The sequence below is a fragment of the Poromitra crassiceps genome (genome assembly GCF_964638095.1).
Source record: "Poromitra crassiceps genome assembly, chromosome: 1".
Lineage (NCBI taxonomy): Eukaryota > Metazoa > Chordata > Actinopteri > Beryciformes > Melamphaidae > Poromitra > Poromitra crassiceps.
Window position 1 is genome coordinate 95018654 of NC_139623.1, and position 144179 is coordinate 95162832.

General features: G+C 43.0%; 2 protein-coding genes across 5 annotated transcripts; both read right to left on the reverse strand.

Annotated features, from left to right (window-relative positions):
- Positions 1-5120: 5120 nt before the first annotated feature.
- On the reverse strand, positions 5121-92088 carry ubr5 (ubiquitin protein ligase E3 component n-recognin 5). Of its 3 annotated transcripts, none has more exons than XM_083636975.1 (58): positions 91897-92088; positions 77216-77260; positions 77007-77088; positions 74818-74894; positions 73081-73200; positions 71842-72130; positions 65592-65751; positions 64556-64705; positions 62637-62830; positions 62262-62378; positions 59923-60033; positions 59569-59723; positions 59299-59416; positions 58321-58505; positions 57706-57815; positions 57066-57178; positions 56711-56857; positions 56330-56441; positions 56081-56235; positions 55610-55807; positions 54748-54958; positions 54049-54175; positions 52134-52285; positions 50034-50129; positions 49605-49728; positions 49307-49404; positions 48282-48439; positions 47924-48015; positions 47632-47778; positions 47267-47385; positions 46909-47035; positions 46357-46486; positions 45870-46030; positions 42702-42941; positions 40747-40870; positions 38991-39102; positions 38733-38864; positions 36429-36686; positions 34742-35010; positions 34002-34213; positions 31743-31976; positions 30167-30240; positions 26577-26749; positions 26121-26270; positions 24162-24379; positions 23457-23577; positions 21605-21986; positions 21310-21397; positions 20557-20701; positions 14716-14846; positions 13065-13125; positions 12153-12334; positions 11539-11623; positions 11268-11423; positions 9993-10106; positions 9684-9828; positions 9108-9193; positions 5121-5859 (listed from the first exon to the last, which is right to left on the reverse strand). In XM_083636975.1, the coding sequence occupies exons 1-58, from the start codon at positions 91956-91958 to the stop codon at positions 5647-5649; spliced, it is 8547 nt and encodes a 2848-aa protein (XP_083493101.1). In that variant the 5' UTR covers positions 91959-92088; the 3' UTR covers positions 5121-5646. The 3 variants fall into 3 exon arrangements, with proteins under 3 accessions (XP_083493101.1, XP_083493100.1, XP_083493099.1); XM_083636974.1 differs by having other exon boundaries at positions 21614-21986; positions 62637-62848; XM_083636973.1 differs by having other exon boundaries at positions 62637-62848.
- Positions 92089-120567: 28479 nt separating this feature from the next.
- Positions 120568-138802, reverse strand: LOC310780510 (antizyme inhibitor 1-like). Of its 2 annotated transcripts, none has more exons than XM_083641081.1 (12): positions 138655-138802; positions 137821-137913; positions 135755-135995; positions 134772-134945; positions 130685-130857; positions 130289-130420; positions 130065-130146; positions 127244-127318; positions 126880-127045; positions 126541-126656; positions 122099-122316; positions 120568-121898 (listed from the first exon to the last, which is right to left on the reverse strand). In XM_083641081.1, the coding sequence occupies exons 3-12, from the start codon at positions 135854-135856 to the stop codon at positions 121784-121786; spliced, it is 1353 nt and encodes a 450-aa protein (XP_083497207.1). In that variant the 5' UTR covers positions 135857-135995; positions 137821-137913; positions 138655-138802; the 3' UTR covers positions 120568-121783. The 2 variants fall into 2 exon arrangements, with proteins under 2 accessions (XP_083497207.1, XP_083497208.1); XM_083641082.1 differs by having other exon boundaries at positions 137778-137913.
- Positions 138803-144179: the final 5377 nt, after the last annotated feature.

Here is a 144179-nt window from a genome sequence, read left to right on the forward strand (position 1 = left end):
CGCATCACAGTGTCCCAGCCGTGCTAGCCGCCAAAAAACAAGCGAATATCGAATATAAAACCAATTTCACCGCGCCGTGCAAAAAAGCGGTCCCATGCCCTCTTGAAATCGTCACCTTTATCATTGACTCTAGCTAACGTGTTCATATGATACTTTAAAACACGATTTAAAAAACACGATTTCAGACGGCAGCCCGTCTTTATTGTCACACGAACACACTACAACACATGCATGCGGCCACTACACACACTCATGCTGACGGTGGCCGGTGAAATATGTCCTCTGCATTTGACCCATCCAGGCTTGTCCTTTCCTCCAGGGGGCAGGCCAGGAGCAGTGGTCGCTATTTCTTTCCAGCGCCCGGGGACCTTCATTGGACCATCATTGGACCAACTTCAGATGTTGTCGTCACTGGTCGGATGACGATCTTCTGCATGTTTTTAGTGGGGGGTTATGTACGGAGGAACCCCCTGGGGGGTACGGGGAGAACATGCAAACTCCACACAGAAAGGCCCTTTCGACGAGATAGCCCACCTGGGCAGTAGGCACTGAAGATATGGGGGGGTCACAACTCCAGCGCCCACAGCGTCCCAGGTGGGAATCGAACCCAGGACCTTCGAGCTGTGAGGCGACAGCGCTTACCACTGCACCACCGTACCCCTATACTATTTTTATAACATGAATTCTACAATTGTTTTTTTATCTGGAGAGGATGTACTTTTCCATAATCTGATAACCATTCTGGCAGCCGTGACCACCCCTACATTAATCACTGCAAAGTCATACTTCGATATATTGGGCAATTCTGTGTGGTCCCCTAATGGGGATACAGGCCCCGCCGAACCCAACTATTTCCCTATGTATTCAAAAAAATCATTTTCTGGTTCAAGCAGTGGTGGAAATGGGGGTGGGGGACGCCCTCAACATTGAGAGGGAATGGCGAGAACAAGAGGGAGAACAGCATTCCTCCTCAGGTTGCTGTTAAAAAATGTCTTGCAAAGCAGTGGGGAGCAGAGGAGAGGGGGCAGCATGAAATGAGCAGAGAATAGTAGGAGAACATGTATTTGGAAGCTGAATAAGCGGCGTCAATATCAATGTATCATCAAGTCTGTCATGAATAAAATCAAGGTGAAATAATCAGTAGAGCTCGGCAATCTTATTTAAGTAACTTTTGTAAGAGGTTTTTACGTAGCTATAATGATATAATGAGTAAATTAAATAAAAAATAAAAAAAGTCAAGCATTCAGAAATGGCGGGGGCGGGCCGCGCCACGTCCAGGGACCCCATCCTGCTTAGGGTTCCCAGAGTAAAACCTGGCCATTTCCACCACTGGGTTCAAGGCCACGGAATTTTCTGGCCCTTTTAACAGAAGATTCTCAAGACTCTGACACTGATCTGAGTGATGATAATGACATAATAGGGAATCCTGATTATCTGCCCACACAAGCAGAAGTTATTGGGGATCTTTCCTTTAAATCTATGGATGAGGGGGGTGAAGCACCTGTCCTGGGCTCAGACACCCAGCCATGGGGCTAACGGGGCAGGGGGAGGCAGGCCTGGGGTGTGAAGCACCTGTCCTGGGGTCAGACCCACAGCCATGGGGACCCCGGGGCAGTAGGAGGCTTCTTCTTATTCTGTGGTGTTTTATGGCAGTTGGCATCCTTTATGTTGCATTACCGCCTCCTTCTGGATTTATCCATCCACTGTTTCCCTACATCCTGTGCCCAACTCCGGCAGTAGGAGGCGCTCTCCCACCACTTATTTAGCCTCAACCAGGAAGCTCGAGTGACATCACTGATGACATCTCTGATGACATCACAATTGCTCAAGGATGACATCATCACTGATGACATCACAATCGTAGGCCTATATTTTAAAAACTGTGGGGTCTGTAAAAACATTTGTATTTATTTATTCTTGTTATTAGTGTCCTAATAACATAAAAAATACAAAAAATCTTTTTGTACATTGCTTTTTTTCTTGGTGTGAACATTAAAGGTCGCACTTGTAAATTAGACTTCGGTCTCAATGTGATTTTACCTGTTTAAATAAAGGCTAAAAAAAAGAAGGAAAAAAAGGGGTAAGTGAGTGATACTGTGCCTCAGTGGGATCCTGGTGTTTCACCACTAGATGGCGACATCCTTCCAGTGAGGACAGACAGATGACCTGACTCAACCTGCTAGAGTTGCACTTCTGAAAGCTAACAGACGTCATACCTCAGCACTTCTGAGTCTGCTCCCTCAGGGTGTTTTTTTGTTCTCCTGCACAACACAAAAACAAGATGAAGGGTCGTCAGCAGATCGTTTTCATTACAATGGTATGACGCCTACATTACTGGCCAAAGTTTTTTTTTTTATTGTTCAATAAACAAAATCTAGCAATAACATTCATTGCAGTATACAATTCAAACTGAGCACTTACCAAATTTGACCAAACAAAAACATATAGAATTGAAACTAATTATAAATAAAATAAATAACAAAAAGAAAAAGTCAGAGTTCTTCTCAGCAGAAATAAAGATGTATGTTTTGGTACACATTCGAGGCTTGTTTGGTTTTTACAGATTTCAATGCTTTCTTGAAGTTAATTATCTCATTCATGAAGACTAAGAACAGTGGTCTGGTATTTTGAAATCTACATCTGTGAATAAATTGTTAAGCCATAATAATTCAACTATTGTACATCATTTCAATTTGTTTATCTTTCATTATAACTCCAAATGTAATATAATTATATTCTAAGTTGGGCGATTGAGGGTCTTTTTCAGATATCCAATTTTGAAACAGTTCCCAAAAAGATCTAGAATAATTATAAACAAAAAACGGATGTTCTACAGTCTCGATATCAGAAAAGTCTGCAGTTGTTCATATCAAGGTTAAATCTTTGTCTCAGAAACTCATGAATAAATATTAATAATAATGTCAACTAATCAATGATACTGTATGCTAATAGAGTGTGGATAATACAGTACATGCTTTGAATCCCTTAGTTTTAGCTATGCAGTGTTCAGACTGGAGCAGACTGGATGGCATGCAGCAGATGATAGAACGCTCATCCATCAGAGACTTGACTTGGACTTGTGACCAAAGACTTGAGACTTGACTTGGACTTGCAAAAAATGATGTGAGCATCTCTGTCAGTGCCCGGCCACGACCCATTGCTGCGCAGCAATTATAATTATTTTTGTATTTGTATTAATTTATTTAAAGACCCCCTAAAGTCATGTTTCAAGATGTATATAAAATAGTCTACTTTGAATAATAATTTGTGTCTGATGGTTTTTACCACACAAAAAGTTTAATTATCTTGTTAAAATCCTTAAGATGACTTGCTTCTCCCTCGTTTAAAAATCCAAAGCAACCAATCAGGGTTATCTAGAAACTAACTACAACACAGGCATTCAACACATTTCAAAGTAGTCTGGATGGTAAAACCTCGCTCCGTGACTATGGCCGGAAGTTAGGAACCAAAGTGCTGTACTGTAATGTTATAGATCCAGCAAGTTTCTTCAAGTACTTCTTGGAATATTTCATTTGGTATGTCCATGCTTCTTAGTTTTTCTCTAACTCGTACCGACTGGCGAGGTTATGCTGCCTACTGTTGCATTTCTAAGGGGGAACGAAAACACTGCGGACCAGAACACATGGGGGCGGGACATCCTGCCTGTAGTAATACGTACCAGACTCTTCTCCTTGGGAAGAGCCTGATGACACGAGGTTAGTGACAATAAGGGTTCCTGACCGAGTTGGGAGTGAGAATGTGTTGGGGCTTTAACTGCTGAATACTGGACAGGGATTGGCTCCAGGATTTGTGATGTCACAAATCTTGCTAATTGAAAAAGGCCTTTTCAGTGAGCGCAGAGAAACTTTCCACTTTTCAGCAGACAATTGTGAAAAGTGTTCTAGTGTCAAACTGGGCAGACATCATTCTACACAGACATCCAACTATAGGAACAAGAACATTTATTTATTTAATTAATTATTAATTTAACTGTTATTGATTTATTTTATTATATCTATATTTTTTTTTACACCATAATACCTTTGTCCTCTCAAATTCATACGTCACAATTGATACAGATACTTGAGTGCAGACTACATATCTAATCATTATTTTCATCCACATTGGTCATCTGATACAGATACCATCTCATTCATGCTTGTTCCTATTTTACAGCAAAGTAATCAGAGATTTGTGGCGTTAATGTTATTCCTCACATAACACTCACATAGTTTAAACAGAACTAGAGTTAAAAGGAATTTCCTCTTCCCCATCATCATCATATCAACCTTGATGGTGTCAGCCTGTGTCATCTGATGGATAGTTGAGCCCCAGGCCTGCACTGACAGCAGGGTGCTGCCAGTCTTCTGCTGTTGGACAGCTGCACTGGAAGAGCAGGGGGTTAAGTGCCTTGCTCTAGGGCAGTTTGATGGTAGTTGATGCTGGGGGGGCAAGGGGTAGGGTTCATTCACTTTCCCCGACATAAACCTTTGTTATAATCATTCTTCTCTGACCTCCCGAGGAAGTCCGTCTCAACTCCTCTATTATGGCTACTCTTTAAACATTGAGAATGGCAATGGATACCTTGCAGGATCTTTTACTGTAGTGTACATTGCATTACATTTCTTTCCCCTATAGAAATGTCTACATTATATATGGATATATTTCCCAAGTTCCTGTGGATATAGTATGGCAATATTTGCATTTCATTCAGTCCGATGCAATCTAGATGGCCTGCCTGCCTGCCTGCCAGCTCTGGGAGTATTTATATACTAGTATATTTGGTTGGAAAAGGTCAAAGCAAGACTTGATAGATAATAGAACATGAATGTACAGTGGGATTCGTAAGATGTTCCATCTGATCAAATCTTCAAAGAGAAGTGTAGTGGTAGTTCCATTACTTGTTGCAACATTTATCAAAAAACCTCCAACTTGTCTCACACAAATGTACTGTAACATTCATTCCCTACTAATGTGTGGTACTTATCTGATAGGCATTTCTAAAACCAACATATAGGTAGCACTGTGAATACAGCTTTAGAGTCCAAAGTCAGGACTGTACACTGATCAAGCTGAGATGAACACGAAATTTAAGCAATGATAAATAAACACCAGATGACTAATTTGCATCCAAGTTTATTTTGAAATTCCCTACTCCCCCTATACAAGAAAAAATGACTTTCCACAAAGGCAGCAGTGAACTGTCAGTGATAGTATTTCTTTCAGGGCAGGAAAAAAAAATCACAGTGTGTATTCTTTTCTTATTTTATTTTAAATACTTCTACTGCTGTCATCTTTGGCTGGGTTTCGGCGGACAGTTTGCTATCAAGCCAAATTCCTGGGAAGTAAAGGTCAAGCCAATAGAGCAGAACTGTGGGCTTTACATCTTTACAATGCCAATGCAGGAATGTTCTGGACTGTATACCTCTTCATAAACACAAAAGAAAAATAAAATAAAATAAAATAAAAAGAACAAGCCGTTTGTGTTCACAACACAAACATATTACAGCCAGGGGAGATAGCGACAGTATGTCGAATTTCATAAAATTGTATAGACAAAAAATAAATCTACAAAAATGGAGCTAGGTAAGTATTACGGTAAACATGTTTTTCTGTATGTTTTTTTTTTACTCTTCTGTCAAACCTCTACACAAAACCAAAATTCTTGGTCTTAATGGCTAGCAGGAGTTTCTGTTTAAGAATCTGTTTGGAAGAATAGAGTGGCACGTAGAGACGCGAGATGCAGGTGTTGGCTGTGGGTAGGTGCTGGTCGTCTGGAGGCCGGATGGTGATGGAGGGCATCGGCTGGAAACCCTCCTCACTGGCTGGCAGCGACGGGCTGGAGGTCCAGAAGTATACCTGAGGAGGAGAGGAAAATGATTAAAGTAAAGTCATAATCAGCATGTATCGATTCAACTGGCAACTGAATTTTAAGCAAACTTGTGAAATGTCAGAATGGCATGGTTGAAGCTTGGTTGAAGAGAAAAAAATAGGCTTCCTGAACACATCAAACCATCAGCCAAAAAACATTGAAAGATCATTGAAACTGGATTAGCATGGCCCCAGTTTAATTAAAAGTTATGACCAGTTTAACTAAAAAGCATATAGCCTGCCTGTGATTCAAGAAAAGTCTGCCTTTTTATTTCATATTAGTTAAATTCAGACTATTGAAACTGGATTAGCATGACCAGGTTAACTTGTTTTATTATTATTATTATTATTATTATTATTATTATTATTATTATTATTATTATTATTATTATTAACTTGTTTAAAAACATAGGCATGTAATTCAAGATAAGTCTGCCTTTTATTTCATATTTCATACAGTTCAAACAAGACTTTCTGAGCATGACCAGTTTGACTTGTTTAAATTTAATAGGCCTGTAATTCAAGTCTGCCTTATTTCAATTGGTTTTTAGCCCTAGTTGCACTTCTGTTGCACTTTTTTGTTCATTTGAGGTTTATAACAGTGCATGAAGGCATTGTGTATTAAATGAATGCGCTATTTTTTGTGCAATAAATTTGAGTGGTTTAAAAAAAAATCTGAAATTTGGGTCGCGACTTCATGACAAGGAAAATAGTGGGTCCTGAGGCTACACCAGTTGAGAACCACTGATCTAAACTACTGTAACTCCCTTTATTCATGTCTCAATAAATCATCGGTGGTTAAACTCCAGTTGATCCAAAATGCTGCTGCCAGACTCCTCACCAGGTCAAAAAAGTCATGCCATATCACCCCCATCCTAGCCTCACTGCACTGGCTCCCGGTACAACACAGGATCCATTTTAAAATCCTTGTATTTGCATTCAGATCCCTCCATGGCCAAGCCCCCGCCTATATCTCTGACCTCATCCACCCCTATGCAGCCAGCCGGTCTCTGAGGTCATCCGACCAAGAGCTCCTGGCCGTGCCCAGGACCAGGCTAAAAACAAAAGGCGACAGAGCCTTGGAAGTGACAGCCCCGAAGCTCTGGAATGCCCTCCCCCCCGATCTGAGAGCCACTCGCTCTGAGCTCTCGTTTAAAAAACGACTAAAGACTCACCTGTTTAGACAGGCTTTTTAGTCATTCTTAGCCATTGTTTTTACCTGTTCATGCTCTGTGTATTTTTTTATGTTTTTGCCTTTTTCTTGTATTATTCCTGCACTTATATTTCTGTGTTGCTGTTTTAATGTGTAAAGCACTCTGTGCATTCATGCTGGAAAGGGTGCTATATAAATAAAGTTTTACTTACTTACTATATATATTTATATATATATCATATCAGGATCAAAGTAATACCACCGCACACTGGAGTAACTTTACTGTGATTTATTAGGCGAACAACGCGTTTCACAATCGCTTCCTCAGGTTCGCTCAATTGATTGATTGAGAGAACCTGAGGAAGCATCTTCTTCTCTTCATATATATATATATATATATGAAGAGATATATATATGAGATATATATATGTGTGTGTGTATATATATGTGTGTGTGTATATATACATATATGTATGTGTATATATATACATACACATATATATGTGTATATACACACACACACACACACACACACACACACACACACACACACACACACACACACACACACACCTCTTATTATAAAAGGGAGCATGTGGGCAATGTTTGTCCTCTCTGGGCACTTTACACGAGGACGGTTTCCTATGGAAACGGGGAATTATTGTATCGTTAGTGCCTCCCGTTAAGACGGCGACGGCAAATTCGCGCTTAGGAAACGACACATTTTAAAACCACCCTCCAGAGTGAAATTCTTGGTGACGCTCCCCGCTGAGCGCTCCATGTAATCACTTTGGAACGGCACATTTCAGAAACTCTGACGTGCCTGCACAGGGGACACACGCGATGCCGTGCGCGAGTTGGCAACCAAATACAACGTCAGTATGAATGAAGTTTGGCAACACTCAGAATTAAGCACACTGCGGCCAACTTCAGTTACATGTTCATAACGTTACTGCTGCGAGGAGTCGATGGCTGTACCCGGTCGGCATTTAACGTTAGTTACAAAAGCAGTCGACAGTGTTTTCTCACTGCCAGTAGCAGTAGGGTGACAGATCACAGTCAGCGCTCCCGGTCCTCGCTGCTCGTTAAAGATCTCCAATAGGCGTTATTCTGATAAACTGGTCACATATATGTTACATTCTCACCCGACAAATATTAAAACTTTAACAGTTTGGGGGGTTTTTTTTAGCTTGAAAAAAGCTTTTTGGCAAGTCTAAATGACTGCGGAAAGCGTACTCTACTTCCGCGTTTAAAGCGAAATTACGTCATGCAGTAAGCGTCCTTGTATGGGCAAAGAATAAGGTGATCACACTGCCACCTAGCGACCTGGCATGTACATTACGGCGTTTTAAAAATTCAACAGCGCTCATGTAAATAGGGAGAAGGTGTGAAGGAAAAGGTGTGAAGGAAACGCTATTGTGTCGTTTCTTTCAGAAACTGTCCTCGTGTAAAGGGCCCCTCTGTTTATTTAAATGTTTGTGCCGGCCACAGCTATGCCGTTTTATGTGCGATCGTGCTGAAACTTTCAGGGGGTGAAAAGAGCACCCATGCGGGTGGCCTGACGGAGCTGGATTTTTTAATTAGGTGATTGCCCTAATTACCATGATGATGTCATCTCTTATGACATTACTGATGATGTCATAGGCACTGATGTAAACTTAAGGGGCACACACACACCTGCGCGCAGCTAAACTTAAAGATGAGCTGAACCCAAGTGGCGTGAGGGTCGGTCACGTATCACACTGAAAACCGATATTGCCTGAGATGAAAGAGGGTTGAGAGGTGGGCCATAGCCTGTCAATTTGATTTGACAGTTCTGTGCACTGGAGTTGGCGTTAAATAAAGGCTAGAAATATTTCACTTTGTGTGTAATGAATCTATAATCTATGAAAGTTTCATTTTTTGAAAGGAATTATGGGAAAAAACTAACTTTCCATGATATTCTAATTTTTTGGAAAGGATCTGTATATACTATACTAGGAGATATGCCTAGTATATACACACACACATATATATATAAATTATATACACACTTACATAAAATGCATTCAAACAAGATATATTAAATTAATTAGAGACTTACCAGATCTTGCCTCTCAGTCATGCTCATCTTCTCAACTATGGACCAAAACCAGCGTTTAAACTGCAGCAGCTTGTCTGCATTTTCCCCTGTTGGATGAAGCAAAAAGAAATATTTCCCACTATACTAACAGCAAAAAAATGAATTACAACTGCAAATCACAGAGACAAGACAGAAAGAGCAACAGATGCAAATCACAGAGACAAGACAGAAAGAGCAACAGATGCAAATCACAGAGACAAGACAGAAAGAGCAACAGATGCAAATCACAGAGACAAGACAGAAAGAGCAACAGATGCAAATCACAGAGACAAGACAGAAAGAGCAACAGATGCAAATCACAGAGACAAGACAGAAAGAGCAACAGATGCAAATCACAGAGACAAGACAGAAAGACATGACAGATGCAAATCACAGAGACCAAGACAGAAAGACATGACAGATGCAGATTACAGAGACAAGACAGAAAGACATGACAGATGCAGATCACAGAGACCAAGACAGAAAGAGAGACATGCAAATCACAGAGACAAGAGAGAAAGACAGAGACACACAGATATGGGAAATAGAGCAGCGTACCAGACTCGTCATTGAAGGAGGTGAAGCTAATGAGCATCTGGACGTTGACCTCTCCACAGCCATTGACGAGCAGCCTGAAGTCCTCGGCTGTCAGGTCCTCCAGAGAGTTCTTAGGAAGCACGTCCAGCAGACCCTTCCTCATCGCCTTGGAGACACGAGAACAACATACTGTATAACTGCTATGAATACCACAACACCACTTGGTGTGAGCATGAAAAACGAACAGTATGCGATTGGTGTGAATATTTTGTCTGTCTTTGGAGCTGTGTAGTAAGTACATGATAATTCTTGTGAGGGGGTTTGACTCACATGGAGGGGCTGCTCGGCCACCACCAGCATCCTGTGCTCTGCGTACTTCCTCACATACTCGTAGACATTGAGGGGGGTCACTGGCATGTTGACCCCGCCAGACAACAACTCCACCTGGAGGAACCAGCGACAACAGGACATTAAGAACTATGAACCTATTATTTCACTACAGATTTTAGAATATTCAGAATCTGCTTTCAGAAGCGGTTTTATTTTGTATTCTAAGTATAGTCGGTTTCAACTCGACAACATAAACATTCTAAAATTGTCCACAGCTTACTTCTTGTTGCAGTGTTAAGCTGCGTTCACACCGACCTATTCAAGTTTTTCGCTGGCATCGAGTTTACATACAAAGTCAATGCAAACGAGCGATTGAGTGTATATTCGCCCGGGAGAAAAATCGCTGGGCGTCCGAGCGACAGAGACAGAGCGATAGGGAGAAAATACGCTCGTCGCCCGAGATGAAATATCCCAACTCGAGCGAAATTACGCTGGCATCAGTCGCTCGCTGTTCAACGCTGATTGGCTGCCGTGTGAGAGTGAGTCAAGGATCACACTGGCTTGGAACAAACCGCTGGTTTATTGTGTGGCAACAAACCGCATTGACAGCTGATTGACAGGCTGACAGCTGACATGAAGTGAAGTTTGTACTACCGGTATGGAGCTCGCGTTAGGAGCACGCTGATAGGCTTAGCTTGTAAACAACTACAATGGCTCGTAGTGGACAAACATCATGACATTGCGTAATGTTATAGCACCCAGATGACGGTCAATTCGTGTGCCTGTTGACGAGCGATTTAAACAGAGCGACAGAGCGATTCCAAAGGGTTGAATCAAGCGACAGAGCGAAAAATAAATATCTCGGTGTGAACACAGCTTGAGTACAACAACTTATATGACATAAGCAGGTTACAAACTGTTCAATAAGCAACACAAATTCTGTGAAAACAGTCTATAAATGCACTGCACTGAAATTATGCGACCCAAGATGGGGGGGAAAATGGGCCCAATGCAAGAGCTAGTATTTTCATGGCAGAGTACTGATCTTTGCATTCAGGCTTTTAAATGTTACACTACATAATAAAGAACGAATTTGAATATGTATTCATTATTGAATAAAAAAAAAATTGGGGGATCAAATGTTTTCACAAAAACAGTACCAGAAATCCTCTTTCAGAACTGTTTTATGCAATAGTTGTTGGTCTGAAATCAATTATTGATATTTGCAATTGAAATGTACACTTGGAGAAAGATACTATATTTCTAGTCCATTACCTGTCCAGCCCCTTCCTCTTTGCAGAGGTCGATGGCGAAGGCCAGGTCCATTGCGGCGAACACTGCATCTGCCTCACCAGCCTGTGAGTGGCGGATAAGCTGCCGCAGGCTCTCATACATCACTGGGTCAAAGAAGGCAAAGTCATGCCAGTTCACCTGCAATAACAGACACATACAATTACTCTCAATGCGTGAGCAACTTAACTAAAAAAAACAATATCATGTAGCAGGGTCTATTTTTAGGTCGAGGAAACAAGCCAATTTCTCTTACCTTCCTGCCAAGCAGCACCTTGATGACATGTCTGTTCAATGTGATTGGGCAGAGTTCATTCTGCAGCAGACATAGCCCAAGTATCCTGGAGACACAGGAAAAGTATGTCCTCAGCAAAGTAAATGACGTAATGAGTAATCAAGGCTTAAATATAATTCAGGTTGAAATAATTACAGTGTAATTTAATTATAGATTGATCAAGTGGATACTGGAGTCAGCCAAAACATTCTCTCCATGCCTTTTCCATTATCAGTGTTTTATTTGACGACTTTCAACTCCCCAATCTAATGAATGATCTATCAAATGGGCAGAAACAAGAACATTGGCCGGCAAAAAGACATCATACTGATTCTGGGGGCGGGCCGCTAAAAGGAAATGTAAAGCCTTTCATGAACTGGGTATCAGTTTAATCACCTTTGTCTTATAGAAAATAGAGGGAAGCAAGATGGAGATTTAAAAACGAATACGGCTGTAATGAGTTGTTGTGTTTTCTATTTTGACAAAGATATAGGTCTGAAGTTTGAAAACACTCATCCTAGCATCCTCCTCTTCTGAAGATTTTGGGAAATACCAACGTTCTAATGCCCCAAACTAAATACATAACAATCCATTACCTGCCGATATTGCGGAAACAGTTGAGCCTGGCCTCTGTGTTCTTGCCAGGCCGGGGGGAGTAGAAGCCTCTCTTGCCAGGCTGGTAGAAGAGAGGAGCGTTGTCGTCCCCGTCGTCTGGCTCGTCCAGCTCCATGTCCACCACGCTGCGGTTTGAACCGTGGCGCTTACGGCTCTCCTGTTGCTACAGCCACAAAACAGCAGGGAGGGCTGTGTAAGTGTTGCAAAATTGACTTGATATCCAGGGCTGTATTGGTATGTTTTTGTTGCTGCTAAAATCTCCCTCCAGTGTATTTTGTAATTTTTAAGATATGTCATATGTTGCTGGGTCCTGCCCTGGTCTGTTTATTAGCCACACTGTTCCCCACTGTATTTTGTGACAAATAACCTTATATTGTGTAGGGATGCACCGATCCACTTTTTCACTTCTGATCCGATTCCGATACCTGAATTTGGATATCTGCCGATACCGATATTATGCCGATACCGATATTTTTCTTGAATATACAGTATAGGCAAAGATTTGGCCAATTAAAGATTTTTTTTTAAATATACCTTGCAAAAAGCAGACAAAATTAAGAAAATATACAAGGCAAAGAAGGATACTATTATACATGGGCAAATTACGGCCAGCGCTGGAATTGAAAAAAAAAAAGAATCCCAATTCCGATCCGAAATCTAATCAGCTCATTCATGAGTCCAAGTGGACGTTTGAGGCAAATTCGAAGAAATTCCGTCAAGGCGTTCCTGAGATATCGCGTTAACGAACATCGGACGGACGGACAGACAGACAGACAGACAACCCGAAACCATAATGCCTCCGGCCCAACTATCGCCGGCGGGGGCATATAAACTGACCAATTTAAGAAATTAATTGAGACAGTATAGAAAGTTAACAAAGATATTGGTTTTACTTGTGTCTTCTCTGGAGACTCCAGGAGACCCAGGTCCAATATGCTGTCAGCACCATTTTCCCTGAGGGAGACAAGAAACATTATGTTATAACATGTTATATTTACAGTGCATCAAACTGAATGGAGAGTGGCAACAAAATCAGTGCCATGGTGTTAATTGTAAACTTAAAGTCCCTGGAAACCAAAATCCACAAAAACGTTCTAACTACCGGTATGTTATTTAGGGTCTTATGTTAGTAATTGTCTGCCTCCGAAATTATTATACATTACTTTCAACCCAAAGCCTTAAAATCGACACTTTTCTACAAGATTCTACAAGATACTTCCTCATTGAAGAGAGCAGTGCGCGAGGTGCTAAAATGCAGGAGCTTATGACGTCATAAGCTCTATATAACCTTTGTACACGTGCGCAATCTGCCCTCCTTTTGTCCGTTCTTTGCCCCCAGTGACAGCGCTCCCTCAGTGTCTGTCTGCCTCCCACTCTGTGCCTCCCACTCTGTGCCTCTCTCTCTCTCTCTCTCTCTCTCTCTTTCTCTCCTCTCGTGTGAGAGAGCACAGAGAGACACACGCGAGGTTACTCACACATACACACACACACACACACGCTGTGCAGTCACAGCAAGAGTCCCTCTCCGAGCAACGAACACACACACACACACACACGCACGGTGTGTGTGTGTCGATGATCTCTCTTTCTCTCTTTCTCCGTTTCCCTCCCCCCCTCTGTCTCGCGCGCTCTCTCTCGGAGGCTGCTGCAGATGGGACACGCCCACACATTCCGCGGGAGAAAAAACACTCTAAAAAATAATTCATTCTCATTACTTTTGCCAGACTGTCAAACCTAAATTTATATACTTTGCGACGTTCATCATCGTTCAAATTTGGCTGGTGGCTTATTAACATAGGCTCCTGTGATGTGATGAACTCAAAATGCTAAATAATAATAAAATATTTCTGGTTTCCAGGGACTTTAATACCATTCATGATGCAAGGACATTTTGTGACAAGTTCATTTTGATTGTTTTGTAGCATCTTTTGGGACAGTGCTAAAGTGTCACAGGCATGGAGAGCAGAACAATGGGTGTGATTTGTTAGCCTGTTAAACCATCCGGTCATGTGAACTAACATTCTGTTTCATTCTGCAAGACCGTCTGGCCTCCGCCCCGATGTGGGCTCTTTCAGCTGCCAAAACGTGGATGGGCCACGCTGCCTTGCTGCCTTGTAGTTGACATCATAACCGGCCAATCAGGAACGCCAATGGCAAAACCCCAAGTAATGGCTGCCTCCGTGACTCTCCGGCTGGAGCAGTAATGTCAACGTTCGTCGAGTTTAAACCGCCATAAGTGCAGTTATTGCAGAAATAGACTCAATAACAACAATTCAACAAGAACAGAGTATGCAACAGCGGAATTTCTCAGCAGAAAATATGGTTTTGCCGTTCTTCCGAGTGGATTTGGATTTGACTGGATCCAACGCTGATTGGCTGAAGGACTGGCTACGTCCACCCACTGAAATGACTGTGCACAGTACAGAGTCCAGACGGATCCACAGAACAACACAGAATGTGAGCTCACGGATCCGGACGGTTTTAACCAGGATAGGGATTTGTGGTTTTGTGTCCGTGTTTGTGTTATGGAGTATGTTATCATACCTTCCATGTGCAATGAGAAGCTCCATGGCCTCCTCGACCCTGGCCCTGAGAGAGTCCTCACTGGCCAGCAGCAGCAGCAGCTGGGCTGGGGACAGCTCCAGCAGCATGCCTGTGATTTTACTGGCAAACGCCTGAGGAGACAAAAGATTGATGTTTACATTCTGTGGATTTCAATCATGCCATCAGCATGCCATGTTACCTGATGTTTACAGCTCAATATTTAACTCATTGAGTGCCAAGGACGGACATGTTCGTCATTTCAATTAGTAACGTAGAGTGCCAAGGACGGACATGTTCGTCAATTGCGTTTTTTGACGGTGGGGCGTCGATCAAAGCCTTCTGCCTCTGATGTACAAATATTATAGCTATTGGATGTGTCTAACCTATTTTACAGAACCCTTAGGTGGCGACAGTGCTCTCCACATAACAGAAAGGCAAGGAAAAAACAAAGAAGAAGTCGTTATGGAAACGGAAATCGCATCGCATCCGTATGCATCGATATGCTGAAGCACGTTACTGCAGCTGTGCCTGCAGCAGCCAATCTGCTCCCACAATTGAGCCGCTCCGTGTCGGTTGCGACAGCAAATCCGCACATCCACACCGTGGAGTTGTTATTATTCAACTGGAAGCATCGTTGCCGGTGACAAACACACGCGGAACGCTGTAAAAAAGCAGGATGTCTAGCACCCTTCACTGTGCGCACAGCAAACTCAGCAGAGAGCCACCACAGACAGGAGGAGGAGTGTGCAGTTGAGGCGAGGCGGGGCGGGGCGGGGGGGGGGGGGGGGAGGGGGCACGCAGAGCAGCACACACACAACACCCAGACAGACCCAGGCAGCAGGACAGGATTGACAAACGCAAGCCAGAATATCCGATGCCCACCAGCAGCAAATGAAGACCAGCAAGAAGCTGCAACCAGCAGCGCACGCAGGGGCCAGCGCTGCTGGTTGTAGCTAAAAAATATTATTCTGCCAAACAGAATTCCCTGGCCTTCACTGTTTTATTGAAGGAAATTATTTTTGAGGTGTGACTACATTAGAAAAGATTAGCTTCAGAGTCAGTGATGTGCTTGAAATGTTTAATTTCACAAAAGGCCAATTATCTCAGCTTCTAGAAAAAAATTGCTGTTTCTGGATGAATCAAGCTATCTTCTCCGGCTCATAACTAAAGAACGGAAAATGGGATCAATAAACTTTTTTTTGCAGATGATAGAATAGAGTCTCATCGTTCTTTGTGCGTGTTCAGTGTTTACATAGTAATATCACACAATATTCTGTGGGCCTCGAGAAATCACTGAAAACGCTCTGAAACTCTGGCACTGGGAGCATCCGTCCTCCAAAAGTGGCTGGCACTCAATGAGTTAAAAATACTACTGATTATACCCATTTCTGTAAGAAAGGTTAAATGGGCAAAGGTCAAGGTTAATTTTTACCGGAAAACGACGCCATGACAGTTTGCCCACCGCATCAAGAACATTTTTATGTGAGAGCTACAAAATCTTTATAAATATCAACAACTAGCCAACGCTGGTGGCCTGTATGGAAACAGCGTTGCTCAAAATGGTTGAAAGTTATATCAATTTGGTCATTCAGTGGCGAACTACTCAACTGCCATTGACTCCCATGTAACTATCATTAAAGTGACGCGAGCCGGCCGCAGCAGCAGAGCACAATAGGCAGGACAAACCCCTCGCTCTGAACACGCTCTAATGTAATCACAATGGGAGATTTCTGCATTGAGGTAAACACGTTAACTTGTCCAGCTTGTCCTCTAGAACGCTATGAAGTCAGTTTTTCATTTTCGTTGGCAGTGATTCTTGTCAAAAGGTGCAGTGTGCCATGTAAAAGTCACCCCCTGCTTTTTCCTCTCGTTTAGCGCGAGACCAGAGCGGAATAGTGGCAGCTGGGCCGCAGTACAAACACACATTCTCCCCCTCCTTCCTCCTCTCTTCTCTCTCTCTCTCTCTGCACAATGAAGTGGTTGAGTGGTTCTCAATGTGGGGTCCGGGGACCACCAGTGGTCCTTGAGAGGATTCCAGGATTCTCTGTTATCTCTCAACCTATATGGAATTCTGGACAAAATCATATCTAGGCTACTTTAAAAAAATTAAAGAAAAGAAAAATATTTGCATCTGAGAGACCAAATCTCATCATATGGGGGTCCACTGCCCCAATGTGAACTATATGGAAAAGGTTGGGAATGATTTACAGCAACACAATGCCATTTCCTTCCTTTTATTTCTATTTATGATTATAGTGGCTTTTATTGATAGTATTCTGTTACATCACCACACGGCCATCTTGGTAGGAAAATAACAGGTGATTGTAATCAATTAACAGGTGATTACAATCAAGTGACACACACAGCCAATGAGCTGTGTGTATTATAGCGCCATATTGGTAGGAATATGCTTGCGACATCGTTTGCGTTTCCGAATTTGCCCTGTCTCTCTTATCGCCGTAATGCATTATGGGTAGTCAGTAGGGATGTTCATTTTGAAAAATTTCCAAAATCGATAATCAGTGAAAATTAACAATCAATTATCGATCATATTAATACTTTGAAAATTTTCATTTTTTTTTTACAAAATGAATGCCTATGGCAGAAAATACGAAAGACAACGTGTTCTCCTCAATGAACTCTTTATTTCAATGTGTCTCCTCTCCAACACTGCTGTCCCCGGCGCATGCTGGTGTGAATTTCCCATGTTTAAAACAGTTTTGTTGGCACAAAGGCCCGTGCCCAGCCAGAAAACTAGAGACTATATGAAGCTCCACCTCACGTTAGTCGGCTGTGCAATGGAGTGGGGCGAGGAGGAACGAATTCCACCCAAACCTAGTCCATTTTTTTTTTTTTTTTTTTTTTTATAATTAAAAAATCGATCCAAATGCCACAGGATCGATTCCAATCCTTAACGATCAATTATCGATTTTCGATAATTGATGAACATCCCTAGTAGTCAGCTACTTTGGCTAATGCTAGCGGCTAACGTTACTTACTTTACATTGCAGTAAAACGCCACTGAATGACCAAATTGATTGAACTTTTAACCATTTCGTGTAACACTGTTTCCATACGGACCCCCAGCGTTGGTTAGTTGTTTATAACGTGACTATATTTATAACGTTTATAACGTACTCCGGTTTCTGGTCTGAATCCAATGGTCTGAATACAGAGAAGGCTTAAGGCTTTATCTAACGGTATAGATAACGTTAAATGGTCTGCCATGTTATGAACGTTAGATGTATGGTATCTATATAGTTACATGTGTCTACTAACATTATTAAAATATCATAAAGTAACGCTATTTTCTGATAATTTGCTTAACTATTACTTGCTACCTGATGCCTTGTGGCACATTGCTGCCTCTACCAGTCGGAAGTATTACTGTTCTTATTATCCGATGTTTGTCATTAATTTTCCTCGAAATGGGGCTATAATTTAGAAAATGGAGCACGTGAGAGCATGAAAAAGACTTGAAATTGTTTTTTCAGACCATAAACTCATTTGAAAAGTTAAGACATAGAATGAGAGAGAAGTTGGCTCGTTTCCCATAGAGTTGAATGGATGTTCCTGGGGAGTGCTACACAAACTGCGCCCCCCACTGGCCATTTGAAAGAATGCAATTTCCGCATTGGCTTCAAAAAGAGGGAGGCTGAATTGAGCACTGGTTGTACCACATTTTGGGCATTTTTGAGAGCAAAAAAAAAAAGCAGGTTGGAACCCATAGAGGGCACTTATGCGGCTGAAAATGATACAAATGGTACAATGGTAACAGTTTGGTCTCAAATGTGGAAATTTTGACCAGAATTCTTCACACACCACCCCAAAAGTCATATATATATTGGTTAAAAGCTGGGAAAAAAATGTTTTGGGGGTTAGTTACACTTTAAAGTTTAAAACGGAAAAACGAAAACAGGGGAAAAAAAACACAAAATATTTTTTTCCCATTTCGTTTTTTCCATGTAAAACCATTGAAAATAGTTAACCTACGGTACGCGTACCGTAGGTGGTACTGGCGCCCCCTGCTGGTGGTACTTGGAAGGCTCTGTGGATTTTTTTTTTTTTTTTTTTTGTGCAAAATCCATGGTGGTCATTAGTACCGTAGTAGTTTTCAAACATGTGAAAGTGAAATAATAATAATAATTATTAATATTATTGGCAGTGTTTCTCAAGGTAGGTGGTACTTGCGCGCGAGAGAGAGGGACTACAGCTGCTATTTTGCTCAGTGTTCTAATTTGGTGTGTGTGTGAGAGAGAGAGAGAGACACTGTACAGTTGATATGTTGTTCAAAATGTTCCAATTTGCTGTGTGTGTGTGAGAGAGAGAGAGACACACACACACTGTACAGTTGATATTTATTGTTTGTTTACAATAAATACTGTTATTTGGAATAAATTTGCCTCCTGCATGAACTGTGCATAGCTGAATAGACTGTATTTTAACGTCGGTCATATGGTGGTACTTGGAGAGCCAACTACTTTCTCAGGTGGTACTTGGTGTAAAAAGGTTGGGAACCACTGGGTTAGTGAGTAACCTGGTCTATTCATTTTATTTTTATTTATTTATTTTTAATACGGAATGTTGGTGAAATGATCTGTCTTAAGAACATTTTAAAACATACAGAAATACCCATTGTAATAGGTGAGTACATCAATAAACTATGTGTCATATATTTATTTAGGCAGAAATTAAATGTTTGTAGGATCAAGGCTTTTCTGGTCTACCCCCCCTCCCCCGTTTTCAGTCTTAAAAGGTTGAAAACTGCCGTGCTTAATATTATTTGGCCCGTGACTCATATTTTTCTGTATGCGGCCCACAACCAAAAAAGTTTGGCCACCCCTGGTTAGAGCATCGATGCCTTCACCATCCTGGGGAACGGTGGGACATGCCCTCGCCATCCTGGGAAAACACACACTTATGATGTCATCAGTGATGTTATCAGTGATGTCACTTGAGCAATTGTGCATTGTGACATCACTGATGTCATCAGTGCCCAGAGATGGGGACTTGGACTGGAGACTCGGACGTGAGTCGCACTTAAGTCACACAGTGACTTGAGACTTGTCCTCAAAGACTTGGACTTGCATTGACAGGTCTTAAAATTGTTGGGACTTGTGAACAATCTTTATTTTTGCGTGTATTAACATTAAGGAAAGGTCTATTAATAATAATGTCAACTAATCAATGCTGATGCTGTATGCTAATAGATAGAGTGTGGATAATACTGTAGCCTACATGCTTTGAATCCCTTAGTTTTAGCTATGCAGTGTTCTACGCAGACTGGATGGCATGCAGCAGATGATAGAACGCTTGTCCATAAGAGACTTGAGACTTGACTTGGACTTGTGACCAAAGACTTGGACTATATAGCTAAAATACTTGAGACTTGACTTGGACTCTAGCTCAAAGACTTGAGACTTGAGTTGGACTTGCATCGCTGTCAGTGCCCGGCCACGACCCATTGCTGCGCAGCAGCTATATATATATATATATATATATATATATATATATATATATATATATATATATATATATATAATTTTTATATACAGTATATAGATATATATAATTTTTTTGATTATTTTTGGGGCATTTTCGCCTACCAGGTGAGCCACAAACAATCAGTTTGTAAGAGTGAATGTCACTTTCAAAATAGTGGCTATCTGTTTGGAATTTAACTCTGCTGTCCCGTACAAGAGAGAACTAGTTGTCTATAAAACCCAATTCTGGTTGTTAAGATTTTCCAATGTCGGGAGATGACCATGGCCAACCCCATTAAAGTTAAATTCTCAATATGAGCTGAAGCTGCCTGAGTTTATAGAGATGCAGGTTTGTTACCGGTTGCATTGCGTGAACGCGTGGGTACAGCCTTTCCCCAAGGGCTTGTCTGTGTGCAGGCAGGGGGTCAGGCTCATCGCTGGGGTTCCCCTCTGATGCAGGCCTGAATGGCCGGGTGTCGATGGACAGCTGCCTCCTCGAGTCCCTGTCACGCAGAGACATACACAGTTGGGTTAGCAACAGTCTCAATCAAGTAAGGTTGTGTGTCCACTTAGCTTCTTTTTCTCAGCTCCGGCGCACTTTCCTTGTTAAAAGCAATGAGTAGCGTCGGCAAGATGCAGAAAAGGCGGCCGCTCCATACAAACACTGCAGACAGTGATTTTTTTATCGGAGCGGAGCGCTTTCAAAAGCTACGAAATGTTAAACTTTTCATAAAAGCGCTGGGCGATTGAGAAATAGGACATTGTAGGCTAATTATTGAATTTACGTTACTGTAACAGCGATCATAAAGGCAGTATGGATTATACCGGACATGTATTGTAAATATCTGCCATCTGGTAAGCCTTGCTTGTTCTACAACACTATTGTTAGTACTGCTAGAAGTGCTAACATTAACCAGGTGGTTAGTGCGGCTGGTAAACTGGTAAGCTCGTAGCAGGTGATATTATCATCCGCTTCTCACAAAACCAGGCAGCGCCTTTTCCACACCAAAAAGACGCTGACAGACGCTATGTCGACACATAGCCTAATGAGACGGGGGAAGACTTTTTAAAATTGTATTTTTAAGGGGTAACATTTTAAACTTGACTTCACCTGTCTCTGTCTCTCCGAGAGCCAGCACGAAGCCCTCCACTTCTCCTCTCTCTTTCCCGGTCTCTGTTCCTAAGACGCTGCATTAGATCTACGCACACGCACACGCACACACACACACACACGGGCACGCACAAACAAACAGAATCACAGTCACATATTTGAGCAAGTGTATCTGTGAATGTTTGTTGACATATCTGCATTTCACCAAAGTGGTAGCTGTATTCAGTAACACAAAATATGCCATCGCATATATCAATGAAATCAAGTTCCATGATATAGTTTCTATGTATCGTACTTATCATACTTGAGTTGTAATCGTGATGACACGTACTGCTGGCCTGCATGCCCTTGCTGACACTCTGAACGCAGTCCAGATTGGGAAGCTTATCGTTGGAGAGGAGGGCCAAGGCTATGGCGGTGTAGAAGCTGCGCGCCACGCCGCTACCCTCGCCTGGCTCATCTTTGAAGGTGACCTTGACGCGGTGCACGGCCATGGGTGTGGTGGTGCAGCGCCGGCCGAAATGTGTGTTCAGCTGCCGCATGGTCTGCTGGATAAGCTGGTCGCGGTCGCGGTCCACCTCCAGCGCTAGGTCACGGGACTGCAGGTTCCTCAGCTTCTCCATTTCCCGGCGGAACTTGGACTCCTTGACCTCAAAGCCGCCCAGCTCTGTGAGGATCTGGGACAACAAAAGAAAAATCTTTTAGTCTGACAATCCTCAGCAACCTCTTTTCTAGCAACACCCTGCTTCACATTCATACCGTTACACACATTCACAGCTGGGTGCTGACCAGAGTACAAATGCATTTTTCTACCCTGACTAGCTCCACTGGAGCAGCTGCGGGTTTGGGGTGGCGGCAGGGCGGTGAGAGACCTGTCAATGCAATTCACAAGTCACCGCTTCTCTAACCTCCTGGCTCCCTCTGGACAATTAAAAAACATTTGTAGTGACTTGTATCTACTAGGGCTGCTGTGATTTGCGATCAAATCGTAAATTGACGATTGAAGGGAGTGATCGCCAATTGGCTTTTCTACAGCGATATTTAAGGCGATTTTAACTAATTCTCTATCATAAGACGTTATAAAAAAATCTCTAGAAGCTGCGCCCTTCTGTACACTTAAGATATGTTTCAGGCAGAGCTGTGTTTTAATCAGCGCGAGTGAAGGGTGAAAGCCGTGCTTAACGTTACAGCACTTGAGTTACAAAAATAATCTCTAGAAGCTGCGCCCTACTGTACACGAGTTGTTTCTGGTAGAGCGCCGTTAAAATCAGCACGAGTGAGGGGGAAAGCATCTGCTCTCTCGTCTCCCTCTCCAGTTTCCTTGCAGCACTGTCAAGTCAGCCAGATTGTAAAAGTATGTCTTCCACCGCGGCCTTTCACGTTAACCTTAATATACATTTTTAGTAATGCTTTTAGACTAGTTTCACTCCATATGTAATCGTAACACATCACAACCAGTATTGTTGATGTGTAAGCTATTTTATGGAGGTTGCTCATAGTTAAGGCTATGAGTTATTTGTTTATTTTGCACTGCATGCTTTTATTTTTAAGGCTAAAAACGGAAGTGGTTGTGCTATTTGCCATGCTCTGGGTGACGCAAGGTTAGCAGCAGCCGTGCATAACATGGCGATCTCGTTCCAACTTTACTCCAGCCTCCGTGTTGTGCTACTTTGTATGATGAAGAGTCAGACTGCAACAGTGCAACAGTTACTTGACCTTACAGCCGGCCGGTGTTAAATCATGCAAAATGAACATGGAAAGTAGAAAAAAAGTCATGGAGTTCAGCGTTAAGAGCGAGTGGAGGGAGGCGGCTTCAGAACGCATGGGGTCGGTCTCGAGTCTTTTCTCATATAAATGCATAATCTACACTTATTATTCTTCTACAGGCTGCATTTAATAATATATTATGATCGATTGTTTTTTCCCCTCGAAATTATTAATGCCATTAAATAGGAATAGGTCTCTTTATCAAAAATAATAATAATTAAAATGATGGCTAATTAATAGATTATGGCGATCTGATTGTCTATCGCCAATCTCTAATGGCCATGATTAAGCGATATGAAAATAGGGACGATTGAGCAGCCCTAGTATCTACTCCATTTTTTTAAGATGTACAGTACATGAATGTTGAGATATTAACGTACAGATCCAGGCTCGGCTCCCACATCCTCCATGAAGACACGACCGAAGAGTTCTAGTGACAGACGCCAGCGGCCAAGCAGCATGTCGTGTGAGATCACCATCCCCATGAAACTACAGTGGGGTCTAGACAGAAAGAGGACAGTTCAAGACACAGCTCTTTCTGATACTTCCATTGGCATTTTTATCAACACGTTACAGAAATAGCTTATTTAGCTTTTTAGACTAAAATCAGGGAGACCAACATACTGAATGCCTGTGTTAAAAGAAAAGTGTTTCATGTGTAATATTTTGAAGAACTCATTCCAGGATCAGTAATAGATGTTACAGTTTGAGAATTGTTAGGATTTATATCTGTGCTGTGAATGGCATTTTCTAGTGGGTGGACTAAGCCCAGATGACATTTCATTGTATTTCAACTTTTTCATCGTCCACCACAGGTAAGTGATTGTAAAGCACAGACTGGTGGTCCAACACAGGTATGTGATTGTAAAGCACAGACTGGTGGTCCAACACAGGTATGTGATTGTAAAGCACAGACTGGTGGTCCAACACAGGTATGTGATTGTAAAGCACAGACTGGTGGTCCAACACAGGTAAGTGATTGTAAAGCACAGACTGGTGGTCCAACACAGGTATGTGATTGTAAAGCACAGACTGGTGGTCCAACACAGGTATGTGATTGTAAAGCACAGACTGCTGGTCGGTACCTGAATGATGGCAGAGGAGGTCCTTCACTCTCGGTTAGGCCGATCTCGGCGAGCAAGCTGCTCTTCAGCTGGGCAGCGAGGTCGTGTGGTGAGGGGCCTGGCTTTGAAACTTCCATCTCCTGCTCCACCAGGGACTGGTCCTCAGTGCTCCGCTGGCCAGTCTCCATGCTCATCACATTCTTCAGGTTGGCCGAGTAAGACATCTTTGTGGGCAGGATCTGTTTTAGTGGGATTCAGGGCATTTTCTTTAGTAATGTGAACAGGTGCATTTGTTGAAATGATGACAGTTTGATGATGAAAGAATGGAAATATGGAAATGGACCAGAAGACTGGCTGTGTTCCAATATCCACACTTGCATGACTCTGCGTATGAAAAAACACCATCCTGATTAACTCTCCAAAGCATCCATTATTTCTTCACATCCTTTTGTCTTCAGCTCACAAAACATGTGGGAGGGTCAAGGTAAGAGGGGGGTGGGACCACAGACCCTTTCCAATGCTCTTTGAGAAGAGATGAGGAATATATATATATATATATATATATATATATATTAGGGGTGTCACGATACACTCAGTTCACGATACGATACACGATATTGGGTTCACGATAACGATACGATATTTTAACAATATTTTTTTGCGATCGATTTGTAAGATGAAGGGGCATCCTCCACGCTAATTTGAATAATTTCACCATTTTCATCCTCCGTGTCTGCAATGAAAAGGAGAGCGAGCATGCAATCAGATGCAGATCAGTGCCACCATGTTCAGCTTCTTTTTCTCGCGATATGAGATTTAATCTCAACGATACATATTGTCGCGCTTTGATATCGCAATATATCGTGGGACGATATATTGTGACATCCCTAATATATATATATATATATATATATATATATATATATATATATATATATATATATAAATGTATTGGTTAGTTAACATTTATTGGTGCAAGCTATTTTTTTTAAATCTAATTATGCTTTTAAAAAGTGATGGGGACCAAATCGGCCATTTCAAAAAGCGATGGGGCCATGTCCCTAGTAGTCTCGGCTCCCAGACGTTTGGTGAGCTGCGCCACCAAACGTCTGGGAATTTCACTGTCAGAAACTGTCTCTTCGAGCCCGGCGAGAACCGCCGGCAGCAGACACGCCTACATTTATTATTAGAATTTTATTTGGTAGCGGCAATGCCATTTATCATAGTCCTAACACAGAGCATGAAGCTGATATGCTCCAAACAAAATTTATAGCTGTGGTTTATTTTACAATATTTTTTCCTACCCGGAAGTGGTCCGCTTGCTACTGTGAGTCATCAGCAGGCTCTGTAAAGTTAGCCTCGGGAGTCGGGTTTATCGCTGGGGGAAAGACCTCTAGCCGCCGGGGCCGAATGAAACACGTCCTATTAACAGGTTATGTTTGTTTCTGAGTGATTAATATGTTTATCCGCAAATGCGACAATGTTTTGCGAGACACCGGTTCTGCATGAGAACTGCCCCCAGAAAGCAGGCCCGCCCACAGCACTCATGATTGGTTCTCCGATGCAAGGCTTCCAACAGCGCCACCTAACGTTATGCAAAGATTTAAATAGTAATATTCTCAGTCTTACAGGAGTGAAACGGATTAAGACTGAGGGCTGAGTCTATGTCCCTAGAGACCCCAGCATAAATGACACCTACAGTATGTCACTATAAAAGGTTTATCAATATGACGCATCACTGTTGACATGTTTGTTTTGCTCTGTACTCCCTGTTTATACTAATTTATTATTTTTATTTTTCCGAGAATATCTTTATTGTTCGATATGATGACAGGAAACCTTGAATCTTGGATAGCTTTTACAGATTCCTTAAGAATGTTTGTCATTTCATTGTCAAAAAATGAGCAAGCTGTGTTAGTTTTCTGTGGATATTAGAACACAGCTGCCAGTGTGTTTGTCCAGTGAAGAGAGGTGGTATACCTGAGAGGAGGAGGGTAGAGAGGAGCCCATGTTTACCTCCAGGCAGTTCCTGTCCATGCTCGCCTCGGCCAGGCCTTTGGTTGCCATGTAAGAGGAGGAGTACAAGCCCTGAGAGGGACGACCAAACAGATCCTCCTTCCTGGCATTAGGCTGCAAGAGAAAGGGCAAAATAAAACTTGTGAGGCTACAGAGGCTCTTTGGCAATGGGATAATATCATACCGCCAATTACGTCCATCTCGTCTACAAACATGTTTTAAAAGTTTGAATTAGGTGTCAGAAAACTTTTAAAAAAAATGAAAAATCTAATTCTATGATTTCAGTTCATATTTTTAAGGCTAGGGCAAAAATCTCTGACATCTCAAACATCTTATTAGGACACCAACTTCAGTATTTAATTAGTTCAAGAAATGTTGTGTACTTCCACCCTGAACAGGTGTTTAGCAGCAGAGTCTGACCTGCAGGAGGTGGGGCTGGTCTGCTAGAGGAATAGCTTCAGCCAAGGGAACCTCAAAGGGGTTGGGTGGGATGCAGCCCAGAAAGGTCATGGAGTCAGAGCGGCGGAAGAAGGGGTGGTTTTGACCTGTTTCAGCAGGAACTGGCTCCTCATCCTTTTCCTGCAGAGTGGAACCTGAGGCAAGACAGAGAAAGGGCAACTGTTAGTATAAGAATTGTCAAAATCATCAACAGACAGAGGAAAAGCAGATAATCAATATGTTATGAAAAGGGAGTTAACAAGTTGCGTCTGTCTTTGCCTATTCTGACCTGCACCTTTGCGAGCTGCCATCTTATTTTTGTATCATTTCAGTCTATTTGCCCTTCTTCTGTGACTGCCTTCAGATGCCTCAACACCTAATGGTTCTTTGAATATCATCATTCATATACCGATTAATTTAAACCTTAACATCACTAGCAAAACATCAGAGGCCTATACCACGAAGCAAGATTAGTGGCTTAGCGAGGTAACTCCAGGTTTGCCGTGCTACGACGCTAGTTAACTTCTTACCGAGATAGATCACCATAGCAACTTATGCTCTACGGCTAACATGCTCTGGCGCAGGTTAAGTTCAGAGGATAAGATCAAAAACCCATGAAAGACCCATCTTCTTACCAATCAGCTCTCTGGAAACAGCGAGTCGCCATTCATATAGGATCCCCATATGAAGAATAGATTGCATTCAAATGAAAAAAAAACATATGGCTCGAATTAAATGAGGACTGAAGCCTTGCACTTGTTGCAGGCTACATAATTAAATTAAGCCCTACTTACCACTTTGGAATATGTTTTTATATTTATTCATTTTTGTGCTCCCAAGTAGGCTAGATATGTTTGACCCCGCCGATTGATTGCAGCTGAACGGTGAGTGGAGAAATATCACTAAACCGGCGTAAAAAGGTTACATAAACGTCTCCAAAGTGCACGGTGCCATGTGCGCAACGGAGCTGAGGCTGACGTTGGGTTGGACATGGTCATACATGCCAGAATAGCCTACTACATCTAAGCAATTTAATATGGGATCGCCTGCACACAGATTATTCATATCTAAGCTACTCCTGCATTTTGCAACTGTGTTGCTTTTATTATGTGATTGAACTTCATATTATTTCCAGCATAATCCTTGTATGTAATATGGAGATATGCGACTCTGCTGCCAATATATGTGACCACAAAATAAGCTATTTTTATCAATGAAATGTATGCCCGCACCGTGTCGATTCAGTTCAGCAGCCTTTTTTATTTTTTTTATATACGGTATATATTTTTTTTTTATCCCATTTTTATCCCCCATTAGTGCCAATCTTTTTATTTATTTATCCTGGTTGCTGCTCCACCCTCTGCCAATCTGGGGAGGGCCAAAACTGGCTCCATGCTTCCTCCGAGACATGGGCTGTTAGCCAGCCGCTTATTTTCACCTGACAGGGGAAGACAACAAGCTATCACTTCACCTCGGTAAAACTGAATCAATTCTGTTTGGTTCAAATGCCAAACTCAAAAAATCCCCCGGTTTCAACATCGTAGTCGGCAACATCTCTGTTGAAAACAAAGAGGAAGTAACTTATCTCGGATGCATCCTGGATAATAAAATATCCGGTGAGAGTATGGCTTCAAAAACCATCTTTCAAGTAAACCAAAAAACGAAATTTCTGGCTAGACTTTCCTCTTTTCTAGACAATAGTACACTACTAATACTGGCGGGCGCTCTTAGCCAATGCCACTTAGATTTCTGAGACATACTGTAGATGCCAAAATAAACTAGCAAGGCTGCTACTCTCTCTCCACCCCAGGACTCACCTTCTCCTGGAACACTTCTCCAGCCTCAAGTGGCTCAGAGTGGAGGAGAGAGTTAAACAGATAAAGTTGTGCTTGGTCCACAAAATCATGCACAATGCGGTCCCTAAATACCTCCAAAAATACTTCACCAAGGTCAGTGATGTTCACAGCTACTCCACCAGAGGAAGCTCCCACAACATTGTCCCCGTCAAATTCAAAAGCTGCATGGTTAAAAACTCCTTTCTATACTCAGCAGCTCTGCTGTGGAACGGCCTACCTGATAGCCTGAAGCTGACAAACTCCTTGAGCACTTTTAAGTTCACCCTAAAAAACTGGCTTATGGCCAATTGCACATCAGGGTAAATAAAAATGTATTCTTAATTTATTTTAGACATTCTGATTGTTTTAAGTTCTTTAATTACGTGTTATTTTTAGGATTGGTTCTTTTATTTAATTTTATATTGCTTTGATAAATCTGTTTTTAGTTTTTCAGTAGGTAAAAATTTTCATAAAGGACGGTATGTATTTTTATGTATAAATGTCTGTTTTTATGTTGTTTGAACTGTATGTCTGAGACCAAGGACCACAATGAAAACAAGTCCTCAGACTTTATTGTGTTTTTATCCTTGATGTTGATGGCTGCATGTATTTTATGTCCCATGTATTCATCCAAACATTGAATAAAATCAATCAATCAATCAATCAAGCTTCACCGGTAGGACATAGCACGTGGGAGGATCACGCTATTCCAATGAGTTCCCCTCCCTCCGAACAGGCGCCCCTACCGACCAGAGGAGACACTACATCAGCAACCAGGATATTGCATGTTTTGGTGTGGGGTTCCTATATGAAGGAAACTCCCAGGGGGCATGGGGAGAACATGCAAACTCCACAGAGAAGGGCCCTTTTGATGACCCCACCCAGGCGCTGGGCACTCGAGGACATGCGGACGGGCACGCATTCCTTCAGCGCTCACAGCGTCCCAGGTGGGAATCGAACCCAGGACCTTCTAGCTGTGAGGCGACAGCGCTTACCACTGCACCACCATGCCCCCCCCTTATATATTTTTTTATTGATAGCCTATTATAGGAATTATTCCATTAGTGCGATCAAACACATCATGAGATCATTATTATTCATTGAGCCTAAATGGTCTAAATACGCCTATGGATTTTGGAAATTTAGACAGATAGATTCCACATTACTTCCACTCACAAAAAAGACATGCAGGATTTATTGGGTTTATTGAGAGGGTGAATTGAGCTGCTGTAGGATCATACGTGGAGGCAGAAACCGCTCTTCAAAAAAATGACTGATGTGAATAAAAGCGGCAAATTTAGACAGCAACAGACTAATAATATCCAACGCGGATTTTGATTCTGACATACTGTAAAGCTTCACTTTGATTTGCGCTTTGAATGAATGAGGAAATAGGCGTGTCTGGCATTGTAAAAGCTGGAGCAGGCCATATTGCATTGTGATTGGCTAGTTGTTAAAAACCACGCCTCTTTCATGGGCACGAGCTCCTGTGCACGAGCATTTTCATGTTCACGGGCTCTCAGCTGGATTAGAAAAACCTGGATCCACTTACCGAGTTGAAAACCAGAGTCGTGGTACGCTTACCTAGATTGCAATGATCTGGTTAAGCCAAACCAGATCAAGGGACAGATCCTGGATCTGCTTATCCTACATTCGTGGTATGGGCCTCAGGTGAACAAACCTGACTCTCACTGGAAAAAAAACAAAAAAAAAAACAATAAAAACTATCTGACTTACTCTGATTAGTATCCTCGTCATTCTCATGTTCAGAATCCTCATTGTCCAAACCCAGTTCCAAAATCTCACGATTCCTGCAAGAAGTTTAAATGGATTAAAAAAGCTGTTTACAATATGGGCTAAATCTGATGGTTCTTAGTTTTGATCAGTCAGTCACAAGAGTGTCTCAAGCAATGGCTAACCAAATGCCCTAGCAACCATCAAACTCACACTATATGGACCATGCCAGTAGTCATATTAACTTGTTGCTTTAGCATTACAGATAGAGCTGCTCAATTATGGCAAGAAATCATAATCATGATTATTTTGACTGATATTGAGATCACAACTATTTAATGTGATTACTAGGGGTGTCACGATACACTCAGTTCACGATACGATACGTATCACGATACTGGGTTCACGATAACGATACGATACGATACGATTTTAACAATATTTTTTTAAACTTGAATAATGACAATATATGACTGGAAAAGTAGTATTTTATTTGAAATGCACAAATACAAAACATGCTGTTGTGGGAAATTGTTATTACAATAACAACTAGAAAAAACATGAGATTGGAGATAAGGCTTATCTTGAAATAGAATGAGTTACACCGTCACTTAGATTTACTTTGAACTAAAAGGTTTCTCAGCAGTATAAATTCTCATTATGCATCTTCAGTTTTTCTTCAAACTCAAACAACAAGACTTTTCTTAATCTATTTTTTATGCATCTTCAGTTTTTCCTGTCAAGTAAACAGTTTTGCCAGAAACTCAATTGAATGGTTTCTCTCCTGTATAACTTCTCATGTGTCTCTTCAGAGACTTGTTCAACTGAACTACTTTCCACACATTGAACTTCAACAAACAAAGACGTTTCTTAGTCTATTTAAAAAAAAAAAAAAAAAAAAAAAAAAAAAATCTTTTTTTTTTTTTTGCGATATGAGATTTCATCTCAACGATACATATCGTGACGTTTTACTATCGCCAAATTTCGTGGGACGATATATTGTGACACCCCTAGTGATTACTCATTGACTTTAGCTACATCATGCATTGAATGAACTTGAAAAAACAATATATAATTGAAATGAAATTAAAATAAAGGTAAAACATTTGTAGAAAAATAAATAGGCTAACTAAAATAAAAAGATAATGTTCTATATATATATATATATATATATATATATACATACACACATATTGTGTATGTGTGTGTGTGTGTGTGTGTGTGTGTATATATACGTGTATATATATATAGCGACATCTTCACAGAGTAGTGTAAGTTGACACCAGGGGGGAATTAGTTGCAGTGCATACGTATCATTTTAGAAATGGGCCTATGAAAGTACTTGGAATATTGTTTTTGTCATTTTGGAAATAAATTGTAATCCCCAATCTTTCCAAGTACCCCCTGCAAGCTGCTCAAGTACCCCTAGGGGCACACGTACCCCTGGTTGGGAATCACTGGTCTAGCAGCACTGATTTCAGCCAATAACCACAAGTACAACAAAAGCAGAGTTAATATTTTTTTCTCTAAGTATCAAGAATATGAATTGAGGATGATGTATAGAAATTATTCCATTCACCTCTTCCTATCCATTTGTGGTGCGTCCAGCGTGGTCTGCTGGTTCATGGCCTTGATCCAGTAGATGAGAGCCTGGAAGACGTAGGCCACATGTTTCAGTGAGCACACGTCCAGCACAGGAAGCACATCTGAGTGCTCGTCGTTGTGGGAGCGCATCAGCGACAGGGCGTAGTTGAGGAAGTCTCCTCGTGCCGACATCATGCCCTGGCGAGCCGTCAGCAGGGTGGCTGCTCTCCTGAAACACATACAAAACCAGTGAGACCAGGGACACAGAGCCATTTTATACATGGGGCGGCTTTAGCTCAGGAGGTAGAGCGGGTCGGCCAATGACGCAAGGGATGGCGGTTCGATCCCCGCTCCCTCCCAGCTGCTGTCGTTGTGTCCTTGGGCAAGACACTTAACCCTCCTTGCCTCGTATGATTGGTATGAATGTAGACATGAATGATGGTGGTCGGAGGGGCCGTTGAGCGCCGATGTGTGGCTGCCACGCTTTCGAACCACCGGTACGAATGGTGTGAACGAATAATGATTCTGTGAAGCGCTTTGAGCACTTGGAAAGGCGCTATATAAATCCAATCATTATTATATTATTATTATTATTCACACATGTAGATCCAAAAGCATTGTCTTGGAAGTGTAAAAGGTTGTCAGCCTCCGCTTTAAGATGAAATAACGGCATCTGCACGATATGAAAATTTCTGCTGATATGTGAGGGAGATAAAATGCCACTTTAATTATGCTCAAATGCTCGATACTTACATAAATAAAAACATATGGCATGTTTTACATAACCTCAGTTGAAGTAGTTTTCTTATTTTGCCCAGTCAATGTGTACGTTTTGAAAATAATTTATGTTTGCATCTGCCAGAGGGCCATCACGATATGATACTAGGCATAATAATGTGTATGGGTTAGTGCCCCAGCCTGCGTCTTCCGTGAGGAAGAAGCCCAACAATCCACGAGAGGCCTTTTAGGAGGGCCATTCAAGTGAAGTCTGCAGTGCCACCAATTACTGGTACTGCATGGTATCCACCAAGATACCATCACGTCGGAATGAGATGTTTGGAGCGGGGGAGTCTGGTGCAGCGCACAGGTCCTAGACCTGGTGAGACGATGGAGGAGCCCGGCCGGGTGGCAACCCACAGAGCCCGGTCCCTCTACGTACCAGAGCCCTCCCCCCCCCCCGGTCCCGGCAGAGTAGTTCCGAAGCAGCGGATTGAGTGGCCCTGACCACGTGACCACCTTCAACCCTTCCTAGAGGGCTGACCGTGGGTAGCTACTGGGACGTAAGTTGGGGCTTGGCCAGCCCCGGCTGGGTCACCTGGGCGAGGGTGTATGATGTTGCGAGACACGAAACATCCTATGACCCCAGAGTACATCACTGAGGATACGTCCCAGTTGCATCCATGCGATGTTTTTTTCTTTATGTTAATTCCACTAGAGGAGAATTCCACTACTTGATGTTCTCTGAAATTAGGTGGAAACTAGAACGACCGTACCGCGGATATATGCTTCAGCCAACAAGTTTGAGTCATATGTGAAGAGATTCCGTCAAGGCGTTACTGAGATATTGCGTTAACGGGCTTGAAAATTACGTCCGTGAGGTCAGTGACCTTGACCTTTGACGACCAAAATTTAATCAGTTTATCCTTGAGTCCAAGTGGAATTTTGAGCAAAATTAGAAGACATTTCGTCAAGGCGTTCCCTGAGATATCACATTAACAAGCTAGACAATGCCGTTTGCGAGGTCACAGTGACCTTAAACTTTGATGACCAAAATGTAATCAGTTCATCCTTGAATCCAAAAGGACGTTTGAGCCAAATTTGATGAAACTCCATCAAGGCATTCCTGAGATATCACGTTAATGAACATCGGACGGACGGACAACCCAAAACCATAATGCCTCCGGCGGAAGCATAAAAATGCACGCATATACTGTATCAGTATCGGCAATCTGCCAAAAGCGTTGGAAAATATCAGCATATTGGCAAAAGAATATCCAATATTGTGCATCCCTAGCCTACATTAACAGGCAATGTACACCAGATGCGTTACGGCTGCGGTAAAACTGCCGGATCGACTCTCGCCCATGTTAATAGATGGGCAATTCATGCAGTACGGAAAAATGATGCGCCCGTTCTATTTTTGTTGGATCCCGCATACGTCTGACAGATTACATGAGTTTGGGTCTGTTCGCAGCCGTTCCGCATCTGTTTCGGAGCTGGTGAACATTAGCCTTAACTTTGTGGAAACTAATACCTGCGTCCTTCCAGGGTGCGGAGGCTGGCCTCCTCCCTAGCAGTCATGCGTTCCCTGCGAGCAGAGTGCTGGGAGGCATGGAGCGGGTGGCTGGGGTGACCCGGGTCTCCTGCAGATGACAGGGCCGAGCCATAACGCAGCTGAGCCTCGGTGGAATCCATGATAGACACCATCCAGTTCCAGGTGGGGATCAGTTTTTCTTCAACATAGTTCTGGTTGAACACAAATAACACATTTTATTCAAGGATGACGACATGATGATAATGCTGTTAACCTTATAAACCTTTCCATCTAACATGATCCAAAATCCTAGGGCTTATGTCTTCATGGCAGTGTTTTGAAGATGACTTGCCAAGTCTATCCGTATTGCTGCAATCACAAAACCTTTTACGCAAAATCAACATATTGGACTGATATTGGCACGTCATTCTTGACCACCTATGATGCAGTTTGACAACATATTTATTGTGTAATAAATGAATATTACACTGGTCGTCAATGGGAAGCCCTCAGCCTGAATTGATTCCATACAAGTTTGTATTAACTATCTAATAAATAATTATCATACTGGGTTCAATTGAGTTTTAATTTCCCATAATCTAAATGATGTTTCTGAGGCTTCTCCACTTCACAAAAATATCCAAATCCAATATTGGTCAAACCCTAGTGACTGGCATTTTCCTGCACTGGCTGGGCAGCGCAGTACATTTTGAACGCCACACGATGGCACTCTATCTCACCTGCAGGTTGACAGCATCCTGGTAGGTCAGTTTCACAGCAGCAGGGTACTGGGAGTAGACCAGGTGGTTGTACTTGGGTATCAAGCTCATGAGGTCTGAGATCTGCCTGATGACGATGCTATAGGCGCGGGCCAGGCTGCTGGCCGATGTCAGGTAGCTGCTGGAGTTGCTGGCCTCGAGAGCTGCAGCGGCGGCGGCGGCACTGGAGCTGATAGCGCTGGAGCGACGCAGGTTGGAGGGGTCGATGTATATCAGTCCAGTGGAGCTTGCTGTTAAGAAAGACAGCACAGATCACAATTAATACTGTAGATATACAAAATCTGTCAAACCAAAGCCACTATTCAGTTGTTAAGACTGACGACAGACGTTCACCCCGTGTCACCTCCGGGGCCAAGCGGCACCACTCCTCATTCAAAACTATGGCGGAACCCGTGAATCTTTTTAGATATCTTTTTATAAATATTTTTTTTAAACTTTAACTTTTGATAGATAATCTTTTTAGACTTAGCGCCAAACTTTGTTTTTCTACGTACTTTCTCTGAATTGTAATTTACCTTATTAACTGCAGGCATTTCCTCTTCTCTTTCTCATCGCAAGGAAAGCGGTAGAATGACAGTTGAATTGTTTTTTTAGTCTCGGATCTATTCAAACAATGAGGGACACAGCACTGTGGCATATTGACAACGCAGAGAGGCTTGGCGCTTGGACACGGAAGTCGTATTGTCGGGAGGTCATACGTCACAGCTCAACAAGTCCTTTGCAGTGTTACTAGTACAATACTATTGTTTACAATAAATCACTAATCTAGTCTTCAGCATTCATGGATAGAGCTGTGCATCTTCACTGATCTCACGATTCGATACGATTATACAAGTCAACGATTCGATTCGATTCGATTATACGATGCATCTCGATGCATCTCCGATGCATCTCGATGCATCACGATGCATCTTAAATCGAGGCATCACTTTTTCCGCAATACATGATTTATTTTTTCTCACTTTCTTTTTTCTCACTGTGTGGCTACTTTTAAAATAAAAGTGCATTTGGAATTGCATTGTATTATGATCCATAATTAAAATAAACAACTGCATGTACTTACATTCTATTTTATTTGATTATTAAATTTTTTTTTTTTTTTTTTTTTTTTAATAATCGATTTTTGATATTTGTTAATCGATTCAGAATCGTCCTATTAAGCATCGCGATGCATCTCTGAATCGATTATTTTCGACAGCTCTATTCATGGAAGTGATGGGTTGTTGACAATCTCATCTATTTATTGAGGTCATGTTGATATGTTAATATATTATGTTGATTGTTAATTGTCGAGCACCTGGCCTAGCCTATATCCTACTGGTGATATAACGTTAATTTCCATGTACAGTGCTTTTAAAAAGGTCTATGACCAAAATGTCTCAATAAATTGAGATTTGCAATTAGGTGGTGTGCAGGAGACTCACATATTTATGTTGCTCTTTTTTTCTGCCAGCACCCATAACTGAAATTGATATGTCACTTTATTTGATTATAAAGCATTAAGTCTTGCTGTGTGCTTTAGGCTCTTGTGGGTTAGGGTTACAGCATTAAGTCTTGCTGTGTGCTTTAGGCTCTTGTGGGTACAGCATTTCTCACTGATATAAGACAGTAGAAATAAATCCCATCAAATGGACAAAGCTCCACTGACCGGCTGGTGTGGAGGAGTTGGGGGGAGCGCTCCCTGTCACCCTCTGGCTGGGGGTGTTGCGGACCGCCCACTGCATGGAGCGAGGCGCCTGGGCTGCACTGTTAGCATGCGAAGAGCTAGTTGTCCTCTCCAGGGGCTCGTCCAATAGGAATGTCTCCTGGTCGACGTCGTCACTCTGACTGCTGCTACTGTCCGAGTCACTGGAGTCATTGGACTGGGAGTCGTCCTCTGAAAAGAAGGCAGGGACACTGCTGGCACCTTGAGAAGCGGAGAGGGGATGAAGAATGGAGACAAGTTTAATGGTTTGGTTATTCATCTCTACCTCCTCCTCTTGCACCTTTCACATGAACTTTCTCCAGGCAGGAGTGCGGGTTAGTGAACCACACCACCACAAGGCCACACTGGGGCTTCAAGTCAAACAGCAGCTCCATTTCTGTCAGTCAGCTTGTGCTGAATAAATACATGGCTCAATTTTCTGCATTTGACTTTAAAACCTCGGAAGTTGCATTAGATGGAACATCGCAATTGTAATCAGGGCCTGAAATTCGGCAGGGGATTGCGAGTATCGCGCCTATTTTCTGCAATTCCAGCAGATTTAGAATTTGTAAAGCGGGACTATCCCGCATTCATTGGCAGGGGCCATGTTAAGCCAATAGTGTGGAACCGTTGCTGAATGCAGATGACTGGTCAGATGCATTACACGGCGGACTTCCGCTGCCTGGCTCATCACACAAGGGGACATGTCGGCAGGCGTTCTTCTCCTCTCTCTCGACTCTGCTGATTTGCAATACATGTCCCGTAAGGAGGGGGAAGGTCTGAGCTGGAGTTACGTTAAACCAAACCTGGAGAGGAGGCAGTGAACTTGTTTAGCGTTAACGTTAGCTAGCGAACGTTAGCTCAGGCAGCGGTGTTAGCCTCCCCGCTTGACAAGCTTGTTGTGACCAAACATTCCCACATTCAAAGCAGTTCATACTCCCAGAGCTGGGGTAATCCATATAAAACTGTTAAGGCACTGACCGGGAGCTAAAGTTAAAGTGTGGGCACACAGCCCATTTAGTTGCCAGTAACATTACAATAGACTTATTTTAAGTCTAAATTACTATGCCTTTTGTCATTGTGTTAAATCTGCAGATTAAGCAGCCACAGGCTTTTGGTTCTATCAAAGCCTTTATTTTGTGTATTGAGTGATACACTTTACTAAAACACTCATTTACCTATCATATTATATCAGAAGTGTTCTTTGTTTTGTGTTCACAATAGTGATGTCAGTTAGATTTGGTTATGTCAGAGCTATGGAATATTAAATCATCCATCTTTGCGCACTACATCTGCCTTTCTTACCCCAGGGGTCTAAGAACTTTTTTCTTTAATACAAAAATATGAAATTATCATCGGTTATCGTATCGTTATCGGACAGGAGAAGCAGATATTTATCGGTTATCATATCGGCTGAAACCCGCCCCCCCCAAGTCTATAAATCCCCCCTATCTGAAGAAAATAAGGGGGGAATTCCCCTCATTTTGCTAAATGAATTTCAGGCCCTGGTAATTGGGGTATGCGGAGTGGAAATGAGACAATACCATCATTAGTAGGAAATACAAATTGCAGAGATAGCCCAGGAGCAAAACACCACAGCAGTTGGAAAAACTACAGATATGTTTATTAGTTTGTTATTTGGGAAGAAAGAACATCAAGGTTGCTAGACTTCTGATGAATGATAGTATTAGTGACGGGTACAATAAATGTGAAATGTGAGGATGGAAGGCTAAACTGAGGGAACTCTGGGTGAAATAGTGTGTGCACTTTGCAAATTCACTCTTGCCCTGACATTCTGTATATGCATTGAAGAGGAGCCCATACCAAAAATAGGAAATGCCAAGGACACCCTACTGCCTGCAAATGAAATACATTTAGTATTGAGCCAGGGACCACTTTGTCTGCTATGTCATTAGCTCTCCAAACACAAATGCCCACAGACTAAAATAAACTCTAAATAAGTAAAAAAAGAAGGGCCTCTTCCAGGCTAACTGCTTAGCACTAGTGATTATGTGAGGGCTGAGTTAGTTTGCGACTGAAGGAAAAAATATATGACATTATGGCAAGACAGAAATAAAATGTCTATTCAGTAAATGATTGGAACCTTAGAAAAACTGGGAAGGATTTCAATTAAATGGGGTCAATTAGACAGGTGACCACATTACCACACACACAAAAAGCCCAGGGAACAGTTTATAGAGATTGAGGAAAAATTAAGTCAGGGGATTTGAATCTAAATTGCAAGATTAAAAACAGTTGTTGTCTAACCTGCTTCAGAGCCAGCAGTTGCTGCAGTGACGACACTCCTGCGGCCACTGGCATTATCTTGATTGCTGTGGTTACTTTCACTGTCGCTCTCCGTCTCGGCTGCTGCCAGCAGATCCAGTTCCATGTCACTTCCTAGAAGCAGGGAACAAAGACAAGGGGAGGCTCCAGTCACTGATGGTTGGGATTAAGGATCAAGTAATCTAACAAACTTACTAGTTCAGCAAAATTTGCATCCCTACAAAGTAGGGGGTTTCTCACCATCCTCATCATGTTCATCATGCTGCCCCTCTGCCTCAGCGTTTTCCTCTCCTGGTTCCTCCTGGTCGTCATGGTGATCCTCCTCCCCTGCAACTCCCTCAACAACTTCAACCTGAGCGAGAGAGACAAACACAACACAGTCAGACCCTCAGATCCACTTCAGCTGACCTTCTCTCCACCACTAAGTCCAACCTCAGCAGTTTTGGGGACATAGCCTTCTCTCGGGTAGCTCCCAGGCTCTGGAACTCCCTCCCCCATGACATCAGAAACTCAGAGTCCCTCACAGTTTTCCACTCCTGCCTCAAGACATCTCTTCTCCACCGCCTTCTCTCAGTCCCCCTACCCTCCTCACATCCTTCCTTGTGTGTCTGTCATGTTTGTCCGCCATCTGTTGCACTGTCGTCACCCCCCCCCCCCCCCCCCGCAGTGTTTAGTGTATAGGGTCATCTTTGTCCACTATTTGTTCACTAATGTCTCCGCCCAATGTTTATTATATTGTGTAAAGTGTCTTTGAAAAACAGAGCACTGTAAACCCGCCACATTTTCTGAACTTGTGTACTGCCAGAAAACCTGCAAAAAACAATGAACTGTCAACACTAATTTCCAAAGATTGATGGAACTGATTAGTTCTTGTTAACACATTCACTGCCAACAACGTATGAACACGTTTTCAGAATCCAGCTGTTCCCTGCCAACAACGTGTTTACACGTTTTTGGCATCGATTTTTTTTTTTTGACGGTGGGTTGTGCATCTAACCCTTTTACATCTCTTATATAATTATTGGAGCCACCGAACGTTTACAACCCATTCCACCGACCCACTAAGTGGCAACAGTGCTCTCCTGGCTAGAGGAAGGAAAGCATTTTTTTAACTTGTCACGCCATTCTCAGCCCAGCCATTCTCCTTTTCGCGCTGATTGCTGGCGATGCGGGATTGCAAATTTACATAATAGATTCAGCCGATCTACTATGATCGGGTGATAGATTACAGGTGGAGGAACACACTTTGAAACACGCAGCATAAATATGACCAGAATCGCAAAAGCTTCTCTCAACCAAAACTCCAAACGAGCGAGTCCATCCCGACTTCCTCAAACAGCGGCCGTGCAGACATGCAGGCACAGGAGAGCAGCAAAGCACTGACTGGTGACAAGCTTGTCCGCCCACGGAGGGAGGAGTTGAAGCAACTCGAGAGGGAGGGAGAGAGAGAGAGAGAGAGAGAGAGAGAGAGAGAGAGAGAGAGAGAGAGGGAGGGAGAGCGAGAGGGAGGGAGAGAGAGAGAGAGAGCGAGAGGGGGAGGGAGAGAGAGAGAGAGAGAGCCAAAAATGAATGGTTAAAGTGACTGTTCCATCCAATTTCACAAAAAGCCGTTTATCTCTGAATATTCTTTCTGACGCTAAAACCATGCTGTATTCAACTGCTAATGCTTACATAACTACTAACTCTACAAACTAACTATTTTAGACAGAGAAAGTACACATTCTATTAGTACTTTTGAGATATTGTATGTTCACAAACTCCAAGCTGAAACGAATCCTCGGCTCTTGTAAAATGAGCCATAATCCTCAAAAAACGGCTTGGCAGAAGCTACCTACAGCAAAAAAAAACGGCTGGCAGTCAATGTGTTAAGAGAGTGTGTTTTACATCATATCCAAGAATGTGCGATGCCACATAGAATTCAGTTACTAATGTGCACTGAATCACTGGCATACAAAGTTCATTATCGACTTAATGACTTCATAATGAGACACCCCACCTCTTCCACATCTGCTGAGACGATGTCATCCTGTTCCTCATCTCTCCCCCTGACAGGCTGAGACTGGCTGCTGCGCCGAGGCTGGGGGTTCCTGATGATGTAGGACGAGGCTGTCTGGCTGGAACTGGAGGAAATGAAACAGTCATTATATCCACTGAAAAAGAAAAAGCAAGAGCCTCTCGTATTCTTTTTCGATTGATGTTCAAGTTAATGTTGAGTTCATTTGTTTCTCTTTTTGTCTACGTAGTTATAGTATTTATTTAATTGGATAACAGTGACATTTTTTTCTTCATTTTATACATGAAAAAATAAGATCATGAGAAATTTCGACTGCCAGTGGATAGATATTCTGAACAGTACACATTATATGGAAATTATGATATTCAACTTAAGACTACAGAAAGAAACATTAGACTGGTAGTGACTAACTCTTGGTACTAAGCACTAAGTGGTACTTACTGTAACTGAACAACCTCAAGTTCATTATACAGTAAAAATAAAAGTTTAAGTTAAAAAGGCTATATATATAAAAAAAAAAAAAAAAAAAAAAGCTCGCACACTGCAAAGGCTCCAGTTTAGGTGTTTTTATTTGACACCGGTGGTTACGTTTCGGGCAGTCTGAGGAAGGGCATGCTGCCCGAAACGTAACCACCGGTGTCAAATAAAAACACCTAAACTGGAGCCTTTGCAGTGTGCAAGCTTTATTTATTTTTTCAGATATGCCAACACAGACATGAAGATTACTGGCTATAATAAATCAACAATTAATATATATATACAGTATATGTTATCAAGTCAAACAAGTAATTAGGTTAAGGGATCAGTATAACAATCTAACAGTAGCCACAGGAACTACAACAACATTGTCAAACATGTGTCCCAAGGAGGTTCTCCTCTACCAATCACACAGCCCAGCTCCACCCAACCTCTCACTCCTCCTGTCCCACTGGTCTGATACCATTATGAAAACACACCAGTTAATACTGTCAGACAACACCTACCTAGGGTGCCTAGTAGGGATGTCAACGGTTAACCGTTAATCGATTAACCGTCGCTAACGTCGTTGTTCGGTTATTGCTGTCGGTCTATCAGTTAATATAAAAAAAAAAAAAAAAAAAAAAAAAAAAAAAAAAAAAAATTTTTTTGGTCTATTTACTCAATGAGCTCATGCCCAAACAAGGCGTGTCTATTTAGATGCTGAAATGTTAATGCTTTTTGTGTTAGAAATTCTAACACAAAAAGAATTTGTGTTGAAATGTTGATGCTTTTTGTTAATGCTTGTTAATGCTTTTTGTGTTAGAAATTCTAACACAAAAAGCATTAACATTTCAGCATCTAAATAGACACGCCTTGTTTGGGCATGAGTTCATTGAGTAAATAGACACACACAAAAAAAAAAAAAAAAAAAAAAACATTTTTTTTTTTTTATATTAAAAAATTATGAATTAACCGATAGGTTAATCGATTATTAGCGTCGGTTAATCGAAAGTGAAATTAACCGAAAATTGACATCCCTAGTGCCTAGGGTAACTACTAAACGCTAAGTAGTGTTACAGTTCATCATCAAGTGAAGAGGAAACACCCCACTGCACACTGTTACATTTAAAACATCACTGAGAGCTATCATGGAGTCAGGTAACGGATGGAATCAACAGCTAGTGATGATCTGTTATCAGCTAACTCAGAGACTAGCATCTGACGTAGCTAACGCTAAGAAAGTTAGTAACCAACTAGAAAGAAAGTTAGTAACCATCCTGGAATCGAAGACAGATTAATCGTAATCTAATCGAATTGTGAGGCCAGTGAAGATTCACAGCCCTATTCTCAATACGTATTGCTTAAATATTTATATATATTTTAGAAATGCACAAACACACATTTTGAAAAAATGTACCCAGGATGTTAAACAAATACCCAACCTGACAGGGGAACCACAGGGACTAAAATCAACTGACCTGCTGGACTGGTCAGGTGAGGGTCTTGGGGGCAGCGGCTCCACGGAGAAGAGCTCCTCGCTGCCCTGAACAGCATCGATGCTGGTGCTGGCCAGGGTAAACGGGGCAGTGGGCCTTGCAATTCCCATTCGCACCGGGACGATCAGTGACTCTGCTACGTTACATAGCTCCTCCACAGCGTAGGGCAGCAGGGCCTGGAAAACACGCCGGCACTTCCCAATGGGCTGCGGAATGAAGTTGCTGCATGGAGGAAATTGAGACAGAACAGAAAATCAGAATTTGTGTATCCTTATAGAAAATAGATTGTGATGTAAATGGCCTGCATTTATATGGCGCTTTTATCCAAAGCACTTCACAATCAGTAGGTACATTCACCCATTCATACACAAATGGTGGCAATGCAGGGTGCTGGCACACCATCAGGAGCAATTTGGGGTTCACTATCTTGCCCAAGGACACTTCGACATGCAGACTGGAGGACCCGGGAATCGAACGACCGACCTCTTTCATCCAAAGCGATTAGTGACGACCCGCTCTACCTCCTGAGCTACAGCCGCCCCCCGTCACTGATTATGTCAAAATTTCTACAACATCATGTCACAATGTCTATGACATCCTCAGTGATGTCACTAGAGCAATTGTGATGTCATCATGTCTATGACACCAGTGATGTCACTCGAGCACTCTGATGAGCACTCAGTGATGGTAAGTGGGCTCTGTCTGCGATTTTGGTCCGTGATCTCGAGCAATTGTGATGTCACTGATGATGTCGCAATGTCTGGTCACTCGAGCAATTGTGAGGCGAGGCTCTGCAGTGGCCAAGCTGCGTATGCGAGCTGCAGGGCCAGCTGGGCGAGCTGCAGGGCGGGCGAGGCCGCACCTTAGGTGAGCCTAGGAATCGAGCGCACATAGCCCACGAGATGCCAAGTATTTCAAAAGATAGTATCACAGTTGGTGCTTGCTGTGTTTTGATTCAAAGTGGCTCATTAATAACTTAAATGGGACTTACCCCCCCATATGTGACAAAACGGCATTCTGCTTGATTTGAAAAAACAAAAGACGCATAAGAGCGTCTCCTCTTGTCTCACTATACTCTTTGGCTGTGTTCAGACGCTGGTGGTCCGTATGGAAACAATATTCCTCGAAATGGTTAAAAGTTATATCAATTTGGTCATTCATTGGCGTTTTACTTCCATGTAACATAACTAACTAGCCGCTAGCATTAGCCACAGTAGCCGATTACCTACAATGCCTTGCATTGTCCCAGCACCCAGGAATGGCTCGCGCTACATTTAATGCATAAAATAAAGCTGATAATATACAATTCAGATTGAAGTACACCACGCGCAAACACCACCGTGACGTAACCAAATCGGCAGGTTTGAACCCATAGAGCAGGGCTATTCAACTGGCAGCCGCAGATGAGTTCTATATATATATATATATATATATATATATATATATATTAGAATTAAACTAGGGATGCACCGATTGCGATTTTGTTGGCCGATTCCGATTTCCGATTTTTGAATAGTCTGACTTGCCGATACCGATTTTTGCCGATTCCGATTTTTTTTCTAAGAACAATAATTGGCGGGTTATTTTTTTAACTTTTTTACTTTGCTTTAATAGAAAATTAACATTCATGTCACATTTCTTATCATTTGCATGACGTAGGACGATCTCACTCAAAAACATCTCAAAATAAAAGTGTTCCAGGTTACTGGATAGAGCTTTTCTTTTTTGTGTAAATACAATGAATATAAAACAATTAATTCCAGTATATCCCACAGCTATCATGCATTTACTTTTCCAAAAGAAAAAAGGTGCAACAGAACAGGGGCTTCAGATGGAAAGTAGCCTATGGCTAAATCTGTTACAAAGCATATCTTCCCCTATGGGGTTTAATGTTTTTTTGTATATGTCCCTACCAAATAAACTAATAAAATAAAATAAATAAACGTCAAAATGTTATCCATGGACAAGGAGTTTATAGCCTATAGCTCTGGAGCCCAGAGACCTTCGAAGCCATGCCCACTCTACAGTTGTGGATTTGGCTGTTATTGAGTAGCCTAGATGAGGAAATGAGTTTGAGTTCACTCCGTTTGAATATCGTAGTTTACACACAGAGCGCTTTTTTTTTAATCCGCCATTCGAAAAAACATAATCTCGCACACTGGTCCGATGCGTTTTATTATTATATTCGTCGTTCTATTCGCAATACGAAACACAGTCCTCTCCTGGCTGTATCCACGTTACAACGTGAGTCGTGACTGACAGATAGCAGCAGCAGCAGGCAGCGGTGAAGTGGACGCTGGTCGGGGAAGAGCTGGTGAGGTGAAGCGAGCCGCTCAGACTGGAGTGGACTCCAACCTACCCTGCCCCTCCGCGGCTCCACACCGACGAAGACATGCTGTGGCATGTGTGTAGTGACAGCTTTTGTTTTGGCTGCAACTCATCCGTCTCTGTCTCGCTGCTTTTGGGTGTGCGCACGTCACTTGAAAATCGGCTCACAGAATCGGCATTTTAGAGTGACCGGCGCAGATCACCGATCGAGGCCGATCACGTGAAAATCGGCCATTTCCGGTCACGTGCCGATCGATCGGTGCATCCCTAAATTAAACCTCATTTACTTAATACACCCGACTGGCTGTTTTTCAGATGTGATCTAGCTAAAGTGAACTAAACAAGTCAGATCCACAGGAGATGGCGCTGTGATGTAGTTAATCAAGAAAGATGCATTATAAATGGTTTCTAGCTAGGTTCTAAACAAGAAAAATTGTTAAAATGTTTACAGTAGTTTTCCTTTCTTGCTGCACTACAATGTTACAATGCTGTGAGACGTAGCTAAACACAAAAGATGCAATATTTAAAGGGGGTTAGTCCTGCTTTAAGTTATAATAACCATGTAGCATTTTTCTCAAACAAACTTTACAAAGTCTTTCACAAGCAAGACAAAAAAAGATTATACCAAAAAATATTGTGGAAAAACCAGGAATAATAATAACTGTAGTATAATAACCATTTGCATTTAATGTTTGTCTGACAAGTTCTTCGTAATCTAGATAAATAAAAGACAAGAAACAGGACAGCAAACAATACGCAGAACATCTGGACAAGTTTTAGAAGATAGCATACCATTCATGCATCAAATAATTGCATTCTTACTTTTTCTTCTTGGATGAGGCCATCTCCACACTGAGGATGACAAATACCCGGGCAACAGAGCGAAGGAACCTCCTGGTGACATTGATTGCTTCCTCTCTCCGACCAGGAGTGTATTTGTTCTGCAGCTCCTTCACCAGTGTGCCCAGTAGAGTGTCTATGAACTGGTAGGAGAGAAAGGAGTGGGTAAGGGTAATGTTGAAGCACTCACCAAACAGACTATTTTTGGGGTTAATTCAAATACAGGACTTAAGTGCAAGAGTGTGAAAAGAACAGAAACGGCGGAAAACGGATATTGTTTAATATTCCATGTGCCCACTCAAATGGTTATAATGAATACAAAAACAGATGGTTCCTGCTGGATGCGGTCAGGGAATGAGGAGAAAGACTAACCCGATTTACGGTAATGTCAGGAGCACACTTGACAATGAGGCAGAGGGTGAAACAGTCGAGGCGGATGGTGCCGCTCTGCTGGTTCAGGGAGACTTACGGTAATGTCAGGAGCACACTTGACAATGAGGCAGTGGGTGAAACAGTCGAGGCGGATGGTGCCACTCTGCTGGTTCAGGTAGACCTGCTCCTCAGGCAGGAGGTGAGCAACCCTGCTGCTTGCACTCAGTCTAGCAGAGACAACACAGTGGTATGAGTCACTTTGCAGCTATTTATCAAGAGGTCTTCATAATCTAGGACTTAAATATCTCTGTTCTCAGTACACAAATGTGCAAACAATTCCTTTGCTTTGAATAAATGTGGAAGTATAAACTTGGCTGGCAAATCTAAAACACTAATTTGGCCACAAAACTGATTCAAGTGATGATGGTAGTTTGCCAGCACATCTTTACCAAAGCCACCAGTTGCCTAGATACTAAACATTATGGATGCTAAAGCATTAGCATCGAGTGCCAGAGCCAATCATCTACCATGAAGACATGGATTATTTTTGTTTCTATGCTCTCATCGTTTCACAAATAAGTTGATCAAAACTCAGTGTATTGCTTCGTTGTCCTTAATGTTGGCAGTGCCGTCATATTGTGCTACTCACGGGTCTTTATTCTCCTGGGAGCCAAACATGATCATGGACTTGAGGGCGTTCCAGTCCTGCAGCACCCTCTCCAGAGCCAGCTGAGCAAAGCGGGGAGGCTCCAGGTCATGATCCGGCATGTCCGAGTCTGTGTGAGTGTGAGTGAGTGAGAGAGAGAGAGAGAGGGGGTATCTTAAGAAATCAGAAACCCAGACCACAGTCTGAACTGGCAGAAGACGGCACAGCACAACACAGATCTCATATGCATGCTTGTGTCAAGCTTTTCAGAGATGCCTTTTACTTATTTGGAAAATAAATGTATAAACCTCTGCACTGATACTGAAAGGTGGAGAAAATGTGAAAATGATCCTCTACCGACCTTCTGCATTGGCAGCCTTGCGGTTTCTGTCTTCTCTGATTCGTGGCGGTCGGTACTGACAGTGCTCAACACTCTGCCTAGCAACAGTCTGCACCAGGAACAGTAATATATGCTCCCCCCTATGGACAGAAACAAAACCCGATTGGAGAAATATCACTTTTTGGCCAGTAACACAATACCAGGTGTCCCCCATACAGCATGTCCAAATAATTTGATTACATCAAGAAGGCCCACACAAACCTTCCCATTATAAATCACTTTGTTATATAAGTAAATGACGTAGAAAGTACACTAATCAAACTATATTGTAGATAGTAAATGGCAGTACCGAAGAGTACGATAAGGGCATCTGAGTGGGGTCTTACCTGCTGTTTGGTGTGGTGACCAGGTTGGTGGTGGTGAGTAACCTGTATAGCAAGTCCAGGCGAGCAGCCTTCTGGCCAGCGATCAGTGTCTTACACTTGCATTTCTCCCAGCAGTCACAGTATGCTGTGGGAGAGGTCCTCTTAAGCCTGGGAAAGAAGAGAAGCAACACAAAAGAGTATGACTATGCACATAACCTAGTTTGAAATAGTGGAGATCAAGAGCAACGATAAGAAAGATACAAACCTTTACAAAGCTTGAACATGGCTAAAAACAATAAAGACTGACACTTACTTGCAGTCGTGTCCTTTGTGGCACACCCTGGCACACTCAGTGCAGCAGCAGAGAGACTCAAGCAAACCACAGGTCCGACACTCGAAGATATCCTAAATATAAAGTAAATGTGGTGATAAATTTAGTCGCCAAAAAAAGTAAATGTGATGATAGATTTCAGTAGTGACAACTTGAATTGATCATTACATTAAAAATCCTCATTTTGCCCACTCTTACAAAAACAAAACAAGAACAAAACAAACAAGAAACGTTTCATTAAGACTTGAATACGGCTTACTAACACTGCCTCCTTTGTAGTAACCAAGAGCTTTTCCTTTGAATCTCAGAGAGCGAGGCCCTCCTGTCCTGTAGGACTGACCTGGTTGATGTGCTCGGCTCCGGTCCAAGTGAAGCTGCAGGTGTCATTGCAGCAGAGGACATATAGGGGAGAGTCATCCGGGTTGGTCCCCAAGGGGCAAATCATTTCCATAAAGACAGAATCTGCATCCTCCTTCTCTGCAATGCCAGGGTCACCCACTATGTTCAAGACAATTCAGCGACAAAAGAGTAAAATATAAGAACAGAGGGACAGCTAGTTATAACATGATTGTTGTTCTAAGGAGGGCAGTCAAAATAGGCCATCGTAGACATAACTAATGGATAACTACCAAAGGCAGAATACCGCGTTCAAGACAACTTGGACCGCCGGGAAAAAATGGGTTCCGACCTGTAAAAAGTGAATTGAACCAGATCGTCCAGGTCGGATTTACAGATCGGAAATTCGGGTATCATTCAGAGCTCCACTTTGTCCGAGTTGACGTCATATCCACATCAAAACGGCGACTTGTATCGTTAATGGTAATCACAGAATTATTATAAAGACATTTGTTTATGTTTTAACACAAACATGTGTTAAAACATAAACATGTCTTAATTATGTAATGTTAACGTTAATGTGTTTGTGTCATCTATGTTTCGCCCTGATCAGAGCAATAATGTGAAATTCAGCATTCAGCATGTTCGGTTAACATTGTTAGCTAGTAGGTAGCTACAATGCTAACTGAACACAGGTTGCTAATAGCAACCTATAGTGTGAACGAAATATGTCGGGGGCAGAGGTTTTGAGTTGAAACTTCCGGTGTTCCAAGTTGTCTTGAACGCGGTATAAGTACAGGTTTTCAGGTTTGCAAGAACAGCTTCCCTTTAAATGCCAACCCAGTTCACAACAGCAGTGCGCTGTTGTGAGATAAAGCGGGAGGTGTTATCTATGTGACGGACACTCGGATAGCAAACAGAGCAGGCTGTCGGCAGCACGGGAGGTTAGTTAGATAGCTAATTCATGTTCTATATAACAACCACAATGAACCGTGATGTGTAGATGTGCCAGCTGATTGAGTGACCTACCCTTGACCATTTTCTGAGCAGCCTCCAGAACAGTGATTGCTGCAGGGTAGGCTCTCCCACTGACTGCCAGCATGAATGGGGTCATTCCACGGGCATCCCTGTCAAACACCACAACAATAATACACACAAACACGTTACAGGGACAGAACAGTGAATAAAAAAAGAACAATAGACAAAAACCAGGGCCATCTGCTGCACAAGAAAAAGCTTCTGTCCATTCGCTTTTATTTAAAGGCTGCAACATTGCTTCTGTACAAATTCAGAAATGTTCTAATATTATATAAAAGTAGAATTGTACTTGGCAGAGAGCAGCTCTCGTAGGTGTGGCCTCAGAACAACGCTGTCACACATCAGCTTGAGGATAAGGTGCGCGTTGGCCTTCCGGTCTTTAGATTCTACCACAGATGGCTCAGTGGACGGCCCTGCTCAGAGGGAGAAGACAATTGGTTAGATCTTAGAGATACCATATACATTTTTGTATTCAGAATACTTAAGATGTATTCAACTAATAAAGCATTAAGGAGCCGATGAGAAGGAGACATTGTCATGGGTGTCATAATTTTAAGGTACAACATCAGTGCCAGTTGTTAACACCCACAAAAGACAGCAGAAATGGACTCCTGATCTCTCTGCATATGACATGTGGCCACTTAAATGAAATCCTGACTAGCAGTGAAAATACTATCTCCTCCCCATTCGTTCTTCCATAGTGAAGGTGCTATCTGACCTGGTATGGTAGAGGTGCTGGGTCCCTGGCTGGTCCCTGTTGAGGCAGTGGTGAGCGAACCCACACCCGGGGCTAGGATAAAGTCAATGTCACCGTCTGTTGGGGAAACCACATATTAGTTAAAGAGCCTGGTCTTCTATCTGCTCTATTTGTTAAGTGCCTTGAGATAACTCTTGTTATGATTTGGCCTATATAAATATAAAATAGATTTAAAATGTATTTATTGATAGTCTAATAAAAGTAGCAAATATTAGCAATATTAAGATTGTAAATCTCTCTTCCTTTAAGAGACATGACTGCAACGTCCTGAGACTCTTTATTCCCTAACTAAATGTTTTAGACCTCTTTCTGGCAAGAAGACAGTTACCTTAAGATTAAAAAATAACTTTCGAACACAGTTGTCTGAGAGCACATCAACACCAGACCTCTCACTTAAATCAAAAGCATTATGGACACCTTGAAAGATTATCTACAATCGTGTAGGGATGGGCATTTCTAGCAAACATACTACGGTAGTCGAAATTCGCTGGGCCAAAGTCAACTTTTCGTCAAAATTCGCCCACCCCAAAACAAAAACAAAAGCCAAATTTTACATGGTCTCCCCTGATTCTAAGTATAGTTGAATTGCTTGGTTTGACCAAGTAAAACTATTTTTATAAGCATTTTACCCAAGGTCTATGGAAAAATGAATGGCGGATGAAATCCCATGGACAGGGAGAGGGGGTGACTTTGGCACTCTTATTGTCATTAGGCAGACAGACCGACATTAGCTGTTGGCAACGTTAGCATTAGCGTAGTGCTGAGGTGGCCCATGGAACAGTAGACAGAATATCAGCTTTTCTTCATGCAGTAACAAGCCTTGAAACCTTTTCCTTGTGGCTGAGTGTTGCTGTAATATAGACAGTAGTGAAGTGCGGGTCACCCAGAACCCGCCGGGTCCCTCGGGCTGGCCTGCCCCACAGGCGGTCTGGGTTGGCAAATTATGAAAATATCGCGGGTGCGGGCAGGGCAGGCTCAGAAGGTGACAAAGCAACATTATAATATCATTTAGTTGTGAAACACGCAGAGTAACCCTTTATTAAGACGTGAACTCTCACACGTACACACAATCAGCGAGTCTGAAGCCGTCTGCAGTGCACCTGCTGCACTAGTAAAGAAACGCTTCAAATGAGGTAGCCTATGTGCTCTCAAAACAAACAAGGATTATTCACTGTAATTATTATTTCAAGTGTCCATAAAACGAATGCCACCGCAGATTTTCTGTGTGGACTTGACTGTGATCTATTTGTCAATTTTACTTCAATGTGAGTAGGCTACGTGACCAATTGAGAGCGCATGAGGTAATAAAAATAAATTGGAAGGAATAAGAACTGTTTCTGTAGCCTACCTCCCCTACCAGCTACCTCCATTTTGAGACCTTGGATTAATTGAGGAAAGATCGATAATAGCTGAGTTTGTAGCGCCGACGAAGCAGAAAGAACTCAACAACATGAAAGCAGCCGCGCAACGCATCCAGAGCACTAAAACTGTTGTCCAGTCGCGCACCGGCAGACATGTGTGTGTCTGTCTGTGAGAGAGAGAAGGAGAGACACAAGTTTGGACACATTGGAGAGCTCTGCTGCGCTCATTGTGAGTCCAGAGACATATTACATTAAATTGTCCGTTTGTGGGCTGCTGGGTTGGGTTGGGTTCTGGGTTTTCAGATATATTAACGATGACGGGTTGGGTTGATGCAGGCATTAAAAAACCCTGACCCGTGCATCACTAATAGACAGTTAAGACCATTTCTACCATATTTCTAGCGTTTCTAGAGCTACTGGGTGCTGCTCACTGGTGCTGCTACTGTCAGAGCTGTTCTGCTCCAATGCGCACTGCTCTGGTGCGCAGCTCCTACGGCAATGTCACATGGACAAATGGTGTCTTCCTTAAAGAGACAAGCGCGGGTAAGGATAACAAATTATTATAAAAAAAAAAAAAAGATTTTCGACTTTCAATAATAAAAGTCGATCTTGATAATAAAAACGATTATTCGAAAATTCAAAATGTGTTGCCCAGCCCTACGATCGTGCTAGCTAGTTGGCAGCGATTTGCTGCACTGACCAGGGTCCATGGGTGGGGGATCAGGCACCCAGCTGGGAGGGGCAATGGGTGGAGACACAGGGTCTTGGTGGTCACTGGAGGAAGGACCAGACTCATGGCGGCCGAGACCTGCTGCTCTTAGAGACCGCCGCATCATCTCCCTCAGACGCAGTCTAGAAACAACACAAATCAAAAGAAGGGAATAGAATTAAGATTAAAACATTTTTATTGATTCCATGTTGGATTTACACATTAAAATCTGATTGTTGTAATCAGATTGTCATAATCAGAAGACACGAGGCAGTGGTTGCCTAAACATTAAAGGCGCAAGCTTGCGTTTGCGATAATGCCATGATGAATCCCATGTCACCCTTGTATAGTTTCTATGTTTTGGTATGAACTGATTTACTGAATTGGGAGACCCAACAAGAGGAGACCCTTTCTTGCACGAAAACCTCCAGAGTGCGCCTATTTACACACATTTTCCCACCGTAAAATCTGCCAGTGCGCCTAAATATTTTTATAACACGCACTGATGCACCTTGGGTTTTGTAGCGTATTTCTCTCTCTCTCGCCACAGCGTGCCGTGCTGTCAACCTACCCCCCCCATCATGCACACACACAAAGACTGGGAAATACAAAAATAAAACGTTTTCAATTGCTTCTGAGTGCTTGAGACTTGTGCATAATCGTTTTCCTTTGAAAATCCGACTGGAAGTCATTCTTATCGCTAGTGGAACACAGGACAGTCTGCAGCCAGCCAGCCATCCAGATCCCTAGCTGACTGGCCAGACTCACTCGTACCGGACTCTGAGTCACAAACAGATGGATTTATAATGCGTTAATGAAGCTACAGCTTCACAGACATGAGTTCTGGCTAACGTTAGGCTGGCTGGCATGACAATGATATCTTAGCATCTAATTAGCATCGCTAACGTTAGCATCTCACTAGTCTCTCCCCAGACTTAAATATTAAGTTGAATCGCTGTGCTCCGCATACTACATAAATGAGTCTGTGCCGCTTCACAGCCACTGCTGGTTTTTGAAGGCGGGTTGAAATTGAATGAGTGACAGGTCGTAGCACCGATGAGAGAGCGGTTCGAAAATTGGGCTGCGCCTCCCGTGTCGTCTGATCGCTAAGTCGTTACTGATTGGGGAGGACTGAATCCATCACTGGCATATCACTGGCCAAGCGAACGGTTCCCTCCCATAACCAGCCGGCTGAGGGAAAGTGTCCCAGACCCAGAGAGAGCTCTGCAGCATGCAGTAACGTAGTGTATCAGCCTAAGAACTCTCATGGGTCTGGCGTTGAGACTAGCATCTCACTAACTATAACTATCAAGCAAATTCTGGGAATGATAACCTTACCCTACATGCTAAAATGTGTTGTTGACAATATGACTATGGTGTCTGTTAATGTTAGACCATCTAAGAGCAGCTATCTGCTATGGTTTTTCACTGCAATCATTACATGTTGTTAGGCAAACTACAGATGACTAAAAAAATGGTTAATGATAATTTAATGACAATAGCCAATGAGCTGCATTGAGGCATTCTGGTAAGAAATTCATAGTGCATCATGAGAACCCTCCATCAATGGGCCATAGGCTCAACCCCCATTGTGTTAACTCAGAGTGATAGTGACTTAACAGACATTTATTTAAATGAAACTCTTTGAGTGTATCACTTTAATAAATTGCCAATATGTATACAAAATTACAAAGAAGGTAACGCTTAAAATGTATTATTGCAGTGCCAAAAGGTGTGGTGAAAAATGTGGGTGCAACTAAATTTTGTGCTGGTGGACCTAAATTAAAAATTAAGGCGCACCGGTGCACCTAGAGTAAAAAGTTACTGTAGTCTGGAGCCCTGATTCTCATTATCCTGTGTAGCGCATCATCATCATCACTCTTTCTATGTACAACAAGTTATTTACCCTCTGCTACTGGAGGAGCCAGTCCTATTTCCGGAGCTGTTGCTGGAGACCACAGAGATGGCATTGGCAATTGCCTCTACAGCAGACAGACGTTCTGCAAATGTGTTTCTCTCTGACCGTTCAGCTTCTGGAATGACACAGCACCAAGACTTAACATGGAAACAAGATTCGGGGAGCAGCAAACAAACAGATTCAGATAAGGAATTACCAGTAAGTGTTGAGTGAAAATTTGATATTTTTCCATGATTGTCAAAATTTTCCAATTATGATGTCAAAAGTTCATGGCTGAGAAAGGCTAAGAATAAAAGTATAAAAATGGCAGTGTGGAACCATAGTCCTGTGTGACACTAAACCGTTATTCCAATTTAAAAACAATTTAAAAACAAAGACTGAAAAACGGGGTAATAAATGGTCCCGCCAATGCCAATAAAAATCCATGGCACCCATATGAAATAAAGACATCCCAGTTTTTCTAATTGAGACTAATTCACAATTTTTTTTTCATTAAACAAAAGAACAAATGAGAAAATCTTAATACTGCAAGTGTACAGGGGGAAACAAAGTGAGACTATAAATACTGCACCCAAGTCAACTCTCCTTTTTAATGAATTTTGAATTTGAATATTAAACTGATAAGCATTATACAGACCCACAATCTCTCACAGAGATCCTAATATGCTGTCTATCGCTCCAGCTTACCTTCCTCCTCCTTGGTCTCCTTGTTGCTAACAGGGAAGCAGACAGAGACGGCAGCATGGAGGATGTTGCGGTTACCGTCACAGCGGTGGCCCAGAAGGGCTCCGAGGGCCTGACCACTCTGGTCCAACAGGAAGGCTTGTTCTAGGTTCACCAGGTACTGCCGACACGCCTCATAGTCACAACGCAACACATGCTGCATCAACGTCTGCTTCTGAAATGCACAATGAAAGAGGATGATTAAGTAATGAAGTGTGATAATTATTTTGGATGTACTTGATGTCCTAGTATATATATATATATATATACACAGACACACACTAGGCATCGATTCCTAGGCTCGCCCGCTCTGCAGCTCGCCCTGCAGCTCGCATACGCAGCCGCGGCCTCGCCCGCAGTTCGGCTGCTGTGTGGCCTCGCCTGCCCTATTGCCGCGTGCGCAATGTCTCCCTCTCTCTCCCCCCTCTCTCCTTCTCCCTCAGTCTCTCTCCCTCTCCCCCAGTCTCTCTCATGTGCTAGTAATATTGTTGGTTTAATTTGAACTTGGACAATTTTCTCTGTTTTTTAGAGAGGTTAACGGGTAGGAATATTTCCAGTGAGGTGGGGTTTGCAAGGTAATGTTTTATCTGTAATATAGTTAATTTGTATCTGTATAATCTTTTCTTTTCTTGGAGGGGGGGTTTAGCCATTTGTTTGTCTATTTATTTAGGGTTATTTAATTGTTTCTCAACATTCTCTACAGAAGCCTCCAAAGGGTATTGCAAATAGTAATCCTATGAACATCTAAATGGACCATTCTTCATTGATCCTCCCTATGAAAGTAAATTACACATAAAACAGGCTTCAATGCCTGGTGTCTATTTACCTCAACAGCCATGATAATAATAGCAGCTTTCTTTTTAATGGTGGAGTTAGATGGGAGATTGGCCAGAGAGTGCACCCCCATGCCAAGGCTGTTAATGGGTGGCAAGTCCAGCCAATCAGGATCTCGGATTCCACCCATGCAGTCTTTGGCCATAGGGTAGATTGTGCCATTTCCATCACGGAGGATGATGGGAGACTCCTGGAAGAAAGATCATTCAAATGTCAAGAGCTTACACCAGGTATAGATACAGTCGGTCACGTTACTTCCAGTAATGTGTGTGTGTGTGTGTGTGTGTGTGTGTGTGTGTCTGGCCGTGGGGGGAAACGGGAGTATTTCACCCACGCTGACCAATTGGCCACGCGCCTATGATGAGACACCACCTGAATGTATGAAAGCTACTCAAGAGCTACTTAAGAGCTAACATGTGCTTTAATTTCTGCAAAATATGACATATACAGGTGCTCTGCTCACCTGTCCTGCAGTGAATATGGCCACATTGCGCTCGCTCTGACCCAGGAATGCCAGGTTACTGGTGGGGAAGTTGTTCTCCTGCTCAGCTTTGCCTGTGGCCAGGTCAAAGATACAGTACCTTACCCAATTACCAGTTTTCAGCACTGCGTGAACTCCTGAAAGGGGGGGGGGGGGGGAGAGAGGTTAGAGGACTAGAAACACCCTCTTCAAACTACAGAAATATATTGGTAACAAATTGAAATTACATACCTTTGGAGTCAACATTCACAGCCAGAATCTCAGCTTTCTCTGGGATGCAGAGCTTTTTAGGTGTGCGCTGAAAGCAGTCGGGAACTTTGGGAGTTCCACCTGCTTTTACCACCTGTCGGAAACAGAGCATGGTGGACTTTCACTACATAGATGAAGCACAAAAACTCTTCATAATAAGCTATACTAAGCCCCTTTCATAGATGCAGCTTATCCCTGAAATGTTTAGGAACATTTTCTGCATGGGTTCATGCTGGAATGGGTGCATGGATCGATATTCAGAGAAATCTGTACCACCAATTTCCCACCTCAAGACCAATTAACATTTCAGGGAAAATGCTGGTATGGCGGTGTTGTGAATGAAAGCATGATTTATTTCCATACCTGCAATTCATCTATTCTTAGGAGCCTACAGTCCTGCAGCAGTGACGATGGGTCGGAGTCGATGGGAGCAGCAGTGCTTTGGCTGTTCATGCTGCTCGATGTCCCTGGAAACTTCACAGCAACATACGCACCGTCCACTTTAAGCACCTTTGATCGGAAGTAAAATAGAGATTTAAAAAAAAAAAAAAAAAATCTGAAGAAACACATAATAGGAAAACCAAGGGAAGAAAACGTGATCAAGGTAACAGAGACTCAAGCAACAACATTGCAATGCAAACTACTACTGCATTTGCAGCTTAGGTCTAATGACAATGCTAGACACTGTCAGACTCACCCACAACCCGTCAGCACCCACCTTTCCTACGGGGACATTTTTAACATCTTCCACGAACACCACCTCCCTGAGAGGCCATTGCTCCTCATTGACCTTCTCTTCCTCTTTGGGAGCCGGGGTAGAGCGCCTTCGCTCTGCAAAGAGTACAAAATAATAATAACTGCTAGGACTTCGATCGATCACAACATACTAAGACAAGACACTTCATTATCGTCGGCAGCAAAAGCAGGCAGACCAATGCAAAATATAAAATGGTATAGCTTAATACTCCAGATCTGGCCATGAAAGCTATAATGCTGCTAACCAGGTCATAAAAGATTAGTTTGTACTAAATAAAACTTAATTATTAAAACCCCACACCTTGCCATATTGGTTGTCATGATAAGAGGTAGTAAAAGGGCAACAAACGGCTCCAACAGATGTACCGTGAGTTGGCCATACTTCACTCACAGGAGAAAAAGGCGGGGGGGGGGGGGGGGGGGGGGGTTGACTAGTTGATAAAAGACTGCACCATCTGTTTCAAAGTCAAAGGAGTCGTGAGAGCACAGACAGAGGAAGAAATGGCTTCTGTGCCTGTGAGATAGAGAGGACAGGCAAGATGGAGTGCTGCGAGAGGGCTAGAGCTTAAGAGGGAGAGATAGCAAGAGAGAAGCTGACATACTGTAAGGCAGTGAGGCACTGCTAGCGATGGAAGAGGTATCGCTGCAAGTCGACGCTGGGGAGGGAGGGGGACCCATCTCAGTCTTCACCAACTCTGGCTTGCTCTCCGTTCTAGAGGATAAGAAGATGATTCACTGAATGATTTTTAATTTTGGATTAATTAAAAAAAAAATGTTAAGCACATGAAGGCATTGCACAGCACTTATTTTCAACTGGGTTCATTTAACTCCAGAACAGAGTGAGAAGGACCATGTATGGGTGGGTGAGATGGATGACTGAGCGAGCAGGGCCTAATCACTGTCAGATCAAACAGATTTGTTTTAAATTTCTTTAAGAGGAGAACGTAAGTGAGACGAAGTCCTTGGGCTCAACTGTTCTGATTTCGGTTTCTTCACAGTGGTTAAATTCTCTGAGATCCAGCAGAGCTGCCTTTTTTAGCCTATGCTAGCCATGACGAATACATAAACCTGATCTTCTACACATATAGGTTGTTAGAGGGAGCAAAATCACAAAGAACCTATGTATTAGGCCTATAACTACTGCACAGAAACAGATGGAGACAATTCAAATCAGGTCCCAACATGCACTGCTTTTTCCTAGGTATAATGGAACTGACTTTATTTCTTGGGTCTTAGTGGTCTTCTCCATGCTCTTGAGGCTCTCCGGCGAGCGCAGCTGGAACCTGCAGCTGTCGTTCATGTTCCAGACAGACTCCAACAAGACTCCCACCTTGGGAATTCCTGCGTTGACAGAAAAGGCCACTGCACCGGCATGGTAGAGGGGGTTATTCCTCAAGCACACCTAAGGAAGGAACCAATAAATACATGTTGTATCAAGGTTATATCAACCGCAAGGCTTACGCTGAGGACCTAACCTGAGTGAGTAGAATGAAAAAAGAAGAAGGTGGAACACTCTCCCATAGTTAGAGGCCTAAATCCTCCACTTGTCTATTCACCTTATGTTGCCCCGCCCACTTTTTCTCTTCCTTGTCAGACGCATCTTCCGGTTCAGCGTTAGCCGGCCGGGTTTCATTGTAAACATTGATAAACTGTAAACTAAAACTGTAAACTATGAATGAAGTTTGGCAACATTCAGCAGCTACACTGCGGCTTGTGTGGCCAACTTCAGTTACATGCTCATAGCGTTACTGCTGCAAGGAGCCGATGGCTGTACCGGTCGGCATAACGTTAGTCACAAAAGCACGTCGACACGGTCGTATCTGTAGGGGCTGACAGGTACTAGCTAGTCCGACCCCGGTCACACAGTCAGCGCTCCTCACTGCTCCTTAAAATTTTCAAAATAGGCGTTATTCTGATAAACAGGGCACATATTTGGAATATTACGTTCTCATCCGAAAAAATATTAAAACGTGTTTTTTTGTTGTTGCTTGAAAACAGCTTTTTGGCAAGTCTAAAAATTATAAAGGTGGGAGTAATCTACTTCCGGGTCTAAAACAGAATAACGATTACAAAATGACGTTATGCAGAAGCGTCCTGATATGGGCAAATGATAAGGTGAATAAGGGAACTGAGCCCTCTCAAACAGGCACAAGTATAAAGAACAAATAAATATATTTTTATTTCGATGTTCTTACCTGTGTTCCCACAGTGATGTTGGGTATTGAGGAGATGCCAGCACTAGACTTTGGCTTCTTGTTCTTAGCTCTGGCCTTTTCAAGCATCTTTTTTCGTTGACTAAAAGGCACAACACCCCTGTGAATGGATAGAAGCAGTGAAATGTAAAAACGCTAGATGACTTAAAGCCAACTCCTCCCTAGCTCAGACAGTTTGGTATGGTTACATTTTTTAGTCATCTTCCCAAAATTACAATTCTACTCCAATGGCGATGCCCTCTATCTACTCACCACCAATACAGGCTACTCTCCAGCTGCACACAGCTGTAGAGAGCGCAGCAGTGCAGCGACACCATGCGTTCCCCCTGCAGTTCAGGGAAGGTCTGGGCACTGTGCTCCAGCTTGGAGGCCACTGTGCTCAGCGTGTCGTCCACCCAGGTGGCCACCTTTACCAAACAAACGGGAGTAAATATGCCTTAATTTAATAAAGATCATGAGTAGGGATGGCTGAATAGCAACTGCAGACATATATTTATTTAATCACAATCTTATAGATACACAAATTATCTTATGATCAAACAGTGTTACTATTAGCAGAGCAGGACACAGATTTTAACATTAAAAAGAAGAGTGAGCGCGGGCTACCTTGTTGGTCTCTGTAGCTACAGTGGCTCTGATGCTGTTGGCAGACAACAGGGTGATCTTCTCATTGGCCAGGCCCAGGAAGGATACACGGGGGTGATGAATGGAAGAGTTCTGTTTGGAAAAATTAGAGGGAGTGGAGAGTTAGCAGCGTTCCTATAGGCAATAAACCATCAGACTCTCTGACTGCCTAACATCTGGCAAAAGGGACATGTAGGATACAGTAGAGTGCAGGCTAATAAAAGGCCCATAATCACTTAAGAGGAACTGCTACTCATTAAGGGCTACAGTCAGTCTGCTTAATTGAGAAGTTTTGGTCTAGTGATTAAGTAGTACCTCTGTTCAAGGAGATTTGTATTTATTTATTTATTTAATTTAAGTTGGACTGAGAAGAGCCACAACTACCCATAAAGGAGCCGCATGTGACTCTAGTCTAGAGCCTCGGGTTGAGTATCACTGAGCTAGGAATACAAAATATTTACTCTAATTTTACCTTGATGTTACCTAAATGATATTTAGTGCTCACTCAATTGAGTAACAAACATGTTATTCCCTCCACACTAGGGCTGGGCGATAACACGATAGCAATATATATCGTGATAGAGACATCAATACAATAAAAATATGGTTCGATAGGGACGTTCGATAGAGCGCTTCCCTCTGCTACGTGGCTCATACAGCCAATCATGTACCTTGTTACTACAAGTGACACAGAATCATTTAACAGACAAACTCCGAGTGCACCCGCCCCTGCTCATAAACAGCCAATCATATCCCTTGACATTGGCAGTGCTAGTTTGGTTTCACCCGGCACCACACCACCATGGTGAAACGGAACATCAGAAGGAGGAGATGAGTGGGAGATAATCTCTCGAGACAGACTTTCGACTTGCATCAAAAATCTGTCTGCAGGCTCCATCAAAAGGGGTGTAACAGCGCTAGCACGCATGCTGCGCTTTACCCGATCAAAATGAAGTGAACGTGACCAGTGTGTAGTCAACACTTACCATTTTCAGCGTATAGCAAATTGCTACTTGCTACTAGTAGCAACGAGCTAGAGTTGTTATTGTTGTTTCATAGAGACGGACGGATTTGAGAGCGATACGCAGCGAGCGGAAAATAAATCCATTAATGGGCAGAGCCGGTCGGTCAAGTCCCGCGAGACTTTCCTGCCGCTGGCCTGTGGACTGACTTGACGAGATTTGGTCTCACTGACCCGACAGGAGGAAATAAATGCCTGTAACTACTGCTGAAAAGAGCCCGGGGGAGAATAGCAGTCTGATCGTTCTTTACGGATCAGATTATGACGATATGGGTCGAAAACGGGAATAAAACTGTCTATTTACATGGACGAAAAGCACGCTGCCACGTGGCCCCCACGGAGCTCCATTCTAGGACTGGCTTGCACACTATTGATCTCAAAACAACGCCTAAGACGGACAAAAACGCTGCGGAGAACACTGGGTGAGTCGTCAGATAATAATGAATGTGAGGAGAGGGCTTCAGGTAAAAAAAAAAACGAAATTCTCATTTAACCCTACATCTCTGAAATACACCTTACCAAACAGTTTTTTAGAAGGCTGGTAACACTAGGCTATGTCATCAAAATAAAACCTCACCATGTCTGTAAATTACTGCTTGCAGTTGCACTCAGAGCATGTGTGTGTGTGACAAATTACCTGTGTGCCTTGACAATAAGGTGGTTGAAAATAAAGTGGTTAAATGCAACCTTTTTCTTCTCGTTTTTTTTTTATTCATAAAAACGGGTCATTAAAATGATCAATAATGATAATAATGACTGATATGAAATATTGTATATTGATATACGTTTTAACTATATTAGATTAGATTAGATTATTTAATGACCACACAGCCAGGCTGGTGGAATTTGTTTTCAGTACAGTTCATACATAAGCCATGGTCCAACATTGAGCATCATAAGCGACAGATAAATACAGAAAAACACAGTAACAATACATATTACAGTCATAGCAGCAGAGATATGGGGGATTGTTATAAAGAGTTCAGTGTCCTTATGGCAGTGGGGAAGAAACTGTTTTTAAAGCGGGTTGTCTTGGTGGGCAGAGTAGCACCTCCTGGAGGGCAACAGCTGGAAGATGTGGTGTGCTGGGTGAGTGGGGTCAGAAATGAGTTTTTTTGCTCTATTTATTGTCCTTTGTGATTCAAGTGACGGAAGGGGGGTGTGGATTATTTTGGAGGATTTATTGATTATTCTCTGTAGTTTGTTTTTGGAGTGAGTGTCCAGACTGCTGTACCAAACTGTTATATCACCCCCACACACACACACACACACACACACACACACACACACAAAACTCCACCTGTGCATTCCTGTAGGGTTCCGGTTCGCTCCACTTCCACTGGTAGAGCTCTCCTTTAGAGCTGACAGCCACCAGCTCTGAGAACAAGGCTCCAATGCTCACAAACTTCACACCATCCTGGCGAGGAAATAAAAGCTCTTAGTGAAATGTGCTACTAAAGGAAAATTTACTTATCCATATCTTGGCGCATATGGACAGGAAATTAGTTGCCTATAATAAATCACCGGTAATCTTGAGGAGCAACTTGCTTGCAGGAAACACATTTTCAAATACAATTTTAACCTAATGACAACACACAACATGCCTCATCATAATTTTTGAGCAAAGTCTCTGAATCCCCAGACACTGAACCCCCAGCTCTAGTTGTGGTCCTACCTTGTCAGGCCACCACTGGAGCTCTTCTCCCAGGGAGACAGGGCTCTGTACTGGGATGCTCTTCTTGTCCAGGCTGGGCTCACCCTCGCGGCTGGTGGAGCCTCGTTCCGTGTCGAACGAGGCCCCGTCCAGCCACCGGCGCTCGCGTAACCTCAACACAGACTCACGCTCACGCAACAGCTCTGAGTCGCGCTCTAAGGGAAGAAGGAGAACTGGTATGCAATAAGGTCACACCAGTGGGATAAAAGTAAGCCACTCTCTGGGAAAGACCCGTCAACATATTTTTAAGAATAGAGAGAGAGAGATTTTTTAGAATCACTGTAATGCAAATCAAAATTGCAGCACTGAGATTGAGTGGGAGTCTAAATTATACTGGTGGGTGAGTCCGTTTGCACACTCACATGTTAAAATGTGAGGTAGAAGAAGAAGTGGATAGACAGAAAGAAAGGATGCATATGGGCTAAGAGTGGGCTAGGTAGGTTTTTAGAACAGACTGCCATAGTGGGTCCATGTTGAGACAGGTGGGCCTAGCAGAACAGACTGCCATAGTAGGTCCATGTTGAGACAGGTGGGCAGAAGAGACTGCCATAGTGGGTCCCTGTTAAGACAGGTGGTCTAGGTAGGTTTTTAGAACAGACTGCCATAGTGGGTCCGTGTTAAGCCAGGTGGTCTAGGTAGGTTTTTAGAACAGACTGCCGTAGTGGGTCCCTGTTAAGACAGGTGGCCTAGGTAGGTTTTTAGAACAGACTGCCATAGTGGGTCCCTGTTAAGACAGGTGGCCTAGGTAGGTTTTTAGAACAGACTGCCATAGTGGGTCCCTGTTAAGACAGGTGGTCTAGGTAGGTTTTTAGAACAGACTGCCGTAGTGGGTCCCTGTTAAGCCAGGTGGTCTAGGTAGGTTTTTAGAACAGACTGCCGTAGTGGGTCCCTGTTAAGACAGGTGGTCTAGGTAGGTTTTTAGAACAGACTGTCATAGTGGGTCCCTGTTAAGACAGGTGGCCTAGGTAGGTTTTTAGAACAGACTGCCATAGTGGGTCCCTGTTAAGACAGGTGGTCTAGGTAGGTCTTTAGAACAGACTGCCGTAGTGGGTCCCTGTTAAGACAGGTGGTCTAGGTAGGTTTTTAGAACAGACTGCTGTAGTGGGTCCCTGTTAAGACAGGTGGTCTAGGTAGGTTTTTAGAACAGACTGTCATAGTGGGCCCCTGTTAAGACAGGTGGTCTAGGTAGGTTTTTAGAACAGACTGCCGTAGTGGGTCCCTGTTAAGCCAGGTGGTCTAGGTAGGTTTTTAGAACAGACTGCTGTAGTGGGTCTCTATTAAGACAGGTGGGCCTAGCGGGCCTTTCTCAGAGGGCTCACAGTATGTACTACAGCCATGCAGTATACAACACCAAACATTTATAGACTGCAACACCAAACATTCATACTACAAAACCAATTGAACAGATTGAAGAGAAAAGAAAACTAGATTTATTATCCCAGCATGTAAGCTCAACCAATTCAACTTTTCAATTAAATGCATCCAATACAAATACATCAAACTATAATAGCAAACATAGAAAACTACTCCTGAGTTAAATACCTAAGTCACAAAGAGGAAAATACATATATCCCTGATCATAGGAAAGGACAAGCCTGTAGTCTGTCTCCTACAGTTGCCAGTCAGAAAACTAATTTACTCATATAATATAATACTTTTGCTGTGTTTAAGCCACTCTTAAGTAAAAGTGTCAGGAAAACTTCAAATATTGAAAACATTTAATTTCCCCCCTTTCCTTTAGACATTCAAATTAATTTTGTGGTCTTTGAAAGTCATCAAACCTGCATCCCCACAAACAAAACCCATCACCAGTGTTGCCACTTGAGCCTCCCTAACATCCTGCCTTCCCTTCACTAGTTAGAGGTGAGTTGGTGAGTTACCTCTGGAGGATCCCAAGCGGGACAGTGAGGAGCGCCTGAAAGAGGGGTAGCCAAAGTAACTGATGTCCTCAGAGAACATGGCGTCAGCATCGATAATCACACTGGGATGGGCTGAGTGGATGTCTGCATCCAACAAGGACATCAGGTCCTCTACAAGGGATACAGATACCAAAAGACATAAGGTTTAAGGAAGCCATTCTCAGTTAAGACTCAATTTATTCTTCATATACAGTGTTTCCCCTACCATTCTACAACGACGCCCCCGCCAGGCCAGAAAGAAGATTGCAGCAGTAGTAACAACAACAACAAAAAATCTGCTCTCCCCAAAATTTCAATAAACCTTTATGGCATATTATTACAATACAACAATACTGGTGTTGACAGTCTTGCTAGTAATAGAAGATGCCAAATCATTCAAAACCATTTTGCTTTTAGGAGGATTGTACCAGCGTGCAGCGCTGTTCCAAAACATATCAACGAGTGTCGTTGCCTGGGAAACGCACATCCCATAATACAACTGTTCGCATTGCATCCCATAATAGTATGATGATACTTGGGATGCCATTGCGAACATAGATGTGAACAGGTTAGCTAAAAGTTTAGCGTTGCCACGACTCGCCAGCGAGGGCCCCCACCGTTGCGGTCGGGGTACATTTCGAAATCCCTCCTGGCCTGAAAATTTTTCTAGGGGAAATGGGCATTACAATAACAGGATAAAACAGAAGCTTACAAAAATGCACAGGGAAACATTTCAACGAGGAATTATAAATAAGGGGGATCATAAATATAGCTGCTTAAAAAATACAACTGTGAGAGAAGCTGAAACCTGAGGTCTATTCATCTTAAATATTTCAAATCTTAAATTGCATGCATATTTGATTCTTTATTAGTTTAATTAGTTTAATACTAAATAGTGATGTAGTGTATAAAATTACATCTCAGTCAAAGAAAAAACATGTAGTAAACATTATTACATGTAAGTAGGTCATTGAGTGTCCCGTTTGAGCGTCAAACTTTTCTAGTTTTCATGACAAACCTCCAGGCAGGTAGGACTCGCTAGCGGTGTCGTCTCCATCATCCCCGTCCTCATCATCCCGGCTCAGCAGGTTGTTGACAGCCAGGTTGACATCCAGGTTGGTCCTCTGGAGCTCCCTAATGATAACGCTCCTAGACTTCCCTTGCAGGACCACCTGGGCCTGTGGAACAAGGACAAGCAGGACAAAGTAGGTGATGCATGATGTTACTGATCCTTCAGTGAAGAAATTGGTTAGCCTGCCAACTGTGTGAAATTGGTGAGGGGAAGGGGTGAAAAACAAGCTTCTTCTGCACCCACTATCCACCTTATTTTTGAATGCCCCACTGTACAAATAATTGTGGGTACAAGTTCCGGTTTAACGTGACTTATTGTTGTAGCTTGCCATTTCCTTTGTTATACTCTGGCTGCAGACCCGAATTATAAACCAGAAACTGGAGTACGTTATAAAAGTTATAAATATAGTCATGTTATAAACAACTAACCAACGCTGGGGGTCCGTATGGAAACAGTGTTACTCGAAATGGTTAAAAGTTAAATCAATTTGGTCATTTAGTGGCGTTTTACTGCCATGTAACATAGCTAGCTGCTAACATTAGCCACAGCAGGCTGCGCACTGCGCTCTTAAAGGGATATTTATTGACAAGATTTCTGCCAAGCTGGACCTGATTAGTCATTTGCTCCGTTCGCCCAGACGAGTGTCAAGCTGTCAGCAACAAGGCTGGGAGGATCACACCGGAAGAAAAACACATAGGCATCATGGCCGCTAGAAATAAGGTTGATAGGGCTGCACAATTAATCAGAAAAAAATCACAATATGGCCACGTGCAATATGCAAATTGTAGGAGCTGAAATTTTGGGGGGGATAAAGGTAAAATGTGTCACAAGTTCAACATACCATCAAAAGCATTGTAGTAAATAATATTCTCCAGATGTAAGGGAACATGCTTGATTGGTACAGACAGAGAGTTCCACAAGAGCCGGTCGACGGACATTTCACCGTCTGGCGCCTCTCTCGATCCGACTAGGAATTTATTGATTCGATTTTTGAGGAGTTGACATGTATCGTCTTTTTTTCTCTCTCTTTGATGTCCTAATGTAAAGCAGTTGTGAATGTGCATGCTTCTTGTCACCATAAAGTCGATCAGACGAATAAGTTTGCTCCTCGGACATAATACTGATCTGAGCTTCCATCCACCCAGCCGCACAAGAAACAGCCGCAACAGTGCTGTGTGGGGGGGCGTGTCACAGGTGACAGAGTTAAGAGCGACACGTTCATTTCGCCCATGACATGACATGAACCGCGAGGTAAGCTAACGTAACTAATTAACATGCTCTAAGGCCATGTCCACACGGAGACGGAAGCTATCTTTTTTTTTTTCGTTTCAGAAAAGTTTTCCATAAACATGGAAACGTTTCAAGAAATGTGTGTATCCACATGAAACCACTGAAACCGCTGTAGAATAACAGAGAAAGACAATCTCGTCAATAATGGCATACAACCTCTAGGGGCGCACAGTCTATAATGTGTATCTCACTGTAGCAGCAGCTTAAACCCTTGGCTTTGCGGGGAGGTTTGCCATGTCGATGAATAAAATGATGAAACCTACAGTATACAGGCAAATGCAGAGCTGTTCAGCAGGGCTGATGGTCTCCCTGTAGCCTACAATATAGAACGTTAACTATCGGTGACATTCCTGATATCATCCACTTCCATGATCTTTAGACATGTTGCAAACACATCCCAGCGTATTGGCCGCTCCTGCACATCACAGCACAGGCTAAATGATGCAACATAAATATACATTATATAAACTCATGGCATAAATGTGTTTTTATTGGAAAAAGTCGCGTCAAGTAAGCTAAAGTCTTGTTGGAGTGGACACGAGCGCATATCACAGACATCACAGTGCAACCGCGTGTTCCTCAAACCTCTCACTTCCCTATTCACGTTGTATTTACGAGGGCTATATATAGGGCAAGAGAGTATGTTGGTTACACTCAGGGTTTAGATTTCATTTCATTTCATTTTGTCCAATATTAAAATATTCCAGAATTGCATGTTGTATTAAAAATAAATATAATTTCTATCTAACACGTTAAGCCTGATTTTGTTTGTGTTATTGTAAAAATGTAGCCGCCGCTAAGCCTTCTGGGAAATATCCGATGAAGGGAGGGGAGGGGTGGATGGGAAGAGTCAGCTGTGTGGAGCCCTGAGGATGTTGTACACGCTGTTCTCTTTGTCCACTTGTTGCTGACGGTGGTAATAGAGGAGCATTATATTTTGCTGCAAGATCCCCACTGCTGTAGCACGAACGTTACTGCCATGATTGTTATTGTTGCTGGTGGAGAGAGGTGGGGCTATGGCGTCATCGTTTCAGGAAAGATGCGTATGGGTTGTAAACACGGAAATGCAAGGGTGGCGTCTTCAGATTTAATCACTCTGGGACCCGTTTTGAAAAATTAGCGTATACGGCCAGAACGTATAGTCCCAGAACGCGGTTCCATCTGGACGAAACGGCTATATGACAAAAAACTTTAGCGGATACACCTAAAGTCGTCTCCGTGTGGACATGGCCTAAGTCTTTTAAAGCCCCATTCAGTAAGTTTTCCAACTGCACCCTCTGCGTGCATTAGTATCGATAACGATATCGCCGTTTAAAGTCAACAAAACAAAGCGCCAGAAAGCTCTATGTACATGTTGTGACATCGGGTACTCACCACGTGATGAAATAATAATCCATAGTTCCGTGAAACATCATTTTCGTAGCAAATCCGAATCGAGTTACTTCCTTGCTTTCATGCAGACAGCGCTTACGCTATACAGCGCATGCGCACATCCTTTTCTTTTTCACAGGTTGACAGCAAACTGCTTAGTCCCAGTGCTGGCCAATGGAGGGCGGTGTGGGATAAATAAAGCCGAGAGTCTCCCTATTACAAGTCAATCTACCATGTCCTAAGACTAAAAAGATCTTATATTACAGTAAAAAATGTCAAAAATCTTACTGATTGGGGCTTTAAGACGAAATATCTTGATAGTGATTATACTGTTAATAATGTTGTCACGTTGATTCATTTAGACTAATGTCGGATTATACGAAATGACCAACCAAGCTCTTCCAAAATGTGCGGTGTCTTGCTCCCTTTCTCCTCAGCCTTCAGGAGTTGTGCTAACTTGCTAAGCTAAATTTAATGAATAGCTGACGAGTGAACAACACTTGGAAAGCTGCACCGTCTTCCAGCATTTAACCTCGATACGATAACGTGAGGTGACCACTATCTGGCAGGCTGCGGAAAACTGTGTTGAACCATGTGGAACCGTAAATCGCCAATGGCTCACTTTTTGGCAAGATCGCCAGCCATGTGTTGGCTTGCTGCGTCCCTTTTGTTTTAGGGACATCTGGTGGTTGAACCACCACTGAGCAACTGTTTTAAAACCACACAACAATAGGGGCTTGGTAGGTCATTACTATTTGGATGGGGGGAAAACCATGCTACATGACCATTCATCTACACTGGGCATGCATCTGCTGTGCATGACCGCAAGCTGGGCCTTTAGCGTGCATAAGAACTTTTATTCTTTTTATTTTACAGTGGTGCCGTCTATAGCAGGAAACAGAGAGAGAGCAGGAGAGAGAGAGAGAGACAGAGAGCAGTCTAGCTGCATGACATGTCATGAGGCGATAAGTGTCTTTTGTTAACGTTCACGCATATTAATTAAATGACCCTCACAACTCACCGGCCAGATACATCGATTTCCTCTGCCATTCTGATGTGGATAATTCATTTAAAGTTTATAAAGCTGCATCAATGCTGCTAGAAATAGACAGAACAATCCCAGAAGCTAGGCGATTTTACCTTCAATACAAAAGTACTAATTTATTACTGGGTAGATTAAAAAAAGAACAGTCGACTTACTACAGGTTTAAAATTGACTTTTCGGAAAAGGCCACAAGCAGCCCACACTCGCTCCCTGCCTTACTCTGCGCACCCTTACCTTTGCTAGTTAATAATATCTAGGGTAATATAGTTGTAACCGAATCACTACGTATTGTAAATCAGTTAAAAAAATGCCTGGGTATTCAGAGCACTTCTATTCACTCGCCTATAGTAAACAATCATCTCTTCCAGCCATCTTTGTTAGACAAAGGCTTCAAAATTTGGCATGACAAGGGCATTCATAGTATTGAGGACCTGTATATCGATGACATTTTTGCAAGCTTTGAACAACTCTCCAAAAGATTTGGCCTGACTAATATTAATTTTCTTACAAATTAGGCATTTTACTCAGAAAAAGTTTTCTAATTTTCAAATTCTTCCTCCCCTCTCTTGCTTGGATTCCCTATTAAGGGTCAATATGCTAAATAAGGGTAGAATATCATTGATTTATTCCCGTATCATGGATAGTTGTAGTCTCTCTATATCTCATATTCGAGAACAATGGGGAAATGATCTGGGGGTCCCGCTATCAGGCGAGGAATGGCATATGGCTCTTGCTAGAGTCAATTCTTCCTCCATATGCTCCAGACATGCCTTGATACAGTTACATCGGCTGCACTTCTCGAAAGCTAAACTTGCAAGAATATTCCCAAGTATAAGCCCTATATGCGATAGATGTAAACAGAGCCTGGCAACCACCTATCATATGTTCTGGTCCTGCCTGAAACTTACACCTTTCTGGTCATCTTTTTTTGAAGCCATTTCCACAGCTTATGACTGGAATATGTTGTTTTTGGTAGGTTCTCAGACCCAGCTGGGTCTGGTCCCCCTGCTCACTTGCAGAGGGTCATTGCTTTTTCCTCCCTATTAGCTAGACGCCTGATATGATTCAAGTGGAAGGCTGTCACTCCTCCATCATACAGCCAGTCAGAGACGTCATGCAGAATGTAAAGCTGGAAAAGATCAGATGTACCATCAACGGCTCTGTCGAGAGATTCCACAAAACCTGGGACCACCTAATAAACTATCTGAATAGTTTACCTGGTCTGGAACTAGAACTATGAACTCCTACTCATTCCCGTTGACTGTCCTATGATGAATATGCTATGGTGCACCTTTTTTGTTTTCGCTTATATGTATATATATATATATCGGTCATGCTGATTTTGGTTTTGTTCTGTCTATGGTTATTTTTGGGATTATGTTTCTGTGGATATTTGTCTTTCGAGAAAGTTGTATACTCAATGTCATATCTGTTAAATGAAAAAGTTACAAATAAAGTGTTAAAAATATATATATTCCCAACATAGTAAGGTCTTTCATGTCATAATGAGTCTTTAAATCTTATTTACCTTGTAATAAATGAGAATAATCTAAAAAAAAAAAAGGTAGCAGATATTCCTCCAATTTGTCTCTGTTCTATTGTGTTCTGTGTATTTCAGATCACACACGCACAAAAATGTTGCAACGTGCATCAATAAGACTTACTTGACTGCCATTATTGTGAAGGTTCTAACTGGAAGTTTCCGTTTTATTCTGGCTGACTTGGTAATGGTGATGATATTTTGCGGGAGGGAGAGAGAGAGAGAGAGCACGAGTCAATCCATTCTCCATGGAAGCCGCCTATCCACACTCCCATTCAAGCCCGGATTTTGGCGACAAATAATCGGTGCAAACGAAGTGTGAATCCATACAAAACGGCCTAATGTAGACATGGCCTTAGCTTCCAAAAGTCTGATCAATGCCAATTACCTCCATAGCAAAGATGTTGTATCCCTCACTATCCTGGCAGGCCAGGTGAAATCTTATCATCACCTCTCTTGCTTTCATCTATTCGATCCACTCAGATCTACTACAGAAGCTTCAAGAAAACAACATCTGGAGTGTGAAGAGAGATTCAAGAGATTTTCTACCAGTGGAGGTGTCAACAGTGTCAGCCTAAAAGAATGTGGGTCAGCAAATCTTTAAAGTTAATAGAAATTAGAATTATGGCCAATGAAAATGGTTTTGCAAAGAGCATTAGGGAATTGTCATGGGAGAATTAATGAGAGAAGCAGTCTTGATGAAGAGCTGGTGCTTGAAACGTCATGCAAATAAGACTTCAAGCAGGAGCTCTTTTGGTGTGCGGATAAAGAATTAATGAGAGCAAAAGAAAGAGATGTGCGACATAAATATAGATTGAAGTGCATCTTTCTCTGCACTGAAAATATGTTAACTGTATGATTTGTTTCTATATTTTTCCGGTGAAGTGCCAAACAAAATTGGCCAAACCAAGGAAAGGTGTATACAAATGTATATGTGGGGAATTCTGTACCTGAGAAATAAGTTCTTCAGGGATGACAGAGGCTGGGATGACTGGTTGAGGCTGGCTACCCAGCAGGCCCGAGCCACGGTCCCTCCCTGTGCGGATCACCCTGGTCTGTCGACGTGAGTCCCGGGCCGCGGTTGATGACCTGCCTGAGGTGCCCCCTCCTCCGCTACCACCTCCTCCTCCGCCCCCTCCTCCTCCTCCACCGCTGCCACCTCCTGCTCCACCTGTCCCTGCTGCTCCTCCACTCCCACCTCCTCCACTGCTTCCGTTTACGCCAGAGCTCCAGCGACTCCTGTTATGTACAGCACAAGGCCAGAGTCAGAGGAAACTGCCAAAGCAACAATCTGCCTAACATGACAAACTCAAACACACACACACACACACACACACACACACACACACACATCTGGGTACGCTGGGATTCAGCCTACAGCTGAGAGAAAGCAGTCGAGACTCAGGAGGTTTTGCATTGGCAACAATCAAGGGAAGGCAGTATCTGGTGGCCCGTGTAATAATGTAAAAGGAGAGAACACATCTGGGCAATAACAGCAACAACAGACGTTTCAGCCAAACAGGCCTTCTTCAGCACTGAAGAAGGCCTGTTTGAGTGCTGAAGAAGGCCTGTTTGAGTGCTGAAGAAGGCCTGTTTGAGTGCTGAAGAAGGCCTGTTTGGCTGAAACATCTGTTGTTGCTGTTATTGCCCAGATGTTGGATTAAACCTGTGAAAGGACATTCAAGTGTGCTGGCTGTTCTCTCCTTTTAATCATTGTTTTGTGCCTTGCACCTGAGCTTTTATCGATTGGTGAGTGTGCTCACTACTAGTGTGGTTGGACAAAACCGTTTAATAATTTCACCAGGTAATTGGAGAGAAAATGCACAGTTTATGATTAAATGTCTTATGTACATATTTTGATATTCAAAACTCCATTTCAAAATTCTAAACTGTCAGGGTTGTATGTTCAGGTTTAGAGGGTTATTCTGTAGCCTGTGTTAGCAAAATGAAAACCTTTTACAGATATCTTGAAGGAGGAATGGATTCTCCTATGGTCACCAGTGTCCATATACAGTAAAAGCACTAAATATGCCAAACCATTTACAGAACCCTGCATGTTTTGTCTTCAGAGTGGACGGCAATGGACACAGTGGGAATAAACCCCTAACTTTTGCAGCATCAAGGTTATGCCCTACACATTGAGTTTTCAAAGGACCATTAGTCTCTCTGCCAACCCTGCCAGGACTTACCCAAGGGTGTTGCCTGCCAGTCTGCCCAGTGTGTCAGAACCAGACAGGAACCAGGGCGGATCACTAGTCCTGCCTGGCCTGGAGCTTCTTCCTGTCCCTGAACCACTGCTCAACTTTGAACTGGAAACAAAAGATGGGAGATCAGTTACATGCCTATAAAAGTCCCGCACAGGACCAAAATAATAATAATAATTTTTTACCTGGGTAAACAGTAACTAAAATTAACCCATGTTTTTGGTAAATTCGGCCCTTTGGTTCGGGCTTGGCTTTCTTGTGATTTTATACTATGAAACAGGAGGGGGTATGGTGGAGACTAGCATGGCAACACCCTTGGGAATCAGAATTGGCTGCAACTCGTTCCTCCTTCAAGACTTTTTCCTTTTTTGAAAGTTCTTGGGGTTTTGGGGCTGCGATTGCTTTCTCCTATAACAAGATTTCTTACAATGGGAAGTCTTCTGAGTTGAACAATAATTAGGCTCAATTCATTATTCTGACTGTACTTTAACTAGGCTGTTGATATCAATTGTTGTAAGCTGTAGCAAAGTGCCACAAGGCTACAAAAGTGTAGGACTTGCCAAAGATTAGGATGATACTGAATTAAGCTACTTCCCAACAAAAGAATATACATTCATGTTTGGTACTATAATTTTGCAGGACAGTGGAAAATAGAAAGAGAGATTTGAATTATTCCGATATAAAACAGAGAAAGAGCTAATTCAAACAATGAACAAGATGGGCCATTAAACGCTTTTTGGTTGCCATTTAAAAAGTATCAAAGATGATAATAGGTCTTGCTCAGAAAGCTGACGAACATGCCCAACAGACAAACTGCAGTCCTCGTTTCCATAGGCTTCCCGGCAACCCACAACGATACTGACTGCAAAGCAATTACCATTTGAAACCGTCTAATTTTCTTTTGCAAGTTTGTGCCAGGCAACAAAACATGTGTTCTGCAGAAAAGCTTGGACCGGGGCTGCTCCTCAGTCTTTTACAGCCCGATTCACATGCATACTTAGTTAGCAACTAGAGGGGCCTCGAAAACTCTCAAATCACTGTTGGATGCTGCTTGGCTGGCAAGATGTAAACGACTATCAATGAGACATTCACCAAAAATACATGCTCACAGCCAACACAACCATAGCAACTAGTAAAAGGGCATTCTTTTTTTTTATAGAAAATGAAACAGCAAGCACAACACACTCACAGTCATTAATGCTTTCAGAACGCTGTCTTTTCTAGAAACTCTGGGGATACAATTTCAGGCTTGTCTAGCTTTTGTTATCCCTGAAGATTAGTACAGACCAAGGGAAATGTATTTTTATATTGGAAAACCAAATAATATGCCCCTACAGTGCATGTAACAATGGGGGGGTCTTTCTGGAAGGCAGCCTATTGTGAAAATCACAGGATAGATATGATCATCTCAACAATCCTAACAGCAAAGCATTCCTTCAGTCCACCAGCAGCCTGTTAGTGCAGTTTTCAGGGTAAGAACAGAACTGATGTATTCACATATACATTTCACGCCTGATAGAAAGCTTCAAGTGCAACCATGCCCATTGCCCAAATGTTTTATACTCAGCCAGGAAGGAATTGAAATCATAGCAACCACCATCAGTAGGCCTGAGCATGTTTAATGCATCTTGTACTAACCATCTACAAAAGCAATAGGTTTTCTAACTCTGTGCCAAAGGTAAAACAGTTTCCAGGAAGGATCCCAACATAAAGAAGTCTCACCCATCACTGCCATCTGGTTTGCTGAGCTCCAGGCGATCGGGCTGGACGGCAAAGCTGATTCTACACACACGCCCATCCTGAAAGAGACACATCATTCATGGCAGTGTTTCCTCCGGGATTTTTCTTTTAGCAGCGAGGGGGGGCTGTTGTTGTACCTAGGTCCGGTGCTGTTGTTGTACCTAGGTCGTGCGCATGTGGTACATCGGGGGGCAGATCATTTGCCTAGATTTACTTTTCTATAACATATGACAATATGTGCTTTGCACCATTTATTTATCTATAAAAGTAATGTTATTTATGTAATGCAGTGGTTCCCAACCTTAGGGTTGCGCCCCAAAGTGGGGTTGCCTGGAATTCAAATAGGGTGGCCTGAAATTTCATTAAAACAAACAAACAAAAACACACACACACAATTTAAAACTACCGAAGATGATTAGGGTCACTTGCGGCCTCTTTTTTTTATGAGAATCTCTAAAATTTCAGTTTTGTTCTATTGGGTGACGGGCAGCTATGGTGATGAGTGGTAATTGCAGGTAACATCCCAACATAACATCAGTGTTGCATTATGTGACATTACTAATGGCATATAGCACAAAGGCTTCCATCAATGTGCCATAGCCTCAATCAACATTGTGTTAACTCACTATCAGGTAGATAGTGGCTTGTTTTTTTTGTTTTGTTTTTAGATGATTGAGATTATAACTTTAAATCAGGATTCTGAGAATAAAGCCAGAATTCAGAAAAGAACGTTAGAATTCTGAGTTTAATGTCAGAATTCTGGCACATCGTGCAGGCGTGCGGCGCTGTCCCAAAACGTGTCTACGTGTGTCGTTGCCTGGGAAACGCACATCCCATAATACAACTGTTCGCATCGCATCCCATAATAGTATGATGATACTTGGGATGCCATTGCGAACATAGATGCCAACAGGTTAGCGTCGCCAGGGCTAGCACCGTTGCAGTCGGGGTACGTTTCGCAATCCCTCCAGGCCTGAACATTTTTCTAGGGGAAACACTGACGTGTGATTGTTTTTGGTGCTCAAAGAAGAAGAAGAAGAAGGCTTCGACAATAAAAGATACAAAGAAGAAGAAATAAATCGAAAATAAAATTGCCTCCAAATTGCACCAAATGTAAACGGTAGTATATATGTCGGGAGATGTCTTCATAAAAAAAATTTCATGCATTTTAAGGCATTTTCGTAGGAGTTACGCGCATCTGATGTTGTAACTATTTTCTGTAAAAATGTGTAAAAATGGGTACATTGCTCAGCGTTGATTTCGTTACTTCAACTCACCTACTACTAGATGTAAAATTTGACGAGCTTTCCAATGCCGCCAGTCCCGTGTCTTTTGGTGCTTCCGTTCCAGAGATATGGTCTCTTGGCAAGGAGCTATGGAAAGCTAACCTAGCTACAGTATGCTATGCGGGTGAACAAGATGGCTGCCTTTTGCTTTTCGTCGAGAGCTCTGAAGGGGCGTGGAGGACCTCTAGAGGCGGGACCATGGCTCACAAGACTTGTAGTTCATAGGCGCTCGAGTTCCGCAAGCGGGGAGGGAAGCCGGGTGACGCGTAACGCGTCATCCGGCTTCCCTAAAAATGTGAGAGATGCCTGATAGGTCAGGCAGTGAAGCTCCAATTTCAAAATATTTCAACGGATTCTAAAACCTTAGGGGCGTGAGATTGATATATATTCATATTCCCCACGGTAAAGCCGTCCTTTAAGTGAAATATTAGAAACATACATACAGAGGTGAATTACTGAAATGTCTCTTCAATGTGTCCATAACCCTGTTCAAACTGGATTAACTTAATCTGAGGAGGTCCTGTAATTTAATAATTAATTAATTATTATCAACACAAAGCCCAGAAAGTAAAAACCCTGAAACAAATTGCTTACCATTTTTCAGCAAAATGCAGAGGTCGTCTGATAATGGTAATTGTAAAGTCATCTCGGTAATGTTCAAATAGGTGTTACATTTTTGGAGGTCGGCAGATAAAAAGATGAGTATAGATCATGATGTTTTGTGTGTTGACTATGAGCAGTAATTTGAAGGAAATCAAGAGATATTTTATTCCATGCAAACGGTCTACTGGACTATTATCCACAAATCATGGCAAAATTACATTACAGGACATCCCCCAGTAAAAGTAATCCAGTTGGAGTAGTGCGAATGTCTTCCAGCATTACCTCAAGGAGAAATCCAGCATGGTTTGGACCGACCACACATTGTTTCAGTGTGGCCTGCTCCAGCAGACTGAGGTGTGGATGACTGGATTCGGGGGAAACAAAAGGAGATAAATAGCAGGAAATATGAGATAATAAAGGGAATAGAGTTCACATACATCAATCTGGATCATCAAAGTAAGCTGACAGTCCCCATGTCAACACAGACTCACCTGTTATAGTTGTATTTGTTGAGTTTCTCTGAGACTTCACGGAGCCTGTTAAGAAGACAAAGACCACATTAATGCAAGAGTAAGACCCATTACAGTGTGATGCAAATATGAAGTGCTGAAAGGTAAACAAACATCAGAAGATGAACCGTTAACTAAATGTCAAACCTGCTAAATTTCACAAAAAAGTAGGGATGCTCCGATCGATCGGCCAGCGAACAGAATCGGTCGATTTTTCAGCCTAAATATGAGATCGGAGAATTCCTGTATTGCTTTATTTGCACCGATTGCAAAACCGATTGATGACACAAAACACGTGAGCGGAGTTGTGGTATGGTCGCATGCAAACAAAGCTAAAACATCTCTGTGATGCCATTACAGTGTGTGAGACAGATAAACCACCATCTGTGTCGTTTCACTTTTTACTAAAAAATGCTGCCACCAGATTAAAGAAAACACTGATGTTGACTGATGCTTTTTGGTCTCCAGCTATATCCAGCTGCATATATAGCTAACAATTAGCTCAATAATAGTGGTCCGTTAAAGACACAATCCCTGGACGTTTCCTTTCGGGTACAGGGGGTTCTATTAGTTTCTATATGGTTTATGCCAGCTCTGTGAGTATAAAGTGCTTTAACTCATTGAGTGCCAATGACGACTATAGTCGTCAATTCGGATAGTAACGTAGAGTGCCAATGACGACTAAAGTCGTCAATTGCGTTTTTTGACGGTGGGACGTGGATCAAAGCCAGATCCATCTCCTGTAAAATTTTGGGGCATGTTGAATGTGTATAACCTATTTTACCGACCCATTAGGTGGCGACAGTGCTCTCCAGATTAGAGAAAGTTGAGTAAAAAACAGAGAAGTCGTCGTTATGGAAACGGAAACAGCATCGGTATGCATCGATATGCATGAAGCATAATGTTAGCTGTGCCTGTGAACAGCAGTCAATCTGCTGCCACAATTGAGCCCCTCCGTCTCCGCTGCGATAGCCCCTCCATATGATTTATTTGCCGACACCAGCGTCTTTCTGAAAAGTTACATTATTCTCAGCTGGGAGCTGGCGACACGCTGTGAAAAAGTGGGGTGCAGCGCACTTTTCAGTGCAGAGCAAACGCAGAGCAAACGCAGCAGACCCACCAGAGACACTCCCACGGAGGAGGAGGAGGGGGGTGGGGCACGCAGGGCAGCATACAACCATTGACAGTAAACACTAGGGATGGGTACCGTTCACATTTGAACCGATACCGGTACGATACCGGTACCTGGAATTCGGTACGGTACCCAAAACGGTACCATTTTCGGTACTTTACACGCTCTAATAACAAAAAAAATTACAGTTGTAAAAAAAAAAAAAATCCAAACTTCTCAGAGAGAGCGGTCAGTATTCACTAAAGCCTTCATATCTCAGGCTCTGTAGCACATAGAAACATAAAATAAAAAGCATTTGAGAGCTTAACCCTTTGGCTTTTCGTATTATATTTGCCCTAATGTTCATTAAAAAAATGTTTTATCTTTAACCCCAAAAATTAAAAATTAAAATATTCTAATGCATTTTAAGAAATGTTAATAAAGATTATGGCAAATGTGACCCTTCCAAATAAAAAGCCACGGGTTTAAGCTCTCAGATGCTTTTTATTTCATGTTGATAGCTACTATACAGGCTGAGGAAATACGTTCTGTTGAACCCTTGACAATTACTGCAGCAAGAGTAACGTTAGCATTTAACGTTTAACGTAGTAACGTTTGCAGTCGTTGTGAAGACAGTGAAAAGCCCCGTTATCTAACAACCACAACGGCAGTGAAACAACTTATCCAGCTAACGCTAGCTAATTAAATAACGTTACTTGATGTTGTAGAAGTCGATGCCTCTCTCAACGTTACAGCTGAGGAGGTGCTGCTAACGTTAGCTCCGGTGCGGTAGGCTATCTGCTTCATTCACCCTCAGCCTATCTAAGACGTTACAGTCTTCAGCATTTAGCTAAATATATCTTGTGTTTGACCATGCTTCCTCAAGTTTGAGGTGTTTCCCTGGCCAGCTTTGCAATTCACATCACACATGTTGCAACCAGTGTTGTCTGAGTCTATCTTGGTAAAGTGTAGCCACAGCTTTCGGCTGGTCCTGTTTTGCTTTCAGAACCAGAGTGACGTACTGACGTAACGCGCTCTCGCGTGTTGCCTTAAGGTTCCGTCGGAATTTCTATTTTAACCACTCTCTTTCTATTACCGTACTCAGATGCGTTCAAGTACCGAAATTTGGTACCGTTCGTTTTTATGTGAACTGGTACGGGGCAGTACCGACGTAATTCGGTCGGTGCCTGTAAAAGTACCGAGTTCGGTACCCATCCCTAGTAAACACAGACCCAGACAGCAGGCTCGATGGACAGAGACAGGCAAACAAGCTAGAATATCTGATGCCCACCAGCAGTAAATCAAGACCAGCGAGAAGCTGCAACCAGCAGCGCACGCAGGGGCCAGCGCTGCTGGTTGCAGCTAAAAAATATTATTTGGCCAAACAAAATTCCTTTGTTTTCACCGTTTTATTGAAGGAAATTATTTTTGAGGTGTCATTACATCAGAAAATATTAGCTTCAGAGTCAGTGATGTGCTTGAAATGCTTAATTTCACAAAAGGCTGAATATCTCAGCTTCTAAATTGAAACGTGTGTTTTTGCTGAAATCCACCAATCTTCTCCGGCTGATAACTAAAGAACGGAAAATGATATCAATAAACTTTTTTTTGCTGATGATAGAAGAGTCTCCTCGTTCTTTGTGCGTGTTCGGTGTTTACATAGTAATATCACACAATATTCTGTGGGCCTCGAGAAATCACTGAAAACGCTCTGAAACTCTGGCACTGGGAGCGTCCGTTCTCCAAAAGTGGCTGGCACTCAATGAGTTAATAGGGGGCTTGTTGATCACAACAAGTGGTTTGTCTGAGTGAGTCTGGGTGTAGGCCCGCGCTAGTGCGCTAACACTCGCTAGCCACAGCAGCTAACGTAAACACTAAACAAATCCGCTGCATCCTTGCCATGTTTAGTTTAATGTAATGCCAGCTCAGACGTCCCCCCTCCTCTCGGAACCTGTGCGAGACATGGATTGAAAATTGCAATAGTGTTGTGATCATGCCATGGATGTATTAGGTTGGTTGTGATCATCTGAATGATAATCAGCCACTGGCGGCAGCCATGTTTAAAGCAGCACTGCAGCCGTGATGCTGGTGGTGCCGCGAGTCTCTCAGGGTTAAAGTTCACGGGGGAAAAAAAAAAAAAAATAGATCTCTGGAGATATGAATCGATATTCAAGGATAAAAATAAAAATAGATTAAAAATCTGATAATCAATTTTTTTTAACCCAGCCCTACCCATGACTACGCCTGCTCTGGACTAGGCGTAATATTTACGCCCGGTCTTAGTGAGAAGAAGGCTTAAGCCCTGTAGGTGCAACCGGCGTAGCTGTTAGGTCGTAAAGTTACGACCGACTTAGCTTAAGACCAGTTGTAAGACCAGTTGGTGCAACCGGCCCCAGGGCTGCGTCAGGGAGATGAGAGAGGGAGCGAGAGGGTCTGTGTGTGATGTCACCTTATCAACTGGGCAGCTGTTAATGTCGAGCCCTGTGTCAAACTGGTTGGCGTAGCTAGCGTGAAATACCTCAAAATAGGTGATCCTTTGGCTTACTCCATGCGGTTAGCTGCTCCTGCCTAGCCTACATCAGCTTGTTTGGAAACAGTCTACCAGGCGTGCTGAGCACGTTGCTAGCGTATGATGTCACACACTGCACACACATATAATTAGAGTGAATAGAATGGCCCCTATGGATCGGGCCATTTGCCACCGATACCCGATCTAGAGTTTTGTGCTATATCGGGCCCGATACCCGATACCAGTATGGGATCGGTGCACCCCTAACATTACATCTCTACATGAGAAGCTGCTTCGAGGTATTAGTCGGTTCCCCAAGTGTTGCTATAGGTCAGGCATGTCCAAAGTCCGGCCCGGGGGCCAAATGCGGCCCACGGACCGATTTTAAGTGGCCCTCGGCTTGTCTCTCAAAATATACTATATATCAGGGGTGCCCAATACGTCGATCGCGATCGACCGGTCGATCGCGAAGGTAGTGTGGTCGATCGCATGGCATTGAGGAAGGGGGAAAAAAAAAAAAAAAAATTTTTTTTACTGTTTTCCACTGTTTCCACTGTTTTTCCACAGTTTTTCCACTGTTTCCACTGTTTTTCCACTGTTTCCACTGTTCCACTGTTTTCCACTGTATACTCAGTGTATATATATATAAATAAATATGTTTGGTAGATCACTTTGACTTGGTCATTTTAAAAGTAGCTCCCAAGCTGAAAAAGTGTGGGCACCCCTGCTATATATGGACGTCATAGGTTAATCAAGCAAGTTCAATTCGCATTTTTCCGTTCACCTAATGATGAGAGCACTATCACATAGGGCTGCACAATTAATCGTATTTTCATCGTCATCGCAATATGAACATGCGCAATAAACACATCGAAAAGAATGCCTGAAACACAATGAATACCAAAAGTGATTTTATTTACACACAACGCGTCAAAAAATATATATACTAAAAAAACGTTTTTTTTTACAACTCATCCGCAGGCCGGTCTGACTTAACACGTTGACTGCCACTGACGTATATATACGTCAAAAAAAATCCAGCGGTTCACTGCCATTGACGTATTAATACGTCAAAAAAATCAATTTTTTTTTTTGACGGTGCTACGTGGATCAATGCCCCCCGCGTCTCCTATGGAGATATTGGAAGTATTGAATGTGTATAATCTATTTTACCGACCAGCTAGGTGGCGACGGTGCCCTCCCGACAGAGAGAAAGTCAACCAAAAGCAGCCGCCTCCCGCGGCTGCTTCCTCCATTCTCAAGGAAATGGCTTGCCGATTTTACAGTCATCAGTCACCAGACTCGCCGCTCTCGGGCCGCGCCAGCACACGGGGGATTGCAAATTTGCATAAGCCTAGAGTCGCACGGGGCTTCATCGGGGCTCTCAAACCCAAGAGACGAGTGAGACCTATCCACACTCGCTGCCAGGGAGGGAGGCTGCTCAAACTCGCTGCCAGGGAGGGAGGCTGCTCGAACTCGCTGCAGCAGCAGCAGCAGCAGACCACTCGCTTGTGACAAACGCAGGCTGAAAGCCACTAGACACGCCCACGGAGGGAGGAGTTGAAGGAGAGGGCGTTCGGAACTATATTGTTTGGATGTCTGATCTCTCACTGATGCCAAAAATAAATGGTTAAAGTGACTGTTCTGCCTGTTTGATTGAATTTCACAAAACTGCGATTATCTCAGCTTCCTGTCTCAGATGCTCAAACCATGCTGTACTCAATGGCTAATATCTACATAACTACTAACTCTACAAACTAACTCTTTTAGACAGAGAAAGCACACATTCTATTAGTACTTTTCTGAACTTTGTGTTCACAAACTCCAAGCAGAAAAGAATCCTCGGCTCTTTTAAAATGAGCCAGAATCCTCAAAAAACGGCCTGGCAGAAGCTACCTACAGCAAAAAAAATGGCTGGCAGTCAATGTGTTAATTGGCGGGCCGGCCAGTTGAATAGCCCTGGATTAGGCTATAAATAGCACATTTTAATCTTGTCGGTTAATGGTTAATGAGCGGCGGTCGTCGGTCAGGGGAAAAGAAAAACATTTTCGCCACCCCTAATTTAGATAGTCTCATCTATTAAATACCACAGCAGTCAGACTAATTAAATGCCCTGGCTGTCAGAGTTAATTGAAATTCTCCTGACCAAACAATGGAGGAGTCCATTAGACATTTACTGATCTACTGATCTATCTACTGATCTACTGATTTACTGAAGGATGACCTTCCACACTCTCAGGTGCAATACAGGTTGACAATCTCCTTTATTGTGATTAACCACTGGTTCAAAATGTAACAGTTACAGGCCTATGCTACATCTTGCTTCATTATGGCTAACTCAAAGACAATGGAATTATTATGAGTACAAATGCGCAAAAAAGCAAATGACATATTAAACTATCCACATATGAAATGTGTGTGTATACATGTATACATCAGAGGAGGTTTTTCCAGTGAGGCATAGGAGGATGGTCCTCCTCTATTAGATTGGGGATTTTATATTAAAAAAAATATTATAATTTTTTATTTTTATTTTTTATATTTTTCATTTTTCAAAAAAAAAATTATAATAAAATATCAATCAAATGTGTTTTTTCTTATGTGCAGATGCTCATGTTTTCATTCATTATATTCTTATATGCTTCAACAACAGTGACCTGAACTGATGGAAAGGAGAGCTCCATGCAGAGAGTCACTCTGGCCCTGGTCCCAGCCTTTAGTAGGCAGATAAAAAAAACTTCGCCCTGTGGGTGTTTCTTTATTTGGTCATTTATCTAATGAAAAATATGATTGGTTGAAAAACACTTGCAATTCACAGAAACACATGAGAGTGATGTGTTTTCCCACCAATCACATTGAGCTGGAAGTTCGCACGCCCTTACACTGGTTAAACCAGGTGAAATCTAATTGGTTGTTGGTTGGATAGATGGCTGACAGTGATTGACATTCTGTATTGTCCAATGCTGAATAGCCTACGTCTGAAAATCTTGTTGAATCCGCAGCGCTCCATTGGAAATACAGGAAATGAAGACCTGACAGGCTAATAGATAGATTTACAGACAGTAGCACCTATATTTTCCCCTTTCTCTTTTCCTATGTTTTATATTATCAAGCAGTAAGTTAGCTCACAAGCCAGACAGTCGTTGCATTGTATTACGCGGAGTTTAGAGAGGGCAGCGTGGTTCACACGGAGGACAGAGGGTCAGAAGCAAACACTGGGATAATTTAACCTCATCGGCTGCACTCGCACCGGCTACAGACTGCATGGATATTCAAGTAAGTCAATTCAGTTCGAGTTATCCGGGTCTTCTACTAAATTCGGCATCCACCAAGCAGTGCTACTTTTTTGTATTATATTGTTTTATGCTGAATATAGCCCGCCATTTGGCGATCTTAAACTCGCACATTTTTTAACTGAATTTGGCAGCGCGGAACCAGCGTGGAACGAAACAGCAATTTGCATAGCAAATTGCAACGAAACATGCAATTTGCATGTTTCGTTATGAAACGAATCTTGTAGCCTATGTTGGACGTAGTGAAGTGTTTTTGATTGATTTGTTCATCCATCAAGCCTTTTACTGACTAACTAACTAACTTAAGTTTGATGTTGCCTGAGCCGTTTTCCCACATGCGTACCTGAAAATTACCTGTAAGTCAATATCGGACATTTCCCGGAATTTCCCTTCACACCTCAGCGCTGGCATGTGAGAATCTAGGAGCGAAATTTCCTGTATGTTGGGGGGCGGGGGGAGGTTATTTGGGGGGTCGGGTTTAGATCAATAAGGTGTTTTCGGGTTGTCCTTGGGCTGCAAACTCATTTAAAGTATGCAAATCGAAGTTGTTTCTGACAAGAATAATGTCACGTTACTCCGGGACTGCTCAACCCATGACAGAGCAGCCACTCTCCCCGGCTTGGCAGAGTGAGAGCTCCGCCCGCGCGTCCCCGCTGCCTGGAGCACAGCGGCTCGTGCTCGCGCTCTTAAAGGCAGGCGCAGGCTCCCACACGCTGCTGTCTGGCCAGCAGAAAGTGCCCCAGACACTGTGTGATAATCCTGTAACAGCATTTGAGCTTATTCAGGTAAGATATTAATAATGTAATGACACATTCAGCGATAAACTGTCTACAATGAAGACATGTGTCAAATATGACAACGTGGTGTTCAGTATTTTAAGAGCACGGGTTTTTTTTCATTTCCTGAAAAGTTGGCGATTTGGAGATAAGTGGCTTTCATTGCACAGGGACGAAATGGAAGTAGTTTGCTTTGATGTGCGCGAATGATTAGATGACGCAAGCTGGAAGTGAACGTTAAGCAAGTGTGTACTCGCCCATGAAGAGAGAAGGACCGGTGTCGCGGAAAATGACTGGACCCCTTTCTCACCTGTCTGCCTATCGCGGCATACCGTTCTTCTGACTGGCTGAAAACTGGTGAAATGGCCGCGACGACGGGGTCGCGCTTATACCGGCACGGCGCCTTTCTCACATGCAGGCATTAGACCACGTTCCGGTCATTTTGCGGTACAAAGCGCATGTGGGAAAAGGGCTCTGCTGTAACAGTGTGGATCTATAAAGCGGTCTGTAGCCTAATAATTTCTATTGATCTTGTTTCCTTGAAGGAGACTGGTGCTGCTATTGAGATTACATTAGGGTATAGGAGTGACATATTTGGGACCCGTTTCTGGCCTACCTTGATGAGGTTAGGGGCGGTGGGTGACTTGCTCAGCTGGTTTGTCTTGGCCCCTTGTATAACCCATTATGCTTTTATAAGCATGTAAGCACCCTTATATGGGTGGTAGCACCATATTATAATTGTCAATCAATAGTATGCTTTGCTTTGTTTTCCAGCTGTGTCTGAGCTTTTGTTTTGTTTGTATGTTGTTAAAATCTGTCTTCAAACTGCAAAAGAGAAGAAAAAAAAAGCCCAAATTTTTGAAAGTAGACCTTCGGTCGCCGCACTAGTTTCCTCCCCTGTTTCCAAGCTCACCAGCCACCACTGGTATACATGTATGTATGTACAGTATGTATGTAGGTAGGTAGGCAGGTATGTAGGTAGGTATGTATTAGGGGTGGGGGAAAAAATCGATTCACCTAAGTATCGCGATTTTTAATGTCACGATTTTTTGGATCGATCTTTTATTCCAGAATCGATAATCGCAAATTAAAAAAAAAAAAAAAAAAAAAAAAAAATGTTTTTTTTTTTTTTTTTTTTTTGGGGTGTTTGCAGTCAGGCCACTCACTGAACAGCAGGCCAGGCGCCGCCTACTGGTTTACTAGTGGTTTTATTACTTTATTAGTTAGTCTGAAGTAATAATTACACTTCAGGGTTAAAGTGGGTGCATCTCATTGTAAAATTGGACTTCAAACGGCCCAAATCTGGCTTCAAACGGCCCAAATTTCACGCGCGTTGGCCCATATCGGCCTGGCCTGCTTGGTATCTAATGCCCGGCCTGAATTATGATCCCAGTCCGCCCCTGTTTTTAACTATATCGCCCAGCCCTACTCATGATATATAATATACAGTCTCTAGTGTATGATTAAACTTTTCCCATGTTCTAATCTAGTGTAAAAAAGCAAACAAACTGAAAAAAGAAAAGAAAAAAATAAACAAAAATCGCAATAAATCGTAATATCGAATCGCAATAATCGTAGAATCGCAATACTTAAGAATCGCAATATAAATCGAATCGGCACCCAAGAATCGTGATAGTATCGAATCGGGAGATAAGTGAATCGCCACAGCCCTAGTATGTATGCATGCATGTATGTGCCTAATGCCTATCTGTTGACTGTTTATTGTCTATATTCCATGTTGTTCCACTGTTTGATTTACAGGTTTAAGACAAATGTAAACAGGGTTCTTGCACCATTTCCAAAGTCAAATTTAATGCTTTTTAAAACTTTTTAAGACCTCAACAAACATAATTTAAGACATAAAAAACAATGTATTCGATAGTAAATAGGGCTGGGCGATATGAAAAACAAAACATCTGGGACTGGGTATTTAAGGCTATCATTATTATTATTGTTAAAATGTCCTGAAAATGTTCAAAAAGTACTGATTCACTCACTGAAATCATCAAACCAAGTTTTATATTGAAAACCACAAATAAAATCAACAGTTGTTATATGCACGTTTTGGTTTGGATAAACAAACAGATTAACATTGCCAATACCTTGTGTAAACATATGAAAACCGTAATGGCAGGAGTGCGCCAGGGAGTGGCGCTGTGGACATTACAGTGATGTATGTATGTGGGAGTCAGAGGGGCAGAAGAAGAATAAAAAAGTTACATTGGTTCTGAGATTGTTATCTTGAATGATAGTCATTGAGCAACAATACATGGTGTCCGAAGTGCTACACCCATGAGAGTTTAGCAGTTTTAGCTGTGACGACCAGTTTGACCACACGAGAAGTTTGGTGAATGAAGGTGCATCTCAGGAAGCCACAGACAAGAGGCTAAGCTAACCAGTTAACGCTACGTCTACTATACACAGTAAACTCAAGTTTCCCTCAGCACTCTTAAAAAACAAAACACGACCACGCTTACAGGTAGAGAAATCTCTGGAGCGCTGTCACTGCCTTCCACCATGATACTAGTTTATAGGGGTGCTCCAAAAAATAGATTCTTGAAAGGATCGCGATTCTTAATGCCACGATTCCTGGATCGATTCCCAACTCCCAAGAATCGATTCTTCTTCGTATTGTATTGGAGGCGGCAATGTTTAATTTTTAATGCTGTGGTTGCCTTTTGTCTTTTCGAGTCGCACATGAAGGCAGCACTGCGCCGCGGAACCAATAGTGTCCGTTGAAAAAAAGCATGTGATCCACTCATCATAGGAAGAGCGGAAGGGCTGTCCCGTTCTCTAAACACGCCACAAGCCAACCTAGCTGGCTGTTATGCTGGCACTGCGAGACTAGCTGTTATGAAGAGTCACATAAACAGATGGAATGAAAATGTCTCAGACGATGGTTTTGTACACGGGAGACAAAGCTACAGTTGCAGCAGACAATAGCGCTAGCTAGCATTAGCTGGCTGGCATGAATGAGATCGCTAGTTAGTATTTTACTGTCGATGGCTAGAGCTAGCGATGTTAGCATTAGCAACACCAATGTCAGTGTATTATGACAACAACAACAACACAGTCGTTAAAGCGGCTAGCCGCTCGCAATCTTCAAAAAGACTGTTGACTATCTGGCTATCGTTATGCATGCTGTCTGGTAGACCATTTATAAGTTAGCAGCTATCTGAATATGCGGCTATGGTTTCAACAATCTTTTCTTCATTTATCAAACTAATAGCAGCTAACGTTAGCTGGATATACTCAACAACACCCAGTGTGTCTAACATTTAGTAGTCTTTGGTCAGTGATTTTCACTGGATGCATGCAGGGCACTTTTGTCTAACCTGATGCAGGTGTTTATTCAGAACACTGTCAGTGTCTGCCCACTGTCATCACCATGCCTTACGATGTTACACTGGGATATGTCCACCACATCAGCATTATGATAATATAAAATAAACTGTGTATAGCACCTTTCTTAACAAAGTTACAAAGTGCTTGTATACCAGAATAAGCACACCAAAGACCAAATGTATAAGGCAAAACAATTATAAACAAGCACAGAAGGAAAGGTAAAATCACACATGAGATGAGATAACTCCTTTATCTTCCTTCACCTCTCCTGGCTCTCCTGTGTGGTTCTGTGGGTAAAGCATGGCACTAATAATGACAGTGTGAGCAGTTTGGATTCCCTCTGGGGCAGTCCGTAGTAGTATGTTTTTTTTTTTAAGTATTTGGACTTTTACTTGGAATTTGTGTACTGCCACGGTGCCACCACCTCTTGCACATAAGAACTCTGGTTAATGTCTTCCCCCAAAAGTCTATAAATCCTTACCAAAGTCTACAGATCCCCCCAGTCTATAAATCCATCCTATCTGAAGAACATAAGGGGGGAATTGCCCCCTAGTTTGCAAAATGAATTTAGGCCCCGACTGTAAAACTTCAGAAGTTGAATTTATTCAGTTCAGCATTAATAAATGACATTTTTTGTCTTAGATTTACCTTTGTGTTAATATAAAACTACATAATTGAGAATCTATTCTAGATTCTGGAATCGAGGATCGTTGGAATCGAGAATCGATTCTGGAATCGGATTGTGACCACAGGAATCAGATTGGATCGTGGCTTACCCCGCTCGCCGGGCGCTTCTGACTCATACTGAGCGCATTAGCGCCCGGCGAATGCAACGCATTTCCCATTTTACACTTTGCCATTTTCACGTCTAGGTCTTAAATACTGGCTCCTACCTGAGTCTTCACGTGAAGTGAAGACGCTATCCGATGTCAAACATCCTCTTCTTTTAATGACACCTAGTTGTTGCATCCAAATTGTTGCATAAAATCCACTTTTCTGTCGCTCAAAAACCGAAAACCATGTATCTGGAGCACCGCTCCTTCTTCTTCTCTGATCTGAAGCAACCCGGAACAACGACTCACTGTTTACTCACTATTGCCCCGCACACTTCCGCAATGGTATTGCGCCTACATTTCTGTAAATGGAAATGGAATGGAGGTGCAATACCATTTCGGAAGTGTGGGGGGCATTGTTGAGTAAACAGTGATTCGTTGTTCCGGGTTGCTCGAGGTGCTCCAGATATATGGTTTTCGGTTTTTGAGCGACAGAAAAGTGGATTTTATGCAACAATTTGGATGCAACAACTAGGTGTCATTAAAAGAAGAGGATGTTTGACATCGGATAGCGTCTTCACTTCACGTGAAGACTCAGGTAGGAGCTGGTGTTTTAGACCTAGACGTGAAAATGGCAAAGTGTAAAATGGGAAATGCGTTCCATTCGCCGGGCGCTAATGCGCTCAGTATGAGTCAGAAGCGCCCGGCGAGCGGGGTAAGATCGGAGCACCCCTACTGGTTTTCATTGACCAAAACAACCCCACTTGCATGCTGACCTGCGCGCCTGTCTGGAATGGATCCGGGAGACTGTTACTAAAAATTGAGTTTGATGCTGGACAGTATTTAACGTTACCGTGAGTTTTTCAATGTGCAGTGATCAAACAGACATCAGCCTTAAAAATACCATCTGCAAATTTAATACCTACAGCAAATTTACAGTAAATTTAAGACAATTTAAGACCTTAATTTTTCTTTTTATAATTTAAGACATTTTAAGACTTTTTAATGAGCCACGGGAACCCTGGTAAAACAAATCTGACATCTCCTTTTCAACACTGCACAGGAGGCCCATCAGAAACTAGCCAGGTGCAGGTTAAAAGGAAAACACATACTGCTAAATTATAAACACTGACCCAGCCACTTTCCTCTGGCTCACCACATCTGAGACGCAAGTGACACGGCGAAGCTAGAAATACCCCCATACTACAGAAGCCCATTTAAAAGCCCATGCATCAGTCCAAACACTGCAGGGAGGTAAGAGCAAATGACTCAGAAAACATCCAGGTCAGTCAGACATCCACTACCCTACCAGGCAAATAAATGGCACCACCATAGCACAGATACAAAGCTTGACAAGTCATCCCATTATTAAAAGCAAAGCACTTATCTGCTTTGACAACTGCAAGTTCCTTCTCGGGTAAAAGAGAGAAGGGGGGCCCAGCAGCACATGGTGACTAATATAGCTCTGCATGTGTACAATGCCATGCATGCTTGGAGATGAACAGCTATAACCTGCTTAGGGAAGTGATGGTCTAACGGTTAGACCATCACTACCCTAACTTTATACCAAGATGTTTGACTGGCCTTTTCAATAAGAATCTGATCCACCACAGTGAGTTGTGCTTTCTTGTCAGTCAGACCAAAGTCGGTGCCATATAGTGGGAAGTATACCAATCTGATTCTGTACAAGGCTTTCAAATACTAACAGCCTATATTCAGTTCTTCTTTATCTCAAGGTCATTCTAAAATACACTTTATGAGTTCTCAACCTCTTTCTTAAAGTAGCTCAGCTAATTAATCAGTTCAATCTCAATGGATGATATAAATAGGTTTACCATAAATCACATGCAGTGCCAAAATACAGGTCGCATATAATTTTCTGGACATTGTCTAGTACTACTATCTAATGATCTCTACCATTTCTAAATAAAACTATAAACCCAAAAGCAATGACAGTGTAATCACATTGGTGCCACTTATAATATCCAGTGTCTAAATTGCAGCCACATTGAATTCAACTTATGTCATGTGATCATTAACAACCTTCCGTTATTCTAGCATCCCACTCTGCTTACTCATATGCCTCAGCTAGTCCGCATGTCAACTTATCAAAAACGATTAACGTTACGAGTGATGTGAATGGAGTTGCTAGCTGTGCATCATTGCATTTTTCCTGATATTATCGCACTGCGCACACGGTGCAGTAACGTTAACGTTAGAAACGTTGGAGATTGAGAAAGGTGATTTTTCCATTGATGTCAACATATAGCACCATCATTTACTACTATAATTGACGCAAAAGACACAGATACTTTGACAAGACTTTGGCAGGCTTTGACAAGAGCGTGGTATAGCATTAGCTTGCTAGCATTAGCAGCTAGCTATCAGCTAGCTGACGTTAGCTACATCATTGATCTTGATAATCATCGAGACGCCCACAAAACAAACATTGAGACATACAATAAGAGTATACAACACAACTAGGCATGAAAACGTGTTAAACGTACACAACATTGTGTTTTATGACCTATATTCCCTCCCCCCATCCCCCAACCCGCATTGTCCATCTCAACTTTGACTGTGAGCCAATCATTCCAGAGAACCAAGGAAACAGCCTGCTAACGCTAGCACCACAAACGTTACGCCAACTGTTAGCTAGCAGCAAGCTAACGGGGATTGTTCAAGATGCCGGGGCCTTGTTTTAACCCAGGGGAGTCGTACAAATCATTTCAACTCGTATTCAGACGTATGACAATGTCGACATCATTCATAAACCTCGCGTTGAACACCGTGTACCACACCCAGCACGTAAATATTGATTTCAATTCTTCTTTTCCACTGCCCGCAACAAAATACCTGTCATTGAGCTGATCCTCGGTCCCGGGCAACGGGTGAACCACGAAGTGTATAGATGTCATGGGGTCAATCCAAAATCACACGAAGACGTGTGGAATAAGTGGAAATTGTTATTTTCTCGATTACTGTATATATGAGGGTTCATAGGAATTGTATAATGGCGAAAAATCCGAGTTTAGATCCACAGCCTCCTCACCCACATGCCGCCATCTTAACTCTACCAAGCTTCTTCTCTCTGTGTTGATTAGTGTACATGCAACCGCTCTGCTGGTTGGACATTGAGCACAAACAGGAAATGTGTTAAATTGGACGTGATTGGCTTGGATAAGAAAGGCAGTGCTACTGTAATAAAAAATACTGTACTTTCACACAGAAAACTCTTTGTTCTGATCCAATACATCAAATGTATCCTTGTTTGTCTACATTTTTCAGACACCTGCAGTAATTTCCTGGTACATCCATCCCAGTATCAAAGAAAGGGTTAAATTAAGTAAGGTTAGGTTTATGATTTTTACAATATACCAGGTTATGCAGACCAACTCAAGGTAGCCTGTTATTATTTGGAGGCTGAGTATGTAGGATATCAGGAAACAAGCTTGATGCTTATGTAATAAAGGTCTGCCCTTATAATTACCAGCCAGCATTCAAGAAAAAAAACTGTGACAAAAGTGTCTAGTCCACATGGTATTGTTCTCGCCAAAGCCTGAAAATAATCTTGCAGTAAGCCTACTGCATGTGCTTAACCACTGGGAATATCTGCTTTTATAAATGTAATTCACCACTAATCATACATTTATTTGTTCATGACTATTATTACTATATTATTACCATATTCTTTTTGAAGCTAGAAGGAAACACAACTTTTTTTTTTCTTTATTAGTTAGCCTGGCCTAGCCAGTGACTCATAGGAATAGACTACGTGACAACCAGGAAAGACTAGTGACTACTGGAGAGTCAGTTGACAGCCGGAACAGGGACGGCACCCGGGCAGCAGTATGGGTTAGCTCCCCAGCCTGCGTCTTCCGTGAGGAAGAAGCCCAACAACCCACGAGAGGCCTTTTAGGAGGGCCATTCAAGCCGCAAGTGGAGACTGCAGTGCCACCAAGTATTGGTACTGCATGGTGTCCACTAAGATACCATCACCTCGGAATGAGATGTTTGGAGCGGGGGAGTCTGGTGCAGCGCACAGGTCGTAGACCTGGTGAGACGAGGGAGGAACCCGGCCGGGTGGCAACCCACGGAGCCCGGTCCCTCTACGTACCAGAGCCCTCCCCCTCCCCCGGTCCCGGCAGAGTAGTTCCGGAGCAGCGGATTGAGTGGCCCTGACCGCGTGACCACCTTCGACCCTCCCTATAGGGCTGACCGTGGGTAGCTACTGGGACGTAAGTTGGGGCTTGGCCAGCCCCGGCTGGGTCACCTGGGCGAGGGTGTATGATGTTGCGAGACCCGAAACATCCTATGACCCCAGGGTACATCACTGAGGATACGTCCCAGTTATGCATCCATGCAATGTTTTTTTCTTTATTGTGTCTCTGTATGGCTGACATCACTGCCTCTAGGTGCAATCAAAGGATCAAGCAGGATAATAAATCCATAATACGATTGTATTGGCCTTTACAAATCACATTCAGGTTCCACTCATGACTATAATATATATTTCAAGGTCCAGCAAGTCAGTTCATGAGAAAGGATTCCAGTTGATCACCCAAATAATTAGAAAACAAAACATCATGGAACATATTCTTACCTTGTTGCATGTGCATCAACATCACAGATCATCTTCTTGTTGCATGTGCATAGCAGTAGAGTTAGCTGAGGACTTGAAGATACTGTAACCATATACTGTTTCCAAAGCATTCGTCAAGGTGATGTCATGTCACCATATCTCAAAGGAAAGATCTGGTTATACTTGGCATACTGTCAGCATCACTGAGGTATGGAAACAAGTGGGAACACCATGTGGGACTCCCAATTTAATCCTATGATTTTCACAATTTAATTTGATCTAAAACTAAATCAATTCAAATCTTAGGGTTATGAATATAACCCCGGTTCAATGAGTAATACGAGCGAGGCATCTGGCTGAATGGGTGCCCATCTTGCATGAGATCCCTCAGAGGTCCTTTCTCACTATGCCCCATCCTGATTGGGTGTTGAAGTGTTTCCCTCCATGCTAGGGAGTGGCCCCCACTATTAAAAAAACAGCGCAAGAGTGACGCACAGGGGCGTAGTGGAGGGTAAACGCGAGTAAATGCAGTTTACCCACCTTTTGAAATGAGGCAGATAGTTTACTCACCTATTTTCAGATCACCTATATAAATCAATGAGGGAAAACAAGGTGGGTAAACTACTTACCTTGGATAGATAGCTTACCCACCTTTGTATTTACCACTACACCCCTGGTGACGCATCATTATGATAAGCCCTCTCTTCTCGCCCGCCCATCAAGAAGGGTTGTCTGGCGAAACGCCTCACTTGTATTACTCATAGAACCAGGGTTATATTCATAACCTTAACTTATATTTCATAATACTCGCTCAGTGTCTCGCTGAATGGGATATAGCAGCTCCCGTAGTCCCAGACAAGCGTATCAAGCTTCACAAACACACACAGGAGACAGCCCTGTTTCAGCTAAGACTCCAGGACTGCACGAGCCTTGCACAGGGCCGAGACGTCCAGGATATGGAACGGAACAAAAGTAATGGCCCATTTCCACCGCAGGTAGTAGCGCGATCCCGCTCCGCTCGACTCGATAAATGGTCTCATTCCACCACTAAAAACTATCCCAGCCCGGGTTGTATTGGGGTCGAGTCGTGCTACTTTTAGTACCTGCCTCGTCGTGGTTCTATTCTGTGAACCCGGGTTCATACGGTGACGTGAAAACATTGTAGACGACTGATTGGTCAGGCAGAATCGTGTTTACTCTGTCTATCCTACTGACTGTCAATGCAGCGCTGCATACCAGTTTAGTGGGGCTTACCTTCTCTTCTGTTATGCTTTTCCATCAGTCTTTTGTGTTGCTGCCTTCGCCTCTGGTGAAATAAAATCGTGGCGGTGGTTTCAATTGTCCAAAAGTCCGCTGCTCATGAAGCGCTTGTAGTTGAGTGCTGCGTCGGCTCCGCTAGGCCGCAGGCGGGGCTCTGGTGAAGCCGCGGTCTTGCCTGGTGAGGCCGCCGGGTAGAGGCTTCACTCTAGCGCAACCCCCGTCCCTCGCGCGGCGCAGCGCATGTGAGTTTTGACTAACAACAAAGTGATATCCATTCTCCTGGCCGATTGTCACATTTGCCCATGTACACTGTAGGTCATTTAGAGGCACCAGTATTTCATAAACAGTTTAAAAGTTCTGTGGATGGATTTAATTGTAACGTTATGTTATAGCCTACTTCGGCTATAAGCGAAGGACAGATATGCGGTCGCTATGACGACCAGCTGTGGGCGGGGGTGGGTGGGGGCAGATGATCCGCGGTGGAAGCAAAACGTCCATCGGGCCGAAACAATTAGAGCCGAGTGGTGACGAGCTGTGCAGGGCAGTAAAATGTGGTGGAAATGAGCCATATGGGGTGAGGACAAGCTCGCCGCCACACAAATATCCTGAATAGACACTCCCCTGATAAGGCCCAGGATGTGGCCAGGCCACCCGTAGAGTGTGCTCGTGTGAGCCAAAGCAATTGCCTCTACTACCCAATGAGAGAGACGCTGCTTTGAGACAGGTTTACCTGCCCAAGGTTTTGCACAGGAGATGATGAGAGATGAGATAAACTTTATTGTCCCTGGAGGGAAATTTGTCTTGGGCAAAAAGTGCCAGTGCCAACATAGGTGTTACAGACACAGTAACAAAACAAACACGGTCACAGTCACAGCATTGCACTTCACCACAGAAAGAGTGCCAGCTAGACACAAGATTGCACTATTTCGAAGATTGCACATGCCCTATTGCATAGTGTGTTTAAATCATCGAACCAGTTAATAAGGGAAGAATAAAATAAGCAGTAAAACCATAATACCATAAAAATCATACAAATAGAAATCAATATAAAAATCAAATCAATTAAAATTAAAACAAATCAAAATCAAAATCGGCAGCGGATTTAATAAAAGAATAAGAGAATAAAAGAATAAACCAATAAAAATGGGGTTAAGAGGTTAGAGATGAACAGCTGATCGCTCTTCCTTAGGCCCCTCATCCTCGTGTAAGTCACAGCACAAACTGGAAAAGCAGCAAAGGCCAATGGGAGAACATGAGCCAATCACCTTAGGCACAAAGGCCAGGTTGGGTCTCAGTCATCCTCACAGCCCCCAGAGCGAAGTGTGCACATGAGGGACGGACAGAGAGCTTGTGAAAAAAGGATGCCTATCTCTGATATGAAATAAAGAAAATGAGGCAGACAGGGCAAGGACAGCTCATAACCTTGGGTAATCCTGATCATGATCATCATCATCAGTATATAAATGGGAGCTAGGGCTCTGTTTGTTTCTCTGTCTCTCTGTCCCATGTGCCACTGCCCACTGTGATGTCATAAATCCCACTGTGACAACATCAGGTCCGACTGTGATGTCATAAATCCCTGTGACATTATCAGTGATGTGTGACATCATCAGTGATGTCAGAAAATCCCACTGTGACATGATCAGTGATGTCACAAAAAAGAAATGGGAGTCTAGCTTCAGACCCCCGTCTTCAGCCATGGACAGCTGTATGTTGCCAGCTCCAGGACACGTGATCCAGCATCCCTGAAGTATGCCATCAAGGAGCCGCGTATGCAAGCTGCAGGGCGAGCTGGGTGAGCAGCCGAGCGGGCGAGGCCGCAAAGTGGGCAAGGCCGCAGGGCAGGCAAGCTGGGTCGCGCGAGAAAAGAAGTCTACTTTGAGCAGTGCTTGATTCTTTGCTCTTGCCCTGGATATGAGAGTGAGAACTTGCCTAGATATAGCTATTATATAGGGAAGAGAGCGGGATGACCTCATCACACAGCATGGATCAAACGAGCGTGCTAACTTTGAATGGCTCCAATATACTGAAAGCCCAGAGTTTCAACATACCAGCCCATGGCTAAAGACGGGGGTCTGAAGCCAGACTCCCACTTCTCTTTTGTGACATCACTGATCACTGATCATGTCACAGTGGGATTTATGACATCACAGTGGGACAGACAGACAGACAGACAGACAGAGATATATATATATATATATATATATATATATATATATATATATATATATATATATATATATATATATATATATATATATATATATATTAGGGCTGGGACTTTAACGCGTTAATTTCGATTATCGATTAATTAATTACAGACAAATTAACGCGTTAAAAAATCAACGCATTTTAATTGCACTTTATTTTTGCACTCAAGAGACCACTGAACGTCTCTCAGTGGACGAACCCAGGCATACCGATCATACCAACGCATTGCTTGGCCTGGTAGATGCGAAGTTTAGATTTAAAAAAACTCCCAGATAAAATGCTCCCTGATCTTTTTAATCGAGTCCCACCACTAATATATATATATATATATATATATATATATATATATATATATATATATATATATATATATATATGACATCATCAGTGATATCATAAATTCACTCACACACACAGTCACGAGAGAGACTGAGGGAGAGGGAGAGAGACTGAGGAGAGGGAGAGAGGAGAGGGAGAGGAGGAGAGGGAGAGGGAGGAGAGGGAGAGAGAGGGGGGAGACTGAGGGAGAGATAGAGAGGGGGAGAGATCATTTCAAGGTCAGGATTGAGACTTTGGCTGCCAAGGACCTGGGACAGCGGGTGATGACCTTTACTTGGGGGTTACATGGTTGATATGACCAGAGCTGTTTACTTCCTGCTTGCACCAGGCGAAGAGCTTGGCTGCAAGCATTTTGTATACCTTTTGTCATCCACAGATTTTCTGTGTATTTGCTTTTATTGCTGTATTGTTTTAGTGAGCAGTGCCTTTTGTGGGCAAAATCTGCAAACGTGTCCACCGTGGCATTTTGGAGAATTTGAAAGCCAAAGTCTCAATCTTGACCTTCCAGCGGAGGAGACGTGGTAGCCATATTGGCCACAGGAGAAGACGACATACAGGTCATCTTTCTGCAGGTGTAAGATAAGTGTTTTTGGGCGCGCAGGCTTGAAAAGTTCATAGACCATTTTGGAGAATTTGAAAGCCAGTCTCACATCTCACCACTATAATTGAGCGGGCGAGGGTAGAATGTGTTAAAAGAGACTATGAAAATATATAGCCTATTTATTGAGGAGTGCTTTCACGGTGCCATTTTGGAGAATTTGAAAGCCACAAGGGTGAGCAGTGGCCATTTCTGCGTCTGTCCCACTGATGACATTACATTACATTACATTACGACATTTGGCAGACGCTTTTATCCAAAGCGACTTACAATAACACATTTTTGTCAGCAATAGAGCAATCAACTATGCAACACAGTCTATGACAACTACAACTTCTGAAGGAACAGTGGTACAAGTTTAGTTCAGGTTATTTTTTTATTTATTTTTATTTATTTTTATATAGAGAGAAAGAAGTTAGTTCAAGAAGGGCCCAGATGGAGCCTGAAAAGGTGTGTCGTTAGTCTTTTCCGAAAGATCGGCAGCGATTCGGCCATCCTGACCGAAGGTGGAAGCTCGTTCCACCATTGAGGTGCCACGGACGAGAAGAGTCGCGAACGAGATGAGCGACTTTTGAGCCCCCGTAGTGGAGGAGGGGCGAGGCGTCCTGCACTGGTGGAGGAGCGGAGGGAACGGTGAGAGATTTGGAGCCTGACCATAGATTGTAAGTACAGGGGGGCTGTCTGGTGTACTGCCCTGTAGGCCAGAACCAGTGTTTTGAATTGAATGCGTGCCGAGATGGGAAGCCAGTGAAGGTCCCGGAAGAGGGGAGTGACATGAGAGAATTTGGGTTGGTTGAATACCAGACGGGCTGCAGCGTTCTGAATGAGCTGAAGCGGTCGGATGGCTGCAGCAGGTAGCCCAGCCAGAAGAACATTGCAGTAGTCCAGGCGAGAGATGACCAGTGCCTGGACCAGGAGTTGTGTTGCTTCCCTTGTGAGAAACGGATGGATTTTGCGGATGTTGTACAGGGAGAACCTACAGGAGCGGGCAGTTGCTGCGATGTAGGCTGAGTTGGACAGCTGATTGTCAAGGATCACTCCAAGGTTCTTAGCTGTTTGAGAGGGAAACACCGTAGTGTTGTCAATGGATATGGAAAGATCGGTGAGGGGACAGTCTTTCCCGGGGAGGAAGAGTAGCTCTGTCTTACCAAAATTCAGCTTGAGATGGTGGGCAGACATCCAAGCACCAATGTCTTTGAGGCATGCAGCAATACGTGCCTCGATTTGGGTGTCTGAGGGGGAAAAGAGAGGTAGAGCTGAGTGTCGTCAGCATAGCAGTGATAAGAGAAGCCATGAGATGAGATCACATGGCCAAGAGATCTGATATAGAGAAGGACTAGCAAGGGGCCCAGGACTGAGCCCTGGGGCACACCTGTGCTAAGAGTACATGATCTGGATAGGGATCCTCGCCATAGAACCTGGTGTGAGCGGTTAGAGAGATAGGAGGCAAACCAGGAGAGTGCAGATCCTGAGATGCCTAGATCAGAGAGAGTAGAGAGAATAATCTGGTGATTTTTACTGTATCAAAAGCTGCAGACAAGTCAAGGAGGACAAGGACAGAGGAGAGGGATGAGGCCTTAGCAGTGTGTAGTATGACATCATCAGTGATGTCATAAATCCCACTGATGACATCATCAGTGATGTCATAAATCCCACTGATGACATCATCATTGATATCATAAATTCACTCTCACACACACACACACACACACACACACACACACACACACACAAAAAGTCACGAGAGAGACTGAGGAGAGGGAGAGAGAGGAGAGGGAGAGAGAGGGGGGAGAGACTGAGGGAGAGAGACTGAGGGATTGTGCGCGCGCCTAGGATTCGAGCGCGTGTAGCGCGCGAGATGCCTAGTATATCGTTGCTGTCGGGCGGAAACCTTGTATCTCAAAATTTTGCCATTTTTGCTTTGTTTCATAAATGGATTTAGTGGGTACCCAAAAGTAACCTGTGAAAGTTTAAGGTACTTTGGACCAGCAAAAGATGTTATATTCTGGCAGCAAACACAGTGTAACATCAAAGGAATAGGCAGTTAAATACAAATATAGTTGTTAACAGAGGCAACGGCGTTGGAAGCACGGTGCGGTGGGCGCTGCAGCACCCCCTGGTGGCAAGAGATGTAAAAAAAAAAAAAAAAAAAAAAAAAAAAAAAAGTTTTTTTTTTTTTTTTTTTACAGTGCACCTGAACGCAACATGCAAAATACCCGCTGAATAAGTGTCCAAATGTTCATGTAATTCTGGCCAATACTCCACTTCTGTTATAACATTTCAGTCTGGAAGATATAATCTTTATGACTACCTTAAAAGGCTAAATGAATAGCTTAGAAAATGAATAGCACCGGGGGCCCATGGTACTATTAATCCGGCCCTGGATATATCGGAGGAATAGCAGGTAGGCTATCACTGTCCCTGAGTCCTGAGGGTAAATTGAGTAATGCTGCAGAGAAGAGGAGAAGACACTGAATAATGACATCACAACAGTATAATCCTAATGTTAATTTAAAATTTAATATTCCTCTAAATATGGCTAAAAGTCCAAAAAGGGTGGGAGAGAGAATGAGGATTCCAACACAGCAGTGGGAGCAAGTGGTGACATGGAGGTGAGTGAGAAAAGGTGACTGAATAATGACACAACAGTCTAATCTTAATATTAATATTCCTCTAATCTGGCTACAAAGTGGTCAAATTTTTTGGCGCCCTATGGGCGCCGTCAGCCGTCCCCCCCAATGTTGAATCGGTGGCAGCACCCCCTACCTAAAAGTACTTCCAACGCCACTGAACAGAGGTAGTAGTTACAGAGTAGGCTACATAAATCTTGATTCACATGGGATCTACTCCACTTTACAAACTTATTTCAGTTGCCCTGCCCCCACCCCAGCCTTTGGTTTTATTGATAATTACCAACAGTTTGTTTCAGAAACTCCATGAAGCTCCCCCAGATGATCACAAATATTGTTTAAAGCTAATCCCACTTTTATGCACTTTGTAGAGAAAATGAAGAGTGTCTTTGCACCAGTAGATGGCAGGGTTTACCTTTCATAATGAGATGAGTATAAGACTCATGCAGGAAGCCACTCTGAACCTGAGGGAATAATTGTCCCTTCCCTGCACTGCTACCTGAAATATTTGCAACAGATCAGAATGGGCATGTGCATATGAACAGACAGAAAGTGTGAGAGAGAAATAGAGACAGAGAAAATGCTCCAGAGCTTAATAACTGGCTAGGATTACCTTTTGTCAAATGTACTGGCCAACTGGAAGTGAGAGGTTTCCTGCTGAGGAGACATCATGAGAATCTGAAGGGAAATATGACACTGAAATTACTGAAAGTTTCACTCTCCTGGGTGTGATATTTCTCTCTCTGCCTCTGATTGGCCTAGCGTCAAACGTTAATCCAAACACATTCGCTTGGCTATCCTGCATCTCTTTCTACAGTCTGTGGTCAGACTCAGTGGGTCAGACAGACAGCAGTTACGCTTGCTAGCCTGCATGAAAAACACCACCGTGTGTTTATGTTTTTAATATAGCCTGTATCTATGGTTTATAACGCTGCCGCTACTCTTGGCAATGCATGCAGCGTGACTGAGAATTGATCAGGATGATATAAAAACAGGGTCAATGCGCATTTACATTGAACTAATCCAGCTCATTGTAACACAATTACATGTATTTGAATTTAAATATTAATCAGAGGACACAAGGTGATGAAATTTAGAATGACAAGAGTTATTCGGTTATACGGTTTGCAATGGTAACGTTTAATATAAAGTAAGATCTCACACATAACCTATTGATGATATTGAACATGAGCAGCAGGTGCAAAACAATCATTAAATCAACAAGCATGAGATGGCAGATGGCAGCATATAGAATCAAAAGGTTATGTGTGAAATCTTACTTCATTATATTGAACGTTACAATTGCAAACTGTATAGTAACTTTAGTAACTTTTAGAGTTATTTAGGCCTACTTAGCCTATTGCACAGACATATGAATGTGTATTTTTTCTTGTCATTCTAAATTTCATCACCTTGTTTCTTCTGATTTATATTTCAATTCAAATACATGTCATCTTGTGTTACAATGAGCTGAATTAAAGTTCACTGTAATGCATTGACCCTGTTTTTATATCACCCTTGATCAATTCTCAAGTGGTAATCAAGTATTTTATCTTTTTCCCCCCTCTATAAGCTACATACGTGCACTGACACAGTGGCGTATTTCATGCAGGCTAGCAAGCAAAACTGCTGTCTGTCTGATCCACTGAGTCTGACCACAGACTGTAGAAAGAGATGCAGGATAGCCAAGCGAATGTTATTGGATGAACGCTTGACGCTAGGACAATCAGAGGCAGAGAGGGGCGGATCATGCCTTCGCATAGCCTTTGCCATCATGGGGAAAAAAATGTTGCGTCCTTTTCCTTCCTCATCTATTGTGCTTTAGGGTCAGGAAAGTCCCAAATTCCAAGCTGCCTTGAATGCAGCATAAATTCCAACTGAGTTTCGCTGACTTCATACTGCATCACCAAAAACATTTTTCCGGTGAGGAGGAGGAGGAGGAGGAGGAGGAGGAGGAGGAGGAGGAGGAGAAGAAGAAGAAGAAGAAGAAGAAGAAGAAGAAGAAGAAGAAGAAGAAGAAGAAGAAGAAGAAGAAGAACTACGGCTGTACAACCCAGTCTCTGACGCAGGGGACAACTGTCGCCAAGAGACTCATTCTGAAGGAGTGGAAGTCCCCCTCTCCATCTTCTTTTCAGCTGTGGCTGACGGACATGGTCTCGGTTATACATTTGGAGAGACTCCGGTTCCTGAGGACCAATTCACTATTTGCGACCCTTTTCTAGCCTACTTAGATGAGAATAAGAGCGACAAGTAACTTACTCACCTGACTTTTCATGGACCCCTTGCGTGGGATCCCACGCACATCTCTTACAAGCACATAAGCACTCGACGCGGCTGGTAGCGCCATGTTGTAACATGAATGTTGATATACAGTATGTATGTTTTTTGTTTTTTGTTTTTTTGTCTGAGCCTGTTTTTGTTTTCTATGTTTTGAAAATTACAAAATAAAATTTGGAAAAAAAGAAGAAGAAAAGGCTAATTATGCCATCTATGAATAATGTTGCATGGTGTTCAGTTCACATTGACAAAACTTTAGCCAAACAGATGTTTTGTTAAATATCAAGTTTGAGCCTAGAATAGAACAAATGCTAAATAATTGCACGTTATAAATTAGGTTTTATTCCAGAAGACTGGTACAATGATTTTGAAAATAATTATCTGAAAATAGTTACACAACAGTTTGAAAACAGCTGAATATGCATCCACCAACGTTACATACTTAACAAATGCTGTTTGGATTGAGAACATAGTAATCACTGTGGTCTGTGGATACCACATTTTGGAATGAAACCGCATATTTTCTTTTGATTTTGCCTTCTTGCCACATGTGCCACATGTCACATAGGCTACCTTGTAGAGACTCAACTTGTCCTCGCAAAACCTGCTGTTTATAGGAACTTTTCCCTATGTTGACTGAGTACGACACGAGGTTAATGACACCAGTTCTACTGCTCTGTGGAAAAGAAACCTTATAACCTTTTTCAGAGTGAAGTCAAACAAAACCCCGGAAATCTCCAGAGCTATTTTTAGGTTTTGTTATCAAATGACCTTTGGTGTTGTTAAATATGGGTACAAAAAACTCGGGAACTGCAATATCATCATAGACCAAATTAGTAAGATGATCAAAATAGGCCTTTTGATGATAGACAAGTGATGATAAGACACTAGGAATACATTCAATCTAATTCTCTTTTGGGAGAAGGTCTCTGCATCAACAGTGGATTGAATTGACTTTCTTGCACCCCTAGATGAGGCCCAAAGCAAAACCAACACCACTTATATTCTTCCACATCATGCAGACACCAGTGGACCAGCAGTGGCTCTTGTCACTCAGGCCTGAACCAGAAGTATAAGTTATCCCTGTGAGGTAACACGATCACTAACACTGGGGCTTTAAAATAACTCCTCTAGTGCTGGCTGTGGCTATCCAGGCTGAGGGCAAGGCTGACCAGGGGGTAAACTGACTGCAACATGGGTCAGAGCGTGGGGCACCAACACACTGCTCCACACACACACACACACTCACAGATGCTACGCAGCTTAAAGGCTATTATGGCACTCCTGGCATGCACATGAGGAGTAGAGCGGTTGAATGAGCTGTTCCTGGCTGCTGTCTTTAAGCCAATTGCTTTTTGGGGAGGTCCAACCACCCATTCCTGTGTCAGCACAAGAGCAGAGCAAGCCCGCATTGACCTAGTCTCACTTGCCAGCCAAGCCAACTTGTCTTTACTAGTTACTTGTATGAACTACTCTCTAAGTTAATAGTTAGTCGATTCTTATAAAAAAAATCTACTTGTCCATTATGCAACAGCGATGTAATATTCTGATCAAAAGTACATGGCTGATGTAATTAACATTTGCCCAAAATCTAGGTCTAGGGGGCACGGTGGCGCAGTGGTAGCGCTGTCGCCTCACAGCAAGACGGTCCTGAGTTCGATTCCCACCTGGTACGCCGTGGGCGCTGAGGGTGTGTCCCCATTCCCATTTCCTCAGAGCCTACTGCCCAGGTGGGCTCGTCAAAAGGGCCTTTCTGTGTGGAGTTTGCATGTTCTCCCTGTGCTCCCCCACTAAAAACATGCACACACAAAAAAAGGTCTCCATTGCATTATGCTAGGAAACTAGGGCACCTTGCTTGCTTGAGGACCAATGAAAAATGTTTATGTCATGACTGTTTATTCAAACGGTAGTTTAAATTGGCATAACTCTTTTTATAGATAAGTAAGAGTCAGCCATAATAGAGTGCTGTATTGGTAATTTCACAATGTGATGGTGCACAACACACACACTGTTTATTCAAAGATAGCTCTGTAATGTGATGCATGTTTCAGTTGAGTTTTGAGTGTTGGGTTTCAAACTCAATAGCGGGGGAACGATCACAGGGTCGACAACAAACTGATATCATAAGAGCTGAGTCTCATTGAAGGGGTCTGGCATTTAGTGGGAACATATATTCAATAGACATAGACATAAAGTAAAATGTAAATTATTACTAATAAATCTTCAACAAATGATTAAAGATAAAGTAAGATAAATTTACAGTTTAATGATCCCCAAGGGGAAACTGGGATGTTTCCAACGCCTCTACCAATCTGGGGAGAGTTGTTGACTAGGACATGCTTCCTCCGACACATGTGCTCACCAGCCGCTTCTTTTAACCTGACAACCAGGAGTTTCACTGGCAGGACGTAGTGCGTGGGAGGATCACACTAGCTCCCCTTTCCCTGAACAGGCGTCCTAACCAACCAGGACACATACCCTTAATCTGGGCTTTCCACCTGCAGACATGGCCAATTGTGCCTGTATGGACGCCAAACCAATATCATGGGGGCTCGAACCTGCAACCCTCATGTTGGTAGTCAGGGAATCTACCACTGCACTACACAGACCACACCACAATGTATTAATGTATTTTAAAATACAGAAACACATTCAGAAGTATGTTGTCACAAATTACTTTTTTTCTCTCTCAATATTTTATTTAAAAACAATTCTGAACAGTACATGAAAAAAAACACGAACAGGCCAACAAAAAAAACACATGATCAACATTCAATATTACAATGTGGTGCTACCAGCTGCTTAAGGTGCTTATGTACTTATAAGAGATATTGTGCAAGGGATCCCACGCAATGGGTCCATGCGAAACCAGCCAGGTGAGTCACCTGTCGCCCCTAACCTCATCAAGGCAGGCCAGGAACGGGTCTCAGATGGCAGAGAATTTTTTAATGAGTTGGTCCTCAGGAACCTAAGTCTCTCCATCCGTATAACAGAGGTCATGCCGTCAACCACAATTGAAAAGGAGTTGAAGAGGGGGATTTCCATTCCTTCAGAATGAGTTTCTTGGCAACAGCTGTCCCCTGCATCAGAGACTGCTGCACAGCTGTAGGGAAGTTCAGAGAGGACTCTGAACACCAGAAGATGGCGACTTCTGCCTCCGGCTGAAGGGTTATTTTGTAGGCCTTAGAACAGAGGTTCTCAAATGTTTTTCAGCCAAGGACCCCTTACAAGATAGAAAATATACCGGGGACCCCCTCATTCTGATTTGTGATTTTGGGCTAAGCTTAATTGTTTCCACGGTAACGTGCTTGACTTTTAATTTGATAGGTTTGTTATTAGAATGTAATCCATGAACCATTTTAGATTTAAAGCATAAACTATTTTCGTTGAACTATGAAGATTTTGCAAAAAAAAATATATATATATTTTTTTTTATTACATTACATTTACATTACGCATTTAGCAGACGCTTTTGTTTTGTCCAAAGCGACTTACAATATCACAATTTGTCAACAGTCCAGAAAACCACTATGCAACACAATCAATGACAGCCAAGATATTTTGATAGACTAGCACCATGTAGGAAGTAGTTTGAGAAGGAATAAGTAACATGTCGCATTTTCTTTTTAATTATTATTATTTATTTATTTTACTTGAAAACTTTTCGCGGACCCCCTGGCAAAGTGCCACGGACCCCCATTTGAGAACCACTGCCTAGAGTACCAGTCAAATATTTTGGCCCAGAATCCCGTTAGTGAAGGGCAGAACCAAAAGGCATGAGATACAGAGCCAGATTAACACCCCCAGGGGCCCCTGGGCACTGAAGCTCCCAGGGGCCCCCCTACCCATCGTCCGGATGTTTGGATGTTTTTTCGCCATATTTAGAGGAATATCTCATTTTAAATTAACATTAGTATTATACTGTTATGTCATTATTCAGTTTCTGAGATTCAATTTCTCACTCACTCATAGGCGATTCTAGACTTTGCAAACAGGTAGCACCGGCAGGATAAAAATATTAGTCTGACTGGGGGGTTTCTGGACAAAGAAATTTTGTACATTTTAAAGTAAAATGCATGAATCTGATGCACTCTGAGAGCAAAAGGAAGAGGCTAATCTTCACATTAATATCCTCTTCACTGTGCTGTGGCTTTACAATGATGAAAAAATAATTACATTACAGACATTACATTTCCAATACAAAACAGCAGAGGGTGCCGCAGCACCACAAGCACCCCCACTTCCCCCGCCCCTGGTCACCACTTGCTCACAGGCATCCAATGAGACTAAATCATCAGACTTAATCTTCTTGGAAACAAATTTTATGTTGTCCTGATTGGTCTTAGATTTGTGTCATAGTTCTGTGGAGCCCAACATGAGCCTGACCAAATTTTTTTTTTTTTTTTTTTGGAGGGCCCCTTCACCCCGAGGGCCCCGGGGCGCGTGATTTCTAACCCCACATAGGATAAGCAATAACCACGCCCTGTGGCGCCAGGATTGGCCAGGAGCATTGAAGCTTGGGACTAAAGCACCTGGGGTTTTTCATTTTTTAAAATAAAGATGTTTAAAAAACTATTGCTTGTTACATTTTCAGTGCTGTACCTTTTCTCTGGGTAAGAATTGAGCTTGAAATTAACGATATGATACATTATATTATATGAGCTATGAACGTGAACACAACGCTGTTTATATTATTGCATGTTTTTGTAGATTGTGTACATTGTGTAGATTACAATTATTATGCTTATTATTATTACTATGCTAAGGAAGGTAGGTGACCATAATTAATTTCAATGTCCGCTCTCGAAATCGCTGTCCGTTCTCAAGAGCTATTCAGTTGGTTCATGAAATCGCTGGCCTGCGTGCCCTCCAGTGTTGCTCCTGGCCAATCCCGGCGCCACAGGGCGTGGTTATTGCTTATCCTATGTGGGGTTAGAAATCACGCCCCCGGGGCACCTGCCCCGGTTGCCCTATGGTTAATCCGGCCTTGATGAGATAGTGTGCCCACTGACACTTGACACCTGTCGCACAATGATGAGACAGAGGGGAAGATCTTGTGCAATTTATGCTTGGAATAGTGAAGACGGTGAGTGACTTTGAATTGGATCAGCTGGTGTCTGCAATTAACTGAGCAGAGTTGTACCACAGATAGACTCCTTTCCCATATGATGTCAGATAAATCAATACCAAGTTCCCCCTGCCACGTTTCTCTAATCCTCTCACTAGAGGCCGTAGTTCAGTTGTCAAACAGACATACAAATCTGGAGATTAAGATGCTTGGAGTGAGGAGGGATCAGCAAAACATTGAAAAAAACGTGTTCATTTGGGAGTGCTTCAAAGGTATCTTGGATCGCACATAATCTCTGATTTGCAGGTATCTGAACCAGTGTGTGCCAGGCAATTCAAATTTCCTCTTCAGTAGATCAAAGGATGCAAAGTGACCATTAATGTATAGGTCTTTGATGTGAACCAGCCCCTTCTCACTCCAGGCATGGTAGTTTCTGTCTGAAAAGAATGATTGAAACAAATTGTTGTGTGGACAGAGACATCTGGTCAACTCAAAACTTTCCTAACTTGGTTTAGAATTCTGGAGGAGTTTCTCACAACAAAACTGAAGTTTTGTAAATTCCCGGCCTCTCTAGCTTAGAAAATAACATGGCCGGCAGAGAGGAGTTGGCAATAGAGCTGGCCTCCATTTTCAGCCAGAGTTAAATTGTCAGGAGTCCCTTGCCGCCACAACATTAGAGCCCTAGTCTCGACGCCAGACCCATGAGAGTTCTTATGCTGATACACTACGTTACTGCATGCTGCAGAGCTCTCTCTGGGTCTGGGACGCTTCCCCCCAGCCGGCTGGTAATGGGAGGGAACCGTTCACTTGGCCAGTCATATGCCAGTGATGGATACAGTCCTGCCATTTTTCAAACCACTCTCTCATTGGTGCTACGACCTGTCACTCATTCAATTTCACCCCCCTAGACGCGCCCTCAAACAAACCCCAGCAGTGGCTGTGAAGTGGTACAGACTAATTTATGTAGTATGCGGAGCGCAGCGATTCAACGTAATATTTCAGTCTGGGGAGAGACTATTAGAGTCCTAACATTGGCAGCCCAGTAGTAGTGCCTAAGTAGTGGTAAGGCCAGCCCTCCTACAGACTTTGATTTTTGCAAGTGAATTTTTGAAATTCTATGATTCTTATAATTCCAGATGTAGGATAGAATTATGGGGTCCAGTTAAAAAAAAAAGCAAATGTAAGGAAGATGGGAAGGTTTTGACATAGATAGAGGAACCTGGGAAGTGAAACCATCTTAACTGAGTTTATACGGCCAATCATGGCAAAGGCATGACAAAGGCAGGATTTTCCAGTTTTCTATACACTGTTTAAAGGAACACTCTGCCCATTTTCAACCAGCTTTGTATCATTAGAACATCAGTAGTATATCAGAAAACTGTAAACTGTTTGGAAGTCTGTCATTTAATTTGACAGTTATTGAGTGTTAAAGTGTGGATCAGTGACATCACTGGTCCACACTAACTCAAATTAATAACTCATTAACTCAAATCAACTCTCAATAACTGTCAAACTAGATGAATGATGAATAGTTTGACAGTTATTGAGAGTTGATTTGAGTTAATGAGTTATTAATTTGAGTTAGTGTGGACCAGTGATGTCACTGGTCCACACTTTAACACTCAATAACTGTCAAATTAAATGACAGACTTCAAAACTGTTTACAGTTTTCTGATATACTACTGATGTTCTAATGATACAAAGCTGGTTGAAAATGGGCGGAGTGTTCCTTTAAGTCTTAAAACAAAATCACCAAAATTCAACTTAAATATTAGTTTAGGACAGGCGCGGACTGCATAATCGGGCATGTCGGGCAAATGCCCGGTGGCCTGGCCTGGCCTGGCCTGCAAAAAAAAAAAAAAAAAAATTTGGTGCCCCCAGTCAGGCCACTCACTGAACAGCAGGCCAGGCGCCGCCTACTGGTTTACTAGTGGTTTTATTACTTTATTCAGGGTTAAAGTGGGTGCATCTCATTGTAAAATTGGACTCGGCCCAAATTGGGCTTCAAACGGCCCAAATTGGGCTTCAAACGGCCCAAATCTGGCTTCAAACGGCCCAAATTGGGCTTCAAACAGCCCAAATCTGGCTTCAAACGGCCCAAATCGGGCTTCAAACGGCCCAAATCTGGCTTCAAACGGCCCAAATCTGGCTTCAAACGGCCCAAATTGGGCTTCAAACGGCCCAAATTTTTCGCAGGCGCCCTTCGGACGCCGGCACGCACGTCGCCCCATATCGGCCTGGCCTGCTTGGTATCTAATGCCCGGCCTGAATTAGAATCCCAGTCCGCCCCTGGTTTAGGATCTCTGGGTATAGTCAAGCCAAGATAGGTAAGGCGGTCCTTTGCCAATTTGAATGGGAGATTTTCCAGGAAAAGTACATCAGAGAGGCATAAAGTCACTCTTTGTCCAGTTAATTGTGTATCCAGATAGCTTACCAAAGGAGGTGATTAATTCTAGGAGAGGGGGGATCGATTGTTCCGAGTTATGTAGGTATAATATTACATCATCGGCGTACAAACTAATATGCATCTCGATACCTCCGACCTTCAGGCCTACAATACCTTGGTGACCACGTATTTTTAAGGCGAGGAGCTCGAGTGCCACGGCGAACAGCGCCAGCGAGAGAGGGCGTTGTCACAAAATAATTACTTGATGAATTTGCAGACCCACGACATACAAATTATAATACACAGTGAATATTATGTTGCCCATCTGCTGTAATAAGGGACACTTTCTTCAAAAAACCAGCACAAAACTGAAACTGGGTTGCTGGAAATCATGATTTCAAGATGCTAGATTATAGTCAAGACAGTAAATGGACAGCGCTGTTGCCTCACAGCAAGAAGGTCCCGGGTTCGAACCCCATTCCGTCCCAGGTGCTTTCTGTGTGGAGTTTGCATGATCTCCCCGTGTTCATGTGGGTTTTCTCTGGGTGCTCCGGTTTCCTCCCACCATCAAAGACATGTTAGGGTTCCCAGCGAGCACAAAATGTTTTTTCAATGTTTAATTTTAGTTGAAATCTGGGTGATATTGGGTTTGAACATCTAAAACCTAATTTCACCCTCTTTTCAACTGGCTAAAATGTGGTTACAACGTCAACGTGTCAAAAAACACAATTTGGTTAATCATATTGTTCAAACGTTTGTTGTAACTAGAAATAGAGACAATATTGATAGTGTGTGAATTGGCATTTGTCCAATTTATTGTGTAACTGAGAGTTGAAATCTAGTCTACACAAACACTACATTTCAACGCATTTTATGTCACATGAAATATCATAAATATGGGACTATATAGGCTATGTGCTGCCAGCAAAAAGCTTCCAGGACACAACTATTGTTAATACTTTAGGACGGCAATACTATAAAATAATGAATTGAGTTCCTGCAGTAACGCGCATGTGCAAGTACATAGTAGTCGCTAGCTGTGACTAGACCAAAGCAAGTCTGTGTGGAGCGAGGTTCTCTGGGCAGTGGGCACGCTATGTTATTGTAACATACTGTATACGAGGCTATGTGTACCGCCTGAGTTGCTGGTGTTAAATGAAGTTAACCTAAGCCCATATACAGCCTACAGACTATAGACGCACACACACAGTCAACATAATTTTAGTCTGTTACATAATATAATAGTCTCGTACACATCACATAAAATAACCTGTCCTCCCGATCGTTGAGCCTGTGGTGTACAATCGTGTAGTCTACAAATTGTGTGCGATAGAGTATACAGTATATGTGCCCGGCGTCCGATGTATTATGAGTAAATGTATAGCTCAGGTCATAGAGCGCCGTGGGAGAATGTGATTCGAATCCCGTGTGAGGGGCTGGATTTTTAATTTAAGATCCTGGTGAAATATGGTCTAAATGTGAACATTTAATCAACCTCTGCAAATAGTCTGTGAAGAAACTTTCACTTTTGAACCTTTTTTCCACGTTGAGCCTAAACGTCTTTTAAACGTCTTTTCAACCTAAAAATGCTCGCTGGGTTAATACTCCTGGCAGTGCCCCTGACCAAGGCACTGGCAAAAGTACTGGAGTTGGTCCCCGGGCACTGCACTGCGGCTGCCCACTGCTCCTAGTTCTAGGAAGGTTTCTAGTAGAGGATGGGTCAAATGCAGAGGATGAATTTCCCCATGGGGATAAATAAAGGATTACTTTACTTAACTTAAATAAACCAATAAAGGATATGGATTTAAAAAGTCTGCCTAGAATTAGTACTTTTTGTCACTGTACTGAGTATCTTCCAGTCTGTGGAGTTACATTCCTGGATGCTGGATATGCTTTTGAGGAACATCAGCCAAAGTGCCAGTCATCTGTGTGTGTATTTCTCTATTGTCTGTGTACAGCCTCCCTTTTGTTCTGACTAAGTGATGTGCAGGAGGGTCTAGACAGCTGACACTTACCTAATCCACAGGCTGGCTGAGGCCTCCCATCTCCTGTTGGCTGACCTCTTTCCCCCACAAAGGACAACAGGCCTGAAATCTACTCATCTAACCACTAGATCAGTGATACTCAACTTGCGGCCCGGGGGCCAGATGCGGCCCGCGACAGGGTGCAGAGTGGCCCCCCGACCATTTTCTAATAATTTCACGTTAGTTTTCATTGTGAATTAGAATCTAATTCACAATAAAAACTAACGTGAAATAAAGTTTGACTGAGCTCCAGATAAATTCAAATACCGCCATCTGCTCGCTACCCAGGCACTTATAGACGGTTTTCACCAGAGCGCAACCCCACAGCACTTCCTTTTTCTCAGCATTCGGCAAACTGCAGAAATATTCACTCGACATTGTTACTTTTGTTTTCGCTGCTCAGCTGTATAGACGGTTTTCACGGAATGGTCAGTCCTGCATTTGAATGTTTTTTTTTCTTTTATGTCCATAGCAAACACTGCAACAGGAAGTGAGCGGGGGTTCAATTTAGAATGTTTTTGTTGTCAAGTTAAAACCGTCTATATGTAGGCTACTTAACCTAACTAACTTAACCTAACTAACTTTCAGACTAAACTCCGGCTGACACCCCAAAAACCTACAATCCTTTACAGAAAAATGTATACCGTTTGTTTATTAACTGGCCCCTGGCCTCCTATCATTTCACAAAAGTGGCCGCCGGCAAAGCAAGTTGAGTATCCCTGCACTAGACCTTCAAAAGAGCAGTAATGCAAAAATATCTAAATTTGCTCAAAGTGAAGTCAAATCAGAAACTTCAGGAACTAGAAGGGCACTCTGAGAGCACAGACCTCCACCAAGGCCAATAGTCCAATCTGAAATGATTTGCAGATTCTGTGAGTCAGATCGGATCCAAAATTGTATGGGCTCTTCCTTGGCCCATGCTACACCCTTCCACCAAGTTTAATGAAAATCAGCTCAGTAGTTTTTGCCGTAATCCTGCTGACAAACAAACAAACAATCAAACAGACAGACAGAAGGGGTACTGAAAGCCAAAAAAAGTTTGAGAACCACTGGCTTTACGGCCTCTAATCTAGCCTACAGTTCACACACACACACACACACACACACACACACACACACACACACACACACACACACACACACACACACACAAATAGATGTGTGGTACCTACTTTTTGCTTGATCTTTGCTCTCCTAACTACAAAATCACATTTACTCACTGTGTATGTGTTAATTGTGATAATGAATAGGCAAGTCACCAAACCGGCTTGAACTTTGCTCTAATACTGCAAAGGGGTTTAGGCTACAATTAAGTGCCAATACACATTGCCCCACCCAAATTGCTGATCATCAGTAGCCTGTAGGCTACTCTTCTCCCCCCCCCCCCCCCTCAGATTCAGAAGGTGTGTGTGTCTGAAGTGCACGGTTTACTTTTTTAGGTGACTCATCCATGGCGGAGGGGGAGGGGGTGATCAGACAGTCAGGGATGTTTTTCACACGCCGATGCTGTTGTGTACCACGCCGCCTCCACGATCCCATCAGCTCTCGATCACGCACCGAGTCCCCTCCCTCCCATTGGCCGGTGCTTCACACACCTTTACGTACTATTGGTCGCACCGCGGAGCCACGCCTATCTTTTCCCACCGCATTTGAAACGATGAATGAATGCGCCTGAAGAACATGCAATATTGGTTTTAAAGGCTTCCCACCACAACCACACAACCCACAAGACGCCAGCTCCTGCTCTCACATCCATGGCTCTCACCGGTAAACCCAGTCACCCCAGTTCCCCCCGAACCGCAGAAGAAACCAGTTCACACATGGATGTAAGTAAACCGTTTTAGTTCAAACTGTTCAATTTAAATGTCATGTTTTTAATAATGGGAAATGCTTTGATTATGTGACGGGCACGGAGGTAAACAGACCTAAACCTCAGTTGCAGGTCCACCTGTTTTGTAAAGAAATGGAAACAACGCAGCACGTGTTTACCCCGACATAAATGATGACGTAAACCTAAATCCAGATCGTATATCAAACTGATGTAAGTTATGATGATAACTTACTTTATTGGTGGACAATATGAATTAACACTTTTCTGGATGTCTAATTTATTTGTTTTTATTGGTGAATGTGATGCCTTATGATGATCAGTTTCTAAAGTTACTGTAGAAAGAATACAAACCCTTTGATCCAGAACCACTATGATGGGTGATTGAGGATTGGGATGACTACACATTGTGAGATGATACTGAGGGAGTCTATGGTGGGCCAGGAGGGAGGGGTTGTTTTGCCGGACTGTTTGTGTAAGCAGTTGCTTTTGGCCCCAGGAGAAGTAGGTGAAAGGGCCTAGAGCTGAGCAGCAGCTGGTCATGCTTAGTTCACGTGCCATGTTCTGTATGGGTTGATGACTTGTAAAATCATTGATTGAACCGGTTGTAGCTTATATAATGTACACAATGTAATGTAAAAGTAATGTTGTTATTTAACACTAGTCCACGCACGCTCGATTCCTGGGCTCGCCAGCTGCGCTAGCACGGCCTCGCCTGCCCTGCAGCTCGGCCGCTGTGCGGGCTCGCTAGCTCGGACGCCCTGCAGCTCGGCCGCTGTGCGGGCTCGCTAGCTCGGCCACTCTGCAGCCTTGCCCGCCCTGCAGCTCGGCCGCTGTGCGGGCTCGCTAGCTCGGCCACTCTGCAGCCTCGCCCGCCCTGCAGCTCGACCGCTGTGCAGGCTCACTTGCTCTTATGACACCACTGATGATGTCACAACTTCGCATCACTGATGACATCACAATTGCTCTTTTGACATCACTGATGTCACAATGCATATGACATCATCAGTGATGTCACAATGCACAATTGCTCAAGTGACATCATTTCCGGGACTTTATGACATCACTGATGACATCATCAGTGAATATGATACTGCTGCGTGAAACAATCATTTAAAAGCAGTCTTTCCACATCCTGTGCCGTATTTAGGAGAGAAGCTTCCTAGTGCGGACAGGAACCTTGAGAGTTTGAGTATTTCATGACATGTTTTGCTTCCCAGGTGCTGGATTTGATGATTTGATCACTGTGCCGCCGTATCATGTGACTGCAATGTTGTTTTCTCGCCGCGTGCACCATGATAGTGAGATCAAACACACCCTGCTGTCAATTAAGCACAGGCTGTGGAAAGACTGCTTTTAAACGGTTGTTTCACACAGGAATATAATTTTAACCCCCCCCCCCCCTAAAATACTGGTTTCCGTAGGATTGTTATGTCTTTGGATCTGCAATCAGACATCGGAGACGGGTAGGAGAGCGTTTTGAACGACCGAGCCCCCCAAATGACTTATGGAAGTCTGTGTGACGCTCGTTCGAGAGTGTATACGGAGAACAGAGTGGAGCATATGGGGCTAGGGAATACTACAGTATGAATAAGACTATGAGAGCTGTATTGACAGTCCCAATGTAAGAATACACTAAATAAAATGATAAAGTTATTAGAAAATGGAAAAGATGACCTGTAGCCTTATGTTTGTCTCATCCTCATCTTTCCTCTTCTGACAGAGTTTCATGATGGAAATTGAGGAGCTTCACTCGAGCATCCAGGCTGAATTCCAGCCAGGCCCGCTGGGTATGGGAGATATGGAGGCTGTGGAGGCTCTGATGTCCATGACCAACCACTGGAAGGGCCGGAGCTTCAGGCTCGGACACTTGAGACCCCTGACCCCGCCCTCGGACCTCTCAGAGGATGACTCTCCCTCCCCTGGTGCTGCAGGGCCATATGACTCTCTCCTGGTAAATCACTCACACAGGCTGAGAGTTGTTTCACTCTTTTAGTTCTAGGCTGAGTGATCAAGGTTTTCGTATAACTGCTTGGCATAGAATATGGCATTAGGGGCCATATTTTATGGATTGTTAATTGTCTGCTAAATGACCTGCTTGGGTTTAGACAAGTCTCATTGTCATCTCCAAATAATACACAGTGTCACTCATTAGCACACCGTCACTATGGTTTTGACCCACCCATATTTTAGATTGCCTTCAAACTTTGTCCGAACAATGCATGCAACTAGGCATTCAGTATAAAGTCAGTAGTAGGATCTGTGTCAATGATCATATCCTAAATAGATTTGACCACTTCTACTACATAAAGTATTGATAACCCACTTGTCGTTTCAGTGTATGACACCGCCATACAGCCCACCCAACTTTGAGGCCGCCCACCCACCCTCAAGAGCATCACAGCATCAACGCGCTCCAGCAACAAACGCATGCCAGCAGAGCTCGCCGCCAGCAGAAGAGAGCCTTCTGCAGCCACAGCGGAGCTCCCAGTCCACCAGTGTTATCCGCCACACTGCAGACGGCCAGCGCTGCTCCTGTCATATCCACCCCGTCTCCAGAGAACACCACCACCCCCAGCTTCACGCAACAGACGCAAATATGATCTTGGACTCCCAAGATGGACTGAATCGCAGAGACTCTGAGGAGAATATTATAATGTGGTACATCTCTCCTGCTACCACACCACAAAGACCTGCTACTGTAACACTGACAACGTCAGCTGAAGCCAGCCAGAGCCAGTTGAGGCTCTCAGTGCCGGGTGATAAATCAAACACTATTCAGCCTGTCTCCTCTGGCACTGCCGGGGTCTCTCCTGTGGCTGTCTACTGCCAAATTCTTCCTGTTTCTTCCTGTACTTCTACCAGCACAAAGCTCCCCACCACTGTAGTCCACACACCTGTTACAGCCACTGCCTGTCAGCAACAGTTACTACCTGTTCCATCAGCAGTCACTGTGCACAAACAACGACAACAGGCACCCCCATCGCTACCACCAACCCAGGCAGCCTCTCCTCCTCAGGTCTTCCTCCTGGGGGGTCAGGTGGCCAAGGGGCCTGTAATGCTCCTGGTCCCTCAGCCAGCTGTCCCCACTCTCTACGTTCAGTCAGCACTGGTGACCCCTGGTGGCACCAAGCTGCCGGCCATTGCCCCCGCGCCCGGTTTTACCACTCCAGTTCAGAGAATCAGCCCCCCGCAGCCAGAGTTGTCACGTGTCCGCAGTCACGTTTGTCCAATTGAAGACTGCAGCAAGAACTACTTCAAGAGCTCCCACCTCAAGGCCCACATGAGGACACACACAGGTGAGAAAGGGAGGGAGCGCCTCTCAATGAATATTCATCTTCAATGTCTCATACTACTATTGCAGTAGTACTATTAGTATTGCTACTACTAATGATTTTTTTTTTTTACAGAAAACAAAACAATGGGGGGTCTACTTCTTGTGTCAAGAAAGTATATAAATCTAGGTTCAACTGCGAGTTAAATATAAAACAGCTTTATTTGGAGGGTTAATATTTTATTCACCTCATAATAAACTGTAAATCATATACAGAAATAAATTAAAGCAAGTAAAAAAAGAGGGCACCATAAAAAAGCATTTATTCCCACTCGCTCCACTTAAACTAAAACTCATGTCTGTGTCCCAACAGGAGAGAAACCCTTCAAATGCAAGTGGGAGGGCTGCGAGAGGCGCTTCGCTCGTTCTGATGAGCTGTCTCGTCACCGTCGCACCCACACAGGAGAGAAAAGGTTTGCCTGTCCCATGTGCCTCAGCCGCTTCATGCGTAGCGACCACCTGGCCAAGCATGCCCGCCGACACCTGGTGGCCAAGAGGACGTCCTGCTGGACACCCACTCTGCTGGCCCCTCCGCAGGACGCGTTTTGTCCTCGGGGCTCGAGCTCTCTCTGAACTGAGGGAGCTTCAAACAGAGACCAGTGGAAAACTTGTGAAACTGTGACGTTGGTCCTCCTTACTGTAGATGAGTGTCGGGCCTCGCACAGCGCTGTTGAGATGGGCTGTTTGAAACGTCAGAAGTGTTTTTGCATGTCACCATCCAGTTGATTGCAATTGCAGAGCACTGCTGAAATCAAGAAGCTACATTATTTCCAGCTTTTGTTGATTCACTGTTTCCTAATGTTCAGTTCCCTACCCCTGATTTGTTGTTCTAGTTCAGTGGTTCTCAAACTCTTTGGGGATCAGTAGTACCCCCATTCCCTGATTTCTGAAGCCAAGTACCACCTTTATCCAACTACAACATTTTGCTTAGAAAATTGCAAGAGAAAACTATAGCATGTGATGCAGTGAATGAATGGTAACCCACCTTTGGAAGAATATAACATTAGCTACAAAATAAGAAATGGAGGGAAAGAGCTGCAATTAGTGCCTACTGAGCAGAGTTATTTTAACCTTTCATATATTGTCATGATTTATTGTTAAATTTTTCCATTTTCCCCTTTCTCTCAAGTAGGCTACGCCCTGTAGTACCCCTACAGGGGAACCACTGTAAAGTTGAACATGAACGGGCCTTTGAGACTATGGCTGTTTACATTCGTACCTCAAACTACTGTATCACCTTAAACTTCAGAAAACTGGAGTCAACTAAGCAATTACAACGAATTTATGATTGTGAAAGGTAGGGTAGTTCTAACAACTGTAGATCGCATTCTGTGATGCCATTTTTTTACATGCTACTTGCCAAATGTGTTTTTATTTTTTACGTTTTAGTGATTATGACCAAAGAATGTTGGGATTATTTTTGTAATGAAACAATTTTGCACAAATCTGTTTTCTTCCTGAGAAAATAGAATCTTTATTAAACATAAAAGCATTGCATTGATTTCTTATCTCTTGGTCAATAGTCTTCTGTATAATCATTGTTATCATCTGAGTTGACGTTATGTGAGTGGAAGGTTAATAGTTCTGTGTTTCATGTAATACAGGGAAAGTTCACCTTAGGGGTCACCACTGCGTGTACATGGTGTGGTAGACTATTTTATTCCATAGCCAGGACCGTGATCTCCTGTCTTTTTCCCCCCTATGCAATTATAGGGTACCGCAGGGATGTGTTTTTGTAGGCTTAACCAGAAATCGTGGCCATTTTGGTTCGTCAGTGGAAGGGATTTCACTTACTGCATCAAATAAGGTCTGGTTAACAAAAGTTTATGGAAGAGCGAATTTGGGTTCAGCATTTTCAGCAGGATAATCTTCACAAACGTTATCACTTTTGTGCCTATTGAAGCGTTTTCTAAATCACGTAAATAACCCCACATTTACATTCCAAAAGTCATAAAAATTATTAACGTTTGTGAAGATTATCCTACTGAACCAAAATCCACGCTCCCATAAACTTACCTTATTTTATGCATTTAAGTGAAATACCCACTAAAACCCCATTCACTTTTCCAACTAACGAACCCGGATCCAGATTCATTCCTGTGGTGCTCTATTGACTTATTCACTTTCTTCAATGGTGTACATGGATGTTGACCACCATGTGAGAGATTAGTTCCCTGAACCAAATCCCCTTTAGCCTATGATCACATTATCCAGGATGAGAATGGGATAAAGTCACCATGTTGTAAAACCATTTTTTTAGAGGGAGAAAATGAAAAAAGATGGGTATCAATAATATATCTGTGCAATAGCGGCAGGACTTTACTTCAAACATTTATGGTATTCATAGTATTGTTACATCACCACACGGTCATCTTGGTTGGAAATGCATGTGACATCACAGGAATACCACAAATTAGGGATGGTTATCAATTATCGATAATCGATCGTTGAGGAATGAATTCGATCACGTGGATTTTTTTCAGATTTTTTTTTTTTTTTCAAACTAGGTTTGGGTGGAATTCGTTCCTCCTCACCCCACTCCATTGCACAGCCGACTAACGTGAGGTGGAGCTTCATAGTCTCTAGTTTTCTGGCTGGGCGGGGGCCTTTGTGCCAACAAAACTGACTGTGGTTGTCAACGTTACCGCGGGTTTGACTCCGCTGTCAGGTAAGCTGGAAGACGCCGATTGCCTTACATCATGTAACCTGACATGTTTGTTTACCTGGCCACAGCGCTAGTGTCTGATATTCTTACTACACAGCGGCATCTCCATTATAGCTGGCCGAGAACGCGCAACGTTATTACCAGCCCAGAGTAAAAAAATATATATATTATTATTATTATTACGCTATCGATAATCGATAATTGATCGTTAATTTTCCCGAATTTCGATTATGGAAATTGTTCAAAATGAACATCCTACCACAAATACTTATAGAATAATAAAACACCAATCCATAGTAATTCACAATCCAGTCAATGAGGTGTTTATTACTGCTCATAACTTTGACAAGCACAGCTACAAGTTAATAACAAGCAACTGCCCATTTCTAGTCATGCCTTGGACAAAGGTTGGGAGACAAATTCACAGATATGGTACAAACCTTCCAGGTATACTTGTACAGTCAGGAATAACATTCATCCAACACAATCATAAATGTTGAGGGGGGAAACAAAGACATTTTTGAACAAAATACAATATAAATATAAATCGACATGGCAAAAAGTAAGTAAGGGTTTAGCAATACGAAGGATGCTTTTCAAAAAGCGTCCCTTGCTCATCGGTTGCTTCCTGATCCCTTAACACTTCCCTTGTGCCATCTCCAGCACATTCTGTCTAATCAATCCGTTTTGCTATGCAGAGGCATAACAATTACCTGCCGGACCTTACCTACCACTAGTCTAGGGGCTAGCCAAGGCAGCACTCAGCACTTAGGAGAGAACACACTGAAACACCAGTTAACTGGTGAACACTGAACAATGAGCTTTCCATTGCTTCCCAACCAGAGCAGACAGCAGTATAGTAATGAATTCCCTCATGATCATGCTGCCCATTAGTCACTTTCACTCCATTTACTGCATCTAGTGGATGAGTAAATGCACCTTCATCTGTGCAGCCGTGTAGTGCTGCAATCCTACAAAAGAAATTTAAAAAAAATACTGATTATAGATGCAATAACGGAATCAAGCTTTTATCACACAACAAAAACTATACAACCAAACAAAATCATAAATATACATAAATAGTAGTGAAGCCTCCAAAAATGTCTAAAAACCGTGTTTCTGTTTAAATACGCTGCTTCACTCAGGGATAGACGTCTCACTTTACAAGCCTGGCAAACAGCAATGGATATAGATAATATATATTTCAAATATAATCAATTAAAATCAATTATGCCTACTGTATATGTGTGTGTAAACGGCAATGCCACGGGATGCCCAAAGCGAAGGGAAGATTCGATCTTGCCCTTTTGAGTCGTTCATTTTTTTTTGCATACTAATTACTTAACATCTACTCTGTTTATTCAGGTCCAGCCACATACTACTATACTGTACATTGGTATTTGCTAATTCAATTCAATATGGTCCCGGCAATTTCAATCGCTATCTTGTCCAGTTCACCCCAGTGGAATGTAGACCAGAGGAGGCTGGCAGCAGTATCCAGAGGGGAAGTTAAAAGCCTTTCTGATCTGACTATACTGTAGCTAAGCTGGGACAGAGAGGGCAGCCTCTGATTGGCAGGAATTGAAAAAATAAGGGACCAATGAGAAGTTTTTCAGGGTGATCTCCTGGGTGACACCAGTGTCTTGCATCTCAAACCTGTTGGAGGGAAAGAAACAATATGAAGCAAGGACCGAATGCTGTGCCTTTGTGCACTGAACAATTTTGTCTTTCCTTCAGAAGTTTATTTGAAATTGTGAACTCTAAAACACAAATTAAGTGGTCCATTATATCTATAACCTAGCAAGCTGTCATACTATTCACTCAGATTTTACCCTCCCAGTTACTGATTTCCTCACCAGTCTGCAGAGGAGATGACGTAGTAGACGGGCGGTGTGGGTGTGTCAGGGGAGGTGGAGATGGGCTGACCCACACTGTAGGCCCCAGCATGGGTAAACACGAGCCAGTCTCCAATGCTGAGCTCGGGCAGCAGACAGTGCTCCACCACCTGGTCCATGTCGTCCCCAGACGGACCCCACAGGCTGCTGCTGTACACTGGATCATCCAGGGCTGCATTCTATTAGCACACAAAGCAGAAAATGCTCATGAACAAGGCAAGCAAATCAATCATTTTCTTCAGAAATTATTTGACACCTGCCTGGACATAGTAGTGGCTACAGATGGAAACTAGCCATCCAGGCTAACTCTGGCTCACTTACAGTTTTACTGTTGATTGGTGTGCATTGTCCCTGAGAAAAAAAACGAATAAAATAAAAAAAACATTTATATGCACAAGGAATTCCCTTTTTAACACCATTACTCAACTAGCCTGGCTCTTAGTTGACACATCTAAATGTTACAACTGAGTTAAAATTATCTGGGTAAGCTCATACTCAAGTATCCAGGACATATTGTACATACAAATGCCTCTAGATCCAAAGCTTTTCATAATAGGATGATACCCAATTAATTACGACTTTTTATTTTATTTTTTGGGAGTGGGGGGGAGGGTCCTGCGGGGAGGGGGGTTCTGAGTGAATCTGGTTGTGTATGTGGTTGTATAGGTTTTATGTAAATGTTTGTTTTTTTCTTTCTTGTAAAAAAAATCGGCTGAAAAAGTTTATAAAAACTAGAACAAGTCACCAACCCTCTTACCGGGAGACAGGGCTAAGAGCAACGCAGTCTTCAGGGATAGGTGTTTCAAATCGATGGTATCGACGGGCTCGAAGGGAGGATCAGAGAGCCCCTCCAGCACCGTGACCAAGTCCCATTTTGGAATGAGTAAGCATGCCAAATGGCAATTTCCTCAGCGTCTTGTTCAGAGGCCTGAGGTCCAATATGGGCCGCATCGATCCGTCTTTCTTGGGCACAGCGAAGTACCTGTGGTAGAACCCCAAGTGCCTCTCCGCCTCCGGTACCAGGCATACCGCCCCCTTGGCCAATGGGGAGGAGACCTCCTCCCGCAAAATGGCCGTGGAACCCTCGTCCGCTCGCTAAACGGGAATTCCGTTGAAAGCGGTGGGGGCGGGCAAACTGCAACGCGTAGCCCTTCTTCAGGGTAGGCAAAATCCACGGGGTAGGGGAGCAGACTCGCTGGGGGGGGTAAAAAGTGTGAGGCCCGAGAGGCGTTCGCAGTCAAAGGACACAGCGGCATCGTGCGGCTTTCGCTGGCAAGGGGCACTCCAAAGGCAAGGTCCTCTTGGGAGCTCCAGACCGAAGTGGGATCCTGAGTCCAAATGACGGTGGGCTTGACCCTGCCTTGTCCCCGCTTATGTCTGGGTGGAGGTCGATAACGTCCTCAATGCTGTACGTCGAGCCTTGCCCCATGGACATCGCCTCCTGGCTGTCCGCCCACTGCTGAGAGTGGAACTCCACCATCCTGGTGTGGGCAGCAGGCGCGCGCCCTACCGAAGCAGGGGGAGCGGTGAGCGGGGGCTCGCGATGGCTGGCGTCCAGACGCGCTGGGCGTGCCGTCGCCGGGCACATGCCCATGGAAAAAGCAGGCCCGATAGTGGGAGGCACAGCGGAGGCAATAAAGTGGGTCCGCGAGTGCGTGGTCCGCATGTCTGGGTCCTAAGCAGGACACGCAGAGCCTGTGGCAATCATCGGGGGCTAAGCAGGCCCCACACTGGGAGCACAGCTTGAGCTCCCCGACCGCCACGTTAAGCTTCTGGCATACTCTTCGCGCACGCGCTGGAGGCGGGGCTCAGAGGAGGGCGCGCGCACTCTGCGCGGGCCAAAACAGAACATACTCAGTGCGCAGCTCCAGGCTCCAGGCAGTCTGAATGAAATTGAATGTAATGTTCCCAATTCTATGTATTAAATTATAAAAAACGACCCCTCCACATTTGGGAAGGCTAAGCCACACAACTAGTTCGTTATAATCGAACAGCATGCTTTGAAGGCGACTTTACGACGGTGAGGACTCAATCACAGCAGATATCCGCTGATAGCCTACCACTGAGATCTCAGGCACAGGCAGCAAAACCGACGCGCTGATAGAAAAATCTCCATGGACGCGCCGCGCTGCGCTCAGGCCTCGCCCCCCGACACGCCCCGTGCGATGTCGTCATAATCGCCGTGCGCCCTATGCGCTTGGCTGGGCGCGAAGAGTATGCCAGAAGCTTTACGGTCCATGCTGTAGTTTAACGGAGGCGAAGCAGTCCGAAGCTAAGCGAAAAACGGCTAGGCTATGTGTTGCTAGCTAAAAGTCCGGGTAACTGGGGCTAAGCGGCAACACGTGCAAAGAAGCAGCACTTAGCTTACTTGCTCTTGGAGAGCCGGTGTTCGCCAGCCGAAGCGAAGGTAGTCCGCAGCTGGAGATGACTCGACAGATGACTTTTTCTTTTTTCTTTACTTCATCCTCACTATCTGTACATTAGACAAGATGTACCAAAATTGGACTGAACTGAAGTTCATTGGATCCCTAGCTAAATCGCCATTGGTATGTTGTTTTTGTCGTGTTGTTATGGGGAGGGGGAGGGCGGTGGTTTGTATTTTGGTTGTTTGTGTTTTAATTTGGTTTGTGTATGAATGTGCTAAAAAAATAATAAATATATTATTGGGGAAAACATACTCGAATTACGAGAAACCCAGTTAACATCCTTGGGTTTCACAGTCTGAAGCTCAGTCACACAGAACCCTAACTTATACAATGCAACAATAGGCCAGAGAAGTTTGGCTTTCACTGCATTATAGCTGCACACAGGGGGATGGCAAAGCTGCATCTGATTTGACAAATGAATCCTGTGACATAGGGGTGCTCCGATCGATCGACACGCGATCGGAATCGGCTGATATTGGCTCTATCTGCTTTGATTGGAGCTCTCTAAAAAGGCAGATCTAAAGAGCCGATCTGAGGCACGTCACGTGAGACAATTAAATATGCACACGGTGCACAGCGCACCTAGAATGACTTCAGCCCTCTCTCTCCCTCTCTCAGTCAGCGTAACAGACACACTCACTCACACACACACGCTCTGCCCCATGCAAGACGCACGCACGCACAGGTGCCGCATTTGTAAATACCGGAGGATCAATAAGCTTTCACGGTAACGTTCTCTTATCCGTATTGGAGAAATTAAGAAAATATATTTCCTATAATTGCTACATAAAAGTTATCTCACTGTTTTATCTCTCATTTTACCTCTGATTAGAGTAAACATTATCCAGCGGGTTTGGTGTTCCAAGCCGAAATAAATCGTCAGAGCATCATCTCAGCTGTCCTTCAGAAATGCAGTTTTCCGTTCAGAGCAGGGGGTGGAGGGATTTAGTGATTTGATGGCGAGTGTGGCAAGCAAATAGTGTCTTGCTTTATTCAGGGGCATATTGAAATGAGGCAGAGTTTACTCACCTATTTTCAGTTCAACTGAAAAACCGATGAGGGGAAACAGTACATAGTTTACCCACCTCTGTAGTTTTATTCTCATTTTCATTTTATACATTTTATTTATTTTACTCTACAGGAAACCTATATTTGTTCAGCTCTGTCTCAGCTGCTCCAAATAAATGCTGTGGTTTAAGTTGGGTCTCTAAGAGAGGGCAACAATAATAAACAGTTGTCAATTCATGATAATACTTTCTCATCTCTTAACTTTAATACTTATTATACAATGTTGGTAAGAATAGATAAATAAATAAATAAACAAACAAACAAACAAACAAATAAATAAATAAATAAATAAATAATGCTACATGATAAAAAGAAGGTTTCAATCGACGCCGTGATCGGTGATCATTATATCGGATCGGCAGATACTGATTCCAGCGATCGGTGATCGGCCCCAAAAATCCTGATCGGAGCACCTCTAGTGTGACATGCAAAATGTTTCATTCCATTCTACATCTGTAAATTACCCACTTCCACAGGTGCTGACACATACATTTCAGCAGCAACTATAGCCGTGTTTTTGAAGTCTGTGATATTTTTTTATAGTGACAACTTCAAGTAACATTGTCAGGAATATCAAAAATATTCCTTTGGATCATCATTTCTTTCCCATGTATTAGAAGTAACCTACCATTGTTCACTCATAAAGAGAGCTGGTAGCTGGCGGGTGACAGTGATATTCTGTTAACTATTTTATATATATTATATACTGTATATTCATGAGAACTGGGATAATGGGTCAGAGGGTATCAAAGATACCGTGAAAAGCTTAAGAACTTGACAGGAGTAAGGCTGATAGCTGGAGCACATATACGTAGCCACGGACTTGATTAGGATTTGGGGTTTGGTTACCAAAGATGCTATAAATATGGTTGCACCTTGACCCATAGAGAAGCTGTGACACCAACTCACCTTGTGCCCAGATGGTACAGGAATCAGTGTGTCAGTGAGTTTGCTGGCAAATGATCCGTACACACCCTCGTTCATGTAGTACTGGAACTCTGGCTCATCGTTGGGAGATGGCTCATCTGTGCACAGAGATGGCAGACAGGTATGAGAGGAAGAAATTGATTTAGAAACATTGCTTTATGAATCATATTTTCATTTCTGTGAAATGCGCATGGTTCTCTTTGGCTGGACTAATAGTTTGATTGCTTCTGTGACTAGAAATCCTCAGACGTAATATTCCTCACTGTGTATTGACAGTAGATATGGCTTAATATATTTTAAAATTAATATCATGTCACTGACCGTGTGCCTGGTCCTGGCGATCCCGTGCCACCATTTCCTTGGAGATGATGTTGACTGCCAGAGTGAAAGCAGATGACACAAAGTACCTGCCAGGCTCAGCAATGATGGAGACCCCAGTAGAAGGAGGGAAGTATAGGTCCACCACTGACATGACCGCACTGTTAATCTGCCACAGAGATAATGGTGGTAATAAGAAGTATCCAAAATAAATTATCTATGCCTTTCACACTCAGCCGTAATACATTACTGAGTTTAATCACATTGTCAAGCTGAGCAGGAAGGGTCAGCTGTGACCTCTCACACAACAGGTCAAGGTGGGTCCTCCTGACAGTAATATGTAAAGAACAGATGGAAACACACTGACCTGTTCCAACTGAGTCTCAGACCCGCTAAACCCGCCTCCAATGTCCAGGATTTGCATATTGAAGCCAATATCCTCCTGAGGCAGAAACAGATTGGTAAATATGTAACCCAAATGGCAGTGATTGGCTGAGTGGTTAATGTTTATGGACCTGTCACCAGTGCCCAAAACACTAGGGCTATGACATGAGTAAAGACACATGGGGCCCTATCGTCGCAAAAGCGGTAATTTTGCGTTTGCGCTTGTTTAACGCCGCACGCAATGCAAATTGGGGGCGTGCACAAGCGCATTTGTATTCTCCCTGCCGCACTATTACCTCTATGCCCGTTATAATTGGGCATGCATGGGGTAGACGTGCCCCATGCATGCCAAACCACTGAAACCAGGCGTGTCCGCGCAAAATGCTTGCTTTCTGCTATCGCCAGAAGGCCGCAAATTCTTTCCGTGCATGCAATTTTAAGAGCACCTAATAGCAGCTCTTAACCAGCTCTTAGCGCATAAATACCTTGTGCGCTTGGCGCACCACTATTCTACACGCTGTGCAGTGCAGACCTTTTGGATAGGTCATTATGCACGGACGTGCCAAACGCCAGGACGACAAATTCTGCTGCTAAAATTGGGTAAAGGCAGATAATTCAGTGAGGCAATCAACTATAATTCACTGAGAAACTTTGATCATATCGCAAAGAGTTAATGGCAAATGAGTTGAGAAAACTTGGACATTGTAGCCTACTTGCAATATTCACCTTCACCTATCCCATAACCCGGAGGGTCGTTGTCGACAAGCTCTCTCCATCTCTCTCTGTCCTCTGTAGCTCTCACTGTTCAAGAGTTTTAATTGAGTCCACTCAGTCTTGGATGTTATCCTCCCATCTTTTCTTTTGTCTCCTCCGTTTCCTGCCTCCTTGTACAGTGTTGCAGGATGGTCTTTGCAGGCCTGATGATTTGCAATATTATTGGCAATCGAATGTCCCTGTTTCCCCGTTGCAAACATGTTTCTAGTTTCCAGCCAACAAAAGAACCCGAATTGCATCAAATCACAGATGTTTTTAACAGGTATATGATGTGATGGTGTTATTGTGAGATATAGGCCTATCCAAATTACGCATGGGGAGAATTACAGCATATATGCCTCGCGCAAACTGTATTACAGCGACTGCGAGACGGGAATCTGATTGGTTTGATTGATGTAACACCCAGGCATTGCCAGGCCACACCCGTGAATAATTCTGGTGGTTGAGACGGCCCAAATTCCGTTTGCGCTGTGCACAAATGACTTGGCAGTTGGCACGCCTCCAATTTGCGCCTGCGCCCGGTGCCGTGCCGAGTTCCGCACCCCTGCGAATTGCATCCCGACCATATATTGGGGCTGTTTTAACTTCAAACAGGGAGGTCACATCTACCAAGACAAGTACATCATTTTTAAACAGTTACGTTTCTGTACATATCATTACAATATGCTCCCGTGAGGTGGGGATGCATTTGGTGGCGGGGGTGCAAAACTCGGCATAACACCTGGAACGCAAATTGGCACTTGCGCGGGGCGGACTGCTATCGTCCCTGCCGAAGAGGCAGGGGAGATAGCTTAACTCATTGAGTGCCAGCCACTTTTGGAGAACGGATGCTCCCAGTGCCAGAGTTTCAGAGCGTTTTCAGTGATTTCTCGAGGCCCACAGAATATTGTGTGATATTACTATGTAAACACTGAACACGCACAAAGAACGATGAGACTCTATTCTATCATCTGCAAAAAAAAGTTTATTGATCCCATTTTCCGTTCTTTAGTTATGAGCCGGAGAAGATAGCTTGATTCATCCAAAAACAGCAATTTTTTTCTAGAAGCTGAGATAATTGGCCTTTTGTGAAATTAAACATTTCAAGCACATCACTGACTCTGAAGCTAATCTTTTCTAATGTAGTCACACCTCAAAAATAATTTCCTTCAATAAAACAGTGAAGGCCAGGGAATTCTGTTTGGCAGAATAATATTTTTTAGCTACAACCAGCAGCGCTGGCCCCTGCGTGCGCTGCTGGTTGCAGCTTCTTGCTGGTCTTGATTTGCTGCTGGTGGGCATCGGATATTCTGGCTTGCGTTTGTCAATCCTGTCCTGCTGCCTGGGTCTGTCTGGGTGTTGCGCGCTGCTCTGCGTGCCCCCCCCCCCCCCCCCCCCGCCCCGCCCCGCCTCGCCTCAACTGCACACTCCTCCTCCTGTCTGTGGTGGCTCTCTGCTGAGTTTGCTGTGCGCACAGTGAAGGGACATCGACATCCTGCTTTTTTACAGCGTTCCGCGTGTGTTTGTCACCGGCAACGATGCTTCCAGTTGAGAATAATAACAACTCCACGGTGTGGATGTGCGGATGTGCTGTCCGGCTCAATTGTGGGAGCAGATTGGCTGCTGCAGGCACAGCTGCAGTAACGTGCTTCAGCATATCGATGCATACGGATGCGATGCGATTTCCGTTTCCATAACGACTTCTTCTTTGTTTTTTCCTTGCCTTTCTGTTATGTGGAGAGCACTGTCGCCACCTAAGGGTTCTGTAAAATAGGTTAGACACATCCAATAGCTATAATATTTGTACATCAGAGGCAGAAGGCTTTGATCGACGCCCCACCGTCAAAAAACGCAATTGACGAACATGTCCGTCATTGGCACTCTACGTTACTATTTGAAATGACGAACATGTCCGTCCTTGGCACTCAATGAGTTAAGAGGCGCGCAAACCGGTGCGCAAGCGATAGCGCCTGTACTGTAGGATGTTTAGGGCCCATGGTGTTCAGTGGCCTCTATAACTACACACATAACATTTAATTAACATTACTCACTCCTATATCAAAGACACAACGGGCATCAGAGACGGCATGAATGTACGCCTGGTTGTCCTCACAGGAGCTGGAGATGTGGAACCTGTAAAAACAGAGGCATAATAACATGTTTAGTCTTCTTCTTCCAATTAATTAGGTATTCACCGTTGGACTGTACACAATCTGTACTTGCTCTACTTCAAATCCTTTTAGAACCAGCCATTGTGCTTTTCTGCAGGCCTCACCTGACCCCTACCACCTGTAGACCCAGCTCCTTGGCATTCTCCAGCAGATGCCTGCAGTTCTTGAGGGAACAGCCGAACGTCATGCTCATCTCTTCCTGGCTGGACGCTTCTGTCGACACCTGTATCAGCAGCCTGGATCAATAGATAGGAGGGAAAGAATGAAGAATGAAACCACATGATTTTATTGGTTGATTTTATTGGAGTATTTATGTATTTCTTTCTCGGTACATGATGACTTCACTACAGATTTTCAAAGAAATCAAAGTAATGAGATTTTGATATAAAAAAAAATTGAAAAAATGGCATAAATTGTCAAACAGGTAGTTACATAGTTAGAATGAGCAACAACAAAATAAAGTTATTTTTCATTTCATTGTGACTTTGAGGAGTACCTACTTGGCAGTGGGGTGGCAGCGAGCAATCTTGCGTAGCTCTGCTTCGTTATCACACACCAGGAGGTCAATGCCATTTTTTGCAGCATACTTAATCTGGGAGAGCTGTTTGCAAACACCGCTGTAGATGATGTCTTCAGAGGGAATACCATGGCTCTGCACCAGCTCTAGTTCAGACTGAAACAAAAAGACATAGACAGAGCAATACGCAATTAAGGTATGAGGGAGTAGTGAACAGATATTTCATCATACCATGATGTCCTGTCCATCACACATGGTTCTAATGGACAAAATATTAAAGAGGAAGGTATTGATGATGCTGAGGTATACTGACCACTAGGTGGTGCTATTAAACCTATACTAGAGATAGATACAGTCGGTCTGTGTGGGAACGCCCACAAAATGTTACTACAGCTGGCGCACCAGACTAGTAGACGGTGGGGGAAACCCCTGCATATATCTCAATGGGCTGTCTCACCAAAGGACGGTGCTGCGGCTTTACACTACAGGATTGGGAATTCAAGAGCAGATACATAGACGTCTTGTTCAGAATGATGTGCGTTTACTGCGGGGGTTAAATCCCCGATCCTGTCTGCCTGGGCTGGGCTAGCAGCTAAATGCTAACTATGCAGAATGGGGAGAATGGAAGGATTTCCCCCATGCTGACCCATTGACCATGCGTCTATGACGAGACACCGCCTGAATGTATTGTGGCCAAAAAGTCTTTGTAACTACTAATCCAAACAAGTGTCCTAGCGCTTTCTAGGTGCTCAGGTAGATGGATGAGGTGTATGTTAGAATGAATTAAACTACGTTGACTTAAAAACTTAAAATTTTAAAACAAAAAAGAGAACTGTTGACTTAGCCACTACAGTTAGAAAGTCACTGAGCTACTTCCTGGTATGTTTGCACCCAATCTGGAAATCCATCAGTTAAAAAAAAAATTAAGCGGTGAAGGTTTTGCTGGTCGGACCCGTGCGTGCGTGCCTGCGTGCGTGCGTGTGTGCACGTGTGTGTCTTTCACTGGCTTGGAGCCGCAGCGCCTTCTGACTCCAATCTCACTTCCTTCCTCAACGTTTGAACCAGGGGGAAGGGCCCTAAGCTAAATCTCATCCACACATCTCATCCACGCACATCCCGTGCTCAAATACACATAGGGCTCTATCTTCCCAAAAGCGCTAATTTAGTGTTTGCGCTCGTTTAACGCCGTGCGCAATGCAAATTGGGGGCGGACACAAGCGCATGCCTGTGATAATTGTACTGGGCATTGGCTGCCACAAGCCAAAGCAGGCGTTTCAGCGCTAAAATCTGGGATAGATGGCATTACCCTATCGTCAGCAGCGCGCAATTACTTCGCGCTAAGAGCTTTGAAAAGGACCTTATACGCGCAAATACCTCGTGCTCTCGGAGCGCACCCGTAATCTCCGTGCAGCGCAGCAGTGCAAAGTAGAATTCCTTTTGGAGATGTCATTACGCACAGCCTAGACATCAAATTATGCTGCTAAAATTGGGTATTAGCAGATAATTCAGTGAGGCAATCAACTATAACTCACTGAGAAACTTTTATCACATCGCAAAGAGGGAAATTAATTGAGAAAACTTGTTGGACAATGGACATAGGCTATTTACCCCCATAACCCGAAGGGTCGTTGGCACCACAGACGATCTGTCAATAAGCTCCCTCTGTCCTCGCACGAGTGAGTACACTCTATTACGCATGGAGAGAATTACAGCATATTGCATGCCTCGCGCAAATAACCATTGCGAGACGGGAATCTGATTGGTTTTGATTGACGTAATGCCCAGCATTGCCTGGCCACGTCTGTGAATAATTCTGGTAGTTAAGACCGCCCAAATCCCGTTTGCGCAGCCATTTTGGGGCGCAGATGATTTTGCACGGCTCTAATTTGCGTCTGCGACACGTGCCGTGAACATTTCTGCATCCCCACCGAGAATTGCATCCCCAACATATTTCGGGGCAGTTTTAACTTAGAAATCAGGGAGGTCACGTCTACCAGACAATTATATCACTTTTAAACAGTTACATTTCTGTATAAATCATTGCAAGTATGCTCCTGTGAGGTGGGGATGCTTTTTTTTGCTGCTGGGCGGGGGAGCAAAACTCAGCAGAACACCTGGCGGACGGCGCAAGGCGTGTCATGCCGAGTTTTGCACCCGCGCCGAGAATTGCATCCCCACCTTCTGTGAGCATATTGTAATGATTTATAGAGCCCGACCGATATTATCGGCCCGCCGATATTATCGGCCGATATTGGCGATTATCGATATATCGGTATCGGTAAAAAAATAATAATTATCGGCCGATTTTTTTTTTTTTTTTTTTTTATATATATATATATATAAGTTATAGACAGCATGGACAGCATGTTGTGTATATTTGATATTTTTTCTTAACTATTTGTTCTATTGTGTTTTTGTATTTCTAGTTATTTATAATTATTAAATTCCCAGTTAAGTTTACTGTTTCATTGCATTGAGTTTATTAATAAGCTGTAAAATATCCTGCCTACATCACATATTTCAATTCATGTCAACTCAATCATATCTTTGTCAAGTGTTTGATATTTGAGGGTTGCTGATGTGGTGCCTCCTCTGGTCGTTAAGGGCGCCTGTTCGGAGGGAGGGGAACTCGTTGGAATATCGTGATCCTCCCACGTGCTATGTCCTACCGGTGAAGCTTCCCCTGTCAGGTGAAAAGAAGCGGCTGGCTAACTGCCCATGTGGAAGCATGGAGCCAGTTTTCGGCTCTCCCCAGATCGGCAGAGGGTGGAGCAGCAACCAGGATAAATAAATAAAAAATGAGCACTAATGGGGGATTAGCACTAATGGGGGATAAATATTTGATGATAAAAACAAAAATAAAATAAAATAAAAATATCGGCCGATATTATCGGTATCGGTAATTTTTTATTCCCTAAAATCGGTATCGGTATCGGTTTCAAAAATCCCATATCGGTCGGGCTCTAATGATTTATATGGAAACTGGAATGCTATCTTCTGTGCCTTAAGGCAAACAGGTGCGCAAACAGGTGCGCAAGCGCTATTAGGGGATAGCGCCTGTCGGAAGATAGAGCCCATAGTCACTTATAGAAGCATCTGCACCGCTTAGAAATCATCTGTCTTGAGAGATGAGTTTGCATTAAACTAGAGCTGTCTCATACTACACTTCTACTGCACTGCCTGCTTGTATGAGTGCACACTGCATTTCCCTTATGCAAGGCTCTTTGGCCTCTGAATTAAGCAATGCATAGTACTGCATACTATAATTCAGCACATTTCAAAAACTGTTAAGTATGAAAGAACAAATTAACCAACCAATCAATCAATATACACAGAGCTCAGCTCTTATAGAAGTGCTACTAACCTAATATGTTATCAACAGTTACTGTACAAGCCAGTATTCACAGCAGTGTAACAGTGCTAAAGTATACATTACTATAATACTAACACCCAACACATCAAATTAAGCTTAATTACTGCAGTCAAAATCAGAACTGTAGGTGTACCGTAAATTCCGGACTATAAGCCGCACCTTTTTCCCCGTTTTTTGGCCTTTTTTGGCCCCTGCGGCTTATATAACGGTGCGGCTTATCTATGGATTTAAAAAAAAAAAAAAAAAATCTCTCTTTTTTAGCACTCTTTCTAACTATAAAGCCACTTCTGTTTTAATTTCCTCTCTTGCCCTCTTTTCACCACACTGTATGACACTGTATGACACTGTATGACACTGTGTGCACTGTAAATAACAACACAGGTGGTGTTGTGTTATGTTGTTTTGTTGAAATGTTAATAAATGGGAGCATTACATATGGTAATTAAACATTAAAACACAAAAAAAAAAAAAAAAAAAACATTAAAACACCCGCGGCTTATAGTCCGGTGCGGCTTATATAAGAAAAAAATAGTCAACTTTGAAGGTGCGGCTTATACACCGGTGCGCCTTATAGTCCGGAATTTACGGTAATTCCATTTTCATGAGACATATGGCTTGCTTAAACTGTGGAGAAGACTGAAGTTAGAACAGCGATCACACAAGGTGGTATTGGTGGATGGAAGCCTTGCAGTGGTACCTTGTTGCTACATATGAATCCAGTGCCAAGGGCAGCAAGAACCTCGATAACAGCCGGGCTGCTGTTGCATCTGACAGCGTAGTAGGGCCGAATCTGGCCCATGTGGGTTCGCCAGCGAACATGCTGCCTCATTATCACTCCCAGGTCTGCCACAAAGAACGCATTCTTCTCAGCCTGAGGAAGAAGAGAACATACATGTTATACAAGCGAGTTAGAGAAAATTCAATTACAGCTAAAACATAAATGCCATAGTCATTAATTACATGCCAAACTTTAGCAAAAACATATTTGAGCCAGGGCCTGTGTTTTAGCAGGCATCGGCATGAAAAAAGTTACGGTGGTTTCACAAAAACATCACACAAAAGTTACCACATGCAATGACTTGTATCAGATGCTACAACTGTACCAGTAGCTTCTTTTTGGTTGGTCATTCAAGTAAATCAGACTGAAATGTTACGTTTTAACTGCAGACCAGACCAGTAGCTTCTTTTTGGTTGGTAATTCATGTAAATGTGTAAATCAGACCGAGATGTTACTTCTTAAATGCAGACCAGTTGCTTCTTTTGATTGGTCATTCATGTAAATCAGACTGAGAAGTTACTTCTGTCTGCATGCAATCCAAGGTGGCTGCACGGCACGCACATCGCCTCGTTTGTCTGTCCTTTGAGATCTGTCGTTCTTTTGTTTGTAAAGTGAAAATGTACTAGTGTTGCATGTATAGAGCTGAACTCTCTTGGATATATAGCGGAACTCTCTTTTTTTTTTGTGTTGTATTATTTTTGCTTATCTGATTGTCTTGTTTGTAAATGTAGGATGTTTAATGTTCTATGTGGACCCCAGTAAGAGTAGCTTATGCTTTGCATAAGCTAATGGGGATCCTAATAAATCAAATCAAATCAAACTGCATGTTTGAGACAATTCTAATCTAAGACAGCAAGAAATCCAGATGTACAAATCTCTATGTTTTTAGAGAGGTTCATTACCAGGGTTTGTTCATAAATGTGATTGTCAATCACGTCGCTGAGGGCCGTGCCTCCCTCCAGCAGGTCAATGGAATACTGCGGTTCATCAGTGATTCCCTTCATCCTCTCAACCGTGTTCTGCTATCCAATAGGCATATAGAATATGTTTTCTGCTATCCAATAGGCATATAGAATATGGCTCGTCCAAAGTGGTCCTGCTTGCACCTCTCGAGCCCCTGGGGTCCTAGGCTTATGCAACAAACTGTACAAGAACAAGAGAAAAGTTAACATCAGACATGAAGTTCAAGAGGCAAAACAATTCAAGCTGTCTTTCTCCAACTCGTTTCTAGATTATTCATTAGCTGTAACCTAAATGCTAAACCTTTCTGATCAGATCCCCAATGAAACAAAGTATTTTCGGCGAGCAACCAATAACAGCACAGAATAGATGCCCCGTTATGCAGTGGCTTTGTGGAAGAGGCCTATTCATCTGAACAGCCGCTGTGAAAACATTGACTCTGGGGCACAGGGTTCGTTTACTTTACCATCAATTACTCCCAACGATCATCGTAAATCCCTGAGGTGGTGACCCGTAAAGGGTCCTTTTGATGGAATTAACCAGGGTACGATATTGGCGGCATCGGTGTCACAACTCCACTTTGATAATGTTACACAATGCATCAGAGGGCCACAGTGGTCACTGGTCAGGCCCGGACCAGATGTGAAATGACTGTCGTTTTGGGAGGCTCAATAGGGAGACTAACAATGTGCATAGACAGACTGCCTAGAAGGCCCGTTGCATGGTATACTACTGTGACATGGCAGGGATCACTGCTATAAAAGGGGTGGAATTATTTAAGCTATGTAGGGCTGCACAATTAATCAAATATTAATCATGATCAAGATTTTGCCTTCCCACAATCATGAAAACAAGAAAATCAAGATAAAACGTGCCGCATTCCGTTGAGCAATGTTGCTCTCGTTTTGTCTTGTGTTATAAATCCAGCGCACCCCTTTCCATCACAGTGGCGCGCTCTGCCCCTGCTCCAAAGCCCAAACATGCTGTTGTGTGTGTAGTTTCATTTCGAATCGAGAACCAGTGTATTTGTCTATTTATGTTAAAACTTTTCTCAGTAAAAGATGACAGTTCGAAGAAATCCAGTGTTAAAAAAAATGTTGTTCAATAAATGCATGATGTTCCCAAAGTCAAATAACAATTGTGTTAAATAATCTTGATCTCAATATTGATCAAAAATAATCATCATGATTATTATAATCATGATGATTTGACCATAATCGTGCAGCCCTACAGTTATGTGTACAAAGGGCTCAGTTCTTAGCAGTCAGATCACAGGTTAATCAATGTCCAGAAACAACTCTGTGCCAAAAGTAGAACTAACTCAAAATGACCATCAGCAGTGCCAGTCAGTCATACTAAAATCTGCTAGCTTACATTATGTACACTGACAAAACTTTTCTTTAATCAAACACCAGGAAAAGGTTAAAACCCTGCCATCTCTTTTATAATAAATCAACTAAACTAAGACTTTATGCGACTTAGAAAATGCTTAACTATGCTGCTTGCATTCTTGAGAGGGGCAATGACTTGGGGGGATATAGCTGTAATTAATCAATTATAGCCACAAAAGATAAGACTACAACAAGAACTAGTATGGAAATTGACTTAATATTTAACATATTAGCAGGATAAATATCTCTAACAGAATTGGACCTTGTGTTACTGCAACAAAATCAGAGCAAGTGACAAGATACTTCAGATAGAAGTAGCCCAGAACACCACGTCCCGTTGAAATAGGAGTGCTGAAAATAGATCTACAATGCTAGATCTGAAATAACTACAGACTGTTTGTGATTTATCTGGGACATGCTGCTTATTAATCCACCCATGTATTCATCCTGTCACCTATTTCTGTTAAACTATTTGTCACAAAGCATAAAACGAGCACATGCAAACACACTCATATATACACAAATGCAAGAGAAAAGAGAGTTCTGCTTGTATAGTTTTATTCTTTTGGCATACCCAGAGTCCAATCTTCATGTCACCCCTCATCTCAGCTACTCACATGGACGAGTCCTGGGATGGAACTCCTCCACTATCAGCTAGGATCCCAAGGTGGCTCGGCGTTGAAGTCTAGCCCCTCTGGATAGTTGTACACCTGCAGAGACACAGATGGGAACAGGGCACATAAATCAGACACTGACAGAAAAAACACTCTGATGATGAGGGGTCCAATCAATGTTTTCCAAATTCACACACCTAACTCTCCCTTTGCCATGTGTGGCAACTAGTGCAATATCAAACTCAAATTTAAAACTGGTAAAGGGGATTAGAGTAAACCGGCGTAGACAAATGACTGGCAAGGGAGGGAATCTGTGACATGTTACACACTGCCATAGAAAGGGGATAACTTTACACTGATGACAAGCAGTCATGTGGTACTGGGGGTTTAAGATTCAAACATTAAGACAATGCTAACCACGCTAACAACATCTCGTCAGCAATCAATACTTTCAAACTGTTGCCAATCAGAGTGAAGGGCAGTTTATAGTAGAGCGATTTATGATGGTCGCCACGACCATTATCATATTCTGTCATCGATGTCCATTGGCTCAATATTGTCATTTAAAAACATAACATAAGCAGTTTTGGGTTTTGGCGAATGTTAGGCTAACCTAGCTTGCCATGTTATTATAGCGATGCTTACATTTGTAACGTTAGCTAAACGTAGTAACTACATTACAGGATAGGTATTCAACAATGCCATAATTAAGAATTAATCCATTAACGGTAGGCATTTTGCAAATCAATAATGATGGTAGTCCTAGTAACGCAAAGTTGATCATTTAGCTTTGTCCGCAAACTAGACCGTTAGCAACATGCTAGCGTCGTTACTTACGTGTGCTGGAAGCCCAAAGGTGGGGATAGAACGTTTATTCTTTTTGGGCGGAATTTTTAAAGAGTAACGGGGTTACTAAAATAGGAAAAAATGTCTGCCATGGACGCGGTAATCGCTCGATTTATTGTTTTTTTGTCGGTACGGGCTATACTGCATTTATACGGCCGAACAGTGTGGAGGTCGAGCGCGGTGAAGACTCTAGGAGAGACGGACGGACACGACACAGACAGACGTCAAGCTCGCCTAAATTAACAGTAAGTTTCCGGTTAAAATATCAAAATAATATACAGTATATATTTTTATTATAATTATAATAATTATTATAACAGTATTAATATTATTATTTTTTATTATTACAGTATTATTATTAGTGCAATGCCCGTTCCCCCCATGCACCCCGTGAGCGCTCCCTCCCCTACCACACTGCACTCCGTCAGGTCCAAGCGCACTCCCCTGTCCCCAAGTTTGAAGTCAATTCGACAAACCGGTTCTCATGTTTTAAACTAAGAAGATTCTGCAACTCCCCCCCCCCCCCCCCCCCCCCCGTTCCCCATCATGGGTACACATTTACCCATTCCCCTTCCCGGCCCCATTCATACATCATGCTCTCCCACTCTTCACCGCCCCCCGATTGGTGCACTACCCATTACACAGTGCCCGTTCTCCTCCCCCTTGCAATGAAAATGTAAAATATAGCTCCCCCGTGGGCGCATTTATTTAAAAAAATTCTCGCACTGCAGTCGGTCAGCTCCCCCTAAGCACACTCCCCTGGTTTCAAGTCGATCAGACCAACGGTTCTCAAGATACGCGAGGGACAGACAGAGAGACAGACAGACAGACACAGCTCCCCATTCACCCCCACCTCCCCCTGTGGGTACATCCACCCATTCCCCTTTGTCCCATTCATACATTATGCCCCCTCCCCACTGGTGCAGTACCCCTAGTGCAGTGCCCGTTCTCCTCCCCCCCGTTCTCCTCCCCCTTGACATCACCGATGATGTCACAATGCCCTAAAATGACCTGTGAAAGCCTGAAAATGAGAAGTATGATGATTGATTTGAATCCACAAGTTAATGGTAACCTTATGGTAGATGGTATATGTTTCACAGACAAAAAATGTACTAATAATTTCATTAGGAAATTATGTCAGGAGTCCACAACACCTACTGCCAAGTTTTTCTGGAATTCTAGATTAGAGAATATTGATTGGAAGGCAGTTTGGAATATCAATAAGAAGTATTGTGTTACCAACAAGATTAGAGAAGTTTCTTTTAAAATTTTACATTTGATTTATCCTGTTAGCCAGGTACTTTCAAGGTTCAGGATTGATATTGATGGAATATGTGTGTTTTGTAATCTTGAAATTGAGACCATATGTCATTTATTTTTTGATTGTTTATGTGCAAAATTATTTTGGATAGAGATAGAGTGTTTCTTCAAGGAGCTGACTGGTCCAACTGTTCACTTAGAAAAAAGAGACATTATATTTTTTTATGAAAAGAGTGATATTGATTGTAAAAGATTATTTATTTTGAACCTTTTTATTTTATATGGGAAATACTATTTACATAAGTGCAAGTGGGCTACCAAGAAACCGCACATCCAACAGTTCAAAGTTGAATTTGGACATTACATTAAAACTTTATGTGATCTCAAGAACAGTAAAGCCTTAAAAACTGTGAATATTTGTAAAGATTTAAATATTTTTGTTAATGCCTGAGTTTATTCTAACATGATACCCCTGTTTGTTTGTTTGTTTTGTTTTTTTTATTTTGTTTCTATCAAAGTAGCATACTCTGTATTGATGTTTAATGTATGCTTGTTGACTGTATGCTTTGGAATGAATCAATAAAAAAAAAAAAAAAAAAAAAAAAAAAAAGCCTGAAAATGCAAAATATCACTGTAGCTCCCCCCGTGGCCGCATTTGCACTGCACTCAGTCTGGTCCCCATAAGCGCACTCCCCAGGTTTCAAGTCGATCAGACCAACGGTTCTCGAGATACGCAAAGGACAGAGAGACGGAGAGAGAGAGACAGACACTACTGGAATTATAGTTTACCCAAAATAATAATAGTAACATAGCAGTACTATCCGTACCACTGACCAATGCAATAGCCAAGGACTGAACATAGACATGTAGCCTACTGCCAGCCCTATAAACGCCAATGTCTGTCACTGACTGACTGATGGAGTTACACCATTGATCGGCCGTGGCACGTGGCACATCCATACACAGTCCAGCCATATACTAGGTTTTGACCTAGTCTTGATGTAGCCTGACATACACCCATCCAGAAACAGATCTGAGCAAGTGAATGATTCACTATAGATTGAGGGGAATAAGTGTGGCACTTGTGAAAGTGCTCTGATTTTCAATTATATATATTTTTTTTAACTCCGCTTTTGGAATTGACATATTATCACAATATGAATAAAGTGCAGTACCATTAGCTCACCAAAGGCGTCAAGCAGGATTCAAAGAGGGAGCCATCGAGCAGCGAGGGAGGTCCGCGCGCTGGCACGAGGGCCAAGAGGTCCGGGAATACGGCGGTCGAAGAGGAGAGACCGAGGCGGCCAGAGGGAGGAACACTGTGGAGGGGGCGGACCCCCGAGTCTGGAATTTGTGTAATATTCTGTGAGAGGCAGCAATGTGCTGCAAGGCATCCAGTCTGCCGGAAAGCCATTAGAAGAAGAAGAAGACATTGCTGGACACTGTTTACATCACTATCATAAGGACTGGTAGCTACTACACTACTTGACTGTGAACAATGCCGAAGAGGAAGGGACCGGCACTCAAGCCATATTGGCTTGAGCCAGAGAAACTCAGCAGCGAACTGCATCCAAATGTCAACCCTCTATCCTCTCCTGCAGGAAGTACACAAACTGAATGTCAACATGAGGACAGACGAGGCTGAAAATTAGTTCTCCTGCTATCTCATTGGCAAAAAAAAAAACACAGGAAAGTCAGAATCAGAATCACTTTTATTGCCACATTCTGCAAAATTACATACAAGGAATTTGTCTTAGTGTCAGGATGCAGCGTAGCGGTCATGTCAATATTCAGAGATAATTTGAAAAAAGGAAAAATAACTAAAAGACAATCGCAATGTTGCAAGTACAGTCCAATACAATACACGAGTAGAAGGAGTGTTCAGTAGGCATTAAATATGAATTTACAGTCAAAGTTAAATAGGCAAAATTGAGGCATTAAATGTATATGAGTTACAGTCTAAGCGTTGCACGATGTAGTTAGTAATCTGATGGTGTAAAGTTCTGGTGGGAAAAGCACCTACTTTAAGTAACGAGTGAAGTCCAGCTGCTGTAGCTGCAAAGTGATGTTTGATTGGGGGGGGGGGGGGTCATGTCAGTGGGGAGGATTCAGCTGAATTATGGAGGAGGTAGTGGGCTTTGTGGGGGGTGTTGGTAGAAGGGGCTTTCGGACCTTGTTGGTGAGGCCGATGGCGGTTGGGAAGAAGCTGTTCTTGTGGCGAGAGGTTCTGGTCTTGGCAGACCTCAGTCTCTTGCCGAGGGGATGTTTTGAAGAGTTTGTGGCCAGGGTGGCAGGGGTCAGCCATGATCTTACGAGACTGCTTCAGTGGCTGCATGCAGGTCCTGAAGAGATGGCAGGTTGCAGCCGATCACCTTCTCAGCACAGTGAATGATGCGTTGCAGTCTGTTAATGTACTTGAGAGTGGCAGCAGCATACCAGATGGTGATGGGAGGAGGTGAGGATGGACTCAACGATGGATGTGTAGAAGTGCACCATTGTTTGGCACTTTGTGAAATTCAGGTCAGGATTCCTCCAGGGTACTTGGTCGAAGGATCTGAAGACTCTGGTTTCTGAGACTTTCCCTAACCTACAAAATAGATGTGGTGACAAAGACAACCTTATGAAAGGCACTATACACTCCTCTGAACAAGGACATCAAACACATCAACAACATGTGCTTAGATGAGTTCCTTGGAGAAGAGAAAGTCTTCTTTTCAGCTGACTGTTCTGGAAGACAATCACAAAGATTGTTTCGTGTTTAGTCAGCAAGTTCTTTAACTCGCTGACGCCCTCTGGACTGACCATGCCAACAAACTGAAAATAGGAGCTCCAATCATGCTGCTTAGGAACCTACAAGTAGGTCCTGACCGTACCCTCAAGAACGGCACCGAGATGGTGGTGGTGCCGATGATGGACAAGGTGGTTGAATGTGAGATTTCTGCAAGGACAAACAAGGTGAAAGGATCTTCCTAGCAAGAATTCCTCACCATGACAGACATGATGAGCTTCCCTTCACCTTTGTCAGACAGCAGTTTCCAATCAGATTGGCTTTCTCAGTTACCATCAACAAAGATCAAGGGCAAGACAATGACCGAGTTGGCATCTACCTACAGTATACCTCGTTTGCTCATGGCCAGCTCTACACAGCCTTCTCGAGGGTAAAGATAGCCAGCAGTGTGAAAGTATTTATTGAAGGTGATGAGGAGGGAATAACAGACAACATAGTATATATAAGGAGCTGCTGTAATCCTGTACTCATACAAACATTTCCATAATATGTTGCGCCTTGTGTTGGAGACACCCTGACATAATGCAACCGGAACTGGGGGCAGATAAGTCAAAACAATGAACGCGGACGTGAATTGTGTGAACAAACAAGTACAGTATATCAATGACATGGACATGGTGTGATCTTAATTTTTTAAATATATATTTTATTTAAAATTTTTGATCAACATATGAACAAAACAAACAGTCAAGCTCAGACACGGGAAAGGAAAACAAAGAAAAACATACATATGATATCAACAATTGTTGTCGTGCTACCGTCCATATAGGGTGCTTATGTGCTTGTAAGAGATGCTGTGCGAGGCGTTTAATAGGAACCAGTCGGGCAAGTCACCCATTGCCTCCAAAGTCGTCGAGGTAGGCTAGAAACGAGTCCCAAATAGTTAGAAACTTTTTAAGTGAGTTGGTTCTCAGGGATCTGAGCCTCTCCATCCTTATAACAGAGATCATGTCCGTCAACCACAGTTATCGGCTTAACATAAGATCGGCACGCAAACAATTGCGTGACTTCTCCCGCATTATAAATTACAAATCTGCGGGAATTGACAAAAATATGCAAGATTCTCACAATCCCGCGCCGAATTTTAAGCCCTGGGTCTTTGATGGAAACTAGACCCTTCTCACTCCAGGCATGGTAGTTTTTGTCTAACCATGGAGCCAAAAAAGAGTGATTGAAACAAATTGGCGTGTGGACAGAAACATCTGGTAGACTCAAAATATTCCTAACTTGGTTTAGAATTCTGAGTTTCTCACAACAAAACTTGAATTTTGTAAAGTCCCAGGCTTCTCTAGCTTAGAAAATAACAAGGCTGGTAAAGAACAGTTGGCAACAGAGCTGGCCTCCATTCTCCGCCACAGAGGGGCCCCAACAGTTAAATTGCCAGGAGTACCTTGCCGCCAGAACATTAAAGCCCTAGCATTGGCAGCCCAGTAGTAATGCCTGAACACTGGTAAGGCCAGCCCTCCTA

What these genes read in the sequence shown, in the direction of transcription:
- ubr5 (XM_083636973.1), bottom strand. Translation starts at nt 91,958, where the DNA reads ATGACATCTATACACTTCGTGGTTCACCCGTTGCCCGGGACCGAGGAT. An exon ending in TGCTCAGAAAATGGTCAAGG is followed by an intron (nt 48,440 to 49,306) that starts GTAGGTCACTCA and finishes TCTTGAACATAG; the next exon opens with TGGGTGACCCTGGCATTGCA. An exon ending in CAAGGCTGCCAATGCAGAAG is followed by an intron (nt 47,036 to 47,266) that starts GTCGGTAGAGGA and finishes ACACTCACACAG; the next exon opens with ACTCGGACATGCCGGATCAT.
- LOC310780510 (XM_083641081.1), bottom strand. Translation starts at nt 135,856, where the DNA reads ATGAAGGGAATCACTGATGAACCGCAGTATTCCATTGACCTGCTGGAG. An exon ending in CTGAGACTCAGTTGGAACAG is followed by an intron (nt 127,046 to 127,243) that starts GTCAGTGTGTTT and finishes TCTCTGTGGCAG; the next exon opens with ATTAACAGTGCGGTCATGTC. An exon ending in CTGTACCATCTGGGCACAAG is followed by an intron (nt 122,317 to 126,540) that starts GTGAGTTGGTGT and finishes GTGTGCTAATAG; the next exon opens with AATGCAGCCCTGGATGATCC.